General features: G+C 43.5%; 1 protein-coding gene across 1 annotated transcript; it reads right to left on the reverse strand.

Moving 5' to 3' along the window:
* Positions 1–12153: 12153 nt before the first annotated feature.
* On the reverse strand, positions 12154–84504 carry LOC125448471 (hemicentin-1-like). Its single transcript, XM_059641294.1, has 19 exons — positions 84465–84504; positions 78849–79214; positions 76808–77101; positions 59447–59728; positions 54235–54663; positions 49311–49592; positions 44267–44548; positions 43139–43204; positions 39241–39522; positions 33451–33732; positions 33198–33291; positions 32490–32593; positions 27068–27349; positions 25102–25383; positions 23736–24011; positions 22793–23086; positions 16631–16727; positions 14365–14446; positions 12154–12656 (listed from the first exon to the last, which is right to left on the reverse strand). The coding sequence occupies exons 1-19, from the start codon at positions 84502–84504 to the stop codon at positions 12381–12383; spliced, it is 4392 nt and encodes a 1463-aa protein (XP_059497277.1). The 3' UTR covers positions 12154–12380.
* Between the last annotated feature and the right edge of the window lie 59675 nt (positions 84505–144179).

Here is a 144179-nt window from a genome sequence, read left to right on the forward strand (position 1 = left end):
TCTGACAGTGCGGCACTCTCCCAGTGCTGCCTCTCTGACAGTGCGGCTCTCCCCCAGTACTGCCCCTCTGACAGTGCGGCACTCTCCCAGTACTGCCCCTCTGACAGTGCGGCACTCCCCCAGTACTGCCTCTCTGACAGTGCGGCTCTCCCCCAGTACTGCCCCTCTGACAGCGCGGCACTCTCCCAGTGCTGCCTCTCTGACAGTGCGGCTCTCCCCCAGTCCTGCCCCTCTGACAGTGCGGCACTCTCCCAGTACTGCCTCTCTGACAGTGTGTCACTCCCCCAGTGCTGCCCCTCTGACAGTGTGGCTCTCCCCCAGTACTGCCCCTCTGACAGTACGGCACTCCCCCAGTGCTGCCTCTCTGACAGTGCATCACTCCCCCAGTACTGCCCCTCTGGCAGTACGGCACTCCCCCAGTGCTGCCTCTCTGACAGTGCGGCACTCCCCCAGTACTGCCTCTCTGACAGTGCGGCACTCCCCCAGTACTGCCCCTCTGACAGTACGGCACTCCCCCAGTGCTGCCTCTCTGACAGTGCGGCACTCCCCCAGTGCTGCCCCTCTGACAGTGCGTCACTCCCGCAGTGCTGCCTCTGTGACAGTGCGTCACTCCCCCAGTGCTGCCTCTCTGACAGTGCGGCACTCCCCCAGTACTGCCCCTCTGACAGTACGGCACTCCCCCAGTGCTGCCTCTCTGACAGTGTGTCACTCCCCCAGTACTGCCTCTCTGACAGTGCGGCACTCCCCCAGTACTGCCTCTCTGACAGTACGGCACTCCCCCAGTGCTGCCTCTCTGACAGTGCGTCACTCCCCCAGTACTGCCTCTCTGACAGTGCATCACTCCCCCAGTACTGCCCCTCTGACATTGCGGCACTCCCCCAGTACTGCCTCTCTGACAGTACGGCACTCCCCCAGTGCTGCCTCTCTGACAGTGCGGCACTCCCCCAGTGCTGCCTCTCTGACAGTGTGTCACTCCCCCAGTACTGCCTCTCTGACAGTGCGGCACTCCCCCAGTACTGCCCCTCTGACAGTGTGTCACTCCCCCAGTACTGCCTCTCTGACAGTGCGGCACTCCCCCAGTACTGCCTCTCTGACAGTACGGCACTCCCCCAGTGCTGCCTCTCTGACAGTGCGGCACTCCCCCAGTGCTGCCTCTCTGACAGTGCATCACTCCCCCAGTACTGCCCCTCTGACATTGCGGCACTCTCCCACTGCTGCCTCTCTGACAGTGCGGCACTCTCCCAGTGCTGCCTCTCTGACAGTGCGGCACTCCCCCAGTGCTGCCTCTCTGACAGTGCGGCACTCCCCCAGTACTGCCCCTCTGACAGTGCGGCACTCCCCCAGTACTGCCTCTCTGACAGTGCGGCACTCCCCCAGTACTGCCCCTCTGACAGTGTGTCACTCTCCCAGTACTGCCTCTCTGACAGTGCGGCACTCCCCCAGTACTGCCTCTCTGACAGTGTGTCACTCTCCCAGTGCTGCCTCTCTGACAGTGCGGCACTCCCCCAGTGCTGCCTCTCTGACAGTGCGGCACTCCCCCAGTGCTGCCCCTCTGACAGTGTGTCACTCTCCCAGTGCTGCCTCTCTGACAGTGTGTCACTCTCCCAGTGCTGCCTCTCTGACAGTGCGGCACTCCCCCAGTGCTGCCTCTCTGACAGTGCGCTACTCCTTCTGCACTGACCTTCTTATAGTACAGCATGTGCTCTGTATCACACTGAAGTGTCAACTGGATTAATTTTGATAGTCAATGCCCCTGTTGATGTATAATTGTATTTGGATGCTTTCTCAGTCCGAGTTGTTCCTGCTGCTGTACTCGAATCAATTTTCATTCTGTCATTCATTATAAACGTTTACAGAGTCCTCTTGATGAAACCTATACTTCCGGGAAAGCAGGATCAGAGCAGATTGAGACCACGTCAGTGTAATGTTCTCACCACTTTTCAGTCCTGCCATCTTACCATATTTCTATGTGATTGCTCCCATTTTGTATGGTCAGCCTTGGGTATATAGTCAATCAAACAGTAATCTAGAAACAGGGAGATGGTGTTGCTTATGGAATTGAGAGATTCCCTGGAGTACACACTGAGGAATCAGGAAAGGGTGCATCAAAGATCATTCAGCACCACCACTGGTGGTCAGGTGTCATTACAGCATGATCTGTTTACGTTGACGTTGCGATTGCAATACCCAAGAGCAAACAAAGATAGAAGTTGGGAGTAGCAGTTGGCCATTCCACCCCTCAAGTCTGCTCTATCATTCAGTAACATAATGTCTGATCTGTTTGTGCCTTGAATTCCACCTTCTCATCCATCCCCAATAACCTTTGGTTCTCCTGACCAATGATAGTCTATCAACCGCTGTATTAAGAATATTTCCTGACCCCACCTCCACTGCCTCCTGAGGCAGAGAGTCCCAAAGTCACACAACCTTCTGAGAGAAAACCAAATCTCTTCATTTCTGTTCTCAAAGAGCAACCCCTAATTTTAACTCAAAACCCTTTAGTTCTGGACCCATCACAAAAGGAAATATTCTTTTCCATCCTCCCTGACAAAGGGTTCCGAATCATATTCACTTCAATCAGGTCACTCCTCACGCTGCTAAATTCCAGCTAAAACAGGCCCAATCTGTCCAACCTTTCCTCACTCATTCAAATTTTGTGAACCTTCTCTGAACTGCCTCCAATACATTGAATCATTGAATTATTTATTGTCACGTGTATTCAATATAAAAATACAATGAAAAGTGTATATCTTTGCCGTACATACGTGGTACCATTCACATTGACCTAGAATAAGATAAGGAAAGAAAAGATAACTTAAGAGAGTCCAACTTTCCTTTCCACTGTCACAGGCTGACTCTGGGCTCTCCAGCCCTCACCATGCCTCTGCCAGAGTCCCACTCCAGGCTTAACATATTCACATCCATCCTCAAATAAACAGAAAAAAACCTGCACATGGTATTGGAGATGAGGTGTCATCAATGTCCTCTACCTGTATAACTGAAATATAACATCCTTACCACTATCTTCAATTCCTGTGGTAACATAGGAGGCATCCCATTAGCCTCCTGAATTACTTGCTGCATCTGCATGTTAATATTTTATATTGGTGGCTTATGTGAGGGGATTACTTAAGGAAAAGACCCTTACAGAGTCCTGAAACAATGACATAATCAAATTGTACAAGATTGGAAATCTCTTGAGTGTTAATGAAATAAATGTTTATTCTGTGGATTTATGATAGATAGGATAGACAGGTATGGTTTGTTTTCAATTCAGTTAAATCTATAATCAGCAATGTTTAACAATTTATGCAGAAGAAAGTTGTTTTGTAATAAGAATTCATTTCAGTAGATGCCAGTGTTGAGTTCAGAAGCCTACAGTTTCTGCTCTCAGATGTGTGTAAAAGTTCATGTCGCAAATTTGAAAAGCGCCAGGGACCCAGGTTCGATTCCAGCCTTGGGTGTAGTTTGCATATTGTCCCAATGTCTGCATGGGTTTCCTCCCTCAGTCCAAAGATGTGCAAGTGTAGTGGATTGGCCATTTTGAATTACCCATCGTGTTTAGGGATGTGTAGCTTAGGTGCATTAACCATGGGAAATGCAGGGTTGTTGGGATAAAGTTGGGCCATGATAATAGGTCTGGTTGGGATGCTCTTTGGAGGTTTGGTGTGGACTTGTTGGGCTGAACGACCCATTTCCACACTGGTGATTTGAAACAAAAACTAATTGAATTGTCTGTACAGCCCGAGGGAAATTAAACTGTAAGGAGTAGCGATAACACAGAGTGCAGCTGGAGGAATGCAGCAGGCCCGGCAGCATCAGAGGAGCAGGAAAGCTGACCCTCGAAGGGTCCCGACCCAAAACGTTATCTTTCCTGCTCCTCTGATGCTGCCTGGCCTGCTGTGTTCCTCCAGCTCCACACTGTTATCTCTGACTTCAGCATCAGTAGTTCTTACTATCTCTGAAACTGTAAGGAGTCAGTTATGTGGAAGCCATGTCATATATAGGGTGTAATTCCTAAAATCTTGAACTAATCTCATTTCACTTTTGTGTTGTAAAGAGTTTAATGATTAACTTGTGTGCATTTGTATGGCCATGGTAATAAATTGGCCCTACTCGCACCTGTGGACATGTCCTATCTTTTTCCATAGCTATGTTAAAACTAAGAGAATTCTGGTCACTGGACCCAAAGTGCTCTCCAACTGACATTTCACTCACTTGCCCAACCAGTGTTGCACCCTCCTGAGTCTGGCCCTCTACATATTGATTTAAGAAACTTTCTTGGACATATTTGAAAATTCCACCCCATCCAGGCCTTTACACTCTAGGTGGCTCAGTCAATACCAGGCAAATTAACAACTCCAACCAATACTACTGTTATTCCGACAGGTATTTACAATCTCCGTACACATCTGCTTCTTTAGTACCAGCTGGCTATTTGGTGGTCTATAATACAGTCCCAGCAGAGTGACCATCGCCTTCTTGTTTCAAAGTTCTAACCATATGGTCTCATTTGATGATCCCTTCAGAATATCCTCTCTAAGCACTGTTGTTTTGTCATCCCTTGTCAAACGGGCAACTCCACCCTCCTCACTTCCTTGTAGTTCTGTCATGCCTGTAGCTTTTGTATCCTGAAACATGGAGCTGCCAGTCCTCCCCTTTTCTCAGCCATGTTTCCGTTATGGTTATAATATCCCAGTCCCCAGTCAGAGCCAATCCATGCTCTGAGCTCTCTGCCATCCCAAGCAGGCCTTGTGCATTGAAATAAATGCACTTTGCACCAGAAGTCTTTTCCCTCCCTTTAGTGTGCCACTGTCTATCCTGAACATTAAACTTGCTCTTGTCGGCTAATATATTTTCCCCTGACTCCTCGACAACCCCACTCTTATTCGGACTCCCACCCCCTGTCAAACTAGTTTAAGTCCTTCTGAGTAACACTAGCAAATCTCTCCACAAGGATCTTGGACCCCCTCCAGCTCAAGTGCAATGCATCCCTTTCGTACAGGTCACCTCTAACCCCAAAGAGATCCCAATGATCCAAGGAATGAAAAGCTGCCTGCTATACCACCACCTCAGGCATGTATTCATCTGGCCTATCCTTCTCTTTCGATCCTCACTGGTACGTGGCACTGGGAGTAAACCAGAGGTCACTACCCTTGAGGTCCTGCTTTTTAACTTCTCATCTAAATTCCTGCACTCGTTTTGCAGGACCCCATTCCTTTGTCTATCTACTTCATTTCCACCGATGTGCATAATGACCTCCAGCTGTTCACCCTCCACTTCAGAATGTGATAATGATCTATCAATCCAGGTTTCACTATAGGACTTATGTCGTCAGCCGTCCCATTAGCTGAGATCGTAACAAGTGGGAACTTTTTAACTACCTCTGAATTACTTGAATTTAAGCGGGATCTGTGTCTATCTTGAGAAAACAGGTATATGGAGATTTTTCACGTAACAGGAGTGTTGTGGTGAAGTTTATTGTGTGAGTTGGATTCTTAAACTGAATGTTGCTAAATTTTTTCTGGTAATGAGATGTCAGTGGCGAAATCCAACTCTAATTACCTGCACAGGATCAACACTTTCTCACAGTGCCAGCAACTAAAGTAACATAGCAGCTGTGGTTGCCGTGGCGTAATGGTGAGCACGCGGGTTTGTGACCGCTGGGGTCTGAGTTCAAGTCCCGGGGCAGCCTCTTTCTCGGTAGTAGATTCGCCAACTTTAGGTACATTTAAGTCGTCATTGGATGAGCATATGGACGTACGTGGAATAGTGTCGGTTAGATGGGCTTGAGATCGGTATGACAGGTCGGCACAACATCGAGGGCCGAAGGGCCTGTACTGTGCTGTAATGTTCTAAGTTCTATGTTCTATACCAGAATGTCAAATAGGTCAACAGGTCAGCAATTGCTAGCATATTGCTAGCTCATATATGAATATATGAGAAATAAAGTGACACACCAGTATGCTAGCATAGATCAAAAGGCAGTAGCAACTAGATGCTAGGCTAGTATAGATCAAAGGGCGTTTATCGTTTGTTGTTTATGTCAAGAGGGTTTGAATGTAAAAGCAGCGATGTTCTTCTGAGGCTTTATAAAGCTCTAGTTAGGCCCCATTTAGAACACTGTGTCCAATTTTGGGCCCCACATCTCAGGAAGGACATACTAGCCCTGGAGCGTGTCCAGCGGAGATTCACACGGATGATCCCTGGAATGGTAGGTTTCACGTATGATGAACGGCTAAGGATCCTGGGATTGTACTCATTAGAGTTTAGAAGGTTGAGGGGAGATCTAATAGAAACTTACAAGATAATGTATGGCTTAGAAGGGGTGGATGCTAGGAAGTTGTTTCCATTAGGCGGGGAGACTAGGACCCGTGGGCACAGCCTTAAAATTAGAGGGGGTAAATTTAAAACTGAAATGAGACGACATTTCTTCAGCTAGAGAGTGATGGGCCTGTGGAATTCATTGCTACAGAGTGCAGTGGAGGCCGGGACGTTGGAATCCTTCAAGGCAGAGTTTGACAAATTCTTGATCTCACAAGGAATCAAGGTCTACGGGGAGAGTGCAGGGAAGTGGAGTTGAAATGCCCATTAGCCGTGATTTAAATGGCGGAGTGGACTTGATGGGCTGAATATCCTTACTTCCACTCCTATGTCTTATGGTCTTATGGCAGTAGCAGCTAAGTGCTAGGATAGCATAGATCAAACGTCAGTAGCAGCTAAATGCCAGGTTAGAGTAGATCAAAGGGCAGGAACAGATAAGTGTTCTGATAGCCCAGATCAAACACCAGGCCAGACACAGACCAGCAGGTGGCATCAATTATGTCGAGTAGCTGTGTAATGTGAATTGTTAGCCATATAGTTTCAACGGTTAAAATAATAATGGCATAATGTAACTAGAAGGATAGTTAAATCACGTGATCACGTAATCATAGCTATTCACATATGGTGGCATAATGTAGTTAAATTAAGTGATTGTTGAAAGCCACAATGATATAGTGTAATAGGCTAGGGATAGAGTAGAAGGCCATTGTGGCGGACATGATTCAGAAGATGAATAGCTTCAGAGAGAGAGCACGGACTAACACAACTGGTTCATTGCATGCTTTTAGAGAGATAACCCTAGTTGACACAACTGACCATGCTGATAACCTTAAAGGAACAGAGCAACTGAAAAAGTACATAACATGACAAACACTGAGGATCAGAGGCGATCGGAGTAACACTTTCTGATTGTCACAGCCTTTGCTTGCAAATAAAGGTTTACTTTCTTGAAGAACTCTCTCCGTCTCCTGGTCGTTCTCCATGGCACAACACTGTTCAATTCCACCCTTGGGTGGCTGTCTGTGTGGATGTTGCACATTCTCTTCGTGTCTGCCTGAGTTTGTTCCGCGAGATCCTACAGTCTAAAAATGTGCAGGTTAGGTGGATTGACCGTGGGAATGCAGGCTTACAGGGATAGGGTGGTAGGGTAGATGGGCCGAATGGCCAGCTTCCACACTCTCAGAATTCAATGTTAACATTTGCCACCAGTCCTCAGAGTCTCACAAAATCTGTGTGACACCTGCTTGAGTAATATGTTAAAATCCATTTTTTTCAAATCCTCTGGCCAGCCAATGTCAACACTGCTAATTACAGCCTCAAGTGCCTCAAACTGACTTGTGAACCGCAGTTTCCTCTCAGAAACCGAGGTGATTCTGCAAAATTGTGTTCGGCTTTGCACACACAGTGGCAGCAGCGTGTATCATATATAACAGAAATTGCTGGAAAACCTCAGCAGACCTTGCAGTATCTATGGAGAGAAAACATAGTTAACATTTCAGGTTCAAATGACCTATTTCAGAATGGTTTATAACTCATAAAAGATTGATACAAACTGTTTACTTTAGTAGCTCTAAGTAGGCTGACTCGGCACCTCTCCCTCTCAACCTTTCTGAAAATACCCAGGACAAAATGTGCCTCTTAAAGCCACAGGATCATCACACCTTCCCACTTTAAAAAAAAATCCATTAATATACAAAGATGACTTCATTTTTAAAAAATATCTTTAGTCTTATGCTATTAATTCACAACAATACAAACACATTGCATTGACTTTAAGCATGCAAACATTTACTCCTACAGTCTGTTTCAGTCCACTTTTCTCTCCCTCCACCAAACACTTCCGTCTTCCTTCAACAAAATCCAGATAATGTGTCAGCAGTTAGCTTCTCATGTCCTGCCAAATGACTGCAATAATAAACTCCATCTAAACAGTCCGGAATTTTTATCCTTAAATTTTTCCAAAAATATGACATGGTGAGGATCAGTATGTATAGTTATCTCAGACATATTAATGGCAATATAAATGTTGAAATGTTGCAACAACAACACCAAACTCAAGGTCTCCTTCTTAATTGTAGAATATATGTTGATTATTCAATTTTCTGGAAAAATATCCAATAGATCTCTCTATTTTCTTGTCATTTCCTTGCAAGAGTACAGCACCAACCCCAAATCACTCCGATCAATAGCCCTTGAATGGCTTTGCGTAATTAGATGTGGCTTACACTGGGGCAGTGGTTAACTCAGCTTTCAGACTGTCGAATGCCCCCTGATGTTCTTCCGCCTGCTGAAATTTCCTCCACCTCTTCAGCAACTCAGTCAGCAAATAAGTCAGTCAGTCATAGTATCGTCATGCTGTTGTGGGAATGAAGAGAAGGAGTGCGATCCGAAGTGCGGGAGATGGGTTGGACACGGCTGTAGGCCCTGTCAACGGCAGTGTGGGGAAACCTCGGTTGAGGAAAGAAGGTGGACAGTTCAGAAGGATGTTTTGTAGAGGTTGGCATCATCGGAACAGATGCAAAGAAACTGGGAGAATGGAATAGTATCTTTACAGGAAGTAGAGCGTTAAGGTGTATAGTCAAGGTAACTCTCTGAGGTTTTCTGATGAAGGGTCTAGGCCCAAAACGTCAACTTTTGTGCTCCTAAGATGCTGCTTGGCCTGCTGTGTTCATCCAGCTCCACACTTTGTTATCTTAACTCAGGGAGTTGCCGGGTTTGTAGATATTGATGGCGAGCCTACCCACAGAAATGTTGAGGAAAGTGAGGGATGAGCCAGAGATAGACAAGGTGAAAGTGAGAACAGTGTCAAAATCAGAAGCAAATTTGATTTTTTCAAATTTAAGATGAGAAATGAAAAGAGTACTGATGATGTCATTGATGTACTGGAGAAAGAGTGGCAATATAAATGTTGACATGTTGTAATGTCAACACCAAACGTCAAGTTCCAAGATATGGGCATGGTTACCTGCAGGGACCTCAATTATGCCTATTTCTTTGTGGGCTGCATGGAACATTCCATTGTAAAGTATTCACCATCCGGACTTGTAAATACATGGTTATTCATTCAGTGTTGCTGGGTCAAAGTCCTGGAACTCTCCCTAACATCTCTGTGCATTTCTCATTAAGTAATCACAGGGGATGAAGAAGGCAGCTCACCAGCACCTTCTCATGGTCAGTTACAGATTGGCAATAAAGCCTCGCAGTGACACCTACGTCCCGTAAATGCATTTTTAAAAAGTCCCAGTTCCTCGTTGCATCCAGCAGAGAAAGCATGAATTAATAGATCTACCTGTTTCCTACGCTGTGCATCCTATTTGTGTCTCGCTCTGTCCCTTTTTTAGTTTATCACCCTCTCTTTCTGTTTGTCTCCTTCTGTCTCTCTCTATTTCTTTCTCTGCCACTTGCTTTTTCTCCTTAACTGTTCTTGTCTTTTTCTTGCTGCCTCCTCTGTCTCTTTCTCTGTCTCTCGTCCTCCAATCCACTCATTTTCTGTGACAGTAGGAGAGTGCAGACTTGAAACGTCAGCATTCCTGCTCCTTTGATGCTGCTTGGCCTGCTGCGTTAATCCAGCTCCACACCTTGTTATCTCACTCCCTTTCTCTGTTGGTCTGTCTCTGTCTCACTTTGTCTGGTTTGACCTGACTTGATGTTGTGTGTGTGCTGTGACTGTCTGCAATTAGACAGTCTGCAAGCTACACATCGAAATTAGATGGTTGGCAATAATATCTGCAACATAATCTATAATGTGTTTTCCTGTTTTAAATACACCAACGTGCAGGCTTGATAAATCCTTGACATACAATTGGGCATTAGAAGATTCTCATCAGCATGACAGGTACAGCCACCAATGGTAGATTGAGACATTAATTCAAGCCCAGTTTAACCTCCTGGGGCAATGTGAATGAACCCACAGTCATCATTCCATGAAACATCACGAGGGAGCTCTCCATAGTTCATAAGTTAACCATGAAGCAACATTACTGAAAATAAAATGGCTGCATTCATCATCAAGTTACAGGTGGAATCTTTCTGTGCATAATTTGGCCATCACATTTTCCACAATCCACCGATGATTACATTTCAAAATTCTGCTTTAAAAAGTTGTTTTGGATGCCCCGAGGGTGCATAAATTGCTATTGAAATGCAGTCTGACGCGGAAGCTGGGATAAAATTTTCTACTCAACGATTTTCCACATTGCTGCTTTTCACAGCTTCAGTGGAGGAAGGATGCTTTGGGAGGCTGCTGTAGTTCTGGAGGCAGTAAGGGCATTCCTTGTGGCCACTGTGGCAGTGACCTGGTGGGTCTTGTGGTTTGCTGATCCACTTCAGCGCTTTGTTGTCTTTGGCAGCGTGATGGGTCCAGTCTGGGATTCTAACTGCCCTAGACGATAGATTCTTCAGCGACGAGGTTGGTACAGCATGGGATTCCTTGAGGCAGCTTCTGCATTCAATGGCCCAGCCTGGCCATTTGCCTCATCTACAGCTCAGCATCAAGGTGGGTCCCCGAAGCGGCTTCTGCAGCATCTTTGGCAGCATGGTGGTGCACCCTGAGATTTGGCGGCTTTGGTGTTCTGCAACGGGGGAGAATGTGGCTCCTGTCTTTTACTTGACTTTGGGAACCTACGTGAATTGAACAAAGGTGAGCTTTGTCTTAATTTTTTCAATATATGATTTGTGTTAATACAGGTGCTGGAGTATGGCGACTTAAACAATTTTCAATGTATTTTGGAAAAATGCAAGTGAAAGTAAATTACTATTCTTTTCCTTTGATGCCATTGTTGTAGATGTGTTGGAATAGCTCAAGATGCTGCAATATTGTGAAGGCCCATAGTCTTTGCAGTGTCCAGTGGCATCAGCCATTTCTTGATATTAAGTGGAGTAAACCAAGCTGAAAGATGCACCACTGTGATGCTGGGGAACCTCAGGAGGAGACTAAGACAGATCATCCAGTTGGCACTGTTGAATGAAGGTTGTCGCAGAAGCTTTGGTCTTTATTTTTTGCATTGATGTGCAGGGCTTCCCCATAGTTCAAGATGAAATATTTGTGGAGCCTTCTCCTCCAGAGAATTGTTTAATTGTCCACCACCATTCAGAACTTGGTTTGGCAGGACTACAGACCTGTTGCTTCAGCACTGTTTAATATTTGCTGCTCGTGTTCTCCAGTGTTGCTGCTTCACCTGGTGAACACCCCATTTTTAGGCATGCCTGATGCTGCCCCTGGCACACCCACTTGCAACCTTGAGCCAGGGTTGATCTCCTGGCCTGATTTAAATGCTAGCTTGGGCAATATGCTGGGCCATGAGGTTGAAGATTGTATTGGAGTACAATTCTGCTGTTGATGACCCAGTCTTGAGTTGCTGGGTCAGTTCAAATCTTGGCACATCCTTTTTGATGTTGGTAAGGAGGACTTTGCCGTTCTAACTTCCAGAGTTTAGATTGGTGTCTGGTGGTTGTCTGGTTCCTTTTCTGAGAAGTTTTCACAGTTTGACACAGCTGACTGGTTTTCTAGGCCATTTCAGAGGTCAGTTAAGAATCAATCCCATTGCTGTGGGTTTTGAATTTGCATATATTGCAGTGCATTTCCTTCCCTAAAGGACATTGTTGAGCCAGATGGGTTTTTTGATAATAACGAAGATTATACCAGAAGACAGAGGAGCAGAAGCAGACTATTTAGCTCATTGTTACATGGTTACCATTGGTCATTTAATTCCATATTTGTTTGGAATTCAAATTTAATTATCTTCTAATTAGGTCAGGTCATTTTCTTTCAGTGCTACTGCTTTGGAAGCTGCTATTAACAGCACTTCTGTTATGGATCACTGCTTTCAGAATAAACCTGCATCATTCCTCCATTTTGGAACCAAAGTTCCCAAATAATGATAGCATTTTGAAGCTTCATTACAACTGCTTGTACTAATGTATGTAAAATTATTCATGAGCTTTGTGCAACCTGTAGGGCCATGAGAAAGCTGCAGCAATTGGAAAGCATGTTCAGAACTAACAACAAAGTTGAGCAATGTTGTTTTCTCTTCATTGTTATTATTCAACCATATTGGCTACTCAGACCCTTCTCTGACTTTCTCACTTTGGCTGGAATCTGATCTCTGCGTATTCTGTGTCCTTGCCCCTGTGCTCAGCGCTGCCTCTGCTGGGCAGCTTTGAGAAATTGATGCTGGTGTAGAGGAGGTCTTTAGTTCTCCTGGGGTCCCCGTTTCCAGCGTCTCCTTTTCCACCGAACTCTCAAAGTCATCCTGGGGAGCTGGTGTGTCCTCCTCTCTTGTTATGTCTCTGGTTGTATTCTGAGGGTCAATAACCTCCATGTTCTGAGAACCCTGCAGAGAGATTGAAATAAAAGATGTTCTCATCATTTATTGGTATGAATAGGTTTATATTATTTGCACAGCCTAGTGAGAGTTAATCGTGATTCTGTGGGTTTAACTTCCACTTCTTCCTTACCTTGAAGGCTAAAATTCATTGTTCACAGAGATTGAACATCTCAAATGCTTTTCAGCAACTGAACGACTTTTATTTATTGAACTCTAGTTATTGACGTAATATCAGAAACATAGCAGCTGACTTGCATAGAACAAATTTCTCAACAGCAGTATTAGAATAACTTACATTATTTTGTTTTGTTAATTCTGTTTTTGGTGAAAATAGGACCCAGGACAATGAGGAGAACTGCTCACAGTTTCTCTTCCAAATTATGCCCTTGGGATCTTTAACAACTCCCACAGGCAGAAAGAGTGGTTTAATCTATCGTCTTAAAGATGGCAGCTCGAGCAGTGTGGAGATCCATCAAGAAATGGAAACAAGTGATATTCTCAACATTTATTGGCATTTTTGAGTTCAGTGATTGCACAGCCTCGTGAGTGTTTTTCACCATTCGCTGGATTTAACCTTCTCTCACTCACTGTCTTGCTCTCTCTCCCCCAGCTCGCTTGCTCGATCTGTCTCTCGCTCGCTCTGCCTCTGTCTGTCTCTCTGTCCCTCCTAGTATCGATCCTTTCTCCTCTCAGGTGGAATGGCATAGTTTGACTCTAAATTTAGATTTGATCTCTCTTCTTCCCTCATACAAAGCGTTCCAAAACACCTTCAGAGTGAGCTCCTTTTGGAAGCGTATTCACTGTTGTAGTGTAGGCATTCAGCAGCTGATGTGCACAGAAAGGTTCAGCAAACAGTTGACATCAACCACTTTTTGAACAATGAAATAAAGCTGCAGGGGTCTGAAACAATGACAATGAAAACTGTTGGAGAAACTCAGCAGGTCTGGCAGCATTTGTGAAGAAAAGGCAGTTTATGTTTGAAGTATAATGACCCTTCTTTCAGACAAGGGCAGCACTCTCAGTATGACCCTCCGACGATGTGGTACTGCCCAAAGTGACAGTTTTGTCAGGTTATGTTTAAATTTGTGGAGTTGGTTACTAAACCTTCTGACTCAGAAAGGGAAGGTGAGAGGGCTGCCCATTGAGCCATTGCTTACTCGCCAGTTAGAAATCCATGGCTAATGTGCCTGGGACAGACGTTGCCTTTTAATCATCTTGGCTGCGCACAACTTCCACATTCCTGTCCCTGTTCCACAGTCCGTTTGGCTGGAATTTGCCTTGAATGTGTGTGTGTGTGTGTGTGTGTGTGGTGTGTGTGTGTGTGTGTGTGCGCGTGTCTCACAACGCTTCAATTCCAGCCTCACGTAATTGTGTGCATAGAGTTTGCACGTTGTCCCTATGTCTGCACAGGTTTTCTTCCACATCCCAAAGATGTGCAGGTTTGGTGGATTGGCCATGCTAAGTTGCCCATGGATATGCCAACTAGGTGGGATGCTCTATGGAGGGGTAGTGTGGACCTGATGGGCCAAATGGCCTGTTTCCACACTGTAGGGAATTCTATGACTGTCCTGTGCAAAGTCCTGTCACTGCTGGCAGCTTTGAAAAAGTGATGTTAGTGCAGAGAAAATCCTTGCCTTTGTCAGTTGCAACATTTTGCATTGTTTAAATGCTGAGCTTAAAGCTTCAAAGTGAGCGTAAACCGCTTCTTGGTTACCTGGTGCTTCACAGAGAGTTGACTGGAGGTCAGTGCAATGTCACTGGTCTTTGAAGCAGTCTGCTCAATTGCTCTCTTTCTCCTGCAATATCAATATCAAAGTGTGGTTGTAAATCAGAGTCAGCGCAGCATAGATACAGTTACATGTCTGGAAGTTCCTGTTGAATATGCTTCCACCTCCCCATCAGGCAGTGTATTCCATATCACAACAACTTATAACTTTTATAAGATAACAAAATGTGAGGCTGGATGAACACAGCAGGCCAAGCAGCATCTCAGGAGCACAAAAGCTGACGTTTCGGGCCTAGACCCTTCAGAGAGGGGGATGGGGAGAGGGAACTGGAATAAATAGGGAGAGAGGGGGAGGCGGACCGAAGTTGGAGAGAAAAGAAGATAGGTGGAGAGGAGAGTATAGGTGGGGAGGTAGGGAGGGGATAGGTCAGTCCAGGGAAGACGGACAGGTCAAGGAGGTGGGATGAGGTTAGTAGGTAGATGGGGGTGCGGCTTGGGGTGGGAGGAAGGGATGGGTGAGAGGAAGAACAGGTTAGGGAGGCAGAGACAGGTTGGACTGGTTTTGGGATGCAGTGGGTGGAGGGGAAGAGCTGGGCTGGTTGTGTGGTGCAGTGGGGGAAGGGGACGAACTGGGCTGGTTTAGGGATGCAGTGGGGGAAGGGGAGATTTTGAAGCTGGTGATGTCCACATTGATACCATTAGGCTGCAGGGTTCCCAGGCGGAATATGAGTTGCTGTTCCTGCAACCTTCGGGTGGCATCATTGTGGCACTGCAGGAGGCCCATGATGGACATGTCACCTAAAGAATGGGAGGGGGAGTGGAAATGGTTTGCGACTGGGAGGTGCAGTTGTTTGTTGTGAACTGAGCAGAGGTGTTCTGCAAAGCGGTCTCCAAGCCTCCGCTTGGTTTTCCCAATGTCGAGGAAACCACACCGGGTACAGTGGATGCAGTATACCACATTGGCAGATGTGCAGGTGAACCTCTGCTTAATGTGAATGTCATCTTGGGGCCTGGGATAGGGGTGAGGGAGGAGGTGTGGGGGCAAGTGTAGCATTTCCTGCGGTTGCAGGGGAAGGTGCTGGGTGTGGTGGGGTTGGAGGGCAGTGTGGAGCGAACAAGGGAGTCACAGAGAGAGTGGTCTCTCCGGAAAGCAGACAGGGGTGGGGATGGAAAAATGTCTTGGGTGGTGGGGTCGGATTGTAGATGGCGGAAGTGTTGGAGGATGATGCGTTGTATCCGGAGGTTGTTGGGGTGGTGTGTGAGAACGAGGGGGATCCTCTTTGGGCGGTTGTGGCGGGGGCGGGGTGTGAGGGATGTGTTGCGGGAAATACGGGAGACGCGGTCAAGGGTGTTCTCGATCACTGTGGGGGGAAAGTTGAGGTCCTTGAAGAACTTGGACATCTGGGATGTGCGGGAGTGGAATGACTTATCGTGGGAGCAGATGCGGCGGACGCGGAGGAATTGGGAATAGGGGATGGAATTTTTGCAGGAGGGTGGGTGGGAGGAGGTGTATTCTAGGTAGCTGTGGGAGTCAGTGGGCTTGAAATGGACATCAGTTACAAGCTGGTTGCCTGAGATGGAGACTGAGAGATCCAGGAAGGTGAGGGATGTGCTGGAGATGGCCCAGGTGAACTGAAGGTTGGGGTGGAAGGTGTTGGTGAAGTGGATGAACTGTTCGAGCTCCTCTGGGGAGCAAGAGGCGGTGTCGATACAGTCATCAATGTACCGGAGGAAGAGGTGGGGTTTGGGGCCTGTGTAGGTGCTGAAGAGGGACTGTTCCACGTCACCTACAAAGAGGCAGGCGTAGCTGGGGCCCATGCGGGTGCCCATGGCCACCCTGTTAGTCTGTAGGAAGTGGGAGGAGTCAAAAGAGAAGTTGTTGAGGGTGAGGACGAGTTCGGCTAGGCGGACGAGGGTGTCGGTGGAAGGGGACTGGTCGGGCCTGCGGGACAGGAAGAAGCGGAGGGCCTTGAGGCCATCTGCATGCGGAATGCAGGTGTATAGGGACTGGACGTCCATGGTGAAGATGAGGTGTTGGGGGCCAGGGAATTGGAAGTCCTGGAGGAGGTGGAGGGCGTGGGCGTCTCTGAACTTCTAACTTTTCATCTGGACACACAATGAAAGACCCGCTCTAGATCATGGGGTTTCCAGAAGAAGTGCCCGCTACCTCACCTGAAGAGAACACTCACCAACTGTAGGGCTGAAAGTGAAAGTAAATATTTAAAATAAAATCGAATGAAGTATTCATACTTACTTGTTCACGCTCAGTAAGATTACGATTACAGCCAGGAAAATGCTGAACACAATTGCAGTTATGACCAGTCCTACTGTCCATTTATTGGAGTCTCTACCTGTAAACATAGCCATTAATTACCATACTGGAATGACAGGATGTATCTTGAGAAGCAATGCACTCTATTTTTCAGAATTTATTCTCAAGCAGTTGACATTTCATACCCCTTCTTCATTGTCACTTCAAAGATTGTGATGTGTCTTTTTCCTAACCCCCACAAACTGAGAGAGGAGGGCAGTTAAGAGGTAACTGTGTTGTAGCTTGAGACTATAATCATGTATGCACAGACTGGGAGAAAACACTGGGTTTCCTTCACTAATGGGGCATTAGTGACCCACTTTATAATCTCTGTCTTTGTATCAAACAAACTCACTTAAATAATCGATCATCAGTTCATTATCACATTGCTGTTTATGGGATCTTGTTGTGCAAAAATTGGCAGTCACATTACCTTCAATAGAGCAATCATCACACTTCTGATTCTGTCATAATATGAGCAATATATTCAATCCTTTTGAATATAGTCTGTGTATCATTCAAATTTACGTTGGACAGTTCAACGGTCTAGAACATAGAACATAGAACATAGAACAGTACAGCACAGAACAGGCCCTTCAGCCCACAATGTTGTGCCGACCATTGATCCTCATGTATGCACCCTCAAATTTCTGTGACCATATACATGTCCAGCAGTCTCTTAAATGACCCCAATGACCTTGCTTCCACAACTGCTGCTGGCAACGCATTCCATGCTCTCACAACTCTCTGCGTAAAGAACCTGCCTCTGACATCCCCTCTATACTTTCCACCAACCAGCTTAAAACTATGACCCCTCGTGCTAGCCATTTCTGCCCTGGGAAATAGTCTCTGGCTATCAACTCTATCTATGCCTCTCATTATCTTGTATACCTCAATTAGGTCCCCTCTCCTCCTCCTTTTCTCCAATGAAAAGAGACCGAGCTCAGTCAACCTCTCTTCATAAGATAAGCCCTCCAGTCCAGGCAGCATCCTGGTAAACCTCCTCTGAACCCCCTCCAAAGCATCCACATCTTTCCTATAATAGGGCGCCCAGAGCTGGACGCAGTATTCCAAGTGCGGTCTAACCAAAGTTTTATAGAGCTGCAACAAGATCTCATGACTCTTAAACTCAATCCCCCTGTTAATGAAAGCCAAAACACAATATGCTTTCTTAACAACCCTGTCCACTTGGGTGGCCATTTTAAGGGATCTATGTATCTGCACACCAAGATCCCTCTGTTCCTCCACGCTGCCAAGAATCCTATCCTTAATCCTGTACTCAGCTTTCAAATTCGACCTTCCAAAATGCATCACCTCGCATTTATCCAGGTTGAACTCCATCTGCCACCTCTCAGCCCATCTCTGCATCCTGTCAATGTCCCACTGCAGCCTACAACAGCCCTCTACACTGTCAACGACACCTCCGACCTTTGTGTCGTCTGCGAACTTGCTGACCCATCCTTCAATTCCCTCGTCCAAGTCATTAATAAAAATTAAAAACAGTAGAGGCCCAAGGACAGAGCCCTGTGGAACTCCACTCACCACTGACTTCCAGGCAGAATATTTTCCTTCTACTACCACTCGCTGTCTTCTGTTGGCCAGCCAATTCTGTATCCAAGCAGCTAAGTTCCCCTGTATCCCATTCCTCCTGACCTTCTGAATGAGCCTACCATGGGGAACCTTATCAAATGCCTGATGGATAGTTGATTGTTGGATCACCGCAGATTGGAGTTGTGTGACAGGATCCTGCAGAATCCCACAGGCAGGTGCATCCATGCGAATTGTCCAGGAAATTGGAAGTTCCAATTAGCAATGTCCCTGTGTCTGGAACACTGACAGAGCCCAGTCAGGTCAGGGAGGAGCACTTCCTTTATGCTCAGACAATTAAAAGCTTGGACTAACAATCCATTAGCTGTTAAACTGATCCCCCAACCCTCCCACTGACCACACAGCCTCCAATTTCACCTCACCTGAACCTGGACATCTGACAATTATCTCTCCTCTGACCAGGTGCCTTCTCACTCTCTAACAATCCAGTGCTGTTTTGCTCCTCCTCCTCCCCCCTGGGCAGCCTGTCCTCCACCCATCCAGGCACACCTCTCAACTCAAAGCTTTGTCCACTGTTGGCCTGTACCTAACCTGCCAATAATCTGATTTCTCTCAGCCTAGCCCCGACGATGCCCCGAGCCCTGCCTTGCATCCTGCCACACCAACAGCCCCAATCACCTGCACACTACCCCATCTGTTTCCATGGTGAGATCCCATCCTCCCTCAGTGAGCTGGACCTCTTCACCAACTTAATACTACTTTACTCTCCAATGTCCCCTGCAATGTTGCCTCTCTTTATTTTCAGTTAGAGTATTGTTTGGGGGTGGGGGAATGGGGAGTGTTGCTGAGAGTTCCAGATATCCACCTCAGTTTGTGAAGAAAGTGCTTCCTGATGGCCTCCGCCAAATGGCCTGACCTGAGTTTTATCTAGTGTTGCCATTGACACTGCAATGGCTATGATGTCCAGATTCTTCCCAGTGCCACATGCCAGTGAAGACCAACATAGAAAGGGACGGAGTGGTGAGCTCTGCTGCCTCATAGCGCCAGGGCCTCTGATTCAATTCCACCCTCAGGTGACTGTCTGTGTGGAGTTTGTACACTCTCCTTGTGTCTGCGTGGGTTTCCTTCAGGCGCCCCAGTTTCCTCGCGCAGTCCGAAGATGCACAGTTTATGTTGATTGACCATACTAAATTGTCCATAGTGCTCAGCAGTGTGCATATTTGGTCAGTTATCAAGAGGTGGGTCTGGGTCTGGGTGGGATGCTCCGAGGGTCAGTGTAAACTAGTTGGGCTGAAGGGCCTGTTTCCACACTCTAGGGATTTTATGATCTAGAAAGATAGGCCAGATGAATGCGTGGCTGAGGAGCTGATGTAGAGGGCAGTGTTTTCAGTTCTTGGATCACTGGGATCTCTTCTGGGATTGAGCTGACCTGTACAAGAGGGTGGGTTGCACTTGAGCTGCAGGGAGTACAATAACCTTGAGGGAAGCTTTACCAGTGTTACCCAGAGGGTTTAACCTAGTTTGGTAGTGGAGTGGGACTCTGAATGAGAGAGGGGCCATCGAGAAGTCAGGGGAAAATACATTAGCCATTGAGGGTTTACAATTCAGGGTAGCCAGGGACACAGTAAAGGGAGGGAAAAGGTTTAAAGTGTTTTTATTTCAACGTACAAGGCCTGACTGCTAAGGCAGATGAGCTCAGAGCATGGATTGGCTCTGAGGACTGGGATATTATAGTCATACCAGAAACATGGCTGAGAGAAGGGCAGGACTGGCAGCTCAGTGTTCCAGGATACTGAAGCTACAGGTGTGACAGAAGTACAAGTAAGCGAGGAGGAGGTGTTGCCCTTTTGATAAGGGAGGTCAAAGCAACAGAGCTTAGAGAGGATATTCTTAAGGGATCATCAAATGAACCATATGGTTAGAACTTAGAAATAAGAAGGTCACTTTGTTGGGATTGTATTATAGACCCCCAGACAGCCAGCGCGTACTAGAGGCGAAAATATGTAGAAAGATTGCAGATAGCTGCAGAAATTAAACAGTAGTATTGGTTGGAGATTTTATTTTACCCAGCATTAACTGGTCCACCCAGAGTGGAATTTGTCTCAGCGTCCAAGAAATATTCCTAAATCAGTATGTAGAGGGCCCTACTCAGGAGGGTACAACACTAGACCTCCTTGTAGGAAACGAGGTTGAACAAGTTACTCAAGTGTCAGTCACAGCACTTTTGATCCAGCGACCATATCACTGTAAGTTTTAACATAGTTATGGAAAAAAAAGGACGGGTCCACAAGTTAAGGTGCAGAATTGGAGCAGGGCCGACTTTGGGGCCATTAAGCAGATCTAGTAAAGATTGACTTGGTGAATGTTTGAAAGAAAAGGAATGACTGGTAAATGGGAGGCTTTTAAAAGTATGATACCAAGAGTCCAGGGATAGTATCTCCCTGTTAGAGTGAAGGGGAAAGCTGGCAGATTTAGGGATCCAGCTGGCTAATGAGGGATATTGAGGCTCTGGTCTGGAAAAAGAAGGCATGCATTAGGTTTGAGCTATCAGGCTCAAGTGAATCCCTAGATGACTATAAAAGTGTAGGATTGCACTTAAGCAAAATCAGAAGAGCAAAAAGACGGCATGAGGTGGATCTGGCAGAAATATTAAAGATAATCCCTAGAAGTTCAATAGCAATATTAAGAGTAAAAGAGTGATTAGGGAGAGAAGAGGACCCCTTTAATATCAGCACGGCCATCTACGTATGGAGCCACAGGAAATGAGGGAGATTTTTCATGAATATTTCTCCTCAGTGTTTACTGAGGAGACAATCATGGATGCTAAAGAAATAAGGCAAACAAATAGGGATGTTTTGGACCACATACATATGATGAGAGAGAAGGTGTTTTCGGCCTTCAATCACATTAAGGTAGATAAACCCCCTGGGCCTGATCAAGTCTGTCCTCAGACATTGTGGGAGGCTAGGGAAGAAATTGCAGAGATTTTTGCTTCATCTTTCACAGTGGATGAAGTTCCAGAGACTGGAGGGTAGCTAATGTTCCATTGTTTAAGAAAGGTAGCAAAGACCAGCGAAGGAACTACAGGCCAATGAGCCCGACATCAGTGGCAGGCAACTTATTGGAGAAGATACTGAGGGACAGGATCAACCAATGTTTGGATAGTCATGGATTAGGGATAGTCAGCATGGATTTATGGGCAGGAAGTTACAAATTTTAAGAGTTTTTTGTTACCTCTTCAAAGAGGAGAGATGAGGTAGGGCTGTGGACGTTGATCATATGCATTTTAGTAAGGTCTTTGGCAAGGTTCTGCACGGCAGGCTAGTTATGAAGGTTAGGCTGCAGGGCTTCCAGGGAGGCTAGCTAATTGGATTCAAAATTGGTTTGATGGTAGGAATCAGTGGGTGATGGTTGAAGGTTGTTTCTTGGACTGGAGGCCTGTGACAAATGGTGTGCCACAGGGGTCGGTGCTGGGAACTTTTGTTATTTACATAAACGGTCTGGATATGAAATTTACAAGGCATGATTAGTAAGTTTGTGGATGATATAAATTTAGGAGGTGTCATTGATAGCAAGAAGATTATTAAAAATTAGAGGGATATTGATCAGATTGGGAAGTGGGCTGAGGATTAGCAAATGCAATTCAATACAGATAAGTGTGAGATGTTGCACTTTGAAAAATCAAATCATGGTAAGGTTCTGAGGAGAGGGACCTCAGAGTACAAGTAGATAGTTTATTGAAAACGGTTTCACAGGTGGACAGGGTGGCGAAGAAGGCAATTAACATTCTGGCCTTCATCGGCTGAAACATTGGGATATCAAGTTACAGTTGTATGAGTCATTGGCGAGGCTGCACTCGGAGTATTGTGTATGGGTTTTATCACCCTGTATAGGAAAGACATAGCTAAGCTGGAAAGTGAGCAAAGAAGACTTAAAGGGATGATGCCAGGACTAGTAGGCCTGAGTTAGAGAGAGATGTTGGCCAGAATAGGACTTTATTCCTTGGAACTTAGGAGAATGAGGGGTGATCTTATTGAGATGTATTTAATCATGAGAGGCATAAATAGGATGGATGAACGCATATAGCCTTTTTTTCCCAGTGATGGGAAATTGAAAACTAGAGGGCATTGGATTAGAGTGAGAGGGCAAAGATTTCAGAACCACTGAAGATTTAAGAAGGGCAACTTCTTCATGTAGAGAGTGGTGCAAATATGGGAATGGCCTGCCAGAGAAATTGTTTCAGGCAAGTACAATAATGAGATTTTAACAAACATTTGGACAGCTACATGGATGGGAAAGTTTAGAGGAATATGGACCAAATGTGGGCCATTGGAACTAGCTGAATGGGCACCAGGGTCAGCATGGACCAGTTGAGGATGAAGGGCCTGTTTCCATGTTGTATTACTCTAGAACTCTACTTTATAACTCTGAGGATGTGCTGGCCAGAGTCTGGTGGGAAAGAGCATCATAAAGGAGGTGAAGATGGGGAAGAAGGGGATTCTAGTGTTGAGGGTATAACCAGCCAAGCCAAGATCGATCCAGAGTCAATTCTCTCACCTTTGACCCTAAGTTGCACATTGAACGTGGCTGCGCCATACGGGTTTCGAACCAAGCATGATCCCATCACTTCCTGTTCATCCTGGTGTCCCGTCAGGATCAGGAAACCCATCACCTGATGCCCCGCTCTGAGCTGCAGTGACACAAAACCTCCCCATGTTTGGTTACCACTGAGGTTGGCATGGGGCAGATGCCAGGTGAGGTCGCCAGGAGGATTGGAGTTGGCCACACAGACGCAGGTGATCCCCTCTGACCTCCGAGTACATTCCGACTCCCAGGAAATCTCTGGATCATCTGAGGAGGGAACGATAGCAATTAGCCAAAAATAGTAGATATAATATTTATGCCAAAATCGCCTTCAGTTGTCTTGCTCCACTCCAAATTCATTTCTAAACGCTTTCCCATCTCCCACACTCTGTAAACTTCAGCTCATCGAAAACTCTACTGCCTATGTCCTAAGTTGTACCCGGAATTAATAGTTGCACTCTGTCATTAGCTGAACATCGGTGCTCAGTCTGGAAACACCAGTTTATAATACCCATGCTTGTTTTCAAATCTTTCCTGAGCTACTTTTTTCCTCTCGAACCTCTGCAGATGCCTACAGCCCTCCAAGGTCTCTGCCCTACCCCCCTCCAATTATGACCACTTGAACCTTACAACGTTTCAATCACCGCCCCCCCACCCATTGTGACTGCATCTTCCAGAACCTTTCCAGGAACCAAATTTCTGATAATCCCTTCCTAATAGTCCATGCCCCTCTCAATTCTCCTTTATGATGCTGAGCAGCCAAGCTATTAGTTACCAATCCTGATGCCTCGCTGTGTATCTCAGTGAGGGACAGCTTACAGCAGAGAGGGAGCTCTTTACTCTAACCTGCAGTGTGTAAGCTGCCCCCAGACAGCCCCTGAGTTTTAAGAAGAGACAGACAGAGTAAACTGCTTACATTCCACATTCAGGTGGGTTGTGTTAGAGCTGCTGTTACCCAATGGGTTTGTTGCTGTGCAATAGAAACCTGCATCATCCCCCCGTGTTACTGGAGTGAAGGAGAGAATCTGGCTGTTTGTGTTTAATTGGGTGCTGGCATTTCCCTCGATCCTGAACCAGGTGTAATGAGATATCGACGGGACACTTTCACTGGAGCAGGTTAATGTGACGTTGTTTCCCTCTCTGATCCCACCTGAGGCTCCACTGGTGGACACTGTGGTCTCCCATGGGGGATCTGGAACAAGAGCAAAGGAGAATCAGCAAGTAATCCCTGTGTCCCACAACCCTCCAAGATCACTTGTTCCAGTTTTCCAGTTCCGGCCTCTTATGTATTTCCTGAGTCAATTGCCTAAAGCCTGAATCTCTGGAATTACAACCTCATTTTTCACCTCCTTCTGGCAAAACATTATCCTGAGCCACATAAGGAGATCTTTGCTCACTGATCAAAAGTGCCATACAGAAGGTTTAACTTAAAAATGTCTTAAAAGCGGAACGTGTTTGTGAAATATTTGTCTGTGTTTACACGCATCCAAATGCCTGTCGTAGACAATGTACATCTCAGAGTCTCGCAGGATATAAATTTGTTTGTTGAGATATGGCTGTGGAATCATTGGTGTGCGGATGGCACTACACACACAAACACAGCAAAGCAAGAGCTGGAGAGTATGATAGACCCAGACAAAGACACAGGGAGACATTTGAACTGGATGTGAATGCAGCAATGGCCGACCGAAGGCAATGAGGATATCAAGATTAGGTGTACTGAGATGGGGAGAGTGGACAAATTCCAAAACTTGGCTCATGAATACGTATTAAAACTACATCCAGAGCTGTAATTTAGCTTAGAAAAACAACAGCAGGCACTGTGGCCAGTGACTTCAGTCTAAATATCTGAAAACAGCCTGAAACTGAGAAAATGTTAGGTGGACGGTAATATGGAGGGCCATACTCGATGAATGTGGGGGTCAGACCCTGAAGAAAGTGGATCAGAGGAAGGTAACAGGTTTTGAATTGTGGGTGTGCCCAAGGGTGCTCGGATTCAGACAAGGGCTTAAATAAAGAGAATGTAAGTATAGGAGTCAAGAATGTGTTAGGTCCAGTTAGACTGAGATAGAAAAGTAAGGACTAGTGAAGAACCATCTTTTTCTCAGCAATAATTGTGGGAGAAATATGCAGTAAACAGAAAAGGATAAAGAAAAATCAGATCATAGATAACACAGGAGCAGTGGAATGAGGGAGGCTTGAAGAAATCCAGAGAAGAAACAAGGCAATGCCAATGGCTTCTCTGAAGATGTAACAATGAACACATGTAATGGTAGTCTCACATTGCACAGTGATGATTATGGAACTCTCCATTGATCCATGTTCATTCTCTGCCACACACTGATAGTCTCCAGTATCCTTGGATGTAATGTGAGGAATCTCCAACCACAGCTCGTTGTTGGAACTTGTCCTGTTCATTGTGACATTAAGATGTCTCCATGTCAGTTTAGAAGCTGGGAAACTCTCGACAGAGCACATTATCATAGGGGAATTCCCCTCAGTTATATTGATGGATGAATCTTCAATCACAGTGAGATAAGTAATTGCAAGATTCCGCGGTGGGTCTGCAAATGGAGGAAAAGAAAATTGTGAGCAAACACATAGCAAGACTCCATATCCATCTCTCTGAATGCAATTTGTGGATTCCTCGTAACTATCTCTCTTTGGTAGTTGCTGTATTACGCTTCTGACAGATATTGCCTATGTAAACTGTCACACTGTAGCTTTCTCTTCCACCAATGAGGGAGCTTTCCATTCTGAAAGAAAGTTCCTTTCACATCCTCAATATTCTCAAAACCTTAGCGGCAATGAATTGGATTCGATCAATGGAATGTTGGGGGAAATGTTATGGCCCTAGAGCAGAGCACCAGGTTAGCATTTAGTGAGGGATCAGGAAATTTTCTTTTAAAGGAGACAATGTTTGAGAAGCCATAAACTTACAAAGAAAATAAAGTCACAGAATTTCAAAGTTTCAACAAATGAAACTTATCCAAAATTGGAATGGCAATAGAATCTATAACATATATCCAACTTAAATTCTAGGTTTGGAGCTCAAATTCTGTAAATGGCAGTGGGTACTTTTAAATATGACAAGAAACTTTTGTTCAGGGATATGGGCCAAAGGTAGGTTTATGGACTTCGTTCATTGATCAGCGATGATCTCAGTGAATGGCATAACAGGCTTGAGGGGCCAAATGGCCAACTGCAGTTGTTTGTTAGCACGCCACGCTGGTTGTTCTGTGCTGTGCAGATGTTTTGTTACCCTTCTAGGCAACGTCATCAGTGCAGCTTCTAGCCAGAGGGTTGGTGTGCTGCTTCCTTCCAGATTTATATGATCCTCTGGTGTAATGGTCTTGTCACTTCTGGTTCTATTGTTTTAGCGGTGGTCTATATATGGAGTCTATTGCTGTTGGTTAATGGAGTCCTGTGTTGAGAACCAGGCTATCAAATTTCCTTGTCTGGTGTTCGCTTGGCCCAGTATGATCACTTTGACCCAGTTGAACTGATGGCCTTCGTCTGTGGGTATTGACACATGAATATTGGTTGTGTCTTTTTACTACCAACTGGTGTTTGTGTAGTTTCCTACCTTTTTACTACCAACTGGTGTTTGTGTAGTTTCCTCCCTATTTATCCAATGCAATGTTTAGTGCACTCAGTGCATGGTACTCTATATCATATTGGTCTTGTTTACTGTTGGTATGGGGTTTTTAGTTTTTGATAACATTTGGTGTAATGTTGCTGTAGTCTGTGTGCACTCATGATCTTATGCGCTCTTAAGAGTCATTTCTGATACATTTTTGATGTAGGGTAGCATTGCTAGTGTCTTCTGTTGTACTGTGTCCTCTGAGCCTCATTTGTTTTGTAGGCATCTGCAGACAAATCTCCTTGGGTATCTGTTGTCAGTGAAAATTTTGTGTAGTTCATGTTCCATTCTCTGGGCCTCTGGGATGTTGCAGTGTGATGGAGCTCATTTCAGTAGTGTCTTGATGCAGCTCTGTTTGTGTATGGTGGGGTATTTGCTATTGAGGTTAAGGATTTGGTCCATGTGTGTGGCCTTCCTATCTACTCAGGTCGGGAATTCACTGTGAGTCAGTATCTCTACCATTATGTCTAAGAACAGGAGCAGTTTGTTGTTTTCTTCCTCTCTAGTGATATTTATGTTTGCGAAGATGTTGTTGACAAGTGTGTGTGTGTGTGTGTGTGTGTGTGTGTGTGTGTGTGTGTGTGTGTGTGTATATATACACTCACGTTCCACCATGATGGTTATAGAGCCCTCCACGGCTCCATGTTCATTCTCTGCTACACACTGATACTCTCCAGTCTCCCTGTATGTAGCGTGAGGAATCTCCAACCACAGCTCATTGTTGAAACTTGTTCTGTTCATCACGACATTAAGATATCTCCACGTCAGGTTAGAAGCTGGGAAGCTTTCGACAGAGCAGGTTATCACTGCAGAATTCCCCTCAATTATATTGATTGATAAATCTTGAATTACAGCACGGGATGTAATTGAGAGATTCCGTGGTGCATCTAGATGCAAAGGAAGAGAATATTATGAGAATATCAGTGCACAGCATAACTCCATATCTCTGTTCAGATCCTCATAACCTTCTGAGTGGAAGTTGCTGTATTACAGTTCTGATGGACGCTGCTGATGTAAACTTTCACAGTGTAGGTTCCTCCTCCCACCAATGAGGGCCCTCTCCTTTCTCAAAGAAAATGTACCTACCATATCCTCACAATATTTCCAAAGCCTTGGTAGTAGTGAATTGAATTTTAGCAATGGAATATTGAGGGATACATTATGATCCCACACCAGATCACCAGGTTACTATCCAGTGAGGAGCCAGAATGTTTTCTTTATAGGAGTCAAAGTTTGAGATCCCTGGTACCTTTGAAGGGATACATACAAAATACTTTGGATTTTTGCAAATGAAGTGTTATAATCCATGTTTAGAACAGTAACACAATGGACTATAATCTCATTTCCAATATTGCAATACAAATTAGGAGTGTGATGGAATACTCCCCATTTGCCCAGATAGGTGCAGCTTCAACAACACTTTCAAGAAACTTAATTCCTTCCAGGACAAACCATTCTATTTGATTGGCTCTGCATTCATGGGCTCCAGCTCTTGCCAGCACCAACATTCAGTGGCAGTACATTCTACCAGATGTACTTCAGAAATTCACTAAAGATCCTCAGACAGCATCTTCCAAACCCACAATCATTCCCTCAAGAAGGATAAGGGCAGCAGATACATGGGAAACACCAAGGCTCTCATCATTCTGACCTGGAAATATGTCACCATTCCTTCACTGCCGCTGGGTTAAAAGCTTGGAATTCCCTCCGTGAGGGCATTGTGGGTCAACTCACAGCAGCTAAACTGCAGCAGTTCAAGAAGGTGGCCCACCCCCACCTTCTGAAGGGCAACTAGGGACTGGCAATAAATGCTGGCACAGCCAGCGATGCCCAATTACTACAAATGAATTTTTAAAAATGAATATGAGGTAAATGTGTATTGTACTGACTGTGATCAATCGTGTCACAGAGCTCAGCAAATACCAAATGAGGTGAAAATAGATCCCACAGATTTCTCAGCAATACTGCCAGACATTGGTGGCCCTATGCATCACCTTTATGAGGGGATCCCACATGCTAGCCCTTACACCTTATAAAAAAATTATCCCTTCATCATTACTTTTGTAAAAATTAACATGGGCTTCCACTTACTGCATTATTGATGAAGGACAGCCCTCCCCTCAGCCCCTGATTTCACACAGAGTAAAAACCTTTTCCCCGAATACAAACTGTGAAAATTGGACAAACAGGAATATCACCTGATTCCTAATTGCACTGAGCTATAAAATAGTTCCTGGGACTTCATCCCAATTTCCAACCAGATGACATCAGTGCCCTTCATTATAGAGAATCATCGAGTCATACAGCATGGAAACAGACTCACTGGTCTAACACACCATGCCAACTACATGTCCTAAACTAGTCTCATTTACCTGCGTATGGCCCATATCCTGCTAAAATTTCCTATTCATGTACCCATCCAAATGTCTTTTAAATGTTGTAACTGTACCCACACTCAACCCTTCCTTTGACATTACATTCCATGTGCGTACCACTCTCTGAATGAAAAAGTTGCTCCGCAGATTCCATTTAAATCTTTCCCCTCTCAGCTTAAAAATGTGCTGCCTAGTTTTGAGCACCCCCACATGAGGGCAAAGACCTTTACTATTCTCTTTATTTATGCCCCCCATGATTTATAAACTCTAACAGGTCACCCCTCAACCTCCTACGCTCCAGTGAGAAAAGTCCCAGCCTGCTCAGCTTCCTCTTATAACTCAAGCCCTCTAGTCTCAGTCCTGGTAAATCTTTACTTCACTGTTTCCAATTTAATAATATCCTTCCAATGGCAGAATGACCAGAACTGAACAAAGTACTCCAAAAGTGATCTCTACAATGTCCTGTACAACCTGAACATGATGTCCCAACTCCGATACTCAATGGTCTGAGCAAGGAAAGCAAGCACAGTAAATGCCTCCTTAACCACCCTGCCCACCTGTGATGCCACTTTCAAATAACTATATACCTGAACCCCAAGGTCTTTCTGTTTGACAACAGTACCCAGGGCCCTTTCATTAAATGTAGGACCTAATGTGTTAGATCTGAATTCCATGTGCCTTCATCTTTGCTTTTGAGGAAAACCTTATCAACCACCTCCTGGAAGTCGATCTAACACCCTTTTCAATCCAGCTCATGCCTCCACTGCTTACACACCTGCTCATCTTTGCAGCCAGTTTTAAAATGGGGCCATGCTAAAAAGTACAAACATTTCAGAAAGCTGGTAAGGAAAAGCTAGGGAACTATTGACCAGTGAGTCTGACATTGGTGGTGGGCAAATTGTTGGAGGGGATCCTGAAGAACAGGACTTATGTGTGTTTGGAAAGGCAGGGACTGATGAGGGATAGTCAACATGGCTTTGTGTGAGAGAAATTGTGTCTCACTAACTTGTTTGTTTGAGTTTTTTAGAAGAAGTAATGAAGAGGATTGATGAGGGCAAAGTGGTGGAAGTGATCTGTCTGGATTTCGCAAGGTGTTCGCCAAGGTTCCTCATGGTAGACTGATTAGCAAGGTTAGATCGCTTGGAGCATAGGGAAAACTAGCTATTTGGGTACAAAGATAGAAGACAGGGTGGACCAGGTGGTGAGGGAGGGTTGCTGGGGGCCTGTGACCCGTGGTATCCCACAAGAATCAGTGCTACATGCACTGCTTTTTGTCATTTATATAAATGATGTGGATGTGAATGTGGGAGATATAGGTAGTAAATTTGCAGATAGCACTAAAATTTGAGGTGAAGCGGACAGCGAAGAAGGTTACCTCAGACTACTTTGGGATCTTGATCAGATGGGCTAATGGGCCGAGGAGTGGTAGATGGAGTTTAATTTAGACAAATGTGAGGTGCTGCATTTGGAAAGGCAAATCAGGACAGGACTTATACACTTAGTAGTAAGGTCCTGGGTAGTGTTGCTGAACACAGAGACCTTGGAGTGCAGGTTCCTAGTTCCTTGAAAATGGAGGTGCAGGGGGATAGGATAGTGAAGAAGTCGTTTGATATGCTTGCCTTTATTGGTTAGTTCATTGAATATAGGAGTTGGGAGGCCATGATACGGCTGTACTCAACAATGGTTTGGCCCCCTTTGAGTAATGCATGTAATTCAGGTCTCCCTGCTGTATGTAGGATGTGAAAAACTAGAAAGGGATCACAAAAAAATTATGTTACCAGGATTGGAGAGTTTAAGCTACAAGGAGTGGCTGAATAGGTTGGGGCTATTTTTCCGGGAGTGTTGGAGGCTGAGGGGTGACCTTTATTGAAATTTATATAATCATGAATGACATGGATAGGGTAAACAGGCAAATTCATTGCCGTAACTCCATCATCGCTATTGTCATCTCTCTACATGCTTATAACTGCACTTGGACGGAAACGCTGGGTCTTTTGTTGCAGAAAGAAACCCTGAGCTTCTGGGTTTTCTGTCATTTCAACACACTCTCTTGTTGCCTGGTCAACATCTTTCTGTCTTGGACTTGCTGTGGTATCCCAGTGAAGCTGTATGCAGGCTGGTACAACATTGCCTTATTTAATACTTGTACAGCCTAATGGACTCAACATTCAGTTGAACATTTTTCGGGTTTGAAGCACCTTTTCCCATGCTCTGACTTCAACTAGCCCTTGTTATAACATGCTGTGTTAACACAGCCCACTGTTTAGCCACTAATTGTCACCATCAGAGCCTATCCATTCTACTAGTTTGATTGTTTTCCATCCTTTCTTTGTCCAAATGTTGTCTCTAACTTTGGTCTTGGTCTCTCCCTATCAGATACACCATATCACCCTCCCACCACCCTATTGAATGCAAAAGAAACAACATTTTCCTGGCTACCATCAGATCTGAGGAAGGGTCACTGAATCCGAACAGTTAAGTCTGATTTCTCCCTACAGATGTTGCCAGACCTGCTGAGCCTTTCCAGCAAATTTTGTTTTTGTAACAATCCATAGAATTTGCATTCCAACCTCCCATGACAACTTTTAAAGTTTGAATTCAGTGAATGAAACTGGGAACAAAAGCAAGTAAATGTTTTCTTAAAAAAAAAGTGCTGTGAAATTGCTGTTGGTTTAAAAACACAACTAGTCGCTAATTTCTATAAACAAACAGAGCATACAAAGCCTGTCAATTCTGGCCAATACGTAGGTCTCTCGTCCACTTAACCACACTCTGCAGAGGTCCAGTAGGCCATTCAATTATATTAAAAAAAAGCATGAACCAGTTTGGCACTTTCACCACCAGACGACAAAGGAGAAGGCAGTAACCTATTGAGAAAAGTCGCCATGTTGACTGACCATAAATCTGCCAGTTACGCCCACAACCTGAGATGTTGTTTTACAAAAACAGCAATTGTGAAAATGGAATTTAATTTTTCAGCTCCCAGTAGCTCATTAAAATTTAGCCCTTATATATGATCTGAGGAGGGCAGTACAGTAACTGAATCCAATCCCAAATAATTAAAAAGAAACTCTCAGGATGTCAGGAAGCATTCAGTGGTATCAAAGTTTTTGATCAAACACTGAGCTCATGCTAACTTTTGCATTCTGAGGTTTTTAAAACCCAGCATAGCAGAATATTTAGCAGAACACATTTGCAAAGCAAATGTTATCAAAAGACATGGATCACATGTAGATAAATGGAGACAAGATAGAGATTTCAGTGAGCTGACTGAATTATTGACGGAAACACTCTGTTCAGTAATGTATTTTTGATAATATTTGCATGAAGACATACATCTAGGTATCTTAAATAGAAAAGCTCAGTTAAGAGACACACGCCACAGCCAACAAGTTTGAGAAGAATGCAAGACAACATACATAGATTGAAGAATGAATAATTAGGAGAAATTTGAGGACCAAGCGCAGGGCATGTAAGCCCTGGGGCCTATTTCACCTCTTAGTCAGATCACTGCAGTCTCTATCTTGTCTCCAGTTTTCTACATGTGATCCATGTTTTTGGATACGATTTTCAACCTAACAAAAAGCTATCTAGATATTCACTCCCCAGTGTTGGGAAAAGACATTCAAAATCTAAAATGAAAACTGAAAACCTTGAAATTCTTGATGGATCAAGCAGCATTTGTGGAGAAAGAAAGAGTTCATTGGCCACATTGTCCAAGAAGAGCTTGAAATCCTGCCACTGGAGTATAAAGCACTGCAGAGTGCAGAAAGTTGCTGTCAGGAGCGCGTTAAGTGGCTTTCACCAAGGCCTTGTTACTTTCTCAAAGCAGTGCGGCTCAGAACAATGATCCCGCATGGAGACAGCTCCTGGTTCTCTTGCTCTCTCCTCCCGTGCCAAACTAAGGGTCTGACCAGTTGAATCTTAAATAGTGTCTGACCCTTGAACCGATCTGAATGAGATATTTAAAACCTTGCAACAGTCCATACCTTTGGCTCTAGGCAGGACTGAATATTGCAAGCCCTGGAATTCATGTTCCCTGAATGTTGCAATTCTCATCGATTCCTGGGTTACACAATAACAACAATAAAAATAGTTTAACCACGAAGAAATCTATAATTTTCTGCACAGGGGATTGCTGTTTCAAAGCAGCATCTTGTCAGTCAACAGAGAACTGAAGCTCATACTGATGCTGCAGTGCAACAGCTGAGAGCAGGGCCATGTCACACATGTTTCTGCAGGGCTGTACTCGTGTGTTTATGTGTGTATATGGGAGAGATTTTTCAATAAAGAATCCCTACAGTGTGGAAACATGCCATCCGGCCCTTCAAGCCCATAACAGCCCTGTGAAGAGCATCACATATGCAGACTCATCCCAGGACACTTCGGGAAAACCTGCCAAAGCCAATCCACCGAACTTGCACATCTTGGCAAGTGGGAGGAAACTCCAATACCTGGAGGGAACCCATGCAGACATGGGGCAAATGTGCAAGCTCGACACAAATGGTGGCCTGAGGGTGGAATCAAATCAGGGTCATTGGTGGTGGGAGAAAGCAGTTCTAACCACTGATAGACTGTGCCACCCCTTAATGTTGAAGCCTGTGTACACTCACATTCCACATTGATGGTTATGGAGCTCTCCAATGCCCCATGTTCATTCTCTGCCACACACTGATAGTCTCCATTCTCTCTGTATGTAATGTGAGGAATCTGCAACCACAGCTCATTGTTGGAACTTGTTCTGTTCAATGTGTCATTAAGATGTCTCCAGATCAGGTGAGAAGCTGGGAAGCTCTCGACAGAGCAGATTATCTCTGCAGGATTCCCCTCAAATATATTGATCGATGAATCTTTAATCACAGCAAGGGAAGAAATTGAGAGATTCCGTGGTGAATCTAGAGACAAAGGAGGAGAATATTGTGAGCAAACACAGTGCACAGCAAGACTCCATAACCATATCTGTCACTCTGATAAGTGGATCTCCCCTAATCATCTGAGTGAAAGTTGCTGTATGATATTTCTGGTGGACACTTCCTCTGTAAACTAACACATTGTAGCTTACTCCTCCTACCAATGAGGGTGTTGTCTATTCTGAACGGAAGAAAATGTCTCTCACATAATCACAATATTCCTAAAACCTTGGTAGCAAAGAATTGGAATTGAGAAATGGAATATTGAGGAACATTGCAGACCAGATCACCAAATTCCCATCTGGTGAGGAATGATGAGGTTTTCTTCAAACAAGACAAGGTTTGAGATGCCACTTACTTACAAAGCAAATGCAGTCACATTCCATGGTGTTAACAAATGGAAAAAAGTTAGAATTGTAATACAATTGGCAACATATAGACAACTTCTATTACTTTTTCAAAATTAAAAGCGTGACTGTGATTCTTTACCTTGACAGAACTCCTTAAATACTAAATGAGGTAAAGATAGAATCCAAAGATGTCTCAGCACCATTCCCAGACATTAGTGACCCTGCTGAGCGTGAAATCTCATTTAAATCTCTTTTATAAGGGATAGCAATTCCTCACTATTTGCAATAGCAATTGATCAGATATGTGTTCCAAGCCATACACTGGATCTTGTATCACTGAAGATTGGTGGTGGAGGGTTGCTTTTAAGGCTGGAGGCCTGTGACCAGTGGTTTACCACAAGGAATGGCGCTGGTCCATTGCTTTTTATTAGTTATTTAGACTATTTGGACGTGAACATAGGAAATGTAGAACATAGAACAGCACAGTACAGCCCACAATGTTGCGCCAACCTATTATCCTACTAAGATCAAACTGCCCTGCATACTGTACATTTTACTACCCTCCATGTGCCTTTCAAAGAGTCACTTATGTATCTGACTCCACTACCACTGCCCGCAGTGCATTCCACATGCCCACTACTTTCTGTGTGAAGAACCTACCTCTGATATCCCCCCATACCTTCCTCCAATCACCTTAAAATTATTCCTGGGAAAAAAGTACTGTCTACCCATTCTACCTATGCCTCTCATCACCTTGTCCACCTCAATCAAGTGACCTCATCCATCTTCACTCCAATGGAAAAAGCCCTAACTCCCTCAAACTTTCCTCATGTGAGCTACCCTCCAGTCCAGGAAGCATCCTGATAAATCTCCTCTGCATGCTCTCTGAAGCTTCCACATCTCTCCTATAATGAGGTGACCACAACTGAACACAATATTCCAAGTGTGGTCTAACCAGAGTTTTATAGAGCTGCAGCATAACCTTGTGGCTCTTAAACTCAAGCCTGCTATCAATGAAAGGCAACACACCGTACACCTTCTTGTTAACCCTATCAACTTGGGTAGCAACTTTGAGGGATCAATGGATGTGGACCCCAAGATCCCTCTGTTCTTCCACACTGCCAAGAATCTTGCCATTAACCCTGTATTCTGCATTCAAATTTGACCTTCCAAAATGAATCACTTCACACTTTTCACTTCAGAGTGAAATGTAGGGTATGGTTGACATCCATCTGTCACTTCTTTGCCCAGCTCGACATACAGTCAATGCCCTGTTGCAATCTCCAACAGCCCTCCACGCAGTTCACAACTCCACCAACATTTATGTCATCAGCAAACCTACTAATCCACCTTTTCACCCTTAATCCAAGTCATTCATAAAGATCACAAAGAGCAGAGTTCCCAGAACAGATCCCTGCGGAACACCATTGGTCACCGAGTTCCACACTGGATACTATCCATCCTACCACCCTCTTTTTTCTATTGGATAGTCAGTTTTGTATCCAGACAGCCAAATTTCCCTGAATCCCATGCCTCCTTACTTTCTAAATGAGCCTACCATGTGGAATCTTTTAAAATGCCTTTCTAAAATCCATGTACACCATCTCCACTGTTCTGCCTTCATTCAAATGTTTTGTCACATCCTCAAAGAATTCAATAAGGCTTGTGAGGCATGACCTGCCCATCACAAAGCCATGCTGACTATTTCTAATCAAACTGTGCTTTTCCAAATAATTATCAACACTAGCTCTCAGAATCCTCTCAAATAATTTGCCCACCACAGAAGTAAGACTGACCAGTCTTCAATGCTCAGGATTATTCCTATTCCCTTAGTTTGCAGGTGACACTAAAATTGGAGGTATAGTGGACAGCAGAGAAGTTTAACTCAAAATACAACGTAATTATGATCAGATGGCCCAGTAGCAGTTGAAATTCAATTTAGACAAATGTGAGGTAAAGGCAAATCAGTGCAGGACTCATACACTTAATGGTAAGATCCTGATAGGAGTTGGTGAACAAAGAGACCTTGGAGTGCAGGTTCATGGTTATTTGAATGTGGAGTTGCATGTAGATAGGTTAGCAAATAAGGCATTTGGCATGCTTGCCTTTATTGGTCAGTGCACTGAGTATAGTAGCTGGGAAGTCATATGCAGCTTTATATGGCATTGATTTTGGACTAACGTGTCCAATTCTGGCCTCCCTCCTATCAGAAGGATGTTGTGAAGCTAGAAAAGGTTGAGAAAGGTTTGTGAGAAAGTTGCTAGCTGCAGAGGCTGGGGCTATTTTCCTTGGAGTATTGGAGGCTGAGGGATGACCCTATAGACATTGACAAGTCATGAGGAGCATGAATAGAACAAATGGACCTTTTTTTTTCCATGGGATGGGTGAGTTCAAAACTAGAGGACATAAGTTTACTGTAAGAATGGAAAGATATAAAAGGGACTTAAGGGGATTCTTTTTCACGCAGTGGGATGGTGTCTGGTATGAACTGCCAGAGGAAGTGGTGGACGTGGGTATAATTACAAATTTATATGGCATCTAAATGGGTATATGAACAGGAAAGGTTTAGATGGATATGAGCCAAATGCTGGCAAATGGGATGAGATTTACATAGGATATCTGCTTGGTATGGATGGGTTGGATTGAAGGGTCTGTTTCCATGCTGTATATCTCTATGACTTTAATTTTCATGCTATACTGGACAATGCTAGAGAGGAGTGGCTAAAGGTTTTTAAATTTGGAAAAACATGCATTCTTGCTTAAATAGTATTCAATGGTTGGGTTAATACTAAGGTGAAACAGCTCAACTACAATATATGATAACAAAGTGTAGAGCTGGATAAACACAGCAGGCCAAGCAGCATCAGAGGAGCAGGACGGCTGATGTTTCGGGTCTAGGCTAGGCCTGAAACATCACCCTTCCTGCTTCTCTGATGCTGCTTCGCCTGCTGTGCTCATCCAGCTCTACACCTTGTTATCTCAGATTCTCCAGCATCTGCAGTTCCTACTATCTCTCAAATAAAATGTATTTTGTATAATAGAACTCCAAATGACCTGTTAATCATCCATGTAGCAGTCCTCAACACTAAGTCATGTCATTTTGTACTTGGAACACATGGTGCCTGTCTTATTATTCACTGTGGTAACTGCACCATTGCTAATGTCATCTCTTTGCACACTTTTAACTGCCTTTAGCCAGAGGCACAGGGTTGTTTATGTAGACAGAAACTCTGAACTTCTTATTACCTGCCACTTCAACACATTACTGAATTCCCTCATCATCATCTGTCTTGGACATGGTCTGGTACTCCAGCGAAGCTCAGCCCAAGGTAGAGCAAAAGGGCCATAATTTTCTGCACAGGATTTCTAGTCTTCTGGACTCAATGTTGAGTTCAACAATTTACGACTTCAGGCACTTTCTCCCCCGTGTTGATCCAACCCCTTCACACCAGGCCTTGTCATCACATGGTCCGCTATTACACACAACCCAGTGTGAACCACTAATTGTCTGAATTACCTATTCATTCTCCTTGTCTGATTGTTGTCCACACTTTTGTCTGTCCAACTGTTCATCTCTACCTTTGGGATCTATCTCCACTGATTGGTTACACCTGATCATCCTCTCAACACCCTGTCCCATGTAAAAGAAACAACCTTTCCCCAGTTACCATCAGTTCTGAGGAAGGGTCACTGAACCCATGACAAATTTAAAAGTTTGAATTCAGTTAATGAAATTTGAAATTTAAAAAATGGAAATTTTTTCAAAAAAGTGCTGTGCAATTTATATTGTTTTAAAAGTTAAACTAGTCACTAATTTCTATTAACAAACAAAGCCTGTCCATTCTGGCCAATGTGGGGGTCTCTAGTCCACTTAGCTTCACTCTGCAGAGGCCCAGGAGGCCATTCAATTATACAAAAAATAGCATGGATCAGATTGGCACTTTCACCACACAGACTACAATGGAGAAGGCAGTAACCTACTGAGAAAAGTCACCATATGGGCTGACCATAAATCTGCCAGTTTTACCCAGATCCTGAGATGTTTGAGAAGACTTTGTTTGAGGAGAAATTTGAGGATCAAGAGTAGGCTATGTAACCCCTGGAGCCTATTTCACCACTTAGATCACTGCAATCTCGATCTGATCTACATTTTTCCAAAAGTGACCCATGTCTTTTGATAATATTTCTTACCTAACAAAATGCTATCCAGATATTCAGATGTTGGGAAAAAAGTTCAAAACCTAAAATGAAAACTGAAAAATTTTGAAATTCTTGACAGATCAAATAGCATTTGTGGAGAAAGAAAGAGTTCATTGACCGAATTTTTCACAGAGAACTTGAAATCCTGCCTCCAATGTCTGAGGTACTGCAGTGTGCAGAGCATCACAAGGGCAGAAAATCGCTGTCACAAGCCAATTATGTGACCTCCACCAAGGCCTCAAAACTTTCTCAATGCTCAGAGCATTGATCCTGCACAGAGCCAGCTGTTGGATTTCTCACTCTCCCCCCAGCTGAACAATTGAAAATTTAATGGTGGCTGACCTTTGAATTAAAGTGAATGAGATATTTAAAACTTTGCAATGAACCACAGCTTTATCCCTAGGGAGGACTGAATGTTGCAAATGTTGGAATTCATGTTCCCTGAATATTGCAATATTCACCGATTGCTGGATTATACAACACATGTGAATATAACGATAAAATTAATTTAATGACAAAATGAACTATCTGCTAATTACCTTTGCAGGGCATTGCTGTCTCAAGGCTGCACCTTGTCAGTCAACAGCGAATTAATTATGCAGTACCACAACTCATCGAGGGTACGTGTCACACACATGTGCCTGCGGAGCTGTATTCATGTGTTTGTGTGTGTATATAGGAGAGATTTTTCTATATAGTATCCGTACAGTGTGGAAACAGACTATTCATCCCAATAAGTCCATACTGACCTGCCGAAAAGCATGACACGCAGATCCATCCCCTACATTATATTTCCATTGGCAAGCACATCTAACCTACATATCTTGGGATATGATGGCTGCCAAATGTGGAATCAAATCAGGGTCGCTGGTGGTATGAGGCTGCAGTTCTAACCATTGAGCCACCATGTCACCCCTTAATGTTGAAGTCTGTGTACACTCACATTCCACATTGATGGTTATGGAGCCCTTCACTGCCCCATATTCATTCTCCGCCACACACTGATAGTCTCCAGTCTCCCTGTATGTAAAGTGAGGAATCTGCAACCACAGCTCATTGTCAGAACTTGTCCTGTTCATTGTGGCATTAAGATGTCTCCAGATCAGGTTAGAAGCTGGGAAGCTCTCAACGGAGCAGATTATCACTGCAGAATTCCCCTCAATTATATTGATCAATGAGTCTTTATTTGCAGCAAGGGAAGAAATTGAGAGATTCCGTGGCGCATCTAGAAACAAAGGAGGAGAATATTGTGAGCAAACATGGTGCAAAACAAGACTCCATAACCATCTCTATGACGCTGATATGTGTGGATGCCCCATAAACGTCTGAGTGGAAGTTGCTGTATGATATTTCTGAAGGACACTGCCAATGTAAACTATCACTCTGTAGGTTCTTCTTCCCACCAATGAGGATGCTGTCCATTGTTGAAGAAAGAAAATGTCTTTCACATCCTCACGGTATTCCCAAAGCCATTAGCAGCAATGAATTATATTTGATCAGCTCAATATTGAGGGATATGTTATGATCTCAGACCAGACCTTCAAGTTCCCATCTCTTGAGGAATGAGGATGCTTTCTTTAAACGAGGCAAAGTTTGAGATGCCACTTATTGAAAAACAGAATTCAGTTACAACATTCCATGGTGTTAACAAATGAAAAATGTCACAATCCAAAGTTAGAATTGGCAATATATATACAACTTCTATTTTTCTTTTCAAAATTAACAGCGAGGCTGTGATCAATTACCCCCACAGAACTCATCAAGTACTAAATGAGGTGAAGATAGATCCCAAAAAATGTCTCAGCAACACTTCCATACATGAATGATCCTGTGGATGATGAAATCTCATTCAAATCTCATTTATAAGGGATAGCAATTCCTTGCTATTTGAATGCATAATTGATCAGGGATATGTTCTGTGCTATACAATGGGCCTCATATCACTGAAGGATGGTGGTGGAGGGTTACTTTTAAGACTGGAGGCCTGTGACCAGCGTGTGTACCACAGGGATTGGTGCTGATCCATTGATTTTTACAGTTATTTAAACAATTTGGATTGAATGTAGATTATATGTTCATCAAGTTTGCAGAAGACACTAAAATTGGAGGTGTAGTTTACAGAGATGAAGGTTAAATCAGAGTACAACATGATTGTGATCAAATGGGCCAATGGGCTGAGAAATGGCAGATGAGCTTAATTTAAACAAATGTGAGGTGCTGCATTTTGTAAAGAAACATCAGGGCAGGACTTATACACTTAGAAGTAAGTTCTTCGGGAGTGTTGCTGAACAAAGAGGCCTTGGAGTTTCATAGTTCGTTCAATGTGGAGTCACATGTAGATAGGATAACAAAGAAGGTGTTTGGTTTGCTTGCGTTTATGAGTTAATGCATTGGGTTTAGTAATTGGGAGGTCATGTTGCAGTTTTATATGGCATTGGTTTTGGAGTATTGCGTTCAATTCTGGTCTCCATCCTATAAGAAGGAAGTTGTGAAGCTAGAAAGGTTTATGAAGATGTTACCAGGGTTGGAGGGTTTGATCTAGAGGGAGATGCTGCATAGGCTGGGACTATTTTCCTTGGGGTTTTGGCGGGTGAAAGTTGACTTTATAGAGGTTTACAATCATGAGGGGCATGGATAGGGTAAATTGACATGGTCTTTTCCCTGGGATGGGTGAGTCCAAAACAAGAGGACATAGGTTTAAGGTGAGGAGGGAAAGATATAAAAGGGACGGAAGGGGCATCGCTATCATGAACAGGGTGGTACGCATATGGTATGAGCTGCTGGATGAAGTGGTGGACATGGGTATGATTACAAATTTAAAAAGCATCTTAATGGCTAGATGAATGGGAAAGGTTTCGATGGATATGAGCCAAATTCCTGTCTTATTGTTCACCACTGTAACTCCGCCGTTGCTACTGTCATCTCTCTGCACACGTCTAACTGCCTTCAATGGAAGCACAATGTTGTTTTTGTAGAGAGAAACCCTGAGCTTCTGGTTACTTACCATTTCAACATATTACTGTGTTCTCTCATCATCATCTGTCTTGGATACGGTCTGGTATTTCAGCAAAGCTCAGTGCTAGGTAGTGCAAAAGCACCATGTTTACCACATGGGAATTCTACAGTTTTCTGGACTCACTGTTGAATTCAACAAATTTAAGACTTAAGGCACCTTCTTCCATCTCCTGACAAAACCCCTACACACCGGGTCCTGTTATCATGTGGGCTGTTATCATACACTATGCATTGTTCACCACAAATTGTACGAATTGCCTATCTATTCTCCTAGTGTCATTGCTATCCACTCCTTTGTGCAACTGTTCATCTGTGTCTTTGGGCTCTATCTCCACCTATCAGTTGCAATTTATCACTGTCCGACCACCCTATCTAATCTAAAAGAAACAACCTATTCCCAGTGACCATCAATTATGAGGAAGAGTCACTGACCCAAAACATGAACTCTTATTTCTCGCTGCAGGTGTTGTCAGACCTGCTGAGCCTTTGCAGCAATTTCTTTTTTTATAACAATCTATGGAATTTGCATTCAATCCTCCCATGACAACTGTCAAACTTTGACTTCAGTTAATGAAATTTGAAATTTAAAACATGTAAATTTTTAAAAAAGTGCTGTGCAATTTACATTGTTTTAAAAATTGAACTAGTCACCACTTTCTATTAACAAACAGAGCATGCAAAACCTGTCGAAAACCCATGCCTGGGTCTCTAGTTCACTTCACTGTGCAGAGGCCCAGTAGGCCATTCAGTTGCACAAATAAATAGCATGGATCAGATTGGCACTTCCACCACACAGACTACGACGGAGAAGGCAGTAACCTACTGAGAAAAGTCACCATATGGGCTGACCATAAATCTGCCAGTTACGCCCACAAAAACAGCAACTGTGAAAATGGAATTCAATTGTGATTTTCCAATTAGCTCACTAAAATTTAATCCTTGTATGTTGACCCGAGAAGAGCAGTACAGTAACTTGAATGCCATTCCATGCAAGTAAGAAGAAACTCTCAGGATGTCTGGAAGCATTCATGCAACACTGAGCTCATTCTAATTTTTCTATTCTGAGGTCTTTAAAGCCCAGCATAGCAGAATATTAAACACAACATGTTTGCAAAGCAATCAGGGTTGGAATATTTGATGGAAACACGATGCGCAGTAATGTATGTTTGATAACATTTATATGATGATATTCATCTAGCTCTCCTAAAGAGAAAATCTTAGTGAAAACACACTGGCCACAGTCAACAAATTTGATAAGAATACAAGACAACATACATAGGCTGAAGAATGTACAATTGGGAGAAATTTGAGGAACAAGATTAGGCCAGGAGCCTATTTCACCACTTAGTCAGATCACTGCGGTCTCTATCTTGTCTCCATTTTGCTACATGTGACCCATGTCTTTTGATAACATTTTCTACCTATTAAAATGCTGTCCAGTTATTCACTCCCAGTGTTGGGAAAAACATTCAAAATCTAAAATGAAACCTGAAAATCCTTGAAATTCTTGACAGATCAAACAGCATTTGTGGGGAAAGAAAGAGTTCATTGACAGAATTTTTCACAGAGAGCTTGAAATCGTGCCACCAATGTCTGAGTTACTGCAGTGTGCAGCGTGTCAAAAGGGGAGGAATCCTCTGTCACCAGCCAATTATACGACCTCCACCAAGGCCTCAAAACTTTCTCAATACTCAGAGCATTTGTCCTGCACAGAGCCAGCTGTTGGATTTCTCACTCTTCCCCCAGCTGAACAATTGAAACTTTAATGGTGGCTGACACTTGAATTAATGTGAATGAGATATTTTAAACTTTGCAACAAATCATACCTTTATCTGTCGGGAGGACTGAATGGTGTAATCCCTGGAATTCATGTTCCCTGAATAGTCCAATTGCTGGATTGCACAATACATTTGGATACAACATTAGAAATAATTTAACCACAAAGAAATCTGCAATTTCCTGTGCAGGGCTTTGCTGTTTCAAGGCAGTGCCTTGTCAGTCAACAGAATTGAAGGTCATACTGCTCGTGCAGTGCACCAACTGAGAGAGGGAACATGTCACATGAGACATGTGTGTTTGTGTGCGCATATGGGAGAGCTTTTTCTCCATATAGTCCCCCCCGGCAGTGTAGAAACAGGCCAATGAACCCAAAGAAGTCATTATCGGCCATGTGAAGAGCATCACACACCCCAACGCTACAATTCCATTGGCTAACACATCTAACCTACATATCTTGGGACACTAAAGAGCAATCTGCCACAGCCAATTCACTTAACTGCACATCTTGACAAGTGGAAGCTTTGGAAAGGGTGCAGAGGAGATTTACTAGGATGTTGTCTGGTATGGAGGGAAGGTCGTATGCGAAAAGTCTGAGGGACTGGAGGCTGTTTTCGTTAGAGAGAAGAAGGTTGAGAAGTGACTTAATTGAAACATATAAAATAATCAGAGGGTTAGATAGGGTGGATAGGGAGAGCCTTTTCCCAGGATGGTGACGGCGAGCAAGAGGGGGCATAGCTTTAAATTGAGGGGTGAAAGATATAGGACAGATGTCAGAGGTAGTTTCTTTACTCAGAGAGTAGTAAGGGAATGGAACGCTTTGCCTGCAACGGTAGTAGATTCGCCAACTTTAGGTACGTTGAAGTCGTCATTGGATAAACATATGGACGTACATGGAATAGTGTAGGTTAGATGGGCTTCAGATCGGTATGACAGGTCGGCACAACACCGAGGGCCGAAGGGCCTGGACTGTGCTGTAATGTTCTATGTTCTAAGAAAAAGTGGGAGGATTTGTAGCACCCGGAGGGAACCCATGCGGACACGGGGCAAACGTGCAAACTTGACACAGATGGCTGCCAAATGTGGAATCAAATCAGGGTGTCTGGTGGTATGAGGATGCAGTTCTAACCATTGAGCCGCCATGCCACCCCTTAATGTTGAAGTCTGTGTACACTCACATTCCACATTGATGGTTATGGAGGCCTTCACTGCCCCATGTTCATTCTCCGCCACACACTGATAGTCTCCAGTCTCCCTGTATGTAACGTGACGAATCTGCAACCACAGCTCATTGTCGGAACTTGTCCTGTTCATTGTGGCATTAAGATGTCTCCATATCAGGTTAGAAGCTGGGAAGCTCTCGATGGAGCAGATTATCACTGCAGAATTCCCCTCAATTATATTGATCGATGAATCTTTAATCGCAGCATGGGAAGAAATTGAGAGATTCCGTGGCGCAACTAGAAACAAAGGAGGAGAATACTGTGAGCAAACATGGTGCACAACAAGACTCCATAACCATCTCTATGACGCTGATATGTGTGGATGCCCCATAAACATCTGAGTGTAAGTTGCTGTATGATATTTCTGATGGACACTGCCAATGTAAACTATCACTCTGTAGGTTCTTCTTCCCACCAATGAGGATGCTGTCCATTGTTGAAGAAAGAAAATGTCTTTCACATCCTCACGGTATTCCCAACGCCATTAGCAGCAATGAATTGGATTTGATCAGCTCAATATTGAGGGATATGTTATGATCTCAAGCCAGGTCTTCAAGTTCCCATCTCTTGAGAAATGAGGATACTTTCTTTAAACGAGGCAAAGTTTGAGATGCCACTTACTGAAAAACAGAATTCAGTTACAACATTCCATGGTGTTAACAAATGAAAAATGTCACAATCCAAAGTTAGAATTGGCAATATATATACAACTTCTATTTTTCTTTTCAAAATTAACAGCGAGGCTGTGATCAATTACCCCCACAGAACTCATCAAATACTAAATGAGGTGAAGATAGATCCCAAAAAATGTCTCAGCAACACTTCCATACATGAATGATCCTGTGGATGATGAAATCTCATTCAAATCTCATTTATAAGGGATAGCAATTCCTTGCTATTTGAATGCGTAATTGATCAGGGATATGTTCTGTGCTACACAATGCGCCTCATATCACTGAAGGATGGTGGTGGAGGGTTACTTTTTAGACTGGAGGCCTGTGACCAGCGTGTGTTCCACAGGGATTGGTCCTGATCCATTGATTTTTACAGTTATTAAAACAATTTGGATTGAATGTAGATTATATGTTTATCAAGTTTGCAGAGGACACTAAATTTTGGAGGTGTAGTTTACAGAGAAGAAGGTTAAATCAGAGTACATCATGATTGTGATCAAATGGGCCAATGGGCTGAGAAATGGCAGATGAGCTTAATTTAAACAAATGTGAGATGCTGCATTTTGTAAAGAATGATCAGGGCAGGACTTATACACTTAGAAGTAAGTTCTGCGGGAGTGTTGCTGAACAAAGAGGCCTTGGAGTTTCATAGTTCGTTCATTGTGGAGTCACATGTAGATAGGATAACAAAGAAGGTGTTTGGTTTGCTTGCCTTTATGAGTTAATGCATTGGGTTTAGTAATTGGGAGGTAATGTTGCAGTTTTATGTGGCATTGGTTTTGGAGTATTGCGTTCAATTCTGGTCTCCCTCCTATAAGAAGGCAGTTGTGAAACTAGAAAGGTTTATGAAGATGTTACCAGGGTTGGAGGGTTTGATCTAGAGGGAGATGCTCATAGGCTGGGACTATTTTCCTTGGGGTTTTGGTGGGTGAAAGTTGACTGTATAAAGGTTTACAATCATGAGGGGCACGGATAGCGTAAATTGACATGGTCTTTTCCCTGGGGTGGATGAGTCCAAAACAAGAGGACATAGGTTTAAGGAGAGGAGGGAAAGAAATAAAAGGGATGTAAGGGGCATCGCTATTATGAAGAGGGTGTTATGTATATGCTATGAGGTGCTGGATGAATTGGTGGACATGGGTATGATTACAAATTTAAAAAGCATCTTAATGGGTAGATGAATGGGAAAGGTTTCGATGGATATGAGCCAAATTCCTGTCTTATTGTTCACCACTGTAACTCCGCCGTTGCTACTGTCATCTCTCCGCACACTTCTAACTGCTTTCAATGGAAGCATAATGTTGTTTTTGTAGAGAGAAACCCTGAGCTTCTGGTTACCTACCATTTCAACACAATACTGTGTTCTCTCATCATCACCTGTCTTGGATACGGTCTGGTATTTCAGCAAAGCTCAGTGCTAGGTAGAGCAAAAGCACCATGTTTTCCACATGGGAATTCTACAGTTTTCTGGACTCACTGTTGAATTCAACAAATTTAAGACTTAAGGCACCTTCTTCCATCATCTGACAAAACCCCTACACACCGGGTCCTGTTATCATGTGGACTGTTATCATACACTATGCATTGTTCACCACTAATTGTACGAATTGCCCATCTATTCTCCTAGTATCATTGTTATCCACTCCTTTGTGCAACTGTTCATCTGTGTCTTTGGGCTCTATCTCCACCTATCAGTTGCAATTTATCACTGTCCAACCACACGATCTAATCTAAAAGAAACAACCTATTCCCAGCGACCATCAATTATGAGGAAGAGTCACTGACCCAAAGCATGAACTCTTATTTCTCGCTGCAGGTGTTGTCAGACCTGCTGAGCCTTTGCAGCAATTTCTTTTTTTGTAATAACCTATGGAATTTGCATTCAAACCTCCCGTGACAATTTTCAAACTTTGAATTCAGTTAATGAAATTTGAAATTTCAAAATTGTAAATTTTTAAAAAAGTGCTGTGCAATTTACATTGTTTTAAAAATTAAACTAGTCACTACTTTCTATTAACAAAGAGAGCATGCAAAACCTTTCGAAAACCCATGCCTGGGTCTCTAGTTCACTTCACTTCACTGTGCAGAGGCCCAGTAGGCCATTCAGTTGCACAAATAAATAGCATGGATCAGATTGGCACTTCCACCACACAGAATACAATGGAGAAGGCAGTAACCTACTGAGAAAAGTCACCATATGGGCTGACCATAAATCTGCCAGTTACGCCCACAAAAACAGCAACTGTGAAAATGGAATTCAATTGTGATTTTCCCATTAGCTCAAAAAATCTAATCCTTGTATGTTGACCCGAGAAGAGCAGTCCAGTAACTGAAAGCCATTCCATGCAAGTAAGAAGAAACTCTCAGGTTGTCTGGAAGCATTCATGGTATCAAAATTTTTGATCACTGAGCTCATTCTAATTTTTCTATTCTGAGGTCTTTAAAGCCCAGCATAGCAGAATATTTAACACAACATGTTTGCAAAGCAAACAGGGTTGGAATATTTGATGGAAACACGATGCGCAGTAATGTATGTTTGATAACATTTATATGACGATATTCATCTAGCTCTCCTATATAGAGAATCTTAGTGAAAACACACTGGCCACAGTCAACAAATTTGATAAGAATACAAGACAACATACATAGGCTGAAGAATGTGTAATTGGGAGAAATTTGAGGAACAAGATTAGGCCAGGAGCCTATTTCACCACTTAGTCAGATCACTGCGGTCTCTATCTTGTCTCCATTTTTCTACATGTGACCCATGTCTTTTGAGAACATTTTCTACCTATTAAAATACTGTCCAGTTATTCACTCCCAGTGTTGGGAAAAACATTCAAAATCTAAAATGAAACCTGAAAATCCTTGAAATTCTTGACAGATCAAACAGCATTTGTGGAGAAAGAAAGAGATCATTGACAGAATTTTTCACAGAGAGCTTGAAATCGTGCCACCAATGTCTGAGTTACTGCAGTGTGCAGCGTGTCAAAAGGGGAGGAAACCTCTGTCACCAGCCAATTATGCGACCTCCACCAAGGCCTCAAAACTTTCTCAATGCTCAGAGCATTTGTCCTGCACAGAGCCAGCTGTTGGATTTCTCACTCTCCCCCCAGCTGAACAATTGAAACTTTAATGGTGGCTGACACTTGAATTAATGTGAATGAGATATTTTAAATTTTGCAACAAATCATACCTTTATCTGTCGGGAGGACTGAATGTTGTAATCCCTGGAATTCATGTTCCCTGAATAGTCCAATTGCTGGATTGCACAATACATTTGGATACAACAATAAAAATAATTTAACCACAAAGAAATCTGCAATTTCCTGTGCAGGGCTTTGCTGTTTCAAGGCAGTGCCTTGTCAGTCAACAGAATTGAAGGTCATACTGCTCGTGCAGTGGACCAACTGAGAGAGGGGACATGTCACATGAGACATGTGTGTTTGTGTGCGCATATGGGAGAGCTTTTTCTCCATAGAGTCCCCCCCGACAGTGTAGAAACAGGCCAATGAACCCAAAGAAGTCATTATCGGCCATGTGAAGAGCATCACACACCCCAATGCTACAATTCCATTGGCTAACACATCTAACCTGCATATCTTGGGACACTAAAGAGCAATCTGCCACAGCCAATTCACTTAACTGCACATCTTGACAAGTGGAAGCTTTGGAAAGGGTGCAGAGGAGATTTACTAGGATGTTGCCTGGTATGGAGGGAAGGACGTACGAGGAAAGGCTGAGGGACTTGAGGCTGTTTTCGTTAGAGAGAAGAAGGTTGAGAGGTGACTTAATTGAAACATATAAAATAATCAGAGGGTTAGATAGGGTGGATAGGGAGACCTTTTTTCAGAAGATGGTGACGGCGAGCACGAGGGGGCATAGCTTTAAATTGAGAGGTGAAAGGTATCGGACTGATGTCAGAGGTAGTTTCTTTAGTCAGAGAGTAGTGAGGGAATGGAACGCTTTGCCTGCAACGGTAGTAGATTCGCCGACTTTAGGTACATTTAAGTTGTCATTGGATAAGCATATGGACATACATGGAATAGGGTAGGTTAGATGGGCTTCAGATTGGTATGACAGATCGGCAGGATATCGAGGGCCGAAGGGTCTGTACTGTGCTGTAATGTTCTATGTTCTAAGAAAACGTGGGAGGATTTGTAGCACCCGGAGGGAACCTATGCGGACACGGGGCAAACGTGCAAACTTGACACAGATTGCTGCCAAATGTGGAATCAAATCAGGGTGTCTGGTGGTATGAGGATGCAGTTCTAACCATTGAGCCACCATGCCACCCCTTAATGTTGAAGTCTGTGTACACTCACATTCCACATTGATGGTTATGGAGCCCTTCACTGCCCCATGTTCATTCTCCGCCACACACTGATAGTCTCCAGTCTCCCTGTATGTAACGTGAGGAATCTGCAACCACAGCTCATTGTCGGAACTTGTCCCGTTCAATGTGTCATTAAGATGTCTCCAGATCAGGTTAGAAGCTGGGAAGCTCTCGATGGAGCAGATTATCAGTGCAGAATTCCCCTCAATTATATGGATCGATGAATCTTTAATCGCAGCAAGGGAAGAAATTGTGAGATTCCGTGGCGCATCTAGAAACAAAGGAGGAGAATATTGTGAGCAAACATGGTGCACAACAAGACTCCATAACCATCTCTATGACGCTGATATGTGTGGATGCCCCATAAACGTCTGAGTGTAAGTTGCTGTATGATATTTCTGATAGACACTGCCAATGTAAACTATCACTCTGTAGGTTCTTCTTCCCACCAATGAGGATGCTGTCCATTGTTGAAGAAAGAAAATGTCATTCACATCCTCACGGTATTCCCAAAGCCATTAGCAGCAATCAATTGGATTTGATCAGCACAATATTGAGGGATATGTTATGATCTCAGACCAGATCTTCAAGTTCCCAACTCTTGAGGAATGAGGATGCTTTCTTTAAACAAGGCAAAGTTTGAGATGCCACTTAGTGAAAAACAGAATTCAGTTACAACATTCCATGGTGTTAACAAATGAAAAATGTCACAATCCAAAGTTAGAATTGGCAATATATACACAATTTCTATTTTTCTTTTCAAAATTAACAGCGAGGCTGTGATCAATTACCCCCACAGAACTCATCAAATACTAAATGAGGTGAAGATAGATCCCAAAAAAATGTCTCAGCGACACTTCCATACATGAATGATCCTGTGGATGATGAAATCTCATTCAAATCTCATTTATAAGGGATAGCAATTCCTTGCTATTTGAATGCGTAATTGATCAGGGATATGTTCTGTGCTATACAATGGGCCTCATATCACTGAAGGATGGTGGTGAAGGGTTACTTTTAAGACTGGAGGCCTGTGAAAAGCGTGTGTACCACAGGGATTGGTGCGGATCCATTGATTTTTACAGTTATTTAAACAATTTGGATAGAATGTAGATTATATGTTTATCAAGTTTGCAGAGGACACTAAATTCTGGAGGTGTGGTTTACAGAGAAGAAGGTTAAATCAGAGTACATCATGATTGTGATCAACTGGGCCAATGGGCTGAGAAATGGCAGATGAGCTTAATTTAAACAAATGTGAGGTGCTGCATTTTGTAAAGAAACATCAGGGCAGGACTTATACACTTAGAAGTAAGTTCTTTGGGAGTGTTGCTGAACAAAGAGGCCTTGGAGTTTCATAGTTCATTCAATGTGGAGTCACATGTAGATAGGATAACAAAGAAGATGTTTGGTTTGCTTGCCTTTATGAGTTAATGCATTCGGTTTAGTAATTGGGAGGACATGTTGCAGTTTTATATGGCATTGGTTTTGGAGTATTGCGTTCAATTCTGGTCTCCCTCCTATAAGAAGGAAGTTGTGAAGCTAGAAAGGTTTATGAAGATGTTACCAGGGTTGGAGGGTTTGATCTAGAGGGAGATGCTGCATAGGCTGGGACTATTTTCCTTGGGGTTTTGGCGGGTGAAAGTTGACTTTATAGAGGTTTACAATCATGAGGGGCATGGATAGGGTAAATTGACATGGTCTTTTCCCTGGGGTGGGTGAGTCCAAAACAAGAGGACATAGGTTTAAGGTGAGGAGGGAAAGATATAAAAGGGACGGAAGGGGCATCGCTATCATGAACAGGGTGGTACGCATATGGTATGAGCTGCTGGATGAAGTGGTGGACATGGGTATGATTACAAATTTAAAAAGCATCTTAATGGGTAAATGAATGGGAAAGGTTTCGATGGATATGAGCCAAATTCCTGTCTTATTGTTCACCACTGTAACTCCGCCGTTGCTACTGTCATCTCTCTGCACACTTCTACCTGCCTTCAATGGAAGCACAATGTTGTTTATGTAGAGAGAAACCCTGAGCTTCTGGTTACCTACCATTTCAACACAATACTGTGTTCTCTCATCATCATCTGTCTTGGATACGGTCTGGTATTTCAGCGAAGCTCAGTGCTAGGTAGAGCAAAAGCACCATGTTTTCCACATGGGAATTCTACAGTTTTCTGGACTCACTGTTGAATTCAACAAATTTAAGACTTAAGGCACCTTCTTCCATCACCTGACAAAACCCCTACACACCGGGTCCTGTTATCATGTGGACTGTTATCATACACTATGCATTGTTCACCACTAATTGTACGAATTGCCCATCTATTCTCCTAGTATCATTGTTATCCACTCCTTTGTGCAACTGTTCATCTGTGTCTTTGGGCTCTATCTCCACCTATCAGTTGCAATTTATCACTGTCCGACCACACTATCTAATCTAAAAGAAACAACCTATTCCCAGCGACCATCAATTATGAGGAAGAGTCACCTACCCAAAACATGAACTCTTATTTCTCGCTGCAGGTGTTGTCAGACCTGCTGAGCCTTTGCAGCAATTTCTTTTTTTGTAACAATCTATGGAATTTGCATTCAAACCTCCCATGACAACTGTCAAACTTTGACTTCAGTTAATGAAATTTGAAATTTAAAACATGTAAATTTTTAAAAAAGTGCTGTGCAATTTACATTGTTTTAAAAATTGAACTAGTCACCACTTTCTATTAACAAACAGAGCATGCAAAACCTGTCGAAAACCCATGCCTGGGTCTCTAGTTCACTTCACTTCACTGTGCAGAGGCCCAGTAGGCCATTCAGTTGCACAAATAAATAGCATGGATCAGATTGGCACTTCCACCACACAGACTACAACGGAGAAGGCAGTAACCTATTGAGAAAAGTCACCATATGGGCTGACCATAAATCTGCCAGTTACACCCACAAAAACAGCAACTGTGAAAATGGAATTCAATTGTGATTTTCCCATTAGCTCACTAAAACTTAATCCTTGTATGTTGACCCGAGAAGAGCAGTCCAGTAACTGAAAGCCATTCCATGCAAGTAAGAAGAAACTCTCAGGATGTCTGGAAGTATTCATGGTATCAAAATTTTTGATCACTGAGCTCATTCTCATTTTTCTATTCTGAGGTCTTTAAAGCCCAGCATAGCAGAATATTTAACACAACATGTTTGCAAAGCAAACAGGGTTGGAATATTTGATGTAAACATGATGTGCAGTAATGTATGTTTGATAACATTTATATGATGATATTCATCTAGCTCTCCTATGTAGAAAATCTTAGTGAAAACACACACGCCACAGACAACAAATTTGAGAAGAATACAAGACAACATACATAGGCTGAAGAATGTGTAATTGGGAGAAATTTGAGGAATAAGATTAGGCCAGGAGCCTATTTCACCACTTAGTCAGATCACTGCGGTCTCTATCTTGTCTCCATTTTTCTACATGTGACCCATGTCATTTGATAACATTTTCTACCTATTAAAATGCTGTCCAGTTATTCACTCCCAGTGTTGGGAAAAACATTCAAAATCTAAAATGAAACCTGAAAAACCTTGAAATTCTTGACAGATCAAACAGCATTTGTGCAGAAAGAAAGAGTTCATTGACAGAATTTTTCACAGAGAGCTTGAAATCGTGTCACCAATGTCTGAGTTACTGCAGTGTGCAGCGCGTCAAAAGGGGAGGAATCCTCTGTCACCAGCCAATTATGCGACCTCCACCACGGCCTCTAAACTTTCTCAATACTCAGAGAATTTGTCCTGCACAGAGCCAGCTGTTGGATTTCTCACTCTCCCCCGAGCTGAACAATTGAAAATTTAATGGTGGCTGACCTTTGAATTAAAGTGAATTAGACATTTAAAACTTTGCAATGAACCACACCTTTATCCCTAGGGAGGACTGAATGTTGTAATCCCTGGAATTCATGTTCCCTGAATATTGCAATATTCCCCAATTGCTGGATTATACAACACATGTGAATATAACGATAAAAATATTTTAACGACAAAATGAACTACCCTCTAATTATCTTTGCAGGGCATTGCTGTCTCAAGGCTGCATCTTGTCAGTCAACAGAGAATTAATTATGCAGTACCACAACTCATCGAGGGAATGTGTCGCACATGTGCCTGCGGAGCTGTTATCATGTGGTTGTGTGTGTATATAGGAGAGATTTTTCTATATAGTATCCCTACAGTGTGGAAACAGGCTATTCATCCCAATAAGTCCAGACTGACCTGCCAAAAAGCATGACACGTAGATCCATCCCCTACCTTATATTTCCATTGGCTGGCACATCTAACCTACATATCTTGGGAAACTAAAGAGCAATCTGCCACAGCCAATTCACTTAACTGCACATCTTGACAAGTGGAAGCTTTGGAAATGGCGCAGAGGAGATTTACTTGGATGTTGCCTGGTATGGAGGGAAGGTCGTACGAGGAAAGGCTGAGGGACTTGAGGCTGTTTTCGTTAGAGAGAAGAAGGTTGAGAGGTGACTTAATTGAAACATATAAAATAATCAGAGGGTTAGATAGGGTGGATAGGGAGAGCCTTTTTCCGAGGATGGTGACGGCGAGCACGAGGGGGCATAGCTTTAAATTGAGGGGTGAAAGATCTCGGACAGATGTCAGAGGTAGTTTCTTTACTCAGAGAGTAGTAAGGGAATGGGACGCTTTGAATGCAACGGTAGTAGATTCACCAACTTTAGGTACATTTAAGTCGTCATTGGTTAAGCATATGGACGTACATGGAATAGTGTAGGTTAGATGGGCTTCAGATCGGTATGACAGGTCGGCACAACATCGAGGGCCGAAGGGCCTGGACTGTGCTGTAATGTTCTATGTTCTAAGAAAAAGTGGGAGGTTTTGTAGCACCCGGAGGGAACCCATGCGGACACGGGGCAAACGTGCAAACTTGACACAGATGGCTGCCAAATGTGGAATCAAATCAGGGTCGCTGGTGGTATGAGGCTGCAGTTCCAACCATTGAGCCACCATGCCACCCCTTAATGTTGAAGTCTGTGTACACTCACATTCCACATTGGTGGTTATGGAGCCCTTCACTGCCCCATGTTCATTCTCCGCCACACACTGATAGTCTCCAGTCTCCCTGTATGTAACGTGAGGAATCTGCAACCACAGCTCATTGTCGGAACTTGTCCTGTTCATTGTGGCATTAAGATGTCTCCAGATCAGGTTAGAAGCTGGGAAGCTCTCGACGGAGCAGATTATCACTGCAGAATTTCCCTCAATTATGTTGATCGATGAATCTTTAACCACAGCAAGGGAAGAAATTGAGAGATTCCGTGGCGCATCTAGAAACAAAGGAGGAGAATACTGTGAGCAGACATGGTGCAAAACAAGACTCCATAACCATCTCTATGACGCTGATATGTGTGGATGCCCCATAAACGTCGGAGTGGAAGTTGCTGTATGATATTTCTGATGGACACTGCCAATGTAAACTATCACTCTGTAGGTTCTTCTTCCCACCAATGAGGATGCTGTCCATTGTTGAAGAAAGAAAATGTCTTTCACATCCTCACGGTATTCCCAAAGCCATTAGCAGCAATGAATTGGATTTGATCAACTCAATATTGAGGGATATGTTATGATCTCAGACCAGATCTTCAAGTTCCCATCTCTTGAGGTATGAGGATGCTTTCTTTAAACGAGGCAATGTTTGAGATGCCTCTTACTGAAAAACAGAATTCAGTTACAACATTCCATGGTGTTAACAAATGAAAAATGTCACAATCCAAAGTTAGAATTGGCAATATATATAAAACTTCTATTTTTGTTTTCAAAATTAACAGCGAGGCTGTGATCAATTACCCCAACAGAACTCATCAAATACTAAATGAGGTGAAGATAGATCCCAAAAACCGTCTCAGCAACACTTCCATACATGAATGATCCTGTGGATGATGAAATCTCATTCAAATCTCATTTATAAGGGATAGCAATTCCTTGCTATTTGAATGCGTAATTGATCAGGGATATGTTCTGTGCTATACAATGGGCCTCATATCACTGAGGGATGGTGGTGGAGGGTTACTTTTAAGACTGGAGGCCTGTGACCAGCGTGTGTACCACAGGGATTGGTGCGGATCCATTGATTTTTACAGTTATTTAAAAATTTGGATAGAATGTAGATTATATGATTATCAAGTTTGCAGAGGACACTAAAATTGGAGGTGTAGTTTACAGAGAAGAAGGTTAAATCAGAGTACATCATGATTGTGATCAATTGGGCCAATGGGCTGAGAAATGGCAGATGAGCTTAATTTAAACAAATGTGAGGTGCTGCATTTTGTAAAGAAAGATCAGGGCAGGCCTTGTACACTTAGAAGTAAGTTCTTCCGGAGTGTTGCTGAACAAAGAGGCCTTGGAGTTTCATAGTTCATTCATTGTGGAGTCACATGTAGATAGGATAACAAAGAAGGTGTTTGGTTTGCTTGCCTTTATGAGTCAATGCATTGGGTTTAGTAATTGGGAGGTCATGTTGCAGTTTTATATGGCATTGGTTTTGGAGTATTGCGTTCAATTCTGGTCTCCCTCCTATAAGAAGAAAGTTGTGAAACTAGCAAGGTTTATGAAGATGTTACCAGGGTTGGAGGGTTTGATCTAGAGGGAGATGCTGCATAGGTTGGAACTATTTTCCTTGGGGTTTCGGCGGGTGAACGTTGACTTTATAGAGGTTTACAATCATGAGGGGCACGGATAGGGTAAATTGACATGGTCGTTTCCCTGGGGTGGGTGAGTCCAAAACAAGAGGACATAGGTTTAAGGTGAGGAGGGAAAGATATAAAAGGGACGTAAGGGGCATCGCTATCATGAACAGGGTGGTACGTATATGCTATGAGCTGCTGGATGAAGTGGTGGACATGGGTATGATTACAAATTTAAAAAGCATCTTAATGGGTAGATGAATGGGCAAGGTTTTGATGGATATGAGCCAAATTCCTGTCTTATTGTTCACCACTGTAACTCCACCGTTGCTTCTGTCATCTCTCTGCAAACTTCTAACTGCCTTCAACGGAAGCACAATGTTGTTTTTGTAGAGAGAAACCCTGAGCTTCTGGTTACCTACCATTTCAACACAATACTGTGTTCTCTCATCATCATCTGTCTTGGATACGGTCTGGTATTTCAGCGAAGCTCAGTGCTAGGTCGTGCAAAAGCACCATGTTTTCCACATGGGAATTCTACAGTTTTCTGGACTCACTGTTGAATTCAACAAATTTAAGACTTAAAGCACCTTCTTCCATCACCTGACAAAACCCCTACACACCGGGTCCTGTTATCAAGTGGACTGTTATCATACACTATGCATTGTTCACCACTAATTGTACGAATTGCCTATCTATTCTCCAAGTATCATTGTTATCCACTCCTTTGTGCAACTGTTCATCTGTGTCTTTGGGCTCTATCTCCTCCTATCAGTTGCAATTTATCACACTCTGACCACCCTATCTGATCTAAAAGAAACAACCTATTCCCAGCGACCATCAATTATGAGGAAGAGTCACTGACCCAAAGCATGAACTCTTATTTCTTGCTGCAGGTGTTGTCAGACCTGCTGAGCCATTGCAGCAATTTCTTTTTTTGTAACAATCTATGGAATTTGCATTCAAACCTCCCATGACAACTTTCAAACTTTGACTTCCGTTAATGAAATTTGAAATTTAAAAAATGTAAACTTTTCAAAAAGTGCTGTGCAATTTACATTGTTTTAAAAATTAAACCAGTCACCACTTTCTATTAACAAACAGAGCACGCAAAACCTTTCGCAAACCCATGCCTGGGTCTCTAGTTCACTTCACTTCACTGTGCAGAGGCCCAGTAGGCCATTCAGTTGCACAAATAAATAGCATGGATCAGATTGGCACTTCCACCACACAGACTACAACGGAGAAGGCAGTAACCTACTGAGAAAAGTCACCATATGGGCTGACCATAAATCTGCCAGTTACGACCACAAAAACAGCAACTGTGAAAATGGAATTCAATTGTGATTTTCCCATTAGCTGACTAAAATCTAATCCTTGTTTGTTGACCCGAGAAGAGCAGTCCAGTAACTGAAAGCCATTCCATGCAAGTAAGAAGAAACTCTCAGGATGTCTGGAAGTATTCATGGTATCAAAATTTTTGATCACTGAGGTCATTCGAATTTTTCTATTCTGAGGTTGTTAAAGCTCAGCATAGCAGAATGTTTAACACAACATGTTTGCAAAGCAAACAAGGTTGGTATATTTGATGTAAACACGATGCGCAGTAATGTATGTTTGATAACATTTATATGATGATATTCATCTAGCTCTCCTATGTAGAAAATCTTAGTGAAAACACACACGCCACAGACAACAAATTTGATAAGAATACAAGACAACATACATAGGCAGAAGAATGTGTAATTGGGAGAATTTTGAGGAACAAGATTAGGCCAGGAGCCTATTTCACCACTTAGTCAGATCACTGCGGTCTCTATCTTGTCTTCATTTTTCTACATGTGACCCATGTCTTTTGATAACATTTTTTATCTATTAAAATGCTGTCCAGCTATTCACTCCCAGTGTTGGGAAAAACATTCAAAATCTAAAATGAAAACTGAAAAACCTTGAAATTCTTGACAGATCACACAGCATTTGTGGAGAAAGAAAGAGTTCATTGACCGAATTTTTCACAGAGGTTGAAATCCTGCCACCAATGTCTGAGGTACTGCAGTGTGCAGAGCATCACAAGGGCAGAAAATCGCTGTCACAAGCCAATTATGTGACCTCCACCAAGGCCTCAAAACTTTCTCAATGCTCAGAGCATCGATCCCGCACAGAGCCAGCTGTTGGATTTCTCACTCTACCCCCAGCTGAACAATTGAAAATTTAATGGTGGCTGACCTTTGAATTAAAGTGAATGAGATATTTAAAACTTTGCAACGAACCACACCTTTATCCCTAGGGAGGACTGAATGTTGTAATCCCTGGAATTCATGTTCCCTGAATATTGCAATATTCACCGATTACTGGATTATACAACACGTGTGAATATAACGATAAAAATAATTTAACGACAAATTGAACTATCCTCTAATTATCTTTGCAGGGCATTGCTGTCTCAAGTCTGCATCTTGTCAGTCAACAGAGAATTAATTATGCAGTACCACAACTCATCGAGGGAATGTGTCGCACATGTGCCTGCGGAGCTGTTATCATGTGTTTGTGTGTGTATATAGGAGAGATTTTTCTATACATAATCCCTACAGTGTGGAAACAGGGTATTCATCCCAATAAGTCCTACTGACCTGTCGAAAAGCATGACACGTAGATCCATCCCCTACCTTATATTTCCATTGGCGAGCACATCTAACCTACATATCTTGGGAAACTAAAGTGCAATCTGCCACAGCCAATTCATTTAACTGCACATCTTGACAACTGGAAGCTTTGGAAAGGGTGCAGAGGAGATTTACTAGGATGTTGCCTGGTATGGAGGGAATGTTGTACGAGAAACGGCTCAGGGACTTGAGGCTGTTTTTGTTGGAGAGAAGAAGGTTGAGAAGTGACTTAATTGAAACATATAAAATAATCAGAGGGCGAGTTAGGGTGGATAGGGAGAGCCTTTTTCCGAGGATGGTGATGGCGAGCACGAGGGGGCATAGCTTTAAATTGAGCGGTGAAAGATATAGGACAGATGTCAGAGGTAGTTTCTTTACTCAGAGAGTAGTAAGGGAATGGAACGCTTTGAATGCAACGGTAGTAGATTCACCAACTTTAGGTACATTTAAGTCATCATTGGATAAGCATATGGACGTACCTGGAATAGTGTAGGTTAGATGGGCTTCAGATCGGTATGACAGGTTGGCACAACATCGAGGGCTGAAGGGCCTGTACTGTGCTGTAATGTTCTATGTTCTAAGAAAAAGTGGGACGATTTGTAGCACCCGGAGGGAACCTATGGAGACACGGGGCAAACGTGCAAACTTGACACAGATGGCTGCCAAATGTGGAATCAAATCAGGGTCGCTGGTGATATGAGGCTGCAGTCCTAACCATTGAGCTACCATGCCACCCCTTAATGTTGAAGTCTGTGTACACTCACATTCCACATTGATGGTTATGGAGCCCTTCACTGCCCCACGTTCATTCTCCGCCACACACTGATAGTCTCCAGTCTCCCTGTATGTAACGTGAGGAATCTGCAACCACAGCTCATTGTCGGAACTTGTCCTGTTCATTGTGGCATTAAGATGTCTCCAGATCAAGTTAGAAGCTGGGAAGCTCTCGACGGAGCAGATTATCACTGCAGAATTCCCCTCAATTATATTGATCGATGAATCTTTAACCACAGCAAGGGAAGAAATTGAGAGATTCCGTGGCGCATCTAGAAACAAAGGAGGAGAATATTGTGAGCAGACATGGTGCACAACAAGACTCCATAACCATCTCTATGACGCTGATATGTGTGGATGCCCCATAAACGTCGGAGTGGAAGTTGCTGTATGATATTTCTGATGGACACTGCCAATGTAAACTATCACTCTGTAGGTTCTTCTTCCCACCAATGAGGATGCTGTCCATTGTTGAAGAAAGAAAATGTCTTTCACATCCTCACAGTATTCCCAAAGCCATGAGCAGCAATGAATTGGATTTGATCAACACAATATTTAGGGATATGTTATGATCTCAGACCAGATCTTCAAGTTCCCATCTCTTGAGGAATGAGGATACTTTCTTTAAACGAGGCAAAGTCTGAGATGCCTCTTACTGAAAAACAGAATTCAGTTACAACATTCCATGGTGTTAACAAATGAAAAATGTCACAATCCAAAGTTAGAATTGGCAATATATATGCAATTTCTATTTTTGTTTTCAAAATTAACAGCGAGGCTGTGATCAATTACCCCCACAGAACTCATCAAATACTAAATGAGGTGAAGATAGATCCCAAAAAATGTCTCAGCAACACTTCCATACATGAATGATCCTGTGGATGATGAAATCTCATTCAAATCTCATTTATAAGGGATAGCAATTCCTTGCTATTTGAATGCGTAATTGATCAGGGATATGTTCTGTGCTACACAATGGGACTCATATCACTGAAGGATGGTGGTGGAGGGTTACTTTTAAGACTGGAGGCCTGTGAAAAGCATGTGTACCACAGGGATTGGTGCTGATCCATTGATTTTTACAGTTATTTAAACAATTTGGATAGAATGTTGATTATATGTTTATCAAGTTTGCAGAGGACACTAAAATTGGAGGTGTAGTTTACAGAGAAGAAGGTTAAATCAGAGTACATCAACATCGTGATCAAATGGGCCAATGGGCTGAGAAATGGCAGATGAGCTTAATTTAAACAAATGTGAGGTGCTGCATTTTGTAAATAAAGATCAGGGCAGGACTTATTCACTTAGAAGTAAGTTCTTCCGGAGTGTTGCTGAACAAAGAGGCCTTGGAGTTTCATAGTTCGTTCATTGTGGAGTCACATGTAGATAGGATAACAAAGAAGGTGTTTGGTTTGCTTGCCTTTATGAGTCAATGCATTGGGTTTAGTAATTGGGAGGTCATGTTGCAGTTTTATATGGCATTGGTTTTGGAGTATTGCTTTCAATTCTGGTCTCCCTCCTATAGAACATAGAACATGGAACATAGAAGAGTACAGCACAGAACAGGCCCTTCAGCCCACGATGTTGTGCCATCCATTGATCCTCATGTATGCACCCTCAAATTTCTGTTACCATATGCATGTCCAGCAGTCTCTTAAATGACCCCAACGACATCGCTTCCACTGCTGCTGGCAACGCATTCCGTGCTCTCACAACTCTCTGTGTAAAGAACCCGCCTCTGACATCCCCTCTATACTTTGTTCCAACCAGCTTAAAACTATGACCCCTCGTGTTAGCCTTTTCTGCTCTGGGAAATAGTCTCTGGCTATCAACTCTATCTATGCCTCTCATTATCTTGTATACCTCAATTAGGTGCCCATACCTCCTCCTTTTCTCCAATGAAAAAACTCCGAGCTCAGTCAACCTCTCTTCATAAGATAAGCCCTCCAGTCCAGGCAGCATCCTGGTAAACCTCCTCTGAACCCTCTCCAAAGCATCCACATCTTTCCTATAATAGGGCGACCAGATTTGGACGCAGTATTCCATGTGCCGTCTAACCAAAGTTTTATAGAGCTGCAACAAGATCCCACAACTCTTAAACTCAATCCCCCTGTTAATGAAAGCCAAAACACCATCTGCTTTCTTAACAACCCTGTCCACTTGGGTGGCCATTTTAAGGGATCCATGTATCTGTACACCAAGATCCCTCTGTTCCTCCACACTGCCAAAAATCCTATCCTTAATCCTGTACTCAGCTTTCAAATTCGACCTTCCAAAATGCATCACCTTGCATTTATCCAGGTTGAACTCCATCTGCCACCTCTCAGCCCACCTCTGCATCCTGTCAATGTCCCGCTGCAGCCTACAACAGCCCTCTATACTGTCAACGACACCTCCAACCTTTGTGTCATCTGCAAACTTGCTGACCCATCCTTCAATCTCCTCATCCAAGTCATTAACAATAATTACAAACAGTAGAGGCCCAAGGACAGAGCCCTGTGGAACACCACTCACCACTGACTTCCAGGCAGAATATTTTCCTTCTACTACCACTCGCTGCCTTCTGTTGGCCAGCCAATTCTGTATCCAGACAGCTAAGTTCCCCTGTATCCCATTCCTCCTGACCTTCTGAATGAGCCTACCATGGGGAACTTTATCAAATGCCTTACTGAAGTCCATATACACCACATCCACAGCTCGACCTTCATCAACTTTTCTAGTCACATCCTCAAAGAGCTCGATAAGGTTTGTGAGGCATGACCTGCCCCTCACAAAGCCATGTTGACTGCATTTGATTGAGTCAAATGGTCATAAATCCTATCCCTCAGAATCCTTTCTAACACCTTGCAGACGACAGACGTGAGATTTACTGGTCTGCAATTGCTGGGGATTTCCCTATTTGCTTTCTTGAAGAGAGGAATTACATTTGCCTCTCTCCAGTCCTTAGGTACGACTCCAGTGGAGAGCGAGGATGGAAAGATCCTCCTAAAGAAGGATGTTGTGAAACTAGAAAGGTTTATGAAGATGTTACCAGGGTTGGAGGGTTTGATCTAGAGGGAGATGCTGCATCGGCTGGGACTATTTTCCTTGGGGTTTTGGCTGGTGAAAGTTGACTTTATAGAGGTTTAAATCATGAGGGGCATTGGTAGGGTAAACTGACATGGTCTTTTCCCTGGGGTGGGTGAGTCCAAATCAAGAGGACATAGGTTTAAGGTGAGGAGGGAAAGATATAAAAGGGATGTAAGGGGCATCGCTATTATGAAGAGGGTGTTACGTATATGCTATGAGCTGCTGGATGAAGTGGTGGACATGGGTATGATTACAAATTTAAAAAGCATCTTAATGGGTAGATGAATGGGCAAGGTTTCGATGGATATGAGCCAAATTCCTGTCTTATTGTTCACCACTGTAAATCCACCGTTGCTACTGTCATCTCTCTGCACACTTCTAACTGCCTTCAATGGAAGCACAATGTTGTTTTTGTAGAGAGAAACCCTGAGCTTCTGGTTACCTACCATTTCAACACAATACTGTGTTCTCTCATCATCATCTGTCTTGGATACGGTCTGGTATTTCAGCAAAGCTCAGTGCTAGGTAGAGCAAAAGCACCATGTTTTCCACATGGGAATTCTACAGTTTTCTGGACTCACTGTTGTATTCAACAAATTTAAGACTTAAGGCACCTTCTTCCATCACCTGACAAAACCCCTACACACCGGGTCCTGTTATCATGTGGACTGTTATCATACACTGTGCATTGTTAACCACTAATTGTACGAATTGTCTATCTATTCTCCTAGTGTCATTGTTATCCATTCATTTGAGCAACTGTTCATCTGTGTCTTTGGGCTCTATCTCCACCTATCAGTTGCAATTTATCACTGTCCGACCACCCTATTTAATCTAAAAGAAACAACCTATTCCCAGCAACCATCAATTATGAGGAAGAGTCACTGACCCAAAACATGAACTCTTATTTCTCGCTGCAGGTGTTGTCAGACCTGCTGAGCCTTTGCAGCAATTTCTTTTTTTGTAACAATCTATGGAATTTGCATTCAAACCTCCCATGACAATTTTAAAACTTTGACTTCAGTTAATGAAATTTGAAATTTAAAACATGTAAATTTTTAAAAAAGTGCTGTGCAATTTACATTGTTTTAAAAATTGAACTAGTCACCACTTTCTATTAACAAACAGAGCATGCAAAACCTGTCGAAAACCCATGCCTGGGTCTCTAGTTCACTTCACTTCACTGTGCAGAGGCCCAGTAGGCCATTCAGTTGCACAAATAAATAGCATGGATCAGATTGGCACTTCCACCACACAGACTACAACAGAGAAGGCAGTAACCTATTGAGAAAAGTCACCATATGGGCTGACCATACATCTGCCAGTTACGCCCACAAAAACAGCAACTGTGAAAATGGAATTCAATTGTGATTTTCCCATTAGCTCACTAAAATCTAATCCTTGTATGTTGACCCGAGAAGAGCAGTCCAGTAACTGAAAGCCATTCCATGCAAGTAAGAAGAAACTCTCAGGATGTCTGGAAGCATTCATGGTATCAAAATTTTTGATCACTGAGCTCATTCTCATTTTTCTATTCTGAGGTCTTTAAAGCCCAGCATAGCAGAATATTTAACACAACATGTTTGCAAAGCAAACAGGGTTGTAATATTTGATGTAAACACGATGCGCAATAATGTATGTTTGATAACATTTATATGACGATATTCATCTAGCTCTCCTATATAGAAAATCTTAGTGAAAACACACTGGCCACAGTCAACAAATTTGAGAAGAATACAAGACAACATACATAGGCTGAAGAATGTGTAATTGGGAGAAATTTGAGGAACAAGATTAGGCCAGGAGCCTATTTCACCACTTAGTCAGATCACTGCGGTCTCCATCTTGTCTCCATTTTTCTACATGTGACCCATGTCTTTTGATAACATTTTCTACCTATTAAAATGCTGTCCAGTTATTCACTCCCAGTGTTGGGAAAAACATTCAAAATCTAAAATGAAACCTGAAAAACCTTGAAATTCTTGACAGATCAAACAGCATTTGGAGAAAGAAAGAGTTCATTGACCGAATTTTTCACAGAGAGCTTGAAATCGTGCCACCAATGTCTGAGTTACTGCAGTGTGCAGCGTGTCAAAAGGGCAGAAATCCTCTGTCACCAGCCAATTATGCGACCTCCACCAATGCCTCAAAACTTTCTCAATGCTCAGAGCATCGATCCCGCACAGAGCCAGCTGTTGGATTTCTCACTCTACCCCCAGCTGAACAATTGAAAATTTAATGGTGGCTGACCTTTGAATTAAAGTGAATGAGATATTTAAAACTTTGCAATGAACTACACCTTTATCCCTCGGGAGGACTGAATGTTGTAATCCCTGGAATTCATGTTCCCTGAATATTGCAATATTCACTGATATCTGGATTATACAACACATGTGAATATAACGATAAAAATAATTTAACGACAAAATGAACTACCCTCTAATTATCTTTGCAGGGCATTGCTGTCTCAAGGCTGCATCTTGTCAGTCAACAGAGAATTAATTATGCAGTACCACAACTCATCGAGGGAATGTGTTACACATGTGCCTGCGGAGTTGTTATCATGTGTTTGTGTGTGTTTATAGGAGAGATTTTTCTATATAGTGTCCCTACAGTGTGGAAACAGGCTATTCATCCCAATAAGTCCATACTGACCTGCCGAAAAGCATGACACGCAGATCCATCCCCTACATTATATTTCCAATGGCTAGCACATCTAACCTACATATCTTGGGATATGATGGCTGCCAAATGTGGAATCAAATCAGGGTCTCTGGTGGTGTGAGGCTGCAGTTCTAACCATTGAGCCGCCATGCCACCCCTTAATGTTGAAGTCTGTGTACACTCACATTCCACATTGATGGTTATGGAGCCCTTCACGGCCCCATGTTCATTCTCCGCCACACACTGATAGTCTCCGGTCTCCCTGTATGTAACGTGAGGAATCTGCAACCACAGCTCATTGTCGGAACTTGTCCTGTTCATTGTGGCATTAAGATGTCTCCAGATCAGGTTAGAAGCTGGGAAGCTCTCGACAGTGCAGATTATCACTGCAGAATTCTCCTCAAATATATTGATTGTTGAATCTTTAATCACAGCAAGGGAAGAAATTGCGAGGTCCCGTGGTGCATCTAGAGACAAAGGAGGAGAATATTGTGAGAAAACATGGTGCACAGCAGGACTCCATAACCATATCTATGATGCTGATCTTTGGATCCCCCCATAACCTTCTGATTGGACGTTGCTGTATGATATTTCTGATGGACACTGCCAATGTACACTGTCACAGCTCAGATTGATCCATCCACCAATGATGGTGCTGTCCATTCTGAATGGAAGAAAATGTGTTTCACATTCTCATCATATTCCCAAAGCCTTGGCAGTGAAATATTGGATTTGACCAACAGAACTTTGAGGGATATGTTATGATTGCAGATCAGATCACCGGGTTCCCATCTGGTGAGGGACGAGGAGGTTGACTTTAAAGAGACAAATTATGAGATGCCACTTACCTAAAAGGAGAATAAATTCACAACATTCAATGGTGCTAACAAATGAAAAATGTAACTATCCAAAGTTAGAATAGTAGTACAACTGGCAATATATGCACAGCTTCTATTATTTTTTCAAAGTTAACAGAGAGACTGTGATTGATTACTCTCACAGAACTCATCAAATACTAAATGAGCTGAAGATAGATCCCAAAAATGTCTCAACAACACTCCCAGACATTAGAGACCCACTGGATCTTGAAATTGCATTCAAATTTCATTTATAACAGGTATCAATTCCTCGCTATTTGAATGAATAATTGATCAGGGGTATGTTCTGGGCCATACACTGGGCCTCATATCACTGAAAGGTGGTGGTCGAGGGTTGCTTTTAAGATTGACTGCCGTTACCAGTGTTGTACCACAAGGATTGGTGCTGGTCCCTTGTGTTTTGTCAGCTATTTGTACAATTTGGACTGAGGTATGGTTACTAAGTTTGCAGATGACACTAAAATTGGAGCTGTGGTGAACAGTGAAGGTTAACTCAGAGCACAATGTAATCGTGATCAGATGGGCCAATGGGCTGAGAAATGACAGATGGAGTTTAATTTAGACAAACGTGAGGTGCTAAATTTTTCATAGAAAAACCAAAGTGGACTTATACACTTCCCAGCAACTACTGGGGGAGCGTTGCTGAACAAAAAGAATTTGGAGCGCAGGTTCATAGGTGCTTAAATGTGGAGTCACTTATCAATAGCATAGTGAAGAAGGCATTTATTATGCTTGCCTTAATTGGTCAGTTTAGTAGTTGAGGGATAATGTTGCAGTTTTATATGGTGTTGACTTTGGAGTACTGTGTTCAATTCTGGTCTCACTCCCAAATGAAGGATGTTGTGAAACTAGAAAGGTCGAGAAAAGAGCTCTGCAGATGTTGCTAGGGTTGGAGGGTTTGAGCTACAGGGAAATGCTGCATCGGCTGGGACTGTTTTCCTTGGAATATCAGAGGCTGAGGTTGACCTTAGTCGAGGGTTACAAGTCATGAGGGGCCTGGTCCAGTCCCCGAGATGGGTGATCCAAAACCAGATGTTATAGGTTTAAGGCGAGAGGGGAATGATGTAAAAGGGACCTATGGGACATCTTTATCACACAGCGAGTGGTGCGTGTATGGTATGAGCTGACAGAGGAATTGCTGGATGCAGGTATGAATACAAATTTAGAAGGCATCTGGATATGTATATGAGTAGCAAGTGTTTAGATGGATCTGAGCCAAATGCTGGCAAATGGGATGAGATTTATGTCAGATACCTGCTCGACATGGACAAGATGGGCTGAAAGGTCTGTTTTCATGCTGTATATCTCTATGATTGTATTTTTCATGCCATACTGAACAATGCTGGAGAAGATTGGCTAAAAGTTTTTATGTTGCAAAAACATGCACTTTTACTTAAATAGTACTCAGTGGTCAGAGTAATACTGAGGCGAAACACCTCAAGTAAAATGTATGTTAAACAAATGAACTGTTAATCATCCGTCTGGCAGTCCTCAACACTAAATTGTGTCATTTTGTGCTTGGAACACACCGTGCCTGTTTCATTATTCACTGCGGTAACTCCACCACTGCTATTGTCATCTTTCTGCACACTTTTAACTGCCTTCAACTGGAAGGACATGGTCATTTTTGGAACAGAAACCCTGAGCTTCTCATTGCCTGCCACTTCAATATACTACTATGTTCCCTCGTCATCATCTGTCTTGCACTAGTACTCCAGCAAAGCTCAGTGCAAGCAAGAGCAAAAGCATCTCATTTTCTGCATGGGAGTTCCACAGTCTTCTGGACTCAATGTTGAGCTCAACAAGTTTTGGACTTGATGCACATTCTTCCATGTCCTGACCCAATCCCTAAACACCAGGCCTTCTTCAACCTCTAAACACCAGTGCCTTGTTATCATGTGGTCTGCTATTATACACAACCCAGTGTGAACCACTAATGGTCCAAATTACCTATCCATTCTTCTAGTCTGATTGATATCCACACCTTTGACTGTCCAACTGTTCATCTGTGTCTTTAGGCTCTAACTCCACTGATTGGTTACACCTTATCACCCTCCCAACACCCTATCTAATGTAAAAGAAACAACTTTTCCCCAGCTACTATCAGTTCTGAGGAAGGGTCACTAACCCCAAAACTCTCATGTCTCTCCACAGATGTTGCCAGACCTGCTGAGCCTTTGCAGAGATTTCTGTTTTTGTAACAATCCATAGAATTTGCATTCAAACCTCCGATGACAATTTTTAAAGTTTGAATTCAGTGAATAAAATTTGAAATAAAAAAGTAAGTTTTCAAAAAGTGCCTTGAAATTCTTACTGTTTTAAAAACCCAACTAGTCACCACTTTCTATTAACAAACAGAGAATGCAAAGCCTGTCCAATTTGGCCTATGCATGGGTCTTTGTTCATGTAACTTCACTCGGCAGAGGCCCAGTAGGCCATTCAGTTGCACAAAAAAAGCATGGATCAGATTGGCACTTTCACCACACAGACGACAATGGAGAAGGAAGTAACATAATGAAAAAAGTCACCATGTAGACTGACCATAAATCTGTCAGATAACACCCACATTCTGCGATGTTGTTTTACAAAAACAGCAATTGTGAAAATGGAATTCAATTTTCATGCTCTCATTAGCTAACTAAAATCTAATCCTTGTATGTTAACCTGGGGAGAGCAGTACAGTAACTGAATGTCATCTCATGTAACTAAAATGAAACTCTCAGGCTGTTGGGAAGCATCAGTGAAATCAAAGGTTTTGATCAAACACTGAGCTCATGCTAATTTTTGCATTCTGAGGTCTTTAAAGCCCAGCATACTGGAATATTTAGCAAACCTTGTTTGCGAAGCAAATTGGGAATTTGAGTTATTTTTGGAAACACTGTGTACTGTAACATATTTTTGATAGTATTTTTATGAAGACATACGTCTGGCTACATTATATAGAAAAGCTTAGTGAAGAGACACATGCCACAGCCAACAAATCTTAGAAGAATGCAAGACAACATATATAGACTGAACAATGTATAATTGGGAGAAATTTGAGGAACAGGAGTAGGCCTGGAGCCTATTTCACTACTTAGTCAGATCACTGCGGTGTCTGACTTTTCTCTCTTCACCTACATTTGATTCATGTCTTTTGATAATATTCCCTACTAAGAAAAAGCTATTCAGTTATTCACTATGCAGTGTTGGAAAAATAGTTCAAAATCTAAAATGAAAACTGAAAAACCTTGAAATTCTTGACAGAACAAGCAGCATTTGTGGAGAAAGAAAGAATTAATTTACCAAATTGTCCAAGCAGAGCTTGAAATCCTGCCACCAATGTCTGAAGCATTGTAGTGTGCAGAGAGGTGTAACAACAGAATTTTTGTTGTCAGCTGCCAAACATGTGGTGTCCACTGTGGCCTCATTATTTTCTCAAAGTAGTAACTGTCTGAACAATTGAAGCTTAAATGGTGGCTGACCCTTGAACTGATCTGAATGAGATATTTAAAATCTCGCAGCAAACCCCACCTTTGTACTTAGACAGGTTTGACTGCAGCGAGCACTGGAATTCTTTTCTCTGAATGTTGCCGTTTTTTTACGGATTGCTAGATTTTATAGTATATAGGGATATAACAATAAAAATAAATTCACCACAAAGAAATCCACAGTTCTTTGTGCAGGCCATTTCTGGTTCAAGGCAGTATCTTGTCAGTCAACAGAGATTTGAAGCTCATACTGATGTTCCAGTGCAATAACTGAGAGAGGGGACATGCCACACATGTGTCTGCATTCGTGTGTTTGTGTGTGTATAATTATTTTTCTGTAGATTCCTGACAGTGTGGAAACAGGCCATTCGGCTCAATGAACCACACCAACCCTACGAAGAGCATCACACATGCAGACTTGTCCCTCTACCCTGTATTTCCCATGGCTAACCTACACATCCCAGGACACCACCAGACAATCTGGCATAGACAATCAAACTCATTTGTACATCTTGCATGCAAGAGGAGACTGGAGCACCCTGACGGAGCCAATGCAGACGCGGGGCAAATGTGCAAACTCGACCAGATGGTCACCCAAGGGTGCAATCAGACCAGGGTCCCTAGTGGTGTGAGGCAGCAGTTCTAAGCACTGAGCCACTGTGGCACCCCTATTGACCACTGTGCTGCCCCTTGATGTTGAAGACTGTGTACACTCACATTGCACAGTGACGGTTATGGAGCTCTCCACTGCTCCATGTGCATTCTCTGCCACACAGTGATACTCTCCAGTTTCCTTGAACGTGACGTGAGGAATCTCCAACCACAGCTCATTGTTGGAACTTGTTCTGTTCATTGTGATATTAAGATGTCTCCATGTCAGGTTAGAAGCTGGGAAGCTCTCGACGGAGCAGATTATCGCTGCAGAATTCCCCTCAATTATATTGATCGATGAATCTTTAATCACAGCAAGAGAAGAAATTGAATGATTCCGTGGCGCATCTGGAGACAAAGGAGGGGAACATTGTGAGCAAACATTGTGCATAGCAAGACTTCATAACCATCTCTATGAGTCTGATATGTGGATCCCTGTAACTTTCTGAGTGGCAGTTGTTGTATTATATTTCTGATGGACACTGTCAATGTAAACTGTTACAGTGTAGGCTCCTTCCCCCACCAATGTCCATTCTGAAAAGAAGAAAATGTCTTTCATATCCTCACAGTATTCCCAAAGCCTTAGCAGCAACACTATTTGATTTGGTAATTGATCAGAACAATGTTCTGAGTCATACACTGGGCCTCATATCACTGATGGGTGGTGGTGGAGGGTTGTTTTTAAGACTGGAGGCCTGGGACCAGTGATGTGCTGCAAGGATTGGTGCGGGGTCTACTGTTTTTCATCATTTGCATAAATTATTCAGATGTGAACAAAGGAAGTATGGTTAGTAAGCGTGCAGATGAACCAAAGTTGGAGGGTTGGTGTACAGTGAAGAAGGTTACCTCACAGTGCAATGGGCCCATAATCAGATAGGCCAATAGTCTAAGGAGTGGCAGATTCAATTTAGTTTTGATAAATGTGAGGTGCTGCATTTTGGAAAGGCAAATCAGTGCAGGACCAAAATACTCAATGGTAAGGTCCTCGGGAGTGTTGCTGAACAAAGAAGCCTTGGAGTGCAGGTTCATAGTTCCTTGTAAGTAGAGTCGCAGGTAGATTTGGATAGTGAAGTTAGCATTTGGTATGCTTGCATATTGGTCAGCGTATTGCCTGCAGGAGTTCCAAGGTCTTGTTGTTGCTGTATAGGACATTGGTTAGGCCACTTGTGGAATACTGCATTCAGTTCTGGTCCCCTTGCTAAAAGAAGGATGTTGTGAAACTTGAATGGGTTCAGAAAGGGTTTACAAGTTTGTTCCCAGGCTAGGAGAGTCTGAGCTATATGTAGATGCTGCATAGACTGGGGTTATTTTCCCTGGAGCATTGGAGGCTTAAGGGTGACCTTATTGGCATTTGTAAAGTCATGATGAGAATGCATAGGGTGAATAGTCAAGATGTTTTCCCCACGGTAGGTGAGTCCAAAACTCAAGGGCCTAGGTTTAAGGTGGGAGGGGAAAGGTTTAAAAGGGGTCAAACAGGCAACTTTTTCACACAGAGGGTGGTGCGTGCATAGAAAGAGCTGCCAGATGAAGTGGTGGAGGCTGGTACAGTTATAACATTTAAGAAGCACCTAGATTGGTATGTGAATAGGAAGGGTTTAGATCAATATGGGCCAAATGCTGGCAAGTGGGGCTAGATTAATTTCGGATATCTGGTCGTCATGGACGGTTTGGAACGAAGGTTCTGTTCCTGTGCTGTACAGCTCTTTGATTCTATGACTCTAAGCATTTAATGAGCTTTACCTATACCATTTGGCTGTCCTCACTGGCTCCTAGAACATCTCCTGACTCCCAATTACGTAGTGCTATAAAAAATGCTCTTAGGATTCATCCCATGCTCCAAACAGAGGAAATCAGGCTGCTACAGAAACCTCCTGAGCAGCACAATGTTTACCTCCAAGCAGCAACCATTGAAATTCTTTTCCCCTAGATGTTATGATGTTCACCAGCGCTTCCACAGTATAAATAGATCCAACAATGAAATCTATAGTTATGTACACAGGGGATTGTTGGCTCAAGGCAACATCTGGTTAATCTGGAATTTCCATTCCTTCAGCAGAGAACTGAAGTTCATACTGATGCTCCAGTGCAATACTGAGAGAGGGGGCATGCCACATGCATGTGTCTGCAGGACTGTACTCGTGTGTTTGTGTGTGTATGTGAGAGAGATGTTGAAGTCTGCGTATACTCACATTCTACATTGATGGTTAAGAGGCCCTCCACTGCCCCATGTTCATTCTCTGCCACACACTGATACTCTCCAGTCTCCCTGTACGTAATGTGAGGAATCTCCAACCACAGCTCATTGTTGGAACTTGTTCTGTTCAATATGACATTAAGGTGTCTCCAGGTCAGTTTAGAAGCTGGGGAACTCTCAACAGAGCAGATTATCACTGCAGAACTCCCCTCAGTTATATTGATTGATGAATCTTTAATCACAGCAAGAGATGTAATTGAGAGATTACGTGGTGAGTCTAAAAACAAAGGAAGAGAATATTATGAGCAAACAGAGAGCACAGCAAGACTGCATATTCATCTCTCTGACTCTGATATGCGAACCCCACCTTCCCCCATAACCTTTTTAAGTGGATGTTGCTGTATTACATTTCTGATGGGCACTGGCTATGTAAACTGTCACATTGTAGGTTCCTCCTCTCACCAATGAGGACCCTGTCCAATCTGAAAGGAAGAAAATGCCATTCACATCCTCACAATATTCCCAAAGTCTTGGCAACAATGCATTAGATTTGATCAATGGAATATTAGGGATATGTTATGATCCCAGACCAGATCACCAGGTTACCATCTGGTGAGGAACCAGGATGTTGTCTTTAAGTGAGACAATGTTTGAGATAGAACATAGAACATAGAACATAGAACAGTACAGCACAGAACAGGCCCTTCAGCCCACAATGTTGTGCCGACCATTGATCCTCATGTATGCACCCTCAAATTTCTGTGACCATATGCATGTCCAGCAGTCTCTTAAATGACCCCAATGACCTTGCTTCCACAACTGCTGCTGGCAACGCATTCCATGCTCTCACAACTCTCTGCGTAAAGAACCTGCCTCTGACATCCCCTCTATACTTTCCACCAACCAGCTTAAAACTATGACCCCTCGTGCTAGCCATTTCTGCCCTGGGAAATAGTCTCTGGCTATCAACTCTATCCATGCCTCTCATTATCTTGTATACCTCAATTAGGTCACCTCTCCTCCTCCTTTTCTCCAATGAAAAGAGACCGAGCTCAGTCAACCTCTCTTCATAAGATAAGCCCTCCAGTCCAGGCAGCATCCTGGTAAACCTCCTCTGAACCCTCTCCAAAGCATCCACATCTTTCCTATAATAGGGCGCCCAGAACTGGACGCAGTATTCCAAGTGCGGTCTAACCAAAGTTTTATAGAGCTGCAACAAGATCTCACGACTCTTAAACTCAATCCCCCTGTTAATGAAAGCCAAAACACCATATGCTTTCTTAACAACCCTGTCCACTTGGGTGGCCATTTTAAGGGATCTATGTATCTGCACACCAAGATCCCTCTGTTCCTCCACGCTGCCAAGAATCCTATCCTTAATCCTGTACTCAGCTTTCAAATTCGACCTTCCAAAATGCATCACCTCGCATTTATCCAGGTTGAACTCCATCTGCCACCTCTCAGCCCATCTCTGCATCCTGTCAATGTCCCGCTGCAGCCTACAACAGCCCTCTACACTGTCAACGACACCTCCGACCTTTGTGTCGTCTGCAAACTTGCTGACCCATCCTTCAATTCCCTCGTCCAAGTCATTAATAAAAATTACAAACAGTAGAGGCCCAAGGACAGAGCCCTGTGGAACCCCACTCACCACTGACTTCCAGGCAGAATATTTTCCTTCTACTACCACTCGCTGTCTTCTGTTGGCCAGACAATTCTGTATCCAAGCAGCTAAGTTCCCCTGTATCCCATTCCTCCTGACCTTCTGAATGAGCCTTCCATGGGGAACCTTATCAAATGCCTTACTGAAGTCCATATACACCACATCCACAGCTTGACCCTCATCAACCTTTCTAGTCACATCCTCAAAAAACTCGATAAGGTTTGTAAGGCATGACCTACCCCTCACAATGTCAGGTCATTACAAAGAGAATAAAGTTATAAAAGTCCATGTTTTAAATAAATAAAGAGAAATGTTATTATTCAAATATAGCTACATCGTACACTCTAATTTCCAAGGTTACCATGAGGTAAATATGATAATGCAGAAACTGTGATTGATCATCCCACAGAGCTCATTAAACACTAAATGAAGATAGATTCTGTGGATTTCTCAGCAACATTGCCAAACACTAATAACTCTGGCATTGCCAGATCTCATTAAATATTTCCAAGATGTCCGTATTTCGCTTTCTAAAATATTAATGGTACACAGTAACTTCTTCTTGGATTCTAACTCCATGATGTAGCCTCACCTATTGGCTCCCATGACTTCTTGTGATTCCTGACTGCACTGGAGCTGTAGAACACTTTTCATGGGACTTGATCCTGAGCTCCAGCAAGACAAGAGTCAGTTTCTCAGGACTACAGGTCACTTTACCCTATCCTGCAGGGACCCAGCTCCAGTCTCTCTCTCTTCCCTCCTACTAAATGTCTAACTGACTAAAACCTAAGCTAATCTCTGATTCTTGGACTGATATGAGTGACATATTAAAAAAAACTGCAAACCACACCCTTATTTCTCGACAGGGTTGAACGTAGTCACCATTGGAATTCTTGATCCTTCCATGTTGCAATGTTCATCAATTGCTAGCTTACATGGTACAAATGATTTCAACAACAAAGATAATTGCGTCAAAAGGAAATCTACAATCCTCTGTGCACCAAGCTGGCGGATCATTGAGCATATTGTTAATCTAAAGTTTCCATTTCTTCCACAGAGAATTAAAGCTTATACTGATACTGAGAGAGGGGACATATCACAAGTGTGTGTCTGGAGGGTGTATGTGTCTATTCAGATGCTTGTGAGTGATTTTGAAGTCTGTGTACACTCACATTGCACAGTGATGGTTATGGAGCCCTGCACTGCTCCATGTCCATTCTCTGCCACTCACTGATAGTCTCCAGTCTCCCTAGATGTACCATGAGGAATCTCCAACCATAACTCATTGCTGGAGCTTGTTCTGTTCATTGTTACATTAAAATGTCTCCATCTCAGGTTGGAAGCTGGGAAGATCGCGACACAGTAGATTATCACTGCAGAATTCTCCTCAAATATATTGACTGATGAATCTTTATTCTTAGCAAGATAGTTAAATGAGAGATTTTGTGGTGTGTCTAATTAATAAGGAATTCTTGTAAATGAACACAGAGCACAAGGATACTCAACATTTCATCCCTCTGTATCTGATCTCCGTGTGCAGCTCAAGTTGTCTTTCCCCATGAAATTCTGAGGTCAATGTTTAAAATAATTTCTTGATTGTTTCCATTTGTTAATTCAAAGAATGTGGGTGGTGCTGGTTGGGCAGTATTTATGGCCCATCCGTGATTGCCCCTTGAGAATGGGTTGTGAGCTGCTTTATTGAACAGCTGCAGTCCTTGTCCTGTACATACAAGGTTCTGTTACCAAATAGGAGTTTGACCCAGTGACACTGGAGGAATGGTGATATATTTCCAAGTCTCGATAGTGACTGACTTGGAGGGGATCTTGCAGGAGTAGTGTTCCCATGCATTTGCTGTCTTGAATTCAAGGAATTGAATTCACAACATTCAATGGTAGTGGCCAGGGGTTTGGAAGGTGCTAACGATACAGTCTTGATGAATTTCTGTAATGCACAGTGTTGTAGATACAGAGTGCTGCTGTTGGGCGATGATCGTTGAGGGAGTGAATGTTTACAGTGGGAGATATGTTCAGATCCGGCGGGCAGTTTTGACCTGCTGTGAGTTTGCCAATGCATGAGGCAGCAGGTGCCTGACCAGGGGCACATGAGGTCCTTTGTGTGTACCAGTGAGTAACATTGAAGCATATGCTTATTCACTTACATTCCACATTGATGGTTATGGAGCCCTGCACTGCTCCATGTTCATTCTCTGCCACACACTGATACTCTCCAGTCTCCCTGTACGTAATGTGAGAAATCTCCAACCTCAGCACATTTTTGGAACTTGTTCTGTTCATTGTGACATTTAAACGTCTCCACGTCAGGTTAGAAGCTGGGAAGCTCTCAACAGAGCAGATCATCACTGCAGAATTCCCCTCAACTATATTAATCGATGAATCTTTAATCACAGCAAGCGAAGTAATTGTGAGATCCCGTGGTGAATCTAAAAACCAATAAAACAGGTTCACTTTCACTGAATGTGAAGCATTGAAAGGCTGTCAGACTGTGCAAGGAGTGATATCGATGCACTTTCTTTGTTCAGAGAAAGGTCATTAGGACCCACAGTATAGCGCTGAGATAATGATACACTGTCAGAGGGTCAGGACCGAGGGTGCGCCACACTATCAGAGGGTCAGTGCCGAGGGAGTGCAGCACTGTCAGAGTGCACTTATTTGCATGGTTCTATTTCCATTATTCATCAGATCTTGCTGAGCACATTGTAGACTGTTGTGCCTAATGTTGAATGAAGGATGTTGATACTTACATTGCACTGTGAGTACGAGGGTCTGCTCTGAAGAAACAGTTGGATAACTCACTCTGCAAGTGAGAGTTTGCCCCTGGTCTCTGAGTGATGGTGTCAGGGCCAGAACAGAAGTATAGGTCAGAGTGGCACCATGCTGAGTTGCAGTGTTTGAGACTGATCCATGTACGGCAGTGGGAGTGTCCCAGGTTAAGGCAGGAGCGGTTCCAGTGCACGTTGTGTTGAAGGTGCATCTGAGGCTCACACGCTTTCCTGCGATAATTTCCACAGGGACTATTGTGGGTTTATCCGTGAAATCTAACACAGAGAATGGATCATTTTAGATGCATATAATGTAAAGCGAAATAGAAATAACAATCTCATGAGAGAAGACACTTTCACCAGGATGCAATTCAAACTGAGTACAGTGATCAGCAAAGACTTTCCTCCTATCTGACTTGGTGAAGTTTATGTCGCTCCGTTTAACACACTTTCACTCTGACACCTAGTGATTGGACAATGCTGGGTGCAGGAGGAGGAGCAGTTCAGAGCCCAGGGCCCAGAGCTCCTCACTTTTTTTTTTGATTAGATTCCCAACAGTGTGGAAACAGGCCCTATGGCCCAACAAGTCCACACTGCCCCTTGGAGCATCCCACCCAGACCCATCCCCCTATAACCCACACACCACCTGAACACTACGGGCAATTTAGCATGGCCAATCCACCTAGCCTGCACATAAGACCATAAGACATAGGAGTGGAAGTAAGGCCATTCGGCCCATCGAGTCCACTCCGCCATTTAATCATGGCTGATGGGCATTTCAACTGCACTTCCCTGCACTCCCCCCGCAGCCCTTGATTCCTTGTGAGATCAAGAATTTGTCGATCTCCGCGTTGAAGAAATTTACATCCCGGCCTCCACTGGGCTCCGTGGCAATGAATTCCACAGGCCCAGCACTCTCTGGCTGAAGAAATGTCTCCCCATTTCTGCCCTAAATTTACCCCCGCTAATTCTAAGGTGATAGAATCTACATCGGAACCTGAACAGAAACTGAGCTGAGCGTCATCCACCTTACTGAATCCTCCCCTCCTGGTTTCATCCAGCAACACTGTCCCCATAGTCCATTTTTGGGCTGTGGGAGGAAACCAGAGCACCCGGAGGAAACCCACGCAGACATGGGGAGGATGTGCAAACTCCACACAGACAGTTACCCGAGGCGGGAATTGAACCCAGGTCCCTGGAGCTGTGAGGCTTCAGCGCTAGCCACTGAGCCACCGTGTCACCCCAGAAATTTCCCTGAAATCTGCAAAATTCCGTTTAAACCCAGCCTGCAATAGGACAGCAACAATGGGTAATAGCCTCAGCCAGAACAATGAAATATGTGATCAGGTTTTTGATGACATTCCTGTTTTTTTGGGGAGTTTGCCTTACTTGGTGACTGTGAATCCTTCCTGGTAGTAGTAGCAACTCCATTTGTGGAATTGCTTCAATGTTTGTGAAGCTGTTTGGAAAACCATGAGATAGTGAAAGGCACTACAGAAATATGAGACAAAAACAAGGGTTCTAAGGAAGGGTCAGTGGACCCGAAGTGTTAACTCTGATTTCTCTTCACAATTGCTGCCAGATCCGCTGAGGGAAGCAGTAAGGCTATGGCAGTGAGAACATTCTTGTGGCAGCTATGAGGATGACAGTGGAAGAGGATTTTGAAAGGGAGGTGGAAGTGCTGAGATGTTCAAAGGAGGAGAATGTGCCAGAGATGGCGGCAAGGTCAAGGTGTGACCTCGTAATAAACACCACATGGTCACCACACCAGCCTATGGGGACAGTGTTGCTGGATGAAACCAGGAGGGGAGGAGTCATTAAGGTGGATGATGCCATTGTCTGCAGCTTAGTTTCTGTTCAGACTCTGATGAGGATGCTATCACCTACAATAACTCTGGAAGAACAACTAAATGAAACCCTGAAAGCTACAACACCTATAAAACTAAGAGTTCAGACCTGACAGTGTGTCCTCTCCCATTGAATGTCCAACAGGATTGTTGAGTAATTATAACTCAGCACTTACCAGAAACATGAAGCTGGGTCACAGGATAGTAGCTGTAACTGTTCACGTTGTCAAATTCTACTCTGAAATAATAAGGTCCTGCGTCTTCCTGTGTGATGCGGTTTATAATCAAGGAACAGTCTCCATTTTTCAGGTTTCCAGACAGCTGGGTCCGAAGGTAGAACCGTCCCAACTCGCGGCTATGATCCTGGGAGTGAAAGGCTGTTTTCGATGTTTCCCAATCCTCGTTATTCAACCAGATTCCGGTTCGCGGTTGGCTTGCTAGATTGGAAGGATAACTGTAGCGGCATGGAATATGCGCACAGGTACCTTCCTGTGCCGTCACCTCACGTGGAGTGTGGACTTGCCACTCTTGTGCAAGTCCAGCTGTGGAGAGAAGTATCAGTATTTAGCACTGAATGGCCTGTAGATCCACCAGACTCGATGTCCACTCCCTCTGTCACTTGTACATGGTGCCTTCAGTGTGGATCATCTACAAGGAACTCGCCGGGGTTACTTAGCAGATGGAGGAGACAGGTTACATAGCAGTTGGGCAGGTTCATCCTACATTGCCTCACAGTTCTCATGGTCCTGTTTTGTGAAGCTAGTCTTCCACTCAGCACAGTTTCTACAAGACACGCCAATGGAGATACATTCTGTGCTGATTTACACGGCAGCACAATGGACGGGGAGTCCCTCAGAAATGGCACTCTTATCACCAGCATGAATCACTAATTAGACACTCACTTCCCTGGATCTTCATAGTCTTAGGCAATGATTCTTAAACCTTTCTGTTTGAAAACTTCCTTTTCAGGTGGATTAGTAATTACAGACTCCCAATCTCATTTATAATACAGTTAAATATCCCTAACAAAAGGGCACTGTGCGGATGGCAGTTTTAATTGTGGAAATCAGGAGCAGGCAATGACTTAGAGGACAATGCCTTTGATGGAGACAATGATGAGCGAGGCTAAGAATAATGAATAGTTGTGACAGAGAAACAGGCCATTTGGATCAACACATCCATGCTGCTGTTTAATGTTGCACCTGAGCCTCGCATCTCTCTTCATCAAAATCTATCATCATAACCTCCAATTGCCTTCTCATGAATATGTTTATCCAGTGCTCCCAATGAATACATCAACATGATTCGCCTTGACTGCTGTCTGTGATAGTCAATCTCACAATCTCCTCCCAACTCTGTGCGGGAGCTAGTCCCACATTCTACCCCTCCCTCTGGGAGTGAGTTCCACATTGTCCCCCTACTCCCTGTGGGAGTGAGTCCCACATTCCTCCTGACTTTCTGTTTCTCCCAAATTCCTCATTGGATTTCTTGGTGTCTGACTTCTATTGTTGGCCAAACATATGCTTTCTTACACAAAACTTTGTCAACATCCATGGGGTCATCTCTCAGGCTTTTTTTCTTCCAAAAGAGAAGAAATTTTGTTTGATTGGAAATAATTTACTGATGTGTAAACTGCTCCACCCCTCCATGTCTGGGATCATCTTTGTGAATCTCTTTGGCACATCACCAACTCCTGGATATCCTCTTTATAGGATGGAGATGAAAGCTGTATACAGCACCCTTCGTAGGGTTTTATCAACATTCAATAAAAATTTAGCAGGACGTCCATAAACTACACATTGTAGGAAAAGATATAGGCTATTCGATGCATTGAGCCTTCAATGAGACCATGGCAGAACTAATAATCCTCAACTCCTCTTTCTGCTTTTTCTCCATGAACTGATTAAACATCCACTTCATCCTTGTATATAGTTAATGACCCAGCCTCAACAGCTATCTGCAATAAAGAGCTCCACAGATTCTCTACCTTTAGAGAAGAAATTCCTTCTCACCTGTGTCTTAAATGTACAATATCTTATTCTGAGTTTGTGCACTCTAGCCTTCAACGGTCCCATAAGAGAAACACCCTCTCCGTACCTACCCTATTGTGAGGTTTCTAGACAGAGTCGAAGGAAGAAGCTGTTCCCACTCAGAAAAAGAACAAGAACGAGAGGGGGATAACAAAGTGTGAAGCTGGATGAACACAGCAGGCCAAGCAGCATCTCAAGAACGAGAGAGGCATAGATTTAGACGGATGTGCAGACGAAGCTAAGGCAATGTGAGAATAAACATTTTTACCCAGCAAGTAGTGAGGGTGTGGAATACACTATCAGGAAATGCAGCAGGAGCATTTCAGTCATTGGAGAGTCACGTTGGATGATTATTTGGGCAGAAGTAATATGTAGGAATAGGAGTTAAGGGCTGGAGATTGGCATTAGGTAATGAGGCATTTGAAGAGCTGATGCTGGCATGATGGGCTGAATGGCCTCCTTCTGCGCTGTAACTCTTCTGTGATTCTATGGTGCTAAAAACTGATTGTCCTGCAATGAGGAACTTTTCAATCTTCTGAAGTGACCTCCTGAATGGTATGAACTGAGCCCTTGAATATTCTGTTCTTAAATCAAAGCTAACCTTCAGGTGGCCTTAATGTGTTTAACCTTCCTGTCAACTAAACAGTATGAACAATTTACCCATTAACACTCTAGGCTTCTCCCAGGCACTTTAGGGCAATCAGATGCTATGTTGGAATTATGTGCATAGGTCACTGTTTCAATTCATTTTCCAACTTGTTTAATCTAAAAAAAAGTTTGCAGAATTGACACACATCCATCTGCCAAAATCCGAATGACAAATTAAAGCATAAAAATAGTATGAACCTCTAATCACACTATGCCCAGGTTAAGTTCTGTCATTCTGAGCAATAGTTTACCTGCCAAAACGTATTAACAGTTGTTTGCTAGGATTGAACCTGAACATTGGTGAAAAGAGAGACACGCTTTTGAAACTTTTCATCGTATACTCAGTAGACCAGACTCAATAAAAACGAGTTTCAAAGGGAAGAACAGCTAATGCAGTAAGAGGAAACCCGTGTGGATGCTCATCAACAGTTGCCATGGGGAATGCAACATGGAACAGGTATCCCTCCAAGCTTTTCTGTAAATTGAATAAAAGAGAGACAAGTTGACTCTGATTATTTACTTGCTAACCAATCAGCACCTTTTTCTCATGTAGATTTCTTCCTCTAAAATTTGCCATTCTTGAGTCTGCCCTGATGAATGCAAGGTAAGAAGTTTCAGCAAAGTATTTGTCTTTGCAGCAGAAAACGTAGGACTTCACATTAGTCTGTATTGTAACTGCATTTGCTACCGTTATGTCCTGTCTGCAAATTCATTGCTATTATCTATCATCTGTCTCAATACTGACTGCCTTTTTGGTGAAACATTCTCTATTAATAGAATACAGACACAATCAGATCCCAGCTTCAATCCAATAAGAACAAGCAAAAAAAATCACCCCATGGTGATGATTAATAGACTCAAAGAAGGTTTTCATTTTAATTTTAGAGAACAAAACTTCCCCTAAACAGTGAGTTTCATTTTCTCCAAGACAATGACTCATCATGAACAGAAACATGCCAATCTGGAGAATATCTGACAGTGTTGAGCAAACGCAACACAGTTTCTCAGGGTTCATCAGTTCTTCACCAGGGGATTTACATGTTTGAGAAAGGGGAGAAGGTTTGATAAGTCAAGAACACAAATAATAGGCATTCTGAGGAATAGTCATATTGGATAAGAAGTGTTAACTCTGTTTCTCTCTCCACAGATAGAAGTCAACCCGTTGAGTTTCTTCATACTTTCCACTTATATTTCAGAAGAAATACAAACAGGAGGAGGCCATTGAGCTCCTCCAGCCTGATTAGGCAACAAGTTGATCTGACTGTGAATTGAACTCTGCTTTCCTGCATGCCCCCTATAATGCATTGAACTGCTTTTAAATCAAAATCCCTCCTCTTTCAGCATTGGATATAGTGAATGACCTATCTGCCACCACTCTCAAGTGAGGAGACTTCCAAAAACTCAAAATTCTTCCTCATTTGAGTCTTCAATTGCAGGCCCACTCCATCCACCACTGACACTCAGTAGCGGCATTTGTCCTATCTACAATGCATACTGAAGAATACACCAAGGATCCTCAGACAGCACTTTCCAGGCCCATGACTATGCCTCCATCTAGAATAACAAGGGCAGCAGGTGCATGGGACCACCACGCTTTGCAGGCTCCCCTCCAATCCATTCATTCCAAGCTGTTCCGCAATCACTCTGTGTTTCTCCCTCCCTGTCTCTCAGTCAGTGATAGAATGAATCTACTGAAGACCCATTGGAAGTCATTACCTGCAATTTGATAATGTTGGCTGTTAGGAATCACTTTGGATCCTTAACATCCAAGTAATCTCTTTAGATCTCATTATCCAAGGAATCTGTTTGGATCCTCATTATCTAAGAGATTTATCTGATTCTTCATTGTCTGTGGAATGTATTTGTAACTCTATTGTCTAAGGGATATATTTGAATTCTCATTGTCTAGGTTATCTCTTTGCATCATTATTGTTTAAGGGATCCCTTTGGATTCCCTTGTCTGAGAGATTTCTTTTGGCCCTCACTGATGAAGTGGTCTCTTTGGATTCTCATTGGCCAAGGGATTATCTCTGTTTCAAACTTCACATTGCTGTATTGGTGATTTTGATGCAGCCTTGGAGACTGACTTGTCCCCAAGCTCAGCATCGACCCTATATTGACCCAGACACTATGAAACACTCAGCAAAGTGCCTCTAACCTGAGCTCTGCATGTGATGGAGTTTCCTCTGTGTTGGGTGCACAGCTTTCACAGATGATCTCACAGTCTTTGTGGCTCAAACAGAACTTAGCTGTGCACACAGAAGGCTAATACCAGATGCGAGTTGTTTCCGGACAATCTGGAACAGCTATGACTTCATCAGGAAACTGGAACATTGCTGGTAAGGAACTTAAATCACTGGATTGCAGAATTGTACATCGCTGATGGAGACCATTCTGTGCATTCTGCCTGGGTCAGCTCTTTGTAAGATCTCCCAAATTAGTCTCCACGACCTCCTCTTTGCCCCACAGCCATTAAAATGTTTCCCTTTGCAATTTTCCTCCAATTCCTGCTTTTCAAATTTCATTTGCAATCTTATTCCACTGCCCTCTCAGGCTAATTGATTTCCTCTGGAGTTGTAATGGTCTCAGAGTCTGTGAAATTTACACAGTGCAGCAGATCAGAGGCAATCAGGATATCTCTTGTTAATCCTAAAAGCTGCTGTGGGGCATTCAGACTAAGAGCAGCACAAACACAAATGTAAGGCCATTGCTAGCAGAATGCTGACAATGAGATTCACATCACCCTCCAGGTTTTATCCACATTTCTCAAATATCCCTGCATCCCATACCCACTGATCTACATTCACACCTTGTCTGCCAATACCTTGATTTTACGATTTTCTCCAACTATTTCCAAACCCTCCACTCTCCCACTTGGTATTTTTATAACAACTTCCAACCCTTGAACCTTCTGAGATCTTTTAGCCCCTCCAGTGCTGCTGTCAGACTGGGAGCCAGTGTATGTCAGTGAGCACAGGGTTGTTGTGTGAACAGGACATGGTATGAGTTTGTACACTGGCTCACTGCTGAATTAGTTCCTAATCATAGTTCAATAAAAACGATCTTTTACAAAACTATTAACCATAAATCTGTCCGAGCTGATGATGACATTACCTTGAAGGAGTAATAGCAGGAAGTAAGATTTTCTGATCATTGTCCACTCCCAGATATTTCATCAGCTTCTGAAAGAGAAAGGAGTAAAACAGACCTCACCTTTTTCCGACAGCTCTTGAGAGATTAGAATTGCTTGGAGATAGTGTCCTCACAGACTTGATCTGTATGCCCAGATGTTATTTCATAGAATCCCTACAGTGTGGGAACAGGCCCTTTGGCCCAACAAGTCCATACCAACACTCAGAGCATCCCACTCAGACATATCCCTCTAATCAACACATCCTTGACCACTGTGGACAATTTGACAAGACCAATGCACTTAGCCTGCACATCTTTGGATTGTATGAGGAGATCGAAGCACTCGGAGGAAACAGACAGGCATGGGGAGAATGTGTAAACTCCACACAGACAGTTGCCCGAGGATGGAATCGAACCCGGGTTCTTGGAGCTTTACGACAGTATTGCTAGCCACTGATCCACTGCGTTGCCCACTTGTAAGTAAAAATATTTCAAAGACAGCAATCATTGGAATCTGGTTTTAAAATTAAGACCACTAGAAATGGGAACAGGGCAGGCTATTAGCCCCCTCAGGCCTGCTCCATCATTGAATTGGGTCATGCCCCCACAGATCTCCCTGGCAAGGTGTTCCAAAGACTCAGAACTCCCTGAGAAAAGAAATTCCTTTTTATCTGAGTTTAAATTCGTGCCCCTTTATTCTGAAACTGTGCCCTCTGGTCCTGGATTCTCACATGAGGTGAAACATCTGCTCAGAATTCACCTTGTCAAACCCCTTGAGAACTATATATGTTTCAATCAGATCACCTCTCATTCTTCTAAACTGCAGTGAGTACAGTTTCCACCTGTTTAATCTTTGCGCTTAAGATAATCCCTCCATACTGGGAATCATCCTGGTGAATGTGCTCTGAGCTGCTTCCAATGAGATGGTACCTTTAAAAACTGACAACATCAACAAACGACAATGTTGGTCATTGAAGTGAATTCCAACCGTAATGTTACTTACCAAGGATCTGCTTGACAGTTCGTCTGGGGAGTAAGTGCTAAGATGCTCTGCTTGGGCTGAATGGCATTTTCCTCTGCTGTTTCATCTGTTTTTTTTTAATTAGAAAAGGCTGACACACCAGGTCAAAATGAGGAAGTAGGAAGCCCGTGATAAATTCCATAATAATTTGCAGTATAAGCAATTGTTGATCATTTGAACCAAACTTAGAACTGGGCAGCTGTCATATGGCACATCTAACCTGGTCTCAAGTTGGTAATTGAATTGCGACAGTACGCAGTCCAGAATATGAATGCCATGACGCAGGCTGACATTCTGCACAGGCTGTTTGCATATTTATTTGCAAGTTGTGAGCCTGTCTGTAATTTCCCCAGTAAAGGTGCTGTCCATGGTGCTGTCGGTAGTTGTTTGAACAATGCTGTTGGAGAGGGAGTTCAATGATTTTGGCAGCTTCACTGAAAGAACAGTGATTTATTTTCAAGTCAAAATGGAGAGTGACCCTATGGCCGTAGGAAATAGGTCATTTGGCCCCTTGAGCCTGCTGTGTTATTCAAAACGAACATGGCTGATCACACACTCCTCAGATCCACTTTACTGCCATTTCCACAAGTGACTTGGTGAGTAACATACGGGGGGTGATGTTCCCATGTCTCTGTTGCCCTGGTCCTTCCAGGTGGAAATGATCATGGGTTTGGGTGATGCTGTCGAAGGAGCTTCAGTGCAGGACAGGGGTGTGCTCCAAGACAGTGGAAAAATTGTAATTTTGGTGATTCAGTACTGACGGAGTGTTGCACTGTCGGAGGGTCACTGAGAGAGTACCGTGCAGGATGGTCGGTACTGAGTTAGTGCCAGATTGTTGGAGGGTCATAATTAATTCATGACAGTTGTGTTATGAATATAAAATAGATTTATCTGCTTTTCCAAAAATGCTTTTCTGCGTATTCATGGGCACATCCCAACTGAATGCTATAATCCAGTGAGGGGCCACAACTTTTGTTTTACAGGAGACAAAATATGATATATAGTAGCCTGAAGACATGAATAAAATACAACAAACCACCATTTTAGATAAGTAAAAATAACATTTGTTTTGCAAAACTTGAGAAATAGGATAATGAACAATACATGTACAGCATGAATTCCAACTGTGCATTAAAATATATGATAATCAAGTCGTAAATGTGATCAAGACACACATGTTCCTGAATTTATGCTCATAGACTCTATTGACATTAGATCAAGACAGCTCATTTATCTTAAAAGAGGTTTTAATTCTTCACTTTTCCCAACTTTATCTTGAGATGTTCTACAGAGACATTGCATTCTGTTGTACCTCAATGAATATTCCCATTTGAATCGACTACCCTAATTTTCTAGGTCTTCCTTCAATTAATCTGTAAATGATACTGTTGTGCTCTTTCACAGGTACAAAACAGCTTTGTTTCTTTTTCCACTTGACAGATAGTTGCATCAAATTCCTCCCTACTGATGATTTTCCCTGAGCTCTTGTTTTGCTCAGTTACATAAAAAAAATCCTTATGCTTTCTCATCCACCCTCTCTTGCACTAAACAATGAATAGCACAGACTCCCTTTGACCTCCTAGAGCTTGACAGGTTCTCAGGAACCCCATCACCATCATTGAGCTGCTCGCCAACTTCTCAAACATCTTGCCTGAGTTCTAACAACTCTCTGATACTCAGTCTTTGGGCCTTCTCACTGTGTTCCATACAGAGGCGCTCAATAGTTCTCGGGCATCCAACTAAATACAACACACGGTGATGCGCTCAATAACTTCAAGCATCACTGCTTTCTATATCTAAACTCCATTTCCAAGACCCGACCTGAACGGACCAGAGAAAAACTTGCAATTAGATCCGCTCCTATTTCTGGGCAAAACTACATGCGACTGATATTTTGGAACAGCCTTAAGTAACAGTCACTTGGGACTGAGGCTGCCCTGAGTGTTCTGTTCCTCTAGAATGCTGAACCTCCATAGTTCATAGCGTGAATGCTAAAAAATAAATATTCAGCTCAGCATGCTTAAACAGTTTCAAATTTATTGCTTGAATATTTTAACATCTGATTCCTGGTAACGTAACCTCATACGATCACTTTAACATCTCAATAGCTAATTCGTCACTTTTTTCCATTATTAACATGCGATCATCAATGAAAGGAACAACGTCTTCTCCAGTCAGAATTGTTCATGAGATGGCTGTAGTGAACGAGCTTCTTTAACCAGTGCAGTCTGTGTGGGGTTGATATTATTCCCAATATCTGGACAAACATTACCCACTTACCCTCCATTCTCCTCAAATTTCCCATTGTTCCATTTCCCATGTGCCCATCACACTGCTTACATATTAGTGTGTATGTGTTTATTTACGTACGTGCATGCATTACAGAATTCAGAAATCTGGTTATTTTAATACTTTATTTCTTAAGCTCGATTAAACTCAGTGCTGTCATTCTGATAAACTTAAGGAGATCTGTGTGCCATGTGCTACAAACTTTAATGCCTATTGAAGTGCAAATGGAATTGGCCTGTAAACACCTTTAATATAAAATGAAAACTCTTATTTTGTGATCAGAGAAATGTTCTCACTCCTGCAGATTTGGGAGGAACAATATTCCCCGTTATAAGTGCCCTATGTTTCAGGAACTATTAAGCAGAATAGATCAAGGTGAAACAGTAGATAGAATATAGATTTTCTGAAGGCATGCAGCAAAATATCACATGCTACATTGCTTAGAAAGGGTGGATGCTAGGAAGTTGTTTCCATTAGGCGGGGAGACTAGGACCTCTGGACACAGCCTTAGAATTAGAAGGGATCAATTTAGAATGTAAATAAGGAGACATTTCTTTAGCCAGAGAGTGGTGGGCCTGTAGAATTCATTGCCATGGAGCGCAGTGGAGGCCGGGATGTTCAATGTCTTCAAGGCAGAGATTGAAAAATTCTTGATCTCACAAGGAATTAAGGGCTACGGGGAGAGTCTCTTACGGTCTTAGTGTCCTTAAAAAGATGAGCCTTAGAGCTTTTACATGAACATGGATAGAGGTTTGGCTAACTAAGAGAAGATAAGAAGTTAGAATAATGGTTAATTTTCAGGATGGCAATCTAGTGTTTGATGGAGGTCCATGCTGAAGTCAAAATTTTTCATAGCATATATTAATGACATGGATGAGGAAAGTGAAAGTATATGAACAGAGAACTTTTCTGTTTGAACAAAGCAGTTTTCTCCCTCCTGCGGATTTCATTGTTACAATATTCCCCCATGGCAAATTCTATATCTTTACAGTACCTCTGGTTTCAATCATCTTTGTTCTCACTTATGACCATTAGCCTCTATTTCTCCAGCGAGATATCACCATCAGGCATATTCTTGTCCCTCCCCTTGTCAGCCTTCTGCAAGGACTGTTCCCTGATTCACTCTTCTTTCACTCCAGGCATCTCCCAACAGCCCCACAGCACCTACCTCTGCAACAAAGTTTTAACACCTACCCATTTGCTTCCTCGCCTGGTACTCTAGCAGTGCTTTACCTATGCTTCACATGATCTAGTCTACTGCATTCACTGCTCACAATGTGTCCTTTACATTGGGAAACAAAGCGTAGACTGGGTGACTGTTTTGCAGAACACTTGTATTCTGTTCATAAAAAAGACTGGACTTCTAGTTGCCTGCCATTTCAACACAACACCTTGTTCCCTGGCCAACATCTTTGTCTCAGTCTTGCTCAGTGTTCCAGTGAAGCTCAGCACAAGCTGGAAGAACAGCACCTCATGTTCCACCCGTGGATCCTGCAACCCTCTGGACTCAATATCGAGTTCAAGAACTTTCGGGCTTGAGCTCTCCCATGTCCTTACCTTGACCCCAACAACCAGGCCATACTATCACATAGTCTGCCATTATATACTACCCATTGTTAAACACTAACATCCCTATTAACAGCTATTCACCCTGCTAGCCAGATCATTACCCACTCCTTTGTCTGTCTAGTGGCTCTTCGCTGTCTTTGGGCTCTATCCCCATTTATCCTTTAATCCTTACTTGCTCTCCCCGACTCTATCTTCTGCATGTAAATTAACATTTTCATAGGGTACCATCAGTTCTGAGGAAGAGTCACTGGCCAGAAACATGAACTGTGATTTCTCTCCACGGATGCTGCCAGACCTGCTGAGCTTTTCAAGCAATTTCTATTTTTGTCTCTTGTCCTCACTTTCTTGTGGTATTTCTTATTATGTCCTTGTTATATTTTTGCTGAGTTTACTGAAAAGTACAAACTAACATTTTCTATCACTGTGTTCCCACTGTATACCTCCCAAGATCTTCAACTTTTTGAATGTCCAAGTGAAAATGTGAAGCAAGTTTGAGAGAAAAGGGGGAGCTATTTAGCTCTGAAAAGCTGCTTTGGTGAACCTCTAACATTGATATTCTCTCTCTATGCAGCTCTTTAGAATTGAAAATTGAAAATTGTTTTTATTAAAACATGTTAAAATTTTGCAAACCCTCATTTACTCAACTCACATCGATACCTGATGAAGTGAAACATAAAACCTCAGAGCTGGTATTTGGTTTTTAACTATTTTAATGTGTCTTCTCATCATCTTTATAGCCTTTAAACAAGGTCAACAAAACTATGCAGAGCTATTTAAGTTTCAAAGCCATTCTCACATAGATCTATTTTTTTTTTCCAAGGTATGTTTTCCCTCAGTAAGTTGTGCTGGTGGCAGGAAGATCAGTAATCTGTGGAAGGTATGTCATAGGATCTGCTAAGGGGAGATTTTGAAGCTTGTGAAGTCCACATTGATACCATTGGGCTGCAGGGTTCCCAAGCGGAATATGAGTTGCTGTTCTGGACCTCTCCTGTTTCTTATCCTCCGCAGGATCCACAGACTGAACACCCAGTTCTACTCATCTTTACTGATGATGAAGGGTCCAGGCCTGAAACGTCAGCTTTTGTGCTCCTGAGATACTGCTGGGCCTGCTGTGTTCATCCAGCTCCACACTTTGTTATCTTACATTAGTCTCAAACAGTTGATTTACCTTTTCTACTGCCTCAAAACTGGTGCAAATCCACCAAAATGCTTTGACTTAAACCTTGGAGGTGCACAGTGGGCCAGGCAGCGTCAGAGAAGCAGGAAAGTTGACATTTCGTGTCGAGACCCTTCTTCAGAAATGGGGGAAGGGGAAGGGTGCTCTGAAATAAATTGAGCAAAGAGGGGTCGGGCTGGGGGAAGTAGGTGGCATGGTGATAGGTGAATGGGCGGATTGGTCAGTGAGGTGGGAGGAGCGGATAGGAGGAAGATGGACAAGTTGTCAGGTTGTGTGGTCGAGGAGGCAGGGATGGGAGGGTTGGTTATGGGATAAGGCCACAGGTGAGGAGTTTTTGAAACTGGTAAAGTTCACATTGAAACTATTGGGCTGTAGGCTCCCAAGGTGGAATATGAGGTGCTGCTCCTCCAATTTCTGTGTGGCATTGTCATGACACTGGAGGAGGCCCACGATGGACATGTTGCCCCAGGGAGAGGGAGACGGAGTCGAAATGGTTAGCTGTTGGTCGTTGTCGCGAGCAGAGAGCAGATGCTCTACAAAATGGCCTCTGAGCCTCTGCTTGGTCTCACTATTGGAAATAAAGGCTCCAATCACAGCTGAGTATTGCCTATTCTAAAATTAGTCTGTATAAGTACCTCATGAAATCATATTAGTTTTGATCAAAAGATGGGAGCAGAACGCATATTAGTTTTGATCAAGAGATGGGACCTGAACGCAGGCCTCTTGGTGCAGAGGTAGGGGTCACAAGAGTCCCCACAGCTCATTTCTATTTACCATCACACACACGTTATAGAAGTATTTCAAACTCGTCATTAAAGGGAAAGAAGTAATTCAAGAATTCAATGGAATGAATAGTTGATGGAAAAGAGATATCTTTACTGGTTGAGATCAGAGATAATGGGAACTGCAGATGCTGGAGAATCCGAGAGAACAAAGTGTGGAGCTGGATGAACACAGCAGGCCAAGCAGCATCTTAGGAGCACAAAAGCTGACGTTTCGGGCATAGATCCTTCATTAGAAAAAAAGTTTTTTTTTCCGATGAAGGCCCTAGGCCCCAAACGTCAGCTTTTATGCTCCTAAGATGCTGCTTGGCCTGCTGTGTTCATCCAGCTCCACACTTTACTGGCTGATCCTCATTTCCAGTAAGTTAACAACATGATGGATGCAGGTACTGTAGATGCACTTCTTTTAGTCTGGGAACATCCGAATGGTGATCTTGTCGACATGAACTAACTCCCAAGTTGTAGGTAAATGAAAAGCTGAGATTAACAACAAAAAAGAATGACGTTAAATTTGCCAAGTGCCCAAGAAGAAATTGGATACTTGGGGATTTTAGATAATGTTGAAAATGATGAATTAAAACATAGAATCAATACAGTAATGTTGGACTTCAGCAGGAATTAGGTGTTGTGGTTGTTGGAGGTCATTCATTTCCATGACATCTGTGCAGGAGTTCTTCACAGTATTGTCCTTTGAGTAAATACCTTCAACTGTTTCAACAATGACCTTTCTTTTATGATAATGTCAGAAGGAGAGACACACAGCGATGACTGCATCATTCATGACTCCTCAGACACAAAAGTAGTCTATATTCAAATGCAGCAAGACATGGACATACCCAGATTTGCCAAGTAACAAGTAACATTTATGTGACATAACCATCTCCAAAAGGAGGAACTCTAAGCATCATCCTTTGTTATTAAATGGTGTTGCCATCACTGAATCTCCTACTATCAGAATTGAGCTAGATTCATCATTAAAATTTAATGACAGGAAGAGCAGATCAGAGGCTCGGGAACCTGCACTGAATAACTCCCCTCCTTAACTCACCAAAGTCAGTCCATCATTGACAAGACACAAGTCAGGATTGTATTGAAATACTCCCCACTTGCCTGGATGGGTGCAACTCCAACAACATTCAAGAAACTCAATATCATCCAGAACAAAGCAGCCCGCTTGATTGGCACTCCATGCACACAAATATCCATTCCTTCTACCTCTGATGTCAAATTGCAGCAGTGTGAAGTGTCTATAAGATGGACTGCAGAAAATCACCAAGGGTCCTTAAAACAGTACCTTCCAAACCCATAACCACTTCAAACTAGAAGGGCAAGGGCAACAGATACATGGGAATAACACCCCCTGCAAGTTCTCCTTCCAAGCAATTCACCATTCTGACTTGAAAACATATTGTCATATCCTGAAATTCCCAGATTCTATCTACAGCAGGTGGTGTGCAGTGTTCAAGAAGACAGCTCACTACCATTTTTTCAAGGGGCAACTAGGGATGGACAGTAATGTTGCCTCAGTCATTACACTCCATGAGTAAATAAAAAGAAATGTGAACATTTTGAGCCTAAGTTCCTTCTCCAAGCCACGCTGTCTCTGGCATTGTGTCTTATTTTTTGCCTCACTGTGCTCTGGATATTATACAGTCTGTTCAGGGAGCCATTGGATAGAGTCTACCATCTGCATTGGCTCTAATCACAGCCTCTGGAATGTTACCCGCTGATCACTGCTTGATGGACTTGTGGTGAAAGGTACTATTTCTCTCCCATAAACTTTGCCAGAGCGGGTATAGTACTTTCCAACTCTAGGCAGTATTACACCTCAATTTGGTTAGACCCATCATTCACATGACCAGGGATAGGTAGAGCATCAGCACATTTGACTGTAGCCAGGGTCTACACACACCTTGATATCAACACACACAAAGCTGGCCATGCAGAATGAGAATGATATGGGTATGTTTTTGCCCTTTCTCTCTGAAGTTGTATACAATATCTCTGCACTCAGGAGTTACAACACTGCCACACTTGCCTTCCAGTTGGTCATGCAAGCCTCAGTATCTCCAATCTATAATCCCAGCAAGTTTACAATATCTGATCTAACAGTGAATGGGGAGCAGAGGGTCAGTTAGCTCACTTCCCAGAGAGCATACATGACTCTTGCTTTGATTTTCCTCGGATCCTCCAGGCCATTATGATTCACAGATACATGTTAGACTGCACACTGTACATGGATCTGAGCAGAAGACAGTGATGTTGACATTGGAAAGGGAGCCCTTGACCTGAGTGTTCACACAAGTGAGATTCTCGCCCACTTATACCCACATCCTTTCTGATGGTCTCACCAAAGCTCACAATGTAACTGACAAACAGAGTACAGGAGGGACAACAGCCCTGGCTGAACCCATATTTAATTTGTAACCTCTACTCTTCCCACTGACTGATAGAAACTGCTCTTCTGATATTTGTGTGGAGCACAAGGATTCAGTCAAGCATTTCTTCTCCAGAAACCACACTGGGGACTACAGATAGCTCACTTTGCAAAATCTAGTGCTTGGAGGATTGTCCCAATTCAGGGATAGGTCACAATCCAAGGCCAATATGTACTTACCAGGAATAAAACCAAGAACTGGGATGTTGAAGGTCTGAAACATAAGCAGAAATTGCTGGAGAAACTCAGCCGACCTGGCAGCAACTGTAGAAAGAGAAACAGTGTTAATGTTTTGAGTCCAACGACCCTTCTTCCAGTTTTGAAATTTTCATAGTTTTATGCTGGCATCTACTCTGTCTATGATGCTGCCTAATGTGTCATCAGCACATTTAGGTATATGACTTTCTATGCAATTATCTTCAGTATTTTGATTCGAGTTTGTACCTGACTACTACCCTTCAATACCTGAAAAGACAGAGCCCTGAAACTCTCAGAATGTTGAGATTCTGACCTTTTAATTTTTAAAAAATATTCTGGACAATCACATTGGTCCTGAAATCAAGGCCTTCACAACTAACTGTGTGGAAATGCATTTGTCATTGCATTTCCTTTCACTAATACTGGCACTCCTCTAATCCAACCAAAACTATAAATGCACTATGTGGACAACATCTTCATAATTACTAAATGGAACAAACTAGAGGAAACACACAAACTAATAAACAACAACTTCAGGATCAGATTCACCAGAGAAGAGGAGAAGAACAAATGCAGGGTCAATGGGGAATCCCTAACAAAGGTACACAGGAAAGCCACACACACTGACCAAGTACTGCATTTCAATAGCAACCACCCTAACATACACAAACAAAGTTGTGTGAGAACATAATCTAAATGGGCAACCACAAACTGCAGCAGCACTAACGATGCCAAAGAAGAGTCCTTCTTCCAAGTATTCAAAGACAACAAATACCCAAAAAACTGGGTCAGAAGATGTCTATCACGTGAGCCGACACCAGGAAGATACTACATGCCCTGACACACTCAGCACGCTGCCTTACATGAGGAACACATCTGAACTGACCTCAAGACTACTATAACCACTGGGCATCAGAGTAGCCCACATCAACCCTACACCAACTGCTCACCCCAACCAAAGTCCCACTGCCCACTATGGACAGGGCCAATGTCATGTACAAGATTCCCTGCAAAGACTGTGACAAACACTGCATTGGACAGACAGGAAGAACATTAGCCACAAGGGAACATGAACATCAAGTGGCAACAAAAAGATGCGACCAATACTCACTCATCTCCATCCACATGGATAAGGAAAACCACCAATTTGATTGGGACCGCACCAGGCTCCTGGGACAGGCAAAGCAGACTCAAGCACAGGGAGCCTGGTACTCCACTAAGAAAGGCATCAATAAACACATACAGCTAGATCCCGTATACACTCCATTGTGAAGGAAAACTGGAAGTGAGGTAATCCAGCTCAATGGACACCAGAGTTTAAATGACAGGCAGGGAAACACAACAGTGCTTCATCGAAGGCTATACTGATGATCTTAAACCTATTTCAGGGAGCCTTTACAGATCAAGGATACCACTTCAGTTCTGATCTCTTATGAGAATCAGTTGGTTCTGTTACCACTGACTGTAGTAAGGCTTGGGCCCGAGCTTGATGGCCAAAAATGGTTGAGAAAGATTTACCTAGATTGACTCAACATTTTTGGATGAGAAAAAGGCTGCCTGTGTGAAGTCCTAATTAAATACCCAATAGTTTTTCAGCAAGATCTAGGGACTATCAAAGGAGCCAAAACTACCTTGTATGTTGACCAGAAAGCAATTCCAAGATTCTTCAAGGTCCGTCCAGTGTCATTTGACTTCTGGGCAAAATTAGAGGCAAAAATCTGAAGTTTGGAAAGTGAAGGAGTCATCAAGCGAGTCCAATTTGTAGAATGGGCAGCACTGGGCATACTGATTAGAAAGCCTGATGGGTCAGTTCGCCTTTGTGAGGATTTTCAACAAATGGTAAACCGTTTTTCACAGCTGGATAAATACCCAGTTCCTCTCATGGAGAATTTATATGCAAAACTGGCGGGGGATCTGTCCTTCATGAAGCTGGACATTAGCCATGCACGCTTGCAGTTGTGGTCTATTGAGAATTCCCAGAAGTATGCCATTAGGCTTGGAACAAATGTATGAGACTGCTATTCGGGATAGCATCAGCCTGTGCTATTTTTCAGCAGACAATGGAGAAGATTTTACAAGGTCTATCTCAGATTTCCATTTATCTAGATGACATGCTAATAACTGGGAAAACCAGTAATGAGCAATTAGAGAACTTGGACATAATCCTCAACGTTTATCCCTGGCAGGCATATACCTCAAAATGGAAAACATGTTTCTTCTAGGTATCCCAAGTGACTTACTTGGACTACAGAGTCGACAAGACCAGGTTACACCCTTTGGAAGATAAAGTGAAGGCGATCATATCTGTACCAGAGCTTAGGTCTTTCCTTGGGCTGGTGAACTATTACATAAAGTTCACACATAACCTGGCCTCCATCCTGTCACCTTTGCACCAAGTCTTGGAAAAGGGTCAGCCTTGGAAATGGTCATGTAGCCAAGTCATAACCTTTAGGGAAGTGAAGAAGTTTCACTTGATGGGGAAATGATGGCCTAGTGGTATTATTACTGGGCTATTAGTTCAGAGACCCAGATAATGTTCTATGGGTTTGAATCCCACCATGCTGGATGGTGGAATTTGAATTCAATTTTTTTTAAAAAACTGGAATTGAGAGTCTAATGATGACCATGGACTGTTTGTTGGAAAAACCCATTCTGGTTCATTAATGTCCTTCGGAGAAGGAAACTGCCATCCTTACCTCCAGACCCACAGCAATGTGGTTGACTTTAACTGCCCTTTGGGCAATTAGGGATGGACAATAAATACCAGCATTGCCAGTGACACCCTCATTCTGTGAATAGGTAAGAAACACAGTGATATCTTTTAAGGTGTTAGCACACTATAATCCCAAGCAAAATCTGATATCAACATGCGATGCCTCCTTGTATCAGGGTAGTGTTAGCTCATAGGTGGCCCAATGGAGAGGAGCACTCAATAGTGTATGCATCAAGGTAGCAAGAGATTGGGGACAAATACCAAAAGTAACTGGAGTTAGGCCAGCCATGACCTCATTAGATAGCAGAACACGATTTAGGATCTGCATGGTTAACACATGGACTTTGGTTAATGCAGACTATAAATATGCCCAGATAGAGAAGGAGATGGTGGTCATATTTGAAGTCGGGAAGTTCCTCCAATGCTTGACAGAGGGGGAGAACCCATGGGTTCCAGAGCAGATAGGACAGACAGCTCCTCTTTGAGGAGCTGGGCACTCCTTTCTCCCACAACATTTGTGCGTTTTCAGCTCTCATAAGGTCCACATGCTTGTTCAGGACCATCACGCCCACCTGAACTTTAAATGTTACTGGGCCTGCCCTCAAGACAACCATGCAGGGCCATTCCTGTGGTTCCTACACCAAGCCTCATCCCCTCAAGTGAACTATCTCTCTCACTTAATGGGGTCTTGTATCCAGCATTGATGTTCTTAATGTCATTTCACCCTCGCAAACCACTTCCCCTCCAAAGGTCCAGGAAGATCAGATTTAACCTGGTGCAGAGTCTTCTCCCCATCTATCTCTGGAGTTGCATGAGGTCCTACAATCAAATAATTTGTACAGGTTGGTATCTTGTGAAACTCTGGGATGTTTCTTTTTTTTATTCATTCACAGGATGAGGGCAACGCTGGCTGGGAAGCATTTATTGCCCACTCTTAATTGCCCAGTGGGCAATTAAGAGTCAACCACATTGCTGTGGGTCTAGAGTCACATGTAAGCCAGGTAAGTACAGCAGATTTCCTTCCCTAAAGAACATCAGTGAACCAGATGGTTTTTTCCGACAACCAACAATATCTTCATGGTTATCATTAGATTCTTAGGTCCAGATATGTATTGAATTCAAATTCAACCATCTGCTTTGGCGAGATTCAATCTTGTGTCCCTAGAACGTAACCTAGGTCTCTGGGTTAACAGTCTAGTGATAATAGTACTAGGCCATTGCATGCCTTGGCAAACCTGTCTTCAAAGTTTGGACTGCTCTTTCTACCAGTGGAGATGATGGCCTTAAGGTATTAGTGATGACCTATTAATCCAGAGACCCGGGTACTGTCAATGCTGGTTTTGAATCCCATTGTGGCAGATGGTGGAATCTGAATTCAATAAAAATCTGGAATTGGGAATCTAATGATGACCAAAAATCATTGTTGATTGTTGGAAAAACCCATTTGTGTCACTAATGTCCTTTAGGGAAGGAAACTGTCATCTTTACCTGGTCTGGCCTACATGTGACTCCAGACCCTCATCAATGTTGTTTACCCTTAACTCCTCAGGGATGAGTAACAAAAGCTGCCTGGCCTGTGATACCCTGATCTCATTAATGAATAATTTAAAAGATGGATGGTATGGAACTGTCCTGATTTGTCAATTACCATTCAACTTTAGGAAATACTCAAATTTCCTGCTGGGAAACGATGGCCCATGATCTGTGACCAACACCTTTGGGAATCCACGTATTGCAAAAGATGGACACAGTTTTCTCTCATCTTCCCCTTGTTTGATGAATGAACTCTACGCAATTTCAGCCACTTCAGCTACAATGGCTAAGAACATCGAGCCATGAAAAGACTAGTGTAATCGATGTGTAACCAAGTCCAGGGTATAGCTGGCCAATCCCATGATTGCTGGTGAGCTGTTGGCAGCAACCTGTGTTCCTGTTGGCACTTCTGGGCACTGCCCCACCAATGCAGCTATGTCTGCATCCAGTACTGGCCACCAGTCATAACTTCTCGTCAACATCTTCCATTTTGGAAATGCTGATGGAGTTCAGGCAGGGGCCTTTATCTTGAGACAATCACTGCTGCTTCCCATCGTAATATGCTGTCCTGTACTGTAATCTTGTCTCTCTGCGTCCAAAAAGGGTTTCAATTCTGGCTGTGATGGCCCTTAGATTTTCTCCTACACCACCAGTGACTGGATGTTTCAGCATCCAAAGTCTGATATTGTCAACTGTGATTGGAAGTGTGTCCAAAAGATTTAAAACACTTACAGACTCTTCCAGTGGCAGAATCAATGGTGGTGGATCTTTCAGCAGGAGGTGACTTCCCAGACAATGTTCCAACTTGTAATTATACACACTGCTGAATTTGACCTGAAGATATGGGCTGCGCTGTCTCGTCTTCTTTAAGTAGATCCAGGAGGGGCCAGAATCTGAGATGGACACAACGGATGTCACTGCCTGAATGCCTTTGCCACCTGAAAAAGATAATTAATTTGTTCCAAGACATTCTGGGTGCAAGATTGTGTTACATGTTGTGGCAGTCGATTGGTGCCATCCTGTCTTGTCACCTTACCATCATGTTTGGCATCATCAGCAAAATTTGTCTGGGATTATTTCTAATGTTAATGGAGGCTTTAAAGTCTGATTGAAGACTCCAAAAGGAAGGGTAGATAAAGATTGTTTATTTCTAGGAGTTTCGTACTTGGCAACTAGGGGCCACAATCTCAGAATTAGGGCCACAGCATTCAGGAGAGATGTTAGGAAGCACTTCCAGACACAAAGTTCAGGAGAAGTTTTGAACTCTTTTCCACAAATAGTAGTGGATGCAGGATCAAGTGGGTACATCTGAGAGACATGCTTTCTTTGTGAAACAAAGGCATCAACTGGCTGGGGCCAAATCCCTAAAGTATCTGGAGTTAGGCCACAGATCAGCCATGACATCATTGGACAGCAGAACACGATTCAAAGACATTTTCCCACCACCACTCGTGTCTGCCTTCCAGTGCGACCACTTTCTCTGGGACTCCCTTGTCCGCTCCAAACTCCCCTCCAACCCCACCACACCTGGCACTTTCCCATGCAACCGCAGGAAGTGCTATGCTTGCCACTACACCTCTTCCCTCTCCCCCATCCCAGGCCCCAAGATGACTTTCCACATTAAGCAGATGCTCACCTGTGCATCTGCCAACCTGATATACTGCATCCACTGTACCCGGTGTGGCTTCCTCTACAGTGGGGAAACCAAGCGGAGGCTTGGGGGCTGCTTTGCAGAATGCCTACGCTCGGCTTGCAAAAAAAACCTGCACCTCCCAGTCGCGAACCATTTCAATTTCCCCCTTGCATTACTCAGGTGGCATGTCCATCCTGGGCCTCCTGCAGTGCCACAATGATGCCACCCGAAGGTTTCAGGAACAGCAACTCATATTCTGCTTGGGAAACCTGCAGCCCAATGGTATCAATGTGAATTTCACAAGCTTGAAAACCTGCCATCCCCTCACTGCACCCCAAAACCAGCCCAGCTCATCCCTGCCTCCCTAACCTGTTCTTTCACTCACCTATACCCTTCTCCCATCTCAAGCCGCACATCCATTACCTACTAACCTCATCCCTCCCCTTGACATGTCCATCCACCCCGGACTGACCTATCCCCTCCCTACCTCCTCACCTATACTCTCCTCTCCACCTATCTTAGCCTCAATCCATCTTTGATCCACCTTAACCTCTCTCACTATTTATTTCAGAACCCTCTCCCCCTCCCCCTTTTCTGATGAAGGGTCCAGGCCCGAAACGTCAGCTTTTGCACTCCTAAGATGCTGCTTGGTCTGCTGCGTTCATCCAGCTCCACCCTTTGAATCTTCTGTTGCTTCCATTTGGATGCTTTCTCAAGTCATCTACTCCTGCTTTCCACCAGCTTCTCCAGATCATTTTTTTTGTCTCTCTCACATTTGCACTCACTGATTCAGTTTCAGACTGAAATATTGAAACCTCAAACTCAATCTTAGTTCTCTCAGCAATTTTCTCATTTTATTTTTCCCCAGCTTCTGGCAACTCTCTTACCCAGAGCAACAAAACAACCATGATACTCAAAATCTGCAAACTACCTGCAGCATAATTCTATATTTTAAATCTGATGTTAAAACAGCAGATTCCCATTCAATAAAATTCATGACAGCTTTTCCTGCAGTACTTTGTACACAGACAGCAGGAAGCAATTAATGTCAAGATAATAAAATGTGAGGCTGGATGAACACAGCAGGCCAAGCAGCATCTCAGGAGCACAAAAGCTGACGTTTCGGGCCGCGACCCTTCATCAGAGCTTTCGTGCTCCTGAGATGCTGCTTAGCCTGCTGTGTTCGTCCAGCCTCACATTTTATTATCTTGGAATTCTCCAGCATCTGCAGTTCCCATTATCACAGCAATTAATGTCAAGTGTTTCTCAATCATTTGAGAGCTGTCCAGGGGAGCAAAGAATATTTTTTGTTAATAAACATAAAGAAATATGGATTCTGGAAACAAGCAACAAAATCAGACAGTGCTGGAGAAATTTGGTATGGTTGGCAGCATCTGTGGAGAGAAAGCAAGCTGAAATGTTTTGGGTCTGTTGTGAAGAATGCTCACTGAATGCTGTATGTTAACTCTGTTATCTCTCTACAGATGCCACCCGGCTTGTTGAGTCTTTCCAGCGCTTTTTGATTTTGTTTTTGAATGTCCTTTCACTATTTGATGAGGCAACAATGCTGATGGTGTAATTTTCAATCCTGTCAAACTGCTCATTTTATTCTAAGTCCAATCTTGAATTATTGGATTCTTTTCCATCTCTTCCAGTTAACCTGGTAGCAATTGTGTCTTGAGTCGAGGAAAATGTGGTCTCTCTCGATGTATTACTCACTACCTGGTGGGAATGGCAGTGGCCGATTTCCTGGTTGTTATCTTTGATGTCGTATTGAACTGGATTGTTCAAATTTATTTTGTAGATTCATTCCTACGAATTATCCAGTTTGTAGCCTCATCCTCACCCTGATGTTTACAACCACAAGTGCCTCGGTTTGGCTCACAGTCACTTTTACATTTGATCGATTTGTGGCCATTTGTTGTCAGAAGCTAAAAACTAATTGCACCCAGAAAACATCAGCCGTGGTTGTGGGAACAGTGAGCGTCTTGAGCTGTTTTGAGGCATTGCCATTGTATTTTAGATATGAACCTGAATATACCATTCATGATATTCCTTGTATTGTGTTAACAAACCAAGTTTTGACACTTCCCCATTGTGGACTGGATTTGAACCTCTTCACCTGATTTTAACCCCATGTCTCCCATTTGTTCTGGTTCTGCTGCTTAATGCTCTCACAGTGAGATCTATTTTAGTGACCAGTCAAGTCCGCATGGCACTGCGGGGTATCAGCAGTGGAGAAATTTGCAAGGACCCATAGATGGCGAACCGGAGAAAATCCATCATTTTACTCTTCAGTTTATCTGGTAATTTCATTTTGTAATGGATGATATATGTTGTGTTTAATTTATATCGGAGAATTGCACCTGATCATTATTATTCCTCTTATTTAGATACAAAATATAGTATTGAATCCGTGGGAGGAATGCTACAGATTCTCAGCGTCTGCAACAACACATTTATTTATGCAATAACCCAGACTAAATTCTGGGGAGAACTGAAGAATGCACTGAAGTACCCATTTAAATTATTCTCAAATCAGCTAAGTCACAGAAAAATCTGCAATTTCAAACAGTAGAATCCAGACCCATTTCATAATGCAGCCCCGTCTGTCCCCACAGTACAGAAAGTACATTTTATAGTTACAGTTCAGAGGACAATGATCATGATTCTGATAATGACATTGTATCAAGTCCGAGGTTGTCTTGCCTTGTAACTTTGTCTGCACCATTTCTCAGTCTCTCCCAGTGGTCTCAGTCTCTGATAAACTGTGTCCGTACTTAGTATCAAATTGTGTATTGGCTGAGGTTGCCTTGAAGAACTGTCTTGTTCCACCTCTCCCCTCACCTGAAATGTGGTGACCCTCAGGTTAAACTACCACCAGTCTTCTCTCTTTAACAAAATAGCAGCCCTCTGATCTAGTAGGCTACGTCGACTTCACCTTTATGCATCTCTTGTTGAGAAGAATTGGAAAATGCAACGTGTATCACTGCATAAAATGTATGTCGTTCTCAGTGTTGGGTTCTTTTCTGTACTGACGTTGCCCTTGTGTCAACATGTTTCCACAGACTGCAAAGTCTGAATCAGTAATGTATGGAATAAGCATCATGCCCAAATCAGGAGTCTGTCCGTGTAAATGGTGTGTGTGTGTGTGTGTGTGCTCTTATACAAGGTGCCTCCGATGTACAAAACTTGGGCTCTCATTGAGGAGTCAGCCTTCCCAAGCCATATGTACAGTCAGTGACTTTCCCACTGAGGAGTCCGACAGTGTATAAAATGCCCTCATGCACAGAATATAAAATCGCTCCAAGAACAGTGCTTGATGTTTTCTGCATTGATGTGTTGGACTCTATAACACACGGCCTTGTTAACAGCTTGTGACCTGTCTGGTGTGATGTGTACAATGCTGTCATATGTCACATGTATGTTACACAATCCTGAAACATGTGTGTATTGGCTCTTCCTGTGTAGAACATGTTTCTCTCGCAGTAAGAATGGGGCTTGGAAAAAGAATTCAATGACAATGTGAATGTCCCTCAAGTGTAGATTTGCACACTGATATGCATCCCGACCTACACTGTGTGTCCGAACTTAAAAACTACATCGTCAGTGTGGTCATGATAGGAACACAGGAGCATATAGATAGGAGGAGGCCAGTCAGCCCCTCGAGTGATTTCCACCATTCAATGAGCTCATGGCTGATCGGTAGCCTTGCTCCACAGACCTGCCTTAATATGTTTGCTCGGGGCAAAACAATCTCTCAGATTAAATGTTCACCACAGATTTGCATTTCCTGTTGTTTGTGGAGGAGAGTTTCAACACATGCATGTAGAGATGCTTCCTAACATCTATCCTGAATGCTCTGTCCCTAATTTTCAGACTATACCCCTTTGGTCATAAATCCTCCAACATGTGAAAATATTTTTTCTTCATCTATTGTGTCTTTTCCATTTGAGAACTTTGATCAGGTCACCCCTTAAGTCTCGAAATTTAGGAAAAAAACGGGCCTAACTAGTGTGACTTCTCCTCATAATTGACCCTCTGATGTTGAGGTATCATGATGTGCCTCTCTCCACGTACAGATTCACATTCTGCAGCAAGTGTTCACATCTGCCGTGGCTGGTCCTCTTAATGTGGTCTGTGTTAGGGTGCTACACTTTTCCCTGTCTGCTGTGTGGGGGCGTTTCCCGGTGAACCATGCAGTTTTTTTGGAAGGTGACATTGTCTGGCATGAATGTTATTCATTGTAGAGTGGGAGCCTGTACAAGTATCCAAGGGACCGTGTCACTTGGTGAGAAGCTGAACTGTACATTGAGTATCACTCCAGACTATGTCTGTCTCCACAATGTGGTGTCTGACTGAGTGCCATATGCCCTCTTTCACCCCTTGCAAGAAGCAACTGAACTCTGAAGCTCATGTTATTTTGTAAAGAATGTATCTCCTGGTGAGGAAAAGGTATGACTGATGAGAATCATTTCATGCAGTTTTCCATCTCTGCCATGATCACAGAATGGTAACAGCACAGAGGGAGATGATTTGGCCCGTCATGTCACTGCTGATTCACTGAAGAAGTCTTACAGCTGGTGCCACCTCCCTGCCTTCATCCCTTAAAGATGTGTGTTCAGGTAATAATCGAGTTCTCTGATGAGTGGCTCAATGTCAAGCAGTTAACACCGTTTCTACCACTGGCTGCAGAACCAAGGATTCTTTCATATCTCAACTGCTTCATTTTGAATCACCGTTGTTTTGGAGAAAGGGAGATTAAATGAGAGCAAATACCTGATATTCACTTCACAAGTAACAGGTAACAATTTATTTATTTAACCCTAACAGTGAACAAATTAACAGAATTACTAACAAGCTGAACAATTCTGCCCAAATCTTAACTATTCCCTCAGTGAGCAAAATTCTACTGGTATGCTACTCCAGTAAACACAAGTCCTACTCATAGAACCCAAGTTAAAAGAAAAAAAAATCTTTGTCTCTCAAAGCCCACACAGAAGTGTCTTCTGGAATGCTCTGCTTTCTTCCCCGTTTCCAGTCATAAACACCTTTTGTTTGTTGTTCTCTCATCATAAAATGGCTATCTTCTACTGATCTCTGTCAGGGATGTTTTCTCTGTGAAGTCGTCTGTGAGAACTCTTAGCCAGCAGTGTCATGGAACCTTTCATTAGATAAGATGGTGCTTTTTGACAGAGCTTTGCAATATCTGGTGAGAGTTAGATACTTATTTCACAGGTGGCAGATTGTTCCAGCACCGATATTCAAAAATGCTCTCCTTATATACCTTGGATGACATATCAATTTTCTTGCATTGGTCCGAGGTTGTCAAACCCATCAGATTTAAATTCAGAGATAACACGGTGTGAGGCTGGAAGAACACACCCGGCCAAGCTGCATCAGAGGAGCAGGAAAGTTGATGGGTAGGAAAATTGAGACACCTCTTCAGAAAATCCTCTGATGCTGCTTGACCTGCTGTGTTCATCCAGCATCACACCATGTTATCTCAGATTCTCCAGCATCAGCAGTTCCTACTATCTCTGTAATAGATGTAAATTCGGTTAGTTTTCCGTCACTTTGCTAATGGTATACACTAATTAGCTAATTGCAGTTAGTTGCCAAAACACCAAAACAAGCCGAATGTTTGTAATCACACAGCCAAATGACACGTATCAATTTTAGAACTGATTGCAGGTGAAGATGTACATGCAAACTCTGTTTTTCTGTATAATCTCTAAGCTGAGAAAAGCACTTTACCTCTTAAAAGAACCACGCACTGTGCTTCCTTATCATTTTTTACACACAATTTCTGGCTTCCTGCCTTCCAATTCACAATTATGCACACAACTTTGTAACATTGTCAAGCTGTGCCCACTTCCTCACAATCCTCCCTCTAACAAAAATCAATTTATGCTGATCTCCTCTGCCATGACACCTCATGATTTTGAACTCATTACCAAATCTCCTCCCTAATTTCTTTCCTCCAGTGAGAACAATCATATCTTCTCTGATAAGTCAGCATGAATGAAGTTTGTAATCCGTGGAATAAGAGATTACAAAGTGTGGAGCTGGATGGACACAGCAGACCAAGCAGCATCTGAGGAGCACAAAAGCTGTTGTTTCGGGCCTAGACCACTTTCTGATGAATGGTCTAGGCCCGAAACATGAGCTTTTCTGCTCCTAAGATGCTGCTTGACCTGCTGTGTTCATCCAGCTCCACACTTTGTTCTCTTGGATTCTCCAGCATCTGCAGTACCCATCATCTCCAGTCATCCCTGGAATTCTGTTTGAATCTTTACTGCTCTTTCTGGAATGTGTTTACATACTCCTAAAGGAGGTGGACATTGGTTACTGCTGGACTTCCTTGTGCAGTGAAACCTTAGTGGTGGGTTTTCCCCAGTCCAATACACTTCACGTTTCTCCAGGGTGTCACTAAATCTGAGTGTTACTTATCTGTTGTTTATTGTCCAGTTGTCGAGATGACGATAGTGGCCCACATGATGATATGTCCCTGAAAGAGGAATTTGTTCCGTGCTGTTTCTCTTGCAGAGAGGTGTTGCCACAGTGATGCCGCAGTGTCTACTTCAGGAGCTTGGAACACCCTGTGTGTTCTTTTAATTTAGACAAAGCAGGAAGCAGGAGTGGATATAGCCAGGCTCACAGGATTTTAGTTTTGCTTTTCGCTGAAGCTGGAGTTGGGGTTTGAAACTGCTGGATACAACTCTCTTTGCTGCAGCTAAATTAGAGTTCTTCCTCTCTGCTGCTAAATTGTTTCTTTCCGTGATTCTGTCTCTTGAACTGGAGATAGTATAGGAGACAATCTGTTTTGTTGGGTTTTTTTTTTGAGAATCCGAGAGAACAAAGTGTGGAGCTAGATGAACACAGCAGGTCAAGCAGCATCTCAGGAGCAGAAAAGCTGATGTTTCGGGCCTAGGCCTCCCTTCCTCTCTATGTAACTCCGTCCCGCCTTCCAACATGCCCCCTCCCTCCCCTCCCTATATTTGCAACCTCCTCCAGCCCCTCCACCCCTTCCCCATCTCTGTTACCTCTCACACCCCTCCCAACTTCTGTTACCCGCTCCAGCCCCTACACCCCTCCCTATCTCTGGAACCCCCCCAGACCCTACACCCCTCCCTATCTCTGGAACCCCCCCAGCCCCTACACCCCTCCCTATCTCTGTAACCTCCTCCAAACCCGACACCCCCTCGATATCTCTGTAAACTCCTCCAGCCTGTACACCCCGAGTACTGTAGCATTGATAGCTGGACCTCCAGCTTTTTTGGGATCCTGAGGTATACTTTTCCTCCTTACTCCTGTCCCTCCCTCTCTCTTTCTTGCTCCTTCTGGATGTTTTTTCAGCTGATCTCTTTGACCCAGTGTTTGTTCCAATGTTCTCCTGTCTCCTTTAGTGGATCGGTTTGAAGCATCTTTACTTGACGCAGCCTTCTGCAGGAGGTGATGTCGTTGAGTTAACCCTGGTGTCTGCAGGCATTTAGCTGTCTCTCCGTTTGAGGTTGTTTAATCTGCCCTCCCTTGCCCAGGGCTGATGTCCTCTGCTACAACTTCTACCTGTTCCCACCCAGCTTCGGGCCCTTGGATTCGGAGTTTAGCTTCCAGTCCTCCAGCTGCTCATTCCTCGCCAAGTTCGGTTTTGACTTCAAGAAGGTCTGTGAGCAAGAAGGGAGCGAGCGGTGCCAGCAGGTTGTTGTTGGGGAGCAGGGACCTGGGACCCTGTTGCTGGGTGGTGTGGGGGATCGGGTACTGTGGGAGCTGGTAGTAGGTGGAGGTGGGGGCCCACAGGACCCTGTCACGAATGTTTAGGGCCTGGGGAACCCAGTAATTGAGGTGGCATGGCCAGGCAGGGCCCAGTACTGTGGAGGGGGTGGTGGGCAGGTCACTCAGGACCCTGTTCTTGAGGAGGTGAGAGCAGGTGGGCCCACGGGACCCTGTGGCTTGGGAGGGTGGGGCCCACGGGATCCTGTGGTTAGGGAGGCTGGGTGGGCGGGGCCCACAGGACTCTGATGTGTTGGGGAGTCGGCGTAGACACGGGGTCCCGTCATTTGGAGCACAGCCTGTGTGGCTGATGTTGGGAATCAGGGCGCAGTCTGTGACTTGTGGGGCGCCAGAGTGTAGCCAGGAGTGTCAGGTTAGATCCCACTGTGCCCATTGCCCAGGAGTGGGGCCCTTGGGATTCGGAGCCCAGGAGCAGGACCAGTGGAGCCACCAGCAAAAGGCCGTGAAAGATTGGGAGCACTTTCAGCGTTGAGTTTGTCACTGGGGTTTGCTGTCGCAGGGCCATTGCCAGGGAATGAGGACCTTGCGGCCAACGCTGAGAAGGGAGTCTGGTGTAATCTCACTCGATGAAGGGGGCTGTTTCTCAGGTGAAGGCAAGGGGCAGGTAAGCTCCTGACTTTGCTGCTTCTCCTCTTCTTCCTGTCAGTTTTTCAGGGAGGGAATCCCATATCTGAATGAGGAACAGGAATCGAGACTCCGAGGCCTTCTCCCTGCCGGATCCTGGACCCTGAGCAAGTGAGGAGGAGGCGTGTGGTCGGACATGGCTTGCCTGGGTCATGTTGTGAGGGATCCTGGGGGGTGTAGTCTGTGAAAGGTCCCTCTGAGGGAGGAGGTCAGTTTGACTGAGAGGAGTGTCACTTCATGCCCTTGCTCAAAGACCCTTTCCGGCCCAGGCACGTGTTCCCTTCAGTGCACAAGCCTGGGGGTGGGGTGATGCCCACACTCTGTCTCCTGGAGCTGGCGAAGATTGACGCATCAGAATTGAGCAATGGCAATTGGGTTGAGAGCGCCAGACTGTGTACTGCACTCGTTCCCAATTCTGCACCAATTTTAGGCGTCGTTTCCTTGTAGTACCCGTCACCACACCTCAGGGAGGGTCAGTATGGAGACAGCGTTGTGCCGTGGGGAGGGTCAGCGCTGAGGGAGGAACCGTGCTGTGGGGAGGCAGTCGATTGGTGTCATCCTGTCTTGTTACCACACCACCATGTTTAGCATCATCAATAAAATTTGGAAGGAATTATTTCTAATTTTACTGGAGGCTTGAAAGTCTGAATGAAGACTTTAACAGGAAGGGGAGATAAAGATTGTCTACGTCTCCAGTTTCATACTTGACAACTAGGGGCCACAATCTCAGAATTAGGGCCAGGGCTTTCAGGAGAGATGTTTGGAAGCACTTGCAGACGCAAAGTGTGGGAGATATTTGGAACTCTCTTCCACAAATGGCAGTGGATGCAGGATCAGTTGTGTAAACCTGAGAGAAATGCTTTCTTTGTGAAACAAAGGCATCAATGCACTGGGGCCAAATGCCAAAAGTATCTGGAGTGAGGCCACAGCTCAGTCGTGATCTCACTGGATAGCAGAACACGATGGAGGATCTGAATAGTGAACAGGTGGACAAAACAAGGAAACATGTCTGGTGTTAGAGTGAAGAGGAGTGAGGCCACAGCTCAGTCGTGATCTCACTGGATAGCAGAACACGATGGAGGATCTGAATAGTGAACAGGTGGACAAAACAAGGAAACATGTCTGGTGTTAGAGTGAAGAGAGGAATGCCATTGAAACTCATTTATTCCCTGTACCATCATATGCCCGCATCGATCCTGCACATGGTCCCTAAATTCACAGGATTGGAGAATCAAAGTTCATGTCTTAACAGGGTAAAATGCAGCGACAGAGTGAAATGCATCTGCTGATGATCTCAGATTCAGTGTAAATGGCAGAGAAACCAGTAACATTCACAAAATAATGTCCAGGTTTGAACATAGTAAATACATTGATGTAAAACTGTGAGTGAAACCATTCCTGTAAGAGCACAACATTTGAGTTTATTCTCATGAGATGTTTAATTAAGAAAATATCCATGACATTGTAGTGAGAGATGTTTGCTTTGCAGTCAGCAAGTTATGACATTAATTCAGAGTTGTTTATTCAAGTGAATGTAACTCGAGACAATGCTCAGAGATATAACTGTGTACTGGAGAGCTGTCCCTGTATGAGTCAGGACTCATTATAAACAATTGAAATCGAGTGTGTGCCAGTGCAGCGCGCTGCTGGCACACAGAAGCTGCCTCTCACAGAAATGGGAGATATTGTCATCATTTGGATACAAGCTATTTACTTCCCTGTGTGTGCAGCTGTTGGAATTACTGGTAAGTTGTTATCACAACTGGCACTGTTGTAAGTCAATTTTCTTTCTCCTGCTGTGCTAGGTATTGTTTTAGATGGTTAATTTGTGATTTTTTTTCTCTCTCTCTGTTACTGCTGTGGAATCTCCTCAGCTTCTATCCTTACAGAAACTGCCATACTGTAATGATGATCGTTGGTCTGATCCTGGAACAGTCAAGTAATGGATTATTCTCTGTTCAGGATGTATTAGAATCAGGTCTCTGTGCCAAGAGGAGGAACATGACCATCAGAAGCTGTTGAATCTTCATACGATAAGCTGCCTTCATCCATGATCACTCATCTGTCTGTCTCTGTCTTGGTTTCATATTTTTGAATTCTGTCAGAGCTGATCTTTATTAGTCACAGAGTCATTAAATCATACAGCATGGAAACAGACCCTTTGGTCCAACCAGACGACACTGACCATGTTCCCAAAGTAAACTAGTCTCACATAGCGATGCATGGTGCATATCCCTCCAACCTTTCCAATTCATGAACATATTCAAATGTCTTTTAAATGATGTAAGTGCACCTGTATCCATCGCTTTCTCGGGCAGTCTGTTCCACACACGGACCACTCTCATTCACTGTAGCTGTGCCACGAGACCGATAGTTTGTTCCTTCGTTCCTTCGCCACTGACTTATTATTTGTTCTGTGATGGCTTTGATCTTCATTTTTGGGATATTCTTTGCATCATATCTGCTGGATTTATAAATGAGCCTGTGTATCTATGATCTATAAATGGCAGTCGTGATGTTGGTGTGTCATTATTGAGCAATGGCACCATCTAACAATGCATTTTAGAACTACAGCGTAAGGTGTTTCCACTTTTCTGGGCCATATCTGGAGGAAACGTTCATATCTGTTCAAACCCATCTTTGGGAGCAGAGAGAGAGGTGGGGGTTAGTGCCAGCATGGCAGTCCATCCTAGGGCTCCTCCAGTGTCACAATGATGCCACCTGGAAACTGGAGGTGCAACATCTCACATTCCACCCTGGGAGCCTACAGCCCAATGACCCAAATGTGGACTTTATCAGTTTGAAAGTCTCCCCACTACAAGACTCATCCCTTGAACACCCTCCCTCTCACGCTTGCCTTCTTGACCTGACACAAACTGTCCATTTTCTCAGGAACAAAAACAAATTTGCCTTGAAAAACTCAGCAGGTCTGGCAGCATCTCTGAAGGGAAAAAAAATTGGCTTTTTGGGTCTGGTGTCCCTTCCTCAGAAACATCCTTTCTCCCACCCATTCGTTCCTCCCGCCTCACTGATGAATCTCCACCAATTTCTATTTCCACTTCGCTATCACCATCCCACCTATCTTCCCCTGCCTTGCCCCTCCTTTCTCTATGTATTGCTGAGGTCCCTACCCCCTCCCCCATTTTTGAAGAAGGGTCCCGACCCAAAACGTCAACTTTACTGCTCCTCTGATGCTGCTTGACCTGCTGTGTTCCTCCAACTCCACGCTGTGTTCCATTGACTGTAACATGGATTGCACACAGTGCACGAAGTATAATGTAGGGAGATGCGGAGAAGTAGGTATGAAATATTAACTGTAAGTGGGCGCTGTGTGAGAAAACATTTTTGTGGAGTGTGAGAGTTCCAGGAGTATTAATTCTGCTCAGTGTTTATTACATGCAAAGATTATTTGAGAATTTTGAATTTAAAGTAACAGTACAATAGATTTCTGGCCTCTGTTCTGAGCAGGTCATTTTCTTTAAAGGTCAAAGCGTCATTTGGAAAAGTGAAATAAATGCATTATTTCCAACAGCATTAAGACTTTGAGTGCCTCACAATGAAGTGAAATTATTTGCTCTGCTGATTTTTATGATTTTGGGGTTTGTTAGCTCAGTTGGCTGGATATCTGGTTTGCGACACAAAGTGATGCAAATAGCATGAGTTCAACTGCTGTTGTGGCTGAGGTTATTATGAACGATTCTCCTTCTCAACCTTTCCCATCGTCTGAGGTGTGGTAACCCTCAGATTAAACCACAAACAATTGTCTCTGTCGAGTGAGGGAGCAGCCTCATGATTTGATCGGACAAAAGCTGCTTTACGTTTCTGTAACAAGTAGAAAAAAATATATTAGTTGGAGCCCCTCGTAGTTTGATTTTAATATCAATACATCACTGGGATTACGTATTCATTAAGGATATTGCTCAGAAAAGGATTGAAGTATACTTTTTTGCTGTTTATGTCACAATATACATGTACATACATTATACTTTCCTGTGTGTGTTATTTTTATAACGAACACTGCAGTCTGAAAAGAAATCATCCACAACTCGGCACCACAGTGAAAAAGAAATTGACAATAAAATTTTGTGATATGTCATTTCTCAAGAAGGGTCCCGACCCAAAACTTCAAGCTTTCCTGCTCCTGTGATGCTGCTTGGCCCGCTGTGTTCATCCAGCTTCACACTGTGTGATCTCAGATTCTCCAGCATCAGCAGTTCCTACTATCTTTGTGATCCATCAAGTCAGTATTCCCCTTCAGATCGAATATGTTGAGTATCACCATCAGCATGAATCATGATCAAATGAAATTGTGACATTTCCAGTATAATTATATTTTAGGAAAAGTTCAATGGCGATAAAATGAAGAGGTTTTCAAATGTGAAGATGTTTATTGGATGAGGAAACTGTTTTACGTCATCAGGAGCTGAGTGTGCTTTGATGGGGCTCCTTTGACTTGTTTATTGAATTAATTATATGGATCTTCTACGTTTAAAGCAAAGTATTCAAAAAAGATTGTTTATTTAATTTGTACATTTTAGCTCAAATTTAGAAAGACTGTGTAATGCAAATTATCAAACAATTGATACATCTGATGAGGTCTTCTGCAGTGTGAGGAAACTCATACAAAGCCTGATTATATCAGATTACATTCTCTCAAAAACAGCTGAGTCCTGACCGTGCATTTAAACTGGATTGACTCTTCTGTTGCAGAGATAATTGGAGCTGCAGATGCTGGAGAATCCGTTTCTAGCCCACTGACTCCCACAGCTATCTAGAATAAACCTCCTCCCACCCACATTCCTGCAAAAACTCCATCCTGTATTCCCAATTCCTTCGCCTCCACTACAGCTGCCACCAGGATGAGGCATTCCACTCCAGTACATCCCAGATGTCCTCATTCTTGAAGGACCACAACTTCCCCCCAACAGTGGTTGAGAATGCCCTCGACCGTGTCTCCCACATTTGCTGCAACACATCCCTCACGCCCTATCCTGCAATAAACACCAAAAGAGAATTCCCCTTGTCCTCACATACTGCCCCACCAACCTCTAGATACAACATATCATCCTCCAACCCTTCCACCATCTGCAGCGCTACCCCACCACCAAAGACATTTTTCCATCCCCACCCTTGTCTGCCTTCCGGAGAGACCACACTCTCTGGGACTCCCTTGTCAGCTCCACACTCCCCTCCAACCCCACCACACCCGGCACTTTCCCCTGCAACTGCAGGAAGTGCTACACCTGCCTCCCTCACCCACATCCCAGGAATCAAGACTTTGCACATCAAGCAGATGTTCCCCTGCAAATCTGCCAACGTGGTATACCGCATCTGCTGGACCCATTGTGGCCGCCTCTACATTGGGGAAACCAACTGGAGGCTTGAGGACTGCTTTGCAGAACACCTACACTCGGTTTGCAATAAACAACTGCACCTCCCATTCGCGAACCATTTCCCCCTCGCATACGTCGGATGACATGTCCATCCTGTGCCTCCTGCAGTGCCACAGATGCCACCTGAAGGTTGCAGGAACAGCGACTCATATTCCGCTTGGGAACCCTGCAGCCCAATGGTGTCAATGTGGATTTCACAAGCTTCACAATCTCCCCTCCCGCCAATGCATCCCAAAACTAGCCCAGCTCATCCCCGCCTGCCTAACCTGTTCTTCCTCTCACCTATCCCACACCACTGCAAGCCGCACCTCCATTTACTACCTACTAACCTCATCCCGCCTCCTGGACCTATCTGTTCTCCTCCCCGGGCTGATGTATCCCCTTCTGACCTCCCCAACTATATGCTCTTCACCACCAATCTTCTCTATCCATTTCGATCGGCCTCCCCATCATTGCCTATTTAACTCAGAACCCACTCCCCCTCCCCCTGTTATGATGAAGGGTCTTGGCCCAAAACGGCTGCTTTTGTGCTCCTAAGATGCTGCTTGGCCTACTGTGTTTATCCAGCTTCACAGTTTCAATCGTCTGCTGCTTCCATTTGGACACTTTCAAAAATATCTACTTCTGCTTTCCATTAGCTTCTCCATATCATCTTTTTATTGTATCGCTCAAATTTGCACTAACTGGTTCAGGTTTAGCCTGAAACATTGAAACCTCAAACTCACTCATATTTCTCTCAGCAATCTCCTTGTTTTGTTTTTCCCCAGCCACTGGCAAAGCTCTTACCCAGAGAAACAAAACAACTGTGATACTCAAAATCTGCAAACTACCTGCAGCATAATTCCAGATTTTAAATCTGATGTTAAAACAGCAGATTCCCATTTAATAAAATTCATGTCAACTTTTCCTCCAGTGCTTTTTACACAGACAGAAGGAAGCAATTATGTTTTCAATAAAAAAAATATAGATTCTGGAAACAAGAAACAAAATCAGACAGTGCTGGAGAAATTTGGAATGATTGGCAGCATCTGTGGAGAGAAAGCAGGTTTAAATGTTTTGGGTCTCTTGTGAAGCATGGTGACTGAACCAAAATGTGAACTCTGTTGCCTCTCTACAGATGCTACCAGACCTGTTGAGATTTTCCAGCAATTTTTGATTTTGTTTTTGAATGTGTTTTCATTATTTGATGAAGCAAAAATACTAAAGGTTTAATTGTTGATCCTGTCAAGCTGCGAATTTTATTCCAAGTCCAATCTTGAATTTATTGGATTCTTTTCCATCTCTTCCAGTTGACCTGGTCGCAATTGTTATCCTGAGTCGAGGAAAATGTGGTCTCTCAAGATGTATTATTCACTACCTGGTGGGAATGGCAGTGGCCGATTTCCTGGTTGTTATCTTTGATGTCGTATTGAACTGGATTGTTAAAACTTATTTTGTAGATTCATTCCTACAAATTACTCCAGTGTGTATCCTCATTCTCACCCTGATGTTTACAACCACAAGTGCCTCAGTCTGGCTCAGAGTCAGTTTTACATTTGATCGATTTGTGTTCATTTGTTGTCAGAAGCTAAAAACAAAATATTGCACCCAGAAAACATCAACCGTGGTTGTGGGAACAGTGAGTTTGCTGAGCTGTTTCGAAGCATTGCCCTGGTATTTTACATATGAACCTGCATACACCATTCATAATATTCCTTGGTATTGTGTTAACAAACCAAGTTTTGACACTTCCCCATTGTGGGCTGGATTTGACCTGCTTCACCTGATTTTAACTCCATGTCTCCCATTTGTTCTGATTCTGCTGCTTAATGCTCTCAGAGTGAGATCTATTTTAGTGACTAGTCGAGTCTGTATGACACTGCAGGGTATCAGCAGTGCAGAAATTTGCAAGGACCCAGAGATGGTGAACCAGAGAAAATCCATCATTTTACTCTTCAGTTTATCTGGTAATTTCATATCGTTATGGATGATATATGCTGTGATTAACCGATATCAGAGAATTGCTCCTGATCATTATTATTCCTCTTATTCACACACAAAATATAGCACTGAATCCATTGGAGAAATGTTACTCATTCTCACCCTCTGCAGCAACACATTTATTTATGCAATAACCCAGACTAAATTCAGGGGAGAACTGAAGAATGCACTGAAGTACCCATTTAAATTCATCCTCAAATCAGCTTAGTCATAGAAAAATCTGCAATTTCAAACAATAGAATCCAGTCCCATTTCATATTGTAGCCCCGTCTGTCCCCACAGTACAGAAAGTACATTTTATATTCACAGTACTGAGGGCTGTGACCATGATTCAGATGCTGACATCGTATCAAGTCCGAGGTTGTCTTGCCTTGTAACTTTGTCTGCACCATTTCTCAGTCTCTCCCAGTGGTCTCAGTCTCTGATAAACTGTGCCAGTGCTGAGTATCAACCTGTGTATTGGCTGCGGTAACCATGAAGAACTGTCTTGTTCCACCTTTCCCCTCACCTGAAGTGTGGTGATGCTCAGGTTAAACTACCACCTGCCTTCTCTCTTCAACAAAAGAGCAGCACTCTGACCTAGGGCTATGGCAACTTCACCTTTATCCATCTCTTGTTGAGAAAAATCGGTTAATGTAACGTGTATCACTGCATAAAATTTATATCTTTCAAGCGTTGGGTTCTATTCTGTGATAAGGTTGCCCTTGTGTCAACATTTTTCCACAGATTACAGAGTCTGAATCAGTATTGTGTACAGTCAGCATCGTGCCAACTCAGGAGTCTATCTGTGTAAATCGTTTGTGTTTGTGCGTGTGTGTTTGTGTGTGTGAGTATGCGTGTGTGTGTGTGTGTGTGTGTGTGTGTGTGTGTGTGTGTTTGTGTGTGTGTGTCCCATGTTCAAATCTGCTCTTGTACAAGGTGCCTCCGATGTACAAAACATGTGACTCTCATTGAGGAGTCAGCCTTGCCAAGCCATATGTACAGTCAGTGACTTGCCCACTGAGGAGTCGGACAGTGTATAAAGTGCCCTCGCACAGAATATAAAATAGTTTCCAAGGACAGTGCTTGATGTTTTCTGTAATGATTTGTGGGACTCTATAACGCACGGCCTTGTGAACAGTTTGTGACATTTCCAGTGTGAAGTGTACAATGCTGTCATATGTCACATGCATGTGACACAATCCTGAAACATGTGTGTATTGGGTCTTCCTGTGTGGAACATATTTCTCTCCCAGTAAGAATGGGGCTTGGCAAGAAGAGTTCAGTGACAATGTAAATGTCCCGCTGTGTAGATTTGCACACTGATACACATCCATACATACACTGCGTGTAAGATCTCGAACACTATATAGTCAGTGTGGCCATGAGAGGAAAACAGGATCATATGAATAGGAGGAGGCCACTCAGCCCCTCGAGTGATTTAAACCATTTAATGACCTCATGGCTGATCGGTAGCCTCTCTCCACAGACCTGCCTTAATATGTTTACGAAGGAAAAAAAAAAGTCTCTCAGATTTAATGCTCTCCACAGATCCTGTAGTTACTGTTGTTTGTGGAAGAGAGTTTCAACACGTGCGTAGAAATGCTTTCGAACATCTCCCCTGAATGTTCTGACCCTAATTTTCAGACTTTGGTCTTCATCCAACAACTTGTGAAAATGTTTTATCTTCGCCTATTCTGTCTAGTTCAAAACTTCGATCAGATCACCCCTTAACTCTCTAGCATTTAGAGAAAACAGGCCGACTTGGTGTGACGTCTGCTCATAATTGACCCTCTGATGTGGAGGTATCACGATGTGTCTCTCCACATACAGATTCATATTCTGCAGAAAGTGTTCACATCTGCCGTGGCTGCTACTCCTAATGTGGTCTGTGTTAGGGTGCTACACTTTTCCCCTGTCTGCTGTGTGTGGGCGTTTCCCACTGAACCGTGCAGTGGAATGAATCCCAGTGTGCAGTTTGTTTGGAAGGTGACACGGTCTGGTATGAATGTTATTCATTGTAGAGTGGGAGCCTGTGTAAGTATCCAAGGGACCGTGTCACTTGGTGAGAAGCTGAACTGTACATTGAGTATCACTCCAGACTATGTCTGTCTCCACAATGTAGAGTCTGAATGAGTGCCATATGCCCTTTTTCACCCCTTCCAGGAAGCAACTCCACGCTGAAGCTCGTGTTATTTTGTAAAGAATGTATCTCCTGGTGAGAAACAGGTATGACAGATGAGGATCATTTCATGCAGTTTTCTACCTCTGCCATGATCACAGAATGGTAACAGCACAGAGGGAGATGATTTGGCCCATTCTGTCAGTGCTGACTCACTGAAGAAGTCTTACAGCTGGTGTCACTTCCCTGCCTTCATCCCTTAAAGATGTGTATTCAGGTAATAATCGAGTTCTCTGATGAGTGGCTCAATTCAACTGGACTCCACCGCAATGTCAAGCAGTTAACACCATATCTACCACTGGCTGCAGAAGCAAGGATTCTTTCATATCTCAACTGCTTCATTTTGAACCTCCGTTGTTTTGGAGAAGGGGAGATTAAATGAAAAAAAAATCCCTGATATTCCCTTTATAAGTAATGGGAAGCAATTTATTTATTTAACCCTAACAGTGAACAAATTAACAGAATTGCTAACAAGCTGAAATTCTGCCCAAATCTTAACTATTCCCTACCTGAATAAAATTCTACTGCTATGCTACTCCAGTAAACACAAGTCCCACTCATATAACCCAAGTTAAAAGAAAAAAAAATGTCTCTCAAAGTCTACACAGAATGTGTTTTCTGGAATGGTCTTCTTTCCTCACCGTTTCCAGTCATAAACACCTTTTTGTTTTGCTGTTCTCAAGTCATAAATCGTCTTTCTTCTACTGATTGGTCTGTCAGGGATGTTTTCTCTGTGATGTTTTCTGTGAGAACTCTGAGCTATAAGTGTCATTGTACCTTTCATTGGACAGATGCTGCTTTTTCAGAGAGCTTAGCAATATTTAGTGAGAGTTAGATACTTATTTCACAGATGGTGGATTCAAAAATCCCCTCCTTATATGCCTTGGATGACATATCAAATTTCTTGCAACAGCATTGGCCCGAGATTGTCAAAACCTTAAGATTTAAATTCAGAGATAACACGGTGTGAAGCTGGATGAATACAGCAGGCCAAGCAGCATCAGAGGAGCAGGAAAGTAAATTTTTCTGGTTGTTACCCTTCTTCAGAAAATCCTCTGATACTGCTTGACCTGTTGTGTTCATCCAGCTTCACACAGTGTTATCTTAGATTCTCCAGCATCGGCAGTTCCTACTATCTCTGTAATAGATGTAAATTCAGTTAGCTTTCGGCCACTTTGCTATTGGTATACACTAATTAGCTGATTCCAGCTCGTTACCAAAACATCAAAACAAGCCGAATGTTTGTAATCACACAGCCAAATTGCATGTATCAATTTTAGAACTGACTGTACATCTTCGGCTACAGACATACACCATTTTTTTCTGTACAAATCTCTAAACTCGGGAAAACACTTTATCTCTGAAAGGAACCACGCACTGTACTCTCTTATTTTTTACACACAATTTCTGGCTTCCTGCTTTCCAATTTACAATTATGCCACACAACTTGGTAACATTGTCAAGCTGTGCCCAGTTCCTCCCAATCCTTCCTCCAACAAAAATCAATTTCTGCTGATCTCTTCTGCCATGACACCTCATGATTTTGAACACATTACCAAATCTCCTCCCTAACTTCTTTGCTACAACGAGAACAATCATACCTTCTCTGATCAGTCAGCATGAATGAAGTTTGTAATCCCTGAAATAAGAGACAACAAAATGTGGAGCTGGATGAACACAGAAGGTCAAGTATCATCTTAGCAGCACAAAAGCTGCTGTTTTGGGCCAAGACCCCTTTCTGATGAAGGGTCTCGGCCCGAAACATCAGCTTTTCTGCTCCTAAGGTGCTGCTTGACCTGCTGTGTTCATCCAGATCCATAGTTTGTGATCTCAGATTCTCCAGAATCTGCTGTTCCCATCATCTCTTGTCATCCCTGGTATCCTGTTTTAAACTTTACTGCTCTGACTGGAATGTGTTTACATATTTCTAAAGGAGGTGGACATTGGCTACTGCTGGACTTCCTTGTGCAGTGAAACCTCAGTGGTGGGTTTTCCCCAGTCCCATACACTTCACGATTATCCAGGATGCAACTAAATCTACGTATTACTTATCTGTTGTGTATTGTCAAGTTGTTGAGATGACGACACTGGCCCACATGATATGTCCATTTAAGAGGAATTTGTTCCAAGCTGTTTCTCTTGCCAAGTTGTGTTACCACAGTGATGCCAGAATGTCTGCTTCAGAAGCTTTGAACTCCCTGTGTGTTCTTCTAATTTAGACAAACAAAGCTGGAGTCGATATTGCCAGGCTCACAGGGTTTTAGTTATGCTTTTAGCTGAAGCTGGTGTTGGGATTTGTAGCTGTTGGGTACAACTCTCTCTGATACAGCTAAATTAGAGTTCTACCTCTCTGCTGTCATGGGAGTCATGACAGCAGAGAGGTAGTCATGGCCCTTGAGTCATGCAGTTGTACAGCACAGAAGGGAACCTTCAGACTATTATGTCTGCACCTACATATCAACACTTAATTCCCTTTCCAACTTTTGAATCTAATCTTGATTGCTGAACACGTCAAGATTGCCCCTGTGAACAGTGGCAGGTTTGCAGCTGGGCGTGCCTTTATTGTGCAAAGTTCGATCAATCACCTTTGATGCAAGTAGCTTTCAGAAGGTGCTTGATGCATCCTAGATCATTTTCAACTCTTGCAAATGCTCCTGTCTCTCCTCTCAACCCCCAGCTGACTGCCTGACATTGATCTCCTGTCCAAGGACTACGTTCTGTAGACTCACAGCCCTTTTTGTCATCATCCATGTTTCTGACAGGCAATTTCAGAACTGGTGTTATCTGATACTCCTGCACAATGCAAAGCTTTAATTGCAACAACCATTATTTGAGAATTTTGTGACATTGCCCTGTTCAAAATTACCTCATAATTGGCAGTGTCTGATGTCAAGTCAGTGTTGCACACCGACTGGCCTTTCCTTTGCTTTCACCACACCACTATACGGTCAAAGTGGATGGCTTCTGATTCCAGTTTCAGCACAGTCAGCTCAAACATGGTTGTGAACTTAAACAGTAGGACCAAGTGATGACATATCTTCACCACCCACTGAATCGGCAGGAGAATGACTTATGGAGAAAACAGTTGATAAATAAATGCAAGAATGGGCAATTAATTAAGAATTGTATAGGTTTATAAACCGGTAGATGGCACATTATCGTCAGTCTGTCGAAAGCGAACTAGCTGGTTTCAATGTCAGGGACAGTAGTATTATGCAAAAACAATGTCTTTGCCCAACCTGCAGGTTTGAATTACAGCCAATTAAAATAATGAGGTAGTTCCTTGTTTGAAATTTGGCAACTGATGTGTATACAGCAAAGTCCGCAAAGTTGCAATTACTGGGTAGTTCATTTTCAATGAAACAATAGAGATGAAGGTGAATGGAGTCGGTACATTGGGAGGTGGTAAGGAAGCTGCATTTTAGAGATAAGAGTTAGAGATAAGAACGGAAGGATGAGTTGATAGAGTGAGATGAGGAAGTTTGGATGAAGGACCAATTAGAGTCCAAAAAGCTGGCAGACACTATAAGGACTGGTACTGTAAACGCTGTACGATGGCTATGATGATTAAATATCCATTTTGAATGGAGTAGTGGCTTGGGTGTGTTTCCCAAGCCAGTGATCCCAAAAGCAGATTAAAGGGATGAGCTAAATTAAAATTGAGAAGTTTCGACGTACCTAGACACGCCCTTTAGACAACATTCCGGTAGAGTGGGCGGGGTAAAGCTGCCCGGCGTCGATTGGCTGCGACGGGACGTGTATCCATTCAAGCCGGGCTCTGACGTCAAAAAGGCACGGCAAATGAATCACGTGGAGCCAGAATCTGAGGGAGCATTGACCTGGGATAGAAACATGTGCGAGGTGACAGCAGGAAATTTTCAATTGCTGTATCCTCAGATCAAGGAGGAAATTGGAAACTGTGACTTTGTAGGTGAGAATCCTGCAAATCAGGCTGTGAGAGGAGAGGGATGAACCCCCAGCTTGATTTTATCTGTGTTTTCAATCAGGCCACATCTGTCTGCAAGCCATTTTAAAAAAAGCTTTGCAAATTAACTCAATGAATTCTCACGTTCTGAGAGTTTATTTGAAGTAATTGCTCCACGCCCCACCCACACTCAGCCTTGTCCCCACAAATAGAAAGTGCACCCATTCCTTGCCTCCTTATATCCACCATTTCTTTCTGGTTCAGCACTGCTGGGAGTGCAGCCCTCCTGCTTGCAGTATAGTTGCACTTCCTAACGCAAACCTCTCTGCATGTTCGCTCCTGCATCAGACCCCCTCTTACTCTTCCAGTCCCACTCCTTCAGGCTTTGACTGCTTGCAACAGAATGGGCATAGATGGTTATTGGTGGGGAATGTCTGATTTTGTCATTTCCCTCACTGACAAATATACATACAAGCCCAGACACAGCGAGATAATAACTCAATTCATTGTCACCAAATCGCCCCTGAATTCGACCTTTTGTTTCCTCCTGGGGTGATGAATTTTTTCTGGTACATTTATGAGCATTGTTGAAATATCCTTAAATCTGACAGTCAATTTTCTCCAGTATTGAGCCCACTGAAAGGTAGGAATCTTATTTGCTGAAATTTTCGGATTAACTAAATTCTTTTTTCCTGAATCCCGAGGGGATGTGGTTTTGTAGATGCAAGACCTGACAATTAGTTCAGGATTACACACATCTAAAAGCCATAAAGTTAATGTGTTGGTTTTCACGTTGGAGACAACAGTAAAAGGATAATGCTGTTCACAATCTATAAACGTGCATCCAACTTTTTAAAAGGTGCTCATTTGAAAGGAATGTGACAGCTGATGTACTTACAGCAAGATCCCACATCAGCTGCAGTTACTGGCTAATCAGTTTTTAATGAGATCAGAACAAGTATAAACAAACTATTCAACTGAAAGATTCATTGACAGATGCTGCCTGATTTGAGGTTTTATAGCTTTTTCTTCTTCTGTTCCGTCTTATTTCCAGCACCGACAAAATTTTGCTTTTTGTTTACATTCTTTGGTCACTTAATGTAAGGCCCAGGACAACGGGGAGAGCTCTTCTATTTCCATTGGAAATAATGTAGAGTGTGAAAGGCTGCACTCTCATGAGAGAGGATCAGTATTAAGAGCCCAAACAGTGCTCCTCTGTCAGTGCAGTACTCCCTCAGTACTGACCTTCTGAAGGGCCGGCGATTCCGTCAGCACTGACCTTGTGGTTGTTCGATCTGCCCTCAGTACCGACCCCCCCGTGGGGCGGCGCTTCCCACAGTTCCGATAGTGGTGCACTCCCTCGGTGCTGACCTTCTGAATGGTGTGGCGCGATCCTGGTGCTGAGCCCGTGGTAGTGCAGTCCTTCCTCATGACTAAATTCTCACAAAGCAGCATCGCCCAAAGGTTTAAACAGTCTAATGGTGCGGCATACAGTTCAAAAAGATATATTCAGTGCAGACATAGTGTGAGTGCTTTGTTTTTCATGAGAAGTTCCAACCATTGTGTCCGGCCTTTCCATGACTGATGTCGGGGATCATTTCATTTCCATGTAGGTTTTGGATTCTGGAATCCTTGCATGTTGGATTTCAATGTGCATGAAGTTAATAGTGAACACAACGGTAGTGATTTAGATTTCTTTCAGAACAGTTTGTGGAAACCTCTTTGGCAGCTTGTTTCGGTCTTTCTTTACCTTCGGATATTTAATAACTGATTAAGGCCAACCACTGAGCTCGAAGATCTGTTTGGAATTTACACAATTTAGTCAAGCTTTCAAAAATCACCCACAACTTCATTTTTATTGTCCATTTCACTTCGTTTCTGTGACAATTGTGTGAAGTTCATCGATGCGGACTGTGAGGCAGTGATCCTGAGGACAGGAAAATACAATAAAATTACAATACCTTCCAGTGAGGAGTTAGTGAGTCCCACACCAAAAGTGTTGGGATAAAACACTGCAGAAGGAGGGCTTATCTTATGAAGAGAGGTTGACCGAGCTCGGTCTCTTTTCATTGGAGAAAAGGAGGAGGAGAGGGGACCTAATTGAGGTATACAAGATAATGAGAGGCATAGATAGAGTTGATAGCCAGAGACTATTTCCCAGGGCAGAAATGGCTAGCACGAGGGGTCATAGTTTTAAGCTGGTTGGTGGAAAGTATAGAGGGGATGTCAGAGGCAGGTTCTTTACGCAGAGAGTTGTGAGAGCATGGAATGCGTTGCCAGCAGCAGTTGTGGAAGCAAGGTCATTGGGGTCATTTAAGAGACTGCTGGACATGTATATGGTCACAGAAATTTGAGGGTGCATACATGAGGATCAATGGTCGGCACAACATTGTGGGCTGAAGGGCCTGTTCTGTGCTGTACTGTTCTATGTTCTATGTTCTAAGGTCCTTGTAGCAGAATATCTTTAAACCCAGGTGTATTTTGGCTTCATAAGAAGCCATCAGCATTTATACTCCAGGAGTTAACATCACTCTTACCTTGAGCCCACCAAATTGATGAATGTTTATCCTCGGTGTAGCATGAGTGCTGTACCGGTGTGAATTGGACACTGTGTAAGGTTTGGACTTGTGGAATTTATAGTATTTGGCGTCTTCAAATCGTAGATTTTAGATTTTATAATCGTCATTTTTTTTGTTCAGAAACCTCTGTTGTTAAAAGAAATCTGCAACATTCCAAGCTTATATTCCAGTGACAGACATTAAAACCAAAACAAACAAAACCTCGAGCAGGATTTCAGTCCAGCATTTGAGTTGCGCAGTAATATTGTCAGCTCAGATCACAACACACTTCACACCTAAGTTAGTGCTTACTTGATGTATCCTAACTGTGCAATTCCTGTTTTTTTTTTCATCCAGCGATCAACACCGAACTGACAGGTTTGCATTCCTTCGACTCCCCAAACCCACAACTGAGGTGAGGATTTCTCTGATGATACAACATGGATAGACTAGAAAAAGGAGTAACTTGTTCACTTTATAATTGAGATGGTTAAGGGGAGCAGTTTACCACAACACTGGTCGAGATAAGAGGTTTCACTTTGAAGGAGGGACTGGAAAAGCAAAGATCCTTTTTCTATTGGGGAAGGCGAAAGGAAATGTGAACAGAGGTTTTAAAAATCATGAGGGAGTTTTGGTAATATGATGTGGAACTGGAGGAACACAGGTCAGAGAGCATCAGTGGAGCAGGAGAGTCTCCGTTTCATGTCGAGTCCCTATGTCAGAACTGTTGTGGGGAAAGGAGCTGGGAGGAGGGATGAGGCTGGCGTCAGGTACGTGGGATGGTGATTGGTAGATGCAGGTAGTGATTGGTCAGTGGAAAGGGTTCGGAAGATCAGTTGGGAAGAAGATGGACAGGTTGTGTCAGGTCAAGGATGCAGGGATGAGAGGGAGGGTTGGACACGGGATGAGATTGGGATTGGGAAATTTTGAAACTGGTGAATTCTATGTTTAGGTCATGGGGCTGTCGGCTCCTGAGGTGGAATATGTTGTTCCTCCAGTTAGCATGTGGCATCATTGTGGCACTGGAGGAGACTCAGGATGACTGCATCACACAGGGAGTGGGAGGGGGAGTTAAAATAGTTGGCACCTGGAAGGTGTTATTGATTATAATGTAGGGAATGCAGATGCTCTGTGAAGCGGTCAATGAGTCTGCCCTCGGTCTCACCGACGTAGAGGAAAGCACATTGGGAGCAACGGATACAGTAGACCAGTTTGGAGGATGTACAGGTGAACCCGTGTCGGAAAATGGAAAGTGTGTCTGGGCCTTGGAAAGAGTTGAGGCGGAAGTCTAGCATCCCGTACAGTTTCAGGGAAAGGTGCCAGGTGTGGTGGGGCTGGTCGGCAGTGTAGAATGTAGAAGAGAGTCGTGGAGAGAGCAGTGCCGACGAAAGGCAGACGGGGTGGGGAGGGAAACATTTCTTTGGCGGTGGGATCGGGTTGCATGTGGTGGAGGATGATACATTGGGTGTGGAGGTCGGTGGGGTGGTATGTGAGGGCCGGGGTGCACTCTCCTTCATTTTGTTGGGAGCACGGGTTTTGAGGGCAGACGTATGGGAAATGCAAGCGATGTGATTCAGGGCATTTTTTATCAATGAAGGGAGGGGTGGGGCGCGATGTTGTAGTCTTTGAAGTACGAGGGCATCTGGGATGTGTGGTTTGGAACGCTGAATCTTGGGAGCAGATGCGGCAGAATTGAGAGTAAGGGATGGCATTCTTGCAGGAATGTGTGTAAGTGGAGTTGCAGTCCAGGGAGCTCTGCAAGGCGGTAGGTTTGAAACAGATGTCGATGCAGAGATAGTTACCAGAGATGGAGACCCTCAGGCCCAGCATGGGAAGGGAGATATCGGAGATGGTCCAGGTGAATTTGAGGTTCGGGTGAAAGTCGTCGATAAACCGTTCAAGCTCCTCGTGGGAGTATGAGGCAGCGCCTGAATCAGTGATCAGTGTTGGAGAGGAAGAGGGATGATACCAACATAACAGTTGAAGGGGGACTTTTCCATGTAAAGTGAAGAGGCAGGCATCGGTTGGATCCATATGGGTGCCCATAGCCACGTCCATAGTCTGCAGGAAGTGGGAGGAGTTGAAGAAAAGGCGGTTGAGGGTAAGGACAAGCTCCAGTGGGTGGATCTGGGTGTTCGTTGAGGCAGACAGTTTGTGCCTGATGGGGAAAGAAGAAGCACAGCACTTTTAGGCCATCTGCGTGGGGGATACAAGTGTACAGTTACTGGAGAACAATGGTGAAGGGAAGGTTTTGGGAGCCTGGCAAGTGCAAGTCTTGACGGAGGGGGAGGTCTTGAGTGTTGTGCAGCATATAGGTGAGAAGTTCTTGGACCAGTAGGGAGAAAGTGGAGTTGAGATAAGTGGAGGTAAGTTCGCTGGGGCAGGAGCAGGCAGAGACAATGACTCGACCAGGGCAGTCGGGTTGGTGGATTTTGGGAAGGAGATAAAACTGGCGACGCTGGGGTCGGGAACAATGAGGCTGGAGGCTATGTTTGGGAGTTCTCTTGAGGTGACGAGGTTATTGATGGTCTGGGACATGATGGTCTGGTGACCAGGGGTGGGGTCATATCAAGGGGGTGGCGGGAGGACGTATCAGTGATTTGATGCCCAATCTTAGAAAAGGAATGCGGCCTGAAGGTAGTGGATGCAAGGTTACAGGGACAGGGAGGATTAACGAGGCTGGAGGAAGTAAGAGAGGCAGGATAATTATTGATCGAGGAGGTTACAAATACAATGAGGACTATTGGGCTGGAGGTTATAGAGAGAGGGAGGGAACATGAGAAGAGGAAATCATGGAGTTTTGTTGGAGCAGTGTAGGAGGAGGCCATCTTGCCCATTGAGTCCTGCCTCACCCTCCAAAGGATACCCAGCACAGACTCAGTCCCCGACCCTATCCCTATAACCTTGCATTACAATGGCTATTCCACCTCGCCTGCACTGGACACTCCAGGGCAATATAGCATGGCCAAAGCTGCGCAATTTTGAACTGTGGGAGCAAACCGAAGCACTCGGAACAAATCCATGCAGCTACGGAGTATGTGCTAACTCCACACAGACAATCGCCCAAAGCTGGAATCGACCCTGGATATCTGACGCTGTGAGCACGGCAGTGCTAACCAATGAGCGACCGTGCCACCTGACGATAGTGTGAGGCTTTGGTAAGGGGGTGTTGCAGGGTGGTTTGAGTATGTCGCGGAAGGAACAGAGGATGGATATTCTAACAGGCGTTCATTTTGCTTGCAGATTGTTTGATAAACCGCAGGAACGCGACGATAAGCGGAGACCTAGAGTTTACGCGATTCACATTGTCACAGTTTGGGAAGTGATGCTGAAAGGAGCTTTAAATATACACAAGAAGAAAGAGGGAACAGGGCACATTGAAAAAATGGGATCAGTTGCTGGGTCCTGGAGGGGACAGAATGAGACCTGCACCATGGGGAGGGAGTGTGCATTTCCAGAGCCAGTAGGGGTTCCGATGGGACAGAAGGCCTCCTCCTGGATCTTGGCGAATCAAACAAATGGTCAGAATGACGAGTGGTGTTTGCTGCCGTGAAGGCAGTGGGATAGCAGGCAATGACTGACCAGGCAGGAGCTTCGGCCCCCAGAGAAGTGAGACCAGCATCGCAACAATTTCTTGGTTGGCTCCTGGGCAAGAGCGTCGTTCAGGGGAAGCCGCAGGCCTGCCAAGAGACTTCAGCTAAATCTGAGTCTCTCTTGTGTTCTCTCTCTTTCACTGTCAGTTTCTCCCTGTCTCTGTCTTCTTGTCCCTCCCTTCCTGCTTCCTGAGACTATCCCAGGGAGCAATAGGCCTTAATTTCCATTGCACGAGCCCAGTGAGTGGAGACAGCCCAGAGACTAGGAACAATATGAACCATGCTCTCTCAAGGTGTAGTTGAGGTGAAGATAGATTCAGTTCAGTGGAATTTCTGTTAACAGCTGAAGCTGAAAGGGTCTGGTGGCCGAATGCGATGAGGCTGGGGATTTGTAGGGAGCAGATGGGCTGATTGGACTGTTTCTGACCTTGGATTACGAGTTCTTGCGGTGCAGAATTCATGGAGTTCAGAATATTGAATCAGGATGACATGTCAGGTGTGTTTGATATTCTTGGCACATTTTAGCTTCCAACAGTTTTCTCTGTCCCTCTCTTTATTTGAAGGTCTCTCCTTGTTTACCCAGCAGTCGGATTCAGCCAATGGGTGAGTGATTTCAGCTTCATCTACGAACTTGTTAACTACTGCGACCTCGAATAATCTCCCTGAAATACTACATTCCCCACCCTATCTCTGTCACCCTGTACACCCCTCCCTATCTCTGTCACCTCCTTCCGTCCCTCAACTCCCTCCGCCACCTCTGTCCCCTCCTCCGGCCCCTCCACCCCCTCCTCCAGTCCCTGCACCACCAGTGCTATCGCATTGATAGCTGGACCTTCAGCTTTTTTGCATCCTGAGCTCTACATTTTCCTCCATATGCCTCTCCCTCCCTCTCTCTCTTGCTCCTTCAGGATGTTCCTTCAACTGATCTCTTTGACCCAGTGTTTGTTCCAATGTTTTCCTGCCTCCATTAGTTGATCGGTTTGAAGTATCTTTATTTGACGCAGCTTTCTGCAGGAGTCGATATCGTTGAGTTAACCCTGGTGTCTGTGGGCATTTAGCTGTCTGTCTGGTTGAGGTTGTTTAATCTGCCCTCCTTTGCCCAGGGTTGATGTCCTCTGCTACAACTTCTACCTGTTCCCACCCAGCTTTGGGCCCTTGGATTCGGCGTTTACCTTCCAGTCCTCCAGCTGCTCCTTCCTCGCCAAGTTCGGCTTTGGCTTCAAGAAGGTCTGTGAGCAAGAAGGGAGAGCGTGGTGCCTGCAGGTTGCTGTTAGGAAGCTGGGCCCTGGGACTCTTTTGATGGTGTGGTGGAGAATCGGGTAATGTGGGACCTGGTCATAGGTGGGGGCTGGAGCCCACAGGACCCTGTCATGAAGGGTTGGGTCCTGGGGACCTCTGTCGTTTAGGTCGCGTCGTCGGTCGGGGCCCTGTGCTGGGGTTTTGGGCACTTGGGGCAATGTTGTTGACGGGGTGTGGGAAGCAGGTGTCTGTGGGACCCGGTGGCTGGGGAGGTTGGGAGGGCAGGGCCCACGGGACACTGTGGCTGGGGACGTTGGGAGGGCGGGTCCCAAAGAACCCTGATGCGCTGCTGAGGCAGTGCAGCCACGGCTCCCTGTGTGGCTGACATTCTCAATCAGGGCCCAGCCTGTGTCATGTGCGATGGCACGGTAACGCCAGGAGTCTCAGATGAGAACCCAGTGGGCGCATTGCCCAGGAGTGGGGCTCTTGGGATTCGTAGCCTTTGTTGTTAGGGAGCGGGGCCCTGGCACAATGTTGCTGGGCGGGGTGGGGGATCGGGTACTGTGGGACCTGGTCATACGTGGGGATGGGGTCCCACAGGACCCTGTCTCGAAGGGTTTGGGCCTGGGCTCCCCTGTCGTTGAGGTCGCGTGATCAGGCGGGATCCTGTGCTGGTGGTTTGGGCACTTGGGGCAATGTTGTTGACGGAGTGTGGGAAGGAGGGGTCTGCAGATCAGAAGCAGGACCAGGGGAGCCACCAGCAAAAGGCCGTGAAAGATTGGGAGCACTGTCAGCGGTGAGTTTGTCACTGGCGTTTGGTGTTGCAGGGCCATGGCCGGGGAACGGGGACGTTGAGGCTAATGCTGGAAAGGGAGTCCAGTGTAATCTCACCCGATGAAGGGGGCTGTTTCTCAGGTGAAGGCAAGGGGCAGTCAAGCTCCTGACTTTGCTCCTTCTCCTCTTCTTCCTGCCAGTTTTTCAGGGAGGGCATCCTGTTTTTGAACGAGGAACAGGAATCGAGATTCCAAGGCCTTCTCGCTTCCGGATCCTGGACCCTGAGCAAGTGAGGAGGAAGGGCGTGGTCGGACATGGCTTGCCTGGGTCACATTGTGAGGGAGCTGGGTGGTGTATTCTGTGAAAGGTCCCCCTGAGGGAGGAGAGACGTTTGACTGAGAGGAGTGTCACTTCAAGCCCTTCAGTGCACAAGGCTGGGGGTGGGTTGTTGTCCACACTCCATCTCGTGGAGCTGGTGAAGATTGATGCATCAGAGTTGAGCAATGGGAATTGTGGAGAGAGCGCCAGACTGTGTCTTGCACCGTTCCCAATTCTGCACCAAAATCTAGGCCTTGTTTCCTTTCGGTACCCGTCACCACACCTCAGGACGAGTCAGTATGGAGACAGCGCTGTGCGGTGGGGAGGGTCAGCGCTGAGGGACGTGCCGCGCTGTGGGGAGAGAGTAGGTTGGTGTCATCCTGTCTTGTTACCATAACACGATGTTTAGAATCATCAACAAAATTTGTCAGGAATTATTTTGAAGTTTATTGGAGGCTTTAAAGTCTGCTTGAAGATTTTAACAGGAAGGGTAGATAAAGATTGTCTGTTTCAATTCTATTGTCTATGAGAGTTGTTTGTTCAAGTGAATGTAACTTATGACAATGCTAAGAGATATAACTGTTTCATACTTGACAACTAGGGGCCACAATCTCAGAATTAGGACCACAGCATTCAGGAGAGATGTTATGTACCACTTCCAGACCCAAAACGTGGGACACATTTGGAACTCTCTTCCACAAATGGCAGTGGATACAAGATCAGTTGGTTATGTCTGAGAGAGAAACTTTGTTTGCGAAACAAAGGCATCAATGGACTGGGGCCAAATACCAAAAGTATCTGGAGTGCGGCCACAGATCAGCCATGATCTCATTGGATAACAGAACACGATGGAGGATCTGAATAGTGAACATGTGGACAAAACATGGAACCGTGTCTGTTGTAAGTGTGAAGAGAGGAATGCCATTGAAACTCATTTCTTGTCTGTAACATCATATGCCCGCATCGATCCTGCACATGGTCCCTAAATTCACAGGATTGGAGAGTCAAAGTTCAGATCTTAACAGGGTAAAATGCAGGGACAGAGTGAAATACATCTGCTGATGTTCTCAGATTCAGTGTAAATGGCAGAGAAACCAGTAACATTCACAATATAATGTACAGGATTGAACATGGTAAATACATTGATGTAAAACTGTGAGTGAAACCATTCCTGTAAGGGCACATTTGAGCTTATTCTCATGAGATGTTTAATTAAGAAAATATCCATGACGTTGTAGTGAGAGATGTTTGCTTTGTAGTCAGCAAGTTGTGACATTAACTCAGAGTTGTTTATTCAAGTGAATGTAACTTATGACAATGCTCAGAGATATAACTGTGTAGTGTAGAGCTGTCCCTGTATGAGTCAGGACCCATTACCAACAACTTAAATCGAGTGTGTGCCAGTTCAGTGGGCTGCTGGAACACAGAAGCTGCCTCTCGCAGGAATGGGAGATATTGTCATCATTTGGATACAAGCTATTTACTTCCCTGTGTGTGCAGCTGTTGGAATTACTGGTAAGTTGTTATCACAACTGGCACTGTTGTAAGTCAATGTTATTCTTTTTCCTGCTGAGCTTGGCATTATTTTAGATTGTTGCTTTGTGATTTCTTTTTTCTCTCTCCGTTCCTGCTGTGGAATCGCCTCAGCTTCTATCCTTGCAGAAACTGCCAAACTGTAATGATGATCGTTGATCTGTTCCTGGAACAGTCAATTAATGTTCTGGATGTATTAGAATCAGGTCTCTGTGCCAAGAGGGGGAACATGACCATCAGAAGCTGTTGAATCTTCAGGCTATAAGCTGCTCTCATTCTTGATCACTCATCTGTCTGTCTCTGTCTTGGTTTCATCTTACTGAATTCAGTCAGAGCCGATCTTTATTATTCGCAGAGCCATTCAATCATATAGCATGGAAACAGACTCGTTGGTCCAACCAGTCCACACTGACCAAGTTCCCAAAGTAATCTAGTCTCACATAGCGATGCATGGTGCATATCCCTCCAACATTTCCTATTCATGAACAGTTCTAAATGTCTTTTAAATGTTGTAAGTGAACCTGTATCCATCGCTTTCTCTCGCAGTTCGTTCCACACACGGACCACTTTCATTCACCGTAGCTATGCCACTAGACCGATAGTTTGTTCCTTCGCTGCTCACTTATTGTTTGTTCTGTGACAGCTGTGATCTTCATTTTTGGGACGTTATTTGCATCATATCTGCTGGATTTATAAATGAGTCCGTGTATGTATCATCTATAAATGGCAGCAGTGATGTTGGTGTATCATTTATTGAGCAATGGCACCATCTAGCAATGCATTTTAGAACGTCAGGGGAAGGTATTTCCACTTTTTTGGGGTGTTTCTGGCGGAAACGTTTATATCTGTCCAAACCCATCTTTGGGAGCAGAGAGAGAGGTGGGGGATAGTGCCAGCATTGCAGTCCACCCTAGCCCTCCTCCACTGTCAGAATGAAGCCACCTGGAAACTGGAGGAGCAGCACCTCATATTCCACCTTGGGAGCCGACAGCTCAATGGCCTGAATACGGACTTTATCAGTTTCAAAATCTCCCCATCCCCAGCATCATCCCTTGAACATCCTCCCTCTCATCCTTGTCTTCTTAACCTGGCACAACCTATCCATGTTCTGAGGAACAAAAATAAATTGTAAAAAACAGAGTTGCCATTTTGGTTATGATGAACCTTCCTCAGAAACATCCTTTCTCCCACCCATTTTTCCCTCTCACCTGACTGATCTATCCCCACCAATTTGTATTTGCACTTGGCAATCACCATCCCTACATTCCCCAGGCTTGCCTCTCCTCTCTCTCTTTATTTCTGAGGTACCTTCAGACTCCCCATTTCGGACGAAGGGTCCCGACCCAAAATGTCAACTTTCCTGCTGCTGCCTGACCTGCTGTGTTCCTCCAACTCCACACTGTGTTCCATTAACAATGACATGGATCTGCACACAGTGCAAAAAGGATACTGTAAAGATACACAGCGAAATAGTTATTAAATATTAACTGTATGTGGATGCTGTGTGAGAAAACATTTTCATGGAGTGTGAGAGTTGCAGTCGAATTAATAATGAGACAAAATTCAGTGAAGTGTTTGTTGCATGTAAAAATCATTTGAGAGTTTTGAATTTAATGTAACAGTACAATAGATTTGTGGTCTCTGTTCTCAGGAGTTCATTTTCTTTAAAGGTCAAAGCGTAATTTGGTAAAGTGAAATAAATGCATTATTTCCAACAGCATTAAGACTTCGACTGAGTGCCTCACAATGAATTGAAATTATTTGTCGTGCTGATTTTTATGATTTTGGGGTTTGTTAGCTGGATATCTGGATTGCGAAGCAATGTGATGCAGATCACCTGAGTTCATCACCTGTTGTGGTTGAGGTTACCATGAACGATTCTCCTTCTCAACCTCTCCCTTCGTTTGAGGTGTGGTGACCCTCAGATTAAACCATGACCAGTTGTCTCTGTCTCGTGAGGGAGCAGCGCCATGATGTGGTTAGACAATAGCAGCTTTACGTTTCTGTAACAAGTAGAAAAAAAATTAGTTGGGGCTCCTCGTAGTTTGATTTTAACATCAATACATCACCGGTATGATGTATTCATGAAGCATCTTGCTCGGAAAAGGATTGAAGTATTCTTTTTTTTGAGGTTGATGTCACAATATACATGTAGATATGTTATACTTTCCTGTGTGTGTTATTTTTGAAAAGGATACTGCAATCTCGAAAGAAATCTTCCACAACTGGGCACCGCAGTTTAAAAAAAATTGAGAATAAAATTTTGTGATCTATCACGTCAGGTTTCCCTTTCAGATCTAATATGTCCAGTACGACCTTGAGCATGAATCGTGATCAAATGAAATTGTAACACTTCCAGTATAATTATAATTAAGGAAAAGTTAAATGGTGACAAAATGAAGAGATTTTCAAATCTTAAGATATTGATTGTATTAGAAACTTTGACGCCATCAGGACCTGAGTGTGCTTTGATGGGGCTCCTATGACTTGTTTATTGAATTAATTATATGGATCTTCTAATTTTAAAGCAAAGTATTCCACAAAGAAATTATTTATTTAATTCGTACATTTTAACTTAAATTTAGAAAAACTGTGTGATGCAAATTATCAGACAACTGATATATCTGATGAGGTCTTCTGCAGTGTTAGTAAACACAAACAAAGCCTGATTGTATTAGATGACATTCTCTCAAAAACAGCTGAGTCTTGACCGAAGCTTTCAACTGGATTCAATCTTCTGTTGCAGAGATAATGGGAACTGCAGATGCTGGAGAATCTGATATAACAAAATGTGGAGCTGTATGAACACAGGAACAGCAAACTCATCTTCCGCTTGTGGACCCTGCAACCAAATGGTATCAATACGGATTTCACAATGTTCAATATCTCCCCTTCCCCCACTGCTTCCCAAAACCAGCCCAGCTTGTCACTGGCTCCCTAACCTGTTCCTCCTCTCAACTATCCACTCCTCGCACCTCAAGCCGCACCTCCATTTCTTACATACTAATCTCATTCCACCCCCTTGAACTGTCTGTCCACCCCAGACTGGCCTATTTTCTCCCTACCTCCCTCTACTCTCCTCTCTGCCTATTTTCTCCACGATCCGTCTTCGATCTGCCTCTCCCGCTCCCTATTTATTTCAGAACCCTCTCTCCCTCCCCGTCTTCTGATGAAGGGTCTAGACCTGAAACGTCAGCTTTTGTGCTCCTAAGATGCTGTTTGGCCTGCTGTGTTCATCCAGCTTCACACTTTGAATCTTTTGGTGCTTCCATTTGAACACTTCCTCAAATCATCTACTCCTGCTTTCCACCAGCAGCTCCAGATCTTTTTTTTTGACTCTTTCACATTTGCACTCACTGGTTCCGTTTCAGCCCGAAACATTGAAACATGGAAAACTCAAACTCAATCTTACTTCTCTCGGCAATTTTCTTGTTTTGTTTTTCCCCAGCTCTGGCAACTCTCTTACCCAGAGCCACAAGACAAGTGTGATGCTCAAAATCTGCAAATTACCTGCAGCATAATTCTAGATTTTAAATCTGATGTTAAAACATCAGATTCCCATTCAATAAAATTCATGACACCTTCTCCAGCAGTGCTTTGTACACAGACAGCAGAAAGCAATTAATGTGAAGTGTTTTTCAATGATTTGAGAGCTGTCCAGGGAAGCAATGAATACGTTTTTAATAAACATGAAGAAACGTGGATTCTGGAAACAAGCAACAAAATCACAGTGCTGGAGAAATTTAGTCTGATTGGAGGCATCTGTGGAGAGAAAGTAAGCTGCAAGTTTTCGGTCTATTGTGAAGAATGGTCACTGAACCCAAATTGTTAACTCTGTTATCTCTACACAGATGCTACCAGGTCTGTTGAGTTTTTCCAACAATTTTCGATTTTGTTTTTGAATGTGTTTTCACTGTTTGATGAAGCAACAATGCTAAAGGTTTAATTTTCGATCCAGTCAAACTGCTCATTTTATTCCAAGTCCACTCTTGAATTTATTGGACTTTTTTTCTTTTTCTTTCTCTTCCAGTTAACCTGGTAGCAATTGTTGTCCTGAGTCGAGGAAAATGTGGTCTCTCTCGATGTATTACTCATTACCTGGTGGGAATGGCAGTGGCTGATTTCCTAGTTGTTATCTTTGATGTCGTATTGAACTGGACTGTTCCAATTTATTTTGTAGATTCATTCCTAGAAATTACTCCAGTGTGTAGCCTCATCTTCACCATGATGTTCACAACCACAAATGCCTCGGTTTGGCTCACAGTCAGTTTTGCATTTGATCGATTTGTGGCCATTTGTTGTCAGAAGCTAAAATTAAAATATTGCACCCAGAAAACATCAGCCGTGGTTGTGGGAACAGTGAGCGTGTTGAGCTGTTTCGAGGCATTGCCCTGGTATTTTAGATATGAACCTGCATATACCATTCATAATATTCCTTGGTATTGTGTTTCTAAACGAAGTTTCGTCACATCCCCATTGTGGACTGGTTTTGAACTGCTTCACCTGATTTTAACCCCATGTCTCCCATTTGTTCTGGTTCTGCTGCTTAATGCTCTCACAGTGAGATCTATTTTAGTGACCAGTCGAGTCCGTGTGGCACTGCGGGGTATCAGCAGTGGAGAAATTCGCAAGGACCCAGAGATGGTGAACCGGAGAAAATCCATCATTTTACTCTTCAGTTTATCTGGTAATTTTATATTGTTATGGATGATATATGTTGTGTTTAACCTATATCGGAGAATTGCTCCTGATCATTATTATTCCTCTTATTCAGATACAAAATATATCATTGAATCCACGGGAGAAATGCTACAGATTCTTAGCGTCTGCAGCAATACATTTATTTAAGCAATAACCCAGACTAAATTCAGGGGAGAACTGATGAAGGCACTGAAGTACCCATTTAAGTTCATTCTCAAATCAGCTGAGTCATAGAAAAATCGGCATTTTCAATCAATAGAATGCAATCCCATTTCACATTGCAGCCCCGTCTGTCCCCACAGTACAGAAAGTTCATTTCACATTGACAGTACGTTGGGCTGTGATCATGATTCTGATGATGACATTGTATCAAGTCCGATGTTGTACTGCCTTGTAACTTTGTCTGCACCATTTCTCAGTCTCTCCCAGTGGTTTCTGATAAACTGTGCCAGTGCTTCGTATCAACCTGTGTATTGGCTGAGGTTACCGTGAAGAACTGCCTTGCTCCACCTCTCTCCTCACCTGAAGTGTGGTGGTAATCAGGTTAAACTACCACCTGCCTTCTGTTTTTTAACGAAATAGCAGGCCTCTGACCTGGTAGGGCTATGGCGACTTCAGCTTTATCCATCTGTTGTTGAGAAGAATTGGATAATGTAACGTGCATCACTGCACAACAAATATGTCTTTCTCAGTGTTGGGTTCTATTCTGTACTAAGGTTGCCCTTGTGTCAACATGTTTCCACAGACTGCAAAGTCTGAATCAGTAATGTATGGAATAAGCATCATGCCCAAATCAGGAGTCTGTCCATGTAAATGGTGTGTGTGTGTGTGTCCCATGTTCAAGTCTGCTCTTGTACAAGATGCCTCCAATGTACAAAACCTGTGTCTCTCATTGAGGAGTCACCCTTGTCAAGCCACATGTCCAGTCAGGGACTTTCCCACTGAGGAGTCCGACAGTGTATAAAGTCCCCCCTTGCACAGAATGTAAAATAGTTTCCAATGACAGTGTTTGATGTTTTCTGCAGTGATGTGTTGGGCCCTATAACACACAGCCTTGTGAACAGTTTGTGACTTGTCCGGTGTGATGTGCACAATGCTGTCATGTGTCACATGTATGTTACACAATCTTGAAACATGTGTGTATTGGCTCTTCTTGTGTGGAACACGTTTCTCTCGCAGAAAGAATGGGACTTGGCAACAAGAATTCAATGACAATGTGAGTGTCTCTCAGTGTTGATTTGCACACTGATACACATCCTGACCTACACTGTGTGTAAGATCTCAAACACTATATAGTCAGTGTGGTCATGATAGGAACATAGAAGCATATAGAGAGGAGGTGGCCAGTCAGCCCCTCGACTGATTTCCACCATTCAATGAGCTCCTGGCTGATCGGTAGCCTTGCTCCATAGACCTGCCTTAATATGTTTGCAAAGGAAAAACAAAATCTCTCAGATTTAATGTTCTCCACAGAGCCTGCATTTACTGTTGTTTGTGGAAGAGAGTTTCAACATGCGCGTAGAAATGCTTCCTGACAGCTCTCCTGAATGCTCTGTCCCTATCTTTCAGACTATACCCCTTTGGACTTAAATCTTCCAACTTGTGAAAATATTTAATCTTCACCCATTCTGTCTTTTCCTGTTGACAGCTTTGATCAGATCACCCCTTAGCTCTCTAAATTTTACGGAAAACATGCCTAATTTGTCCGACCTCTCCTCATAATTAACTCTCTGATGTTGAGGTATCATGATGCCTCTCTCCACGTACAGATTCACGTTCTGCAGCAAGTGTTCACTTCTGCTTTGGCTGGCCCTCCTAATGTGGTCTGTGTTAGTCTGCTACAGTTTGCCTGTCTGCTGTGTGGGGGTGTTTCCCGGTGGACCGTGCAGTGGAATGATTCCCAGTGTGCAGTTTGTTTGGAAGGTGACACTGTCTGGTATGAATGTTATTCATTGTATGGTGGGAACTTGTGTAAATATCCAAGGGACCTGGTCACTTCGTGAGAAGCTGAACTGTGCATTGAGCATCACTCCAGGCTATGTCTTTCGAAACAATGTGGAGTCTGACTGAGTGCCATATGCCCTTTTTCACCCCTTCCAGGAAGCAACAGCACTCTGAAACTCATGTTATTTTGTAAAGAATGCATCTCCTGGTGAGGAAGAGGTATGACTGATGAGTATCATTTGATGCAGTTTTCTACCTCTGCCATGATCACAGAATGGTAACAGCACAGAGGGAGATGATTTGGCACGTTATGTCAGTGCTGACTCTCTGAAGAAGTCTTACAGCTGGTGCCACCTCCCTGCCTTCATCCCATAAAGATGTGTATTCAGGTAATAATCGAATTCTCTGATGAATGGCTCAATTCAACTGGCCTCCACCGCAATGTCAAGCAGTTAACACCATTTCTATCACTGGCTGCACAAACAAGGATTCCTTCATATTTCAACTGCTTCTTTTCGATTAAATGAAAGAAAATCCCTGATGTTCACTTCAGAAGTAACGGGTAACAATTTATTTATTTAAGCCTAACAGTGAACAAATTAACAGAATTGCTAACAATCTGAACAATTCTGTCCAAATCTTAACTATTCCCTGAGTGAGCAAAATACTACTGCTATGCTACTCCATGAAACACAAGTCCCACTCATATAACCCAAGTTAAAAGAAAAAAAACTTCCTCTCTCAACGTCCACACAGATTATGTCTTCTGGAATGCTTTGCTTTCCTCACCGTTTCCAGTCAGAAGCACCTTTCTTTTGCTGTTCTCAAGTCATAAAACACCTTTCTTCTACTGATGGTGCTGTCAGGGGTGTTTTCTCTGTGAGGTTTTCTGTGAGAACTCAGCTATAAGATTCATGGTACCTTTGATGAGATAGATGGTGCTTTTTTCAGAGAGCTTAACAATATTTAGTGAGAGTTAGATACTTATTTCTCAGATGGTGGTTCGTTCCAGCACTGATTTTCAAAAACCCTCACTTTATATACCTGGGATGACATTTCATTTTTCCTGCAATAGCATTGGTCCGAGGTTGTCAAAACCATCATATTTAAATTCAGAGATAATACATTGTGAAGCTGGATGAACATAACGGGCCAAGCAGCAGCAGTGGAGCAGTAAAGTTGACGAGCAGGAAAGTCGAGACCATTCTTCAGAAAATCCTCTGCTCCTTGGCCTGCTGTGTTCATCCAGCTTCACACCGTGTTATCTCAAATTCTCCAGCATCGGCAGTTCCTACTATCTCTGAAACAGTTATAAATTCAGTTAGCTTTCAGTCACTTTGCTATTGGTATACATTAATTGGCTGATTCCAGCTCGTTACCGAAACATTAACGCAACCCTAACATTTGTAATCACACAGCCAAATGACGCGTATCAGTTTTAGAAGTGACTGTACATCTTTGCTGCATACAAACACTGTTTTTTTTTGTATAGATCTCGAAACTCAGAAAAAACACTTTATTCCTTAAAGTAACCATGGACTGTGGCCTCTTATCATTTTTTTTCAAAACAATTTCTAGCTTCCTGCCTTCCAATTCACAATTATGCTACACAAATGTGTAACATTTTCAATCTGTGCCCACTTCCTCCCGATCCTTCCTGCAACAAAAATCAATTTCTGCTGATTTGCTCTGCCATGACACCTCATGATTTTGAACACATTACCAAATCTCCTCCCTAACATCTTTCCTCCAATGAGAACAATCCTACCTTATCTGATCCATCAACATGAATGAAGTTGGTTATCTCTCATTCCAGGGATGACAAAGTGTGTAGCTGGATGAACACAGGAGGCCAGCAGCATCTAAGGAGCACAAAAGCTAATGTTTCTGGCCTAGACCCCTTTCTGATGAAGGCTCTACGAATGAAACATCAGCTTTTGTGCTCCTTAAATGTTGCTTGGCCTGCTGTGTTTATCCAAATCCACCCTTGCTTATCTTGGATTCTCCAGCATCTGCAGTTCCCATCATCTCTTGTCATCCCTGGAATCCAGTTTTAATCTTTACTGCTCTGTCTGGGATGTGCTTACATATTTCTAAAGGAAGTGGACATTAGTTACTGCTGGACTTCCTTTTGCAGTGAAACCTTAGTGATAGGTTTTCCCCAATCTAATACACTTCACCTTTCTCCAGGGTGTCACTAAATCTAAGTGTTACTTAACTATTGTTTATTGTCCAGTTGTCGAGATGACGATAGTGGCCCACATGATGATATGTCCCTGAAAGAGGAATTTGTTCCGTGCTGTTTCTCTTGCAGAGAGGTGTTGCCACAGTGATGCCACAGTGTCTACTTCAGGAGCTTGGAACACCCTGTGTGTTCTTTTAATTTAGACAAACGAAGCAGGAGTGGATATAGCCAGGCTCACAGGATTTTAGTTTTGCTTTTCGCTGAAGCTGGAGTTGGGGTTTGAAGCTGCTAGATACAACTCTCTCTGCTGCAGCTAAATTAGAGTTCTTCCTCTCTGCTGCCAAATTGTTTATTTCTGTGAATCTGTCTCTTGAACCGGAGATCGTATTGGAGACAATTTGTTTTGTTGAATTTTCCATTTCCAAGCTTGTGCTTATGGGGTGCTGCCATACTGGAACAGTTGACAAATAATAGTTAATGATGTCTTTTATTTTGTTAAGCATTTCAGTAAAGTTATTGTGATTATTTTATTTGTTTGTAGTTTACTTGTGGTATAAGAATAAAATGTGGGTTGTTTAAAGCCTAATAGTTTGATCAATTAATTTAAACAATGTGAGCACAGTGCCTTACACTTGTGTTTAAGTAAATGAACAGTTCGGGTCGAGGTTATCTCATTGATATTTTTTAGTGGATTTTATATGGCCCATAACACCCAATATTCTTCCATGATGCATGTAACTGGGAATGAATAGGGAATCATGGTCTTTGAGTCATGCAGTTGTACAGTACAGAAGGGAACCTTCAGCCTATTATGTCTGCACCAACTGTTCGATACTTAATTCTTATTCCCACTTTGTGATCTAATCTTGATTGCTGAACACGTCAAGATTGCCCGCGTGGACAGTGGTAGGTTTGGAGGTGGGCGTGCCTTTATTGTGCAAAGATCGATCAATCAGCTTTGATGCAAGTAGCTTTCAGAAGGTGCTTGATGCATCCGAGATCATTTTCAACTCTTGCAAATGCTGCTGTCTCTTCTTTCAACCACCAGCTGACTGCCTGACATTGATTTCCTCTCCAAGGACTACGTTCTGCAGGCTCAGACCCCTTTTCCTCACCATCCTTGTTTCGAACAGGCAATCTCAGAATTGACACTTCTGCACACTGCAAAGCTTTCATGGCATCAACTGTTTTTGGGAATGTTGTGGCATTCCCCTATTCAGAATTACCTCGCAATTGACAATGTCTGCTGCTCAGTCAATGTTACACACTGAATGCCCTTTCCTTTGTTTTCACCACACCACTATACGGTCAAAGTGTATGGCTTCTGATTCCAGTTTAAGCACAGTCAGCTCAAACATGGTTGTGAACTCCTGAAACACGAGGACCAAGTGATTACTTATCTTCCCCACTCACTGAATGGTCAGGAGTATGACTTATTGGAGAAAACAGTTGATAAATAGGTGCAAGAATGGGCAATTAGTTCAGAATTGCAGAGCTCTTTCAACCAGTGTGGGGCACATTATTGTCAGTCGGTTGAAAGCTAACTTGCTGGTTTCAATGTCAGGGACAGCAGTATTATGCAAAACAATGCATATGCACAACATGCAGGTATGATTTGCAGCCAATAAAAATAATGAGGTTGTTCCTTATAAGAAGTGTGGCAACTGATGTGTGCAGAAAAGTCCCCAAAGTTGCAATTTCAGAGTAGTTTGATGGCCATGAAACAACAGAGATTTAGGTGAATGGAGAATAGACATTGGGAGGTGGGAAGGAGGCTGAATTTAAAAAAAAAGAGACAAGAACGGAAGGATGTGTTGATAGGGTGAGATGAGGAATGTTGAAGGAAGGACTGAGTCCAAAAAGCTGGCAGGCACGACAAGGGCTGGTATTGGAAACGCTGCGTGATACCTGTGATAATTGAGTATACATTTTTGAATGGAGTAGTGGCTTGGTTGTGTTTCCCAAACACGCACACGAGTGATCCCTAAAGCAGATTAAAGAGATGAGCTAAATTAAAATTGAGAAGATTAGACGGACAAAGACACGTCCTTGAGGCAAAATTCGGGTAGAGTGGGCGGGGAAAAGCTGCACGGCTTGTGCCAGGTGACAGCAGCAAATTTTCAATTGCTGTATCCTCAGATCAACGAGGAGATTGGAAACTGACTTTGTAGGTGAGACTCCTGCAAATCAGGCAGTGTAGAGGACAGGGTTTCACCCCCAGCTTGATTTTACCTGTGTTTTCAATCGGGCCACATCTGTGTGCAAGCCATTTTTAAAAAAAACTTGCAAATTAACTCCACCCATACCCGGCCTAGTCCCCACAAAAAGAAAGCGCACCCATTCCTTGCTCCTTATACCCGCCATCAGTTCTGGTTCAGTCCTGCTGTGAATGCAGCCCTCCTGCTTGCAGTGTGGCTGTACTCCCTAACTCCAACCTCTCTGCATGTTCGCTCCTGCATAGGACGAGAGTCCACGCTCACTCTTCCAGCCCCACTCTTCAGGCTTTAACTTCTGACAGGGGAATGGGCACAGATGGTCATTGATGGGGAATATCTGATTTTGTCATTTCCTCACTGACAAATACACATAGAAATCCAGGCACAGCGAGATCGTAGGTCAATGCATTGTTCCCGAATCGCCTCTGAATTTGGCTTCTTTTTTCCCTCCTGGGGTGATGCATATTTTTGGTATATTTATTAGCATTGTTGAACTGTACTCAAAGTTAAATCTGACATTCAATTTTCTCGAGTCTTGAGTCCACTGAAAGTTGGGACTCTTATAAGCTGAAATTGCCGGATGAAATATCTTCTCTCTCCTGAATCCCGAGGGTGTGTGGTTTGTAGATGAAACGGTTGATGAGGTCGATGCAAGAATTGACAATTAGTTCAGGATTACACACATCGAAAAGACATAAAGTTAACCTGTTGGTTTTCACGTTGGAGACAGCAGTGAAAGGACAATGCTGTTCACAATCCGCAAATGTGCAACCAATTTCTTAAAGGTGCTCATTTGTATTAAATGTTATAGCTGATGTACTGAGAGCAAGATCACCCATCAGCTGCAGTTACTGGCTAATCAGTTTTTAATGAGATCAGAACAAACCAAAACAAACTATTCAACTGAAAGATTCATTTACAGATGCTGCCTGATTTGAGGTTTTTCAGCTTTTTCTTTTTCTGTTCGGCCGTATTTCTAGTATTAAGAGCCCAAACACCGCTCCTCTGACAGTGCAGTCCTCCCTCAGTACTGACCTTCTGAAGGGCCGACGATCCCTCAGCACTGACCTTGTGGTGGTTCCATGTGCCCTCAGTACCGACCCACCAGTGAATAGTGTGGCACGATCCTGGTGCTGAGCCCGTGGTAGTGCAGTCCTTCCTCATGACTAAATTCTCACAAAGCAGCATCGCCCAATGGTTTAAACAGTCTAATGGTGCGGCATACAGTTCAAAAAGATATATTCAGTGCAGACATAGTGTGAGTGCTTTGTTTTTCATGAGAAGTTCCAACCATTGTGTCCGGCCTTTCCATGACTGATGTCGGGGATCATTTCATTTCCATGTAGGTTTTGGATTCTGGAATCCTTGCATGTTGGATTTCAATGTGCATGAAGTGAATAGTGAACA

Source organism: Stegostoma tigrinum, chromosome 41 (genome assembly GCF_030684315.1).
Source record: "Stegostoma tigrinum isolate sSteTig4 chromosome 41, sSteTig4.hap1, whole genome shotgun sequence".
Taxonomy (NCBI): Eukaryota; Metazoa; Chordata; class Chondrichthyes; order Orectolobiformes; family Stegostomatidae; genus Stegostoma; species Stegostoma tigrinum.

What these genes read in the sequence shown, in the direction of transcription:
- LOC125448471 (XM_059641294.1), bottom strand. Translation starts at nt 84,504, where the DNA reads ATGATCAGAAAATCTTACTTCCTGCTATTACTCCTTCAAG. An exon ending in CCTGCTATTACTCCTTCAAG is followed by an intron (nt 79,215 to 84,464) that starts GTAATGTCATCA and finishes TTCTCTCCACAG; the next exon opens with CTGGACTTGCACAAGAGTGG. An exon ending in AGTCCTCCCGACAGATAAAG is followed by an intron (nt 39,523 to 43,138) that starts GTATGATTTGTT and finishes CTTTGTTTCTAG; the next exon opens with ATGCGCCACGGAATCTCTCA.